Source organism: Pleurodeles waltl, chromosome 5, assembly GCF_031143425.1.
Source record: "Pleurodeles waltl isolate 20211129_DDA chromosome 5, aPleWal1.hap1.20221129, whole genome shotgun sequence".
Taxonomy (NCBI): domain Eukaryota; kingdom Metazoa; phylum Chordata; class Amphibia; order Caudata; family Salamandridae; genus Pleurodeles; species Pleurodeles waltl.
Genome location: NC_090444.1, coordinates 880,343,996 through 880,488,174, shown reverse-complemented (window position 1 = coordinate 880,488,174; position 144,179 = coordinate 880,343,996).

Here is a 144,179-nt window from a genome sequence, read left to right as displayed (position 1 = left end):
ATGTGTTTAAAACCTCTGGGAGTGTGACATGCTTATTAATTATTGGAGCAGAGGTGCAATCCAACTTTGTTGTTTCAGCATAATTCTGTTCTCATTTAATCAAAGCAATTAGGTAGGCCATCTTCTGGCCAATCCCTTATACAGGTTTAGCCATAACATTCAATAGGTTCACCTGCACATCCATTTTTGTGGACTGGTAGGACAAGGCATCAAGAGTTAGTTGTGATGTCTTAAAGAATATATCCCACACAGGCCCTTGATCTAATTTGGCTAGTGGGCTTTGTGATTGTTGGCTATCCTTGTTACTACTCCCTGACCGGAACAGTCAGTTATTTGATCTTGTAGTGATCCAATAACCAAGTTTTCTATAACCAAGTTTTCAATAACCAAGAGCAACACTTTCATAGCTGCTGGGTATACTCTGTCTGTGAGATATTACCTCCCCCGTAGAACTGAAACAGTAGCCTGCACTCCTTGCCTATCAACCTCAGTATCTATTAGATCAGTATTTTTAGACACACACTTATAAGTGCACAAATCAGAGGAACTCAGAATAAGTGGACTTTGGTTAAGAAAACCTTTGTTGTCAAGGGCATAAGATGAACTTTGAGTCTTTTTATCACAACACATCTGTCCACCCTCCTGAGTCCTTTGATTAAATGACATTGTTGAGTTTTCCATACCCTTCTTTACAATAACTTTCACCTCTAAGGGCAAAGGAGCACCATTTTACAAGGACCTACTTAAGATAGTTCCCCACAGAAACAAGGGGGCTACTGGAGAGGGAGAGGATGATCTTAAAGTAAATAACTCTAAATCACTATTTGAACCCCAGGCATTCTCTTTTTCCTCCAATACTTCTGGATCATTACCAGGAACATTAATCTCCACAGACCCCTTAACTCCAAGCCCAAATTCTTTCCTCTTCTTGCATACAAGACTACTTTCACTTTTTATTGGGGAGATTGGATGCGGAAAGTCCTTCAGGAATGGTAAAAATAGCTCAATTAAGATCCTTCAAAATGTCAAGTTCATGAGGAACCTTCACTGATTTCTCAAACATTCACGAGATGGGAGAAATTATAGTCTGATGCTCCTGATTCATTTTTAATTTCTGGTTCTTAGCTGAGTGCCGAGATGGTGACTTTTGTTTTCTCTTAATCAACTGCTGGGTCACCCTTTCCTTTCCTGAGTGCATCTTCTCTATGGAGGAATGATTAGATCTATCACTCCTTTATTTACTGTCCTCTGAATATCATCAAAGTCTTTAAGAACTATAATAGAAAAGCCTAAACATGCCACCACACCTCATTGAACAGAGGGGCACAAGCACACGGTAAGGAAACTAGGAAGCTAGTCTCCGCTATTTGACAGGTCAAACTGTTACATATGCATCCTCTATCCCTTTAAATAAAAGTGATCCAGAATTTAGTTGAGTTCACAGTCAAGGAGGGTGCACCTGGATCACAAGCCGCACCCTCAGAAATGAGCTGCTTCTGAAGCCTTGGGAACTCAACCCTTAATATAAATCCGTGTCCGCCCAGTTGCAACACCAATCCAATTAAAAAACGGGTAAGCACTTCTAATTGCATCCAGTACCCCAGACTCTGTTACTGTGCCTCCATCTACAGGCGTCACAATCTTCAGCAGCAGAACTAAGAGCTGGACTTAAGACACGAGGGAGGCCACAAGTTTGCAAATGTCTACTTCTGACCAAGGCTTGGCCCTCCCTGGACCGTAAAAGCCTCACCACGCCTCACCAAGCCACACCCGCCTCCCCTCATCTTAAGTGCCCCTTCCTCTCCAATCCTCAAATTCCTCAAGATTCTCCATTGTCCAATGTCCTCTGGTGTTCGCCAAAATATCCAATGGAAGCTTATTGGCAAGGGTAGTGTTAGGTGGTTCCAGCCGAGGAACCACAAGGGAAGAAGGGCAACAAGCCAAAAACCAGCTGGACCAGTGAGCCCAGTGAGGCCAACAAGCTGGCCAGCAAGCCCAGCAAACTTAAAAGGTTGGCGGGCTCGGTGGGCTCAGCGTTTCAGCGGAAACAGCACGTCGAGACAGCAAGTCTGCGAAGCGGGCTGTGAGGTGGGTTGCAAGGCTGTAAGCCTGAACCTAGTGGAAACCACCAGTAGCGATGGTAACCTACGGGCTGCAGCCTGTAACTGCCTGTAGCCACCCAGAGGTCTAAGGGCTGAGGGATGGAGGGCTGAAGGTTGTGACCATGCAGCAAATGGGGCAAAACAAAGCCACACCAGTGACACAACAGCACAGTGGCACCACAACACCAGCAGCAAAACAAGAGGCACCTGCTGCACTAGCGGAGTTGTTCAGCAGCGTCAGAAGGTTCAGCAGCTTCAAGATGTCACCCTGGGATCAAATAAACCTGGATTCATTTCTTCCTTACTCAGTACTTGCTGACCCATATTGGGTCCACATAAGGTCGAAACCCACCTGCATTTGTTATCAGGACCGTATTTATGACTCCATGACAACTGTTCACATTCTTCACCTCATAAGGACTGTTTTAAGTGTTTTATTGTACCCAAAGAAATGTATAAAACACCACTCCGACCAATTGTCCACTGAGAGATGGTCATCAGGCCTGGTTCTGTAACTGCTCTTCCGGCTGTAATGTTTAATTAAGCAAACAGTTTCTGTATAGCCAAACACCTCTTGTCTTCTGTTTTTTAATGTAAATTCAGATTTGACCAACATTTTGGCAAGCCAGTTAGGAGCTTGTTGGTTCCTTGGACCCGACTGCGACCGAAAAAAGGGGACCCCGCCCAGACGAATTCAAATTTGCACAACAAGGAAAGGTCAGCAGATGCCACAATTGATAGGAAGTTCTGGTGAATCTACAGGGCAGAGGTCCATCATGAAGCCACCATCAAAAGGGTAAGAGACTACATCAAAGCCTTAGTCCTAACATTTGGCATATGGCAAACTAGGAAAAATGTAACCCAGCAGAAGTCACTTTTTTCCATAGTCAGCATGCTACGAAAGATTAATGTTTTTTTTCGCTTGGACCTTAGGGCGTTACACAGATGGTAAGCATAGGCCCTGGATGTGATATAGGGCTGAGACCTCAATGCTTCGACTGCTGGGTGGTACGCATAGGCCCTGGTTGTGGTAGAGGGACCACACCTCATCTTGTTATGTAGTCTAAAAGGGTTTCTCAGTGAGGTGTTTTTGTCCGCTTACACCACTGGGTGTATCACAGATGGTACGCAAACCCCCTGGGTGCGTTATATATGGTGTGATTCAGATGTGAAGGAAGTGAAAGATTTGGATTTGGGAGATTAAGCTTAGCTTGTGGTTCAACTAGAAGGTCCTATAGTTGTTGAACTATCCTTTTTTCCCCACACAAATTGTTGTTGTCTTTATCCCAAGAGCCAATGTTTGACAGACTTTTGAGCTCACTTAGTCCTGTCTACCAAAGAACTTGTGCTAGACGCGGGCTAAGGTATCTTTGGCAGAATCATAATTTTTGTGCTCTGTCAATTTCTTTCTTCTTGCTTGCCAGTTGAAATGGTGTCATTTTGATATTGTGGCACTGGTGAAGTAAAGTAACTGTGTTTTGTCTTGAATATTGTGTTTTGTCAATGACTTAGGCCCTCATTATGGCATTGGCGGTAAGTCACGCTTACTGCCATGCGGACTGCCGCCAACATATCACTACTGCGGCGGTATACCGCTACCCATATTATGACCCACACATAGCAATCTGTCACTATACAGACACACACACAAGTCCGCCAGCCCAAAGGTCAGTGATAAACTGTCAGTACCAAAACCCACACTGTAATGCAAGCAGAACTACGCCCACAACATTATGACCCACGAATCACCGCAGCGGACATTCAACCATGGGAAACTATTGGCGGTACATACCGCTGCGCTCAAAATACACACATACATACAAAACAACACACACTTGCACACACACATACACCCACACCACTATAAAACACACACCCACATTACCCATATCCCTTTACGACTAACAAAAATTGCCACTAGCGAAAGATACAGCAAGAGCACCCACAGAACCAAAGCCACAGAACACCATCGCCCATACACCATCCACGCACCTCACGGCACACACCCCAACACATCACCCCACACACCCTCACACGCACCACTCACACTACACCCATGGCACCACAAAGACACCCCAGGTTCTCAGAGGAGGAGCTATGTGTCATGGTGGAGGAAATCATCAGGGTAGAGCCACAACTATTCGGATCACAGGTGCAGCAGAAATCCATAGTTAGGAAGATGGAGCTATGGCGGAGAATCGTGGACAGGGTCAACGCTGTGGGACAGCACCCAAGAACAAGGGATAACATCAGGAAGAGGTGGAACGACCTATGGGGGTAGGTGAGTTCCATGGTAGCAAGACACCAGATAGCAAAACAGAGGACTGGCAGTGGATCCCCACCTCCTCCCCCACAACTAACAACATGGGAGGAACAAGTCTTGGCAATACTGCATCCTGAGGGCATGGCAGGAGTAGCAGGAGAGCTGGACTATGGTAAGTCAAATCTTTACTACTTTCACCCCCTACCTACATGGCATCACATACCCCGATCCCTACCCTCACCCCCATCACTCCACCACCTCAAATACACCCCACCATTACAACCCACCCATCCCAGTACCCAGCACTGCATGCAACACCAATGCATGGACACCACTCACAGCCCTGCATGCTCCTCCACCACCCCCCAGCCTACAGCAATACCCCATCCACTTATTAGCACATGAATAAACATACTTGTAAAAATACAAGTATTGAGTCTGTCAAGTGATTGAACTTCAACTGTACAGTAATGTATACTTAGGTATGACCTGTAGTTTGCTGCAGTCAATACACCAGGAGCCAGAGTGGGGCACAGGTATCTGTAAATAGGCATGTCAAAGGGTACAGTAAGTGACCATAGTAGTGGGAGTATCAGCCTGCCAGTTAGCATTTACAATACAAAATTGCAATGGAAGGTGAAGTTACACTGTCTTATCTGTGTGTCACTGGAAGTACTGTTGAATGATTGCTGTTCTGTTGTCCACATCCTCATCCTCTGACTCATCTTCGTCACTGTCCACAGGGTCCACCGCTGCCACACACCCATCTCCAGCCTCGTCCTCCTGCAGAAAAGGCACCTGGTGACGTAAGGCAAGGTTGTGCAACATGCAACATGCCACGATGATCTGGCACACCTTCTTGGGTGAGTAGCACAGGGAACCACCTGCTAGATGGAGGCCCAGAAACCTGGCCTTCAGGAGGCCAAAGGTTCACTCTATAATTCTTCTTGTTTGTCCATGTGCCTCATTGTAACATTCCTCTGTCCTGGCATTCCTCACTGGGGTCAGTAGCCATGAGAGGTTGGGGTAACCAGAGTCACCAGCAAATACCAAGGGATACCTGTTAGCCAGACACTAACCCTTAGGCCCAACCCCATACCCATACACCAACATCCACTGAGTGGGGACCATGGACTCAACTATTAGCCACACCGTGTGCCTCTGGAGTTGAGCCATCACATATTGGATGCTGCTATTCCTCAGGTTAAGGGCATCATGCATAGACCCAGGATACTTTGCATTCACATGGGAGATGTACTGGTCCACAAGGCACACTATCTGGACATTCATAGAGTGAAAGCTCTTTCAATTTCTGAACACATGTTCATTTCTCCGGGGGGGGGGGACAAAGACAATATGTGTACCATCTATTGCCCCAATAATGTTGGGGATATGTCCCATTGCATAGAAGTCAGCTTTCACTGTGGCCAAATCCTCCACCTGGGGGAAAATGATGTAGCTGCGCATGTGTTTCATCAGGGCAGACAACACTATGGTTAGCACATTTGAGAGCATTGGCTGTGACATTCCTGCTTCCAAGCCCACTGTCACTTGGATGGAGCCAGTTGCCAAGAAATGGAGCACAGATAGGACTTACACAAGAGGGGGGATCCCAGTGGGGTGACGGATAGCAGAGATCAGGTCTGGCTCCAATTGGACACATAGCTCTTGGATTGTGGCCGTCAGGTCTGTAGGTGAGAATAATGTCCCTGTCCTCCATTGTTGCCAAGTCCACCAGGGGCCTGCACATGGGGGGATGTATCCATCTCCTATTCATCCTCAGTGGTTGTAATCTATGGTGCAAAATGATGAGCATCTGGTCAGTTTTCAACATTTCCTGGATGTACAGTGCATTGCATGTTGTGACAGAAACAGTATGTTGATGTTCAGGCCCAAATTGTGCCTATGTGTGCTGTGACGCAGTTAGGTGCCATGGCCTGCCCCCCCCTGAAATGGCGGCCGCCTGTCCTGTGTGGATGGACAGGTAGAAATGAGGTAATGCCGCTGACGTTGTGCGCCGTTACGGGAGGCAGACGAGTACCGCTGTGCAACTCCTTATTGGTTAACATTGGGCACTATGGGTTACAGTAGCCAATGGTGAGGTACCACGGCAGTGACGGTACGCACCGCCGTGGACGTGACCGCCATTTTCTATCTGTTCTCTCACTTGCTACCTGACCTCCAACAGGAGAGGACCTACACTGCAAGTGCTGCTGTGACCTGTGTCTGGAACCGGCCATGGCTCGTTTCACTGGGGAAAGGGCCCATGCCCTCACCGCTGCGGAGTTGGAGAGACTGGTGGATGGGGTCCTACCCTAGTACTGAGTGCTGTATGGGCCTCCAGACCAACAGGTGAGTACACTGTGAGCACGATGAATGGGGCATGAATGCATGGAGTGCTGTATGTGAGGTCCTCATGTAAGGGGGTGGTTGAGGGGTGCTGGGCTGTGTGCTGCATGTATGTTGGGCAATGTATGTATGTAAGGGAGTGGGCCATTAGTGTAACAGGCCGGACGGTATGACTGATACCCTTTTTCTATGTGTATTTCCTCTGCAGGTCAGAGGCCCAGCTGGGGATAGCCTCCCAACGAGAAGGGGTGCCCGTCGAACCCTGACCCCCCCTGATGTTCCGCATACTGGTGGTGGCCTATCCAGAGCTGGATGGGCACTTGAGGGCATCACCGCAGCCACAAGGGGGTGAGTACAGTTCTCAATATACTACTTGCGCGTGGTGGGGTGGTCTCTGGGTGGGGGATGTGCGCTTGTTAGTGCCCCTAGGCCAGGCTGGACATTGCAGGGTAGGTTCCATGTTGGACAGGGGCTGATGAACTCCACCTCCAAACAAGCTAGTGGGCATCCACTACTGGACAGGGCTCTGTGGGTCTCAGGTATGTTGCAACTGGCGTTAGGTATTACTGTCTATGGCCTGGTGACTAGCATTGTGACTGGTAATGCATTGCCTGGTGCGTAGGGCTGTTCCCTGTGTGTTGTGTACGCCAACGGTGGTGTTGTTGCTGGCATTGACCAAGTGTATCCTCTGTCTCTTCCCCCCTTTTTGTTTTATCATCCTGTCCTTCTGCGCATTAGCATCATCTGGTGGAGGACCAGAGCCACCGGCGACAGAGGGAGCTGCATCCCACAGGGCCCAGGAGGCTGAATCCACCGACGGTGAGGGCACCAGTGGGACGGAGGGTGAGGGGAGCACTATGGCGGAGACAGGAGGGGACAATTCTGAAAGTGATACCTCCTCCGATGGATGCTCCCTAGTGGTGGTGGACAGCTCTGTGGCCACCCCAACTACAGGTAAAGCCACCCCCCGTACCAGCACCGCCCTCCCAGCAGCCCCTCAGCAAGTTTCCCGTGCCCGCTCACCCAGGAGGGTGGGCATCTCCTTCGCCCAAGCACCTCAGGCCCTGCCCCAGTGAGCCCTGCTGCCCTGAGTGAGGAGGCTATTGACCTCCTGCAATCCATCTCTGTTGGGCAGTCAACCATAGTGAATGCCATCCAGGGCCTGGAAGGGCATTTGCAACATACAAATGCATTCCTGGAGGGCGTTCACTCTGGTGTGGCGGCTTAACAGAGATCATTCCAGGCTCTGGCCTCCTCCCTGATGACAGCCATTGTTCCTGTCTCTAGCCTCCCCCTCCAACTTCCTCTGCCCAGTCCCATTCCACTGAACCCCAACCTATCCAAAGCACACATTCAGACCAGCATGCACCCAAGACAACACACAGGAGTGGCTCAGGCAAACACAAGCACCACACATCATCCCACAGGCACTCACACAAACACCATCCAGATGCTGACATAACAACATCCACTGCCTCCACTGTGTCCCCCTCCTCCTCCTCGTCCAGCTCCCTCCCAGTAGCGTCTCCACTCACACCTGCATGCACTACATCCACACCCACTGCCTCCATCACCATCACGCCTATCACTACACGCACCTCACTGGCAGTCACCACCCCCACATCTATGCACATGTCCCCTGTGTCCTCTCTCACTGTGTCTGTGCCCCCTCCTCCCAAAGGACACAAATGCAAGCACTCAGAACCCAATAGCCATCCACCTCACAACAGCATCCAGCCCATGCACCTGCACCCAAACACAGCAGACAGACACCTCCTACAACCACTCCCTCTTCCTCCACTCCCAAACCTTCACCATCTTCCTGCCCCAGTGTCCGTAAGAAGCTTTTCCTCTCTGCCGTTGATCTCTTCCCTACCCCTCCTCCATCCTTCATGTCAGACCAGAGTGAGCAGAACCCAGTCTAGCACCTCAGCCACCCAGTCCACGGGCAATGTAGTTTCGGCAGCTACTGCAGGTGAGAGAGGCTCCAAGGAGACACCCATCAGCACTGGCAGTGGGCCTGCACCAGCTGCCAAGGGGAAGGGCAAGGATGTACCACCAGCTGGCAAGGGCAAGGAGGCACCACCAGCTGCCAAGGGGAAGGGCAAGGAGGCACCACCAGACGGCAAGGGCAAAGGGCCTGCCCCTGCAGGCAGGAGGGACAGGAGGCCTGGTGCTGTTACAGAATCTGAGCTCCCAACATGAACCATGGCGCTTCAGCCATCCGAGGCTGCAGGGGAGGGGCTGGAGCCACCACCCACCAATGCCAGCACCGCCACCAGCACCACTGCCAGCAGCAGCAGCCGCAATGGGCAGCCATCTGAGGCTGCAGGGGAAGGGCTGGAGCCTCCCCCCACTACTGCCAGCTCCGCCACCTGCACCGCCATCAGCACCGCCACCTGCACCACCACCTGCACCGCCACCAGCACCACTGCCAGCAGCAGCAGCCCCAGAGGGCAGCAGTCCAAGGCTGCAGGGGAAGGGCTGGAGCCTCACCCCACTACTGGCAGCACCAACACCAGCACCGGCACTCACGGCAGGCAGTGTGTAGTCCTGCCTCCATTGAGTGTAATGCATCCTGCCCACTGCAATTCCTGTGGATATGACACCCAGGTGAGAGACTGTGACCTTGCACTCCCAACTATCTGCATCACTGGGCACAAAGCCAACTCCAGAACCAGTGGAAGAAGGCATCCACTCACCCCCTCCTTGCCAGGATGAAGCACACTGGGCACAAAGCCCCCTGCAGAACCATTGGAGAAGCCACCCAGTCACCCCCTCCTTGCCAGGATGAAGCACACTGGGTACAAAACCCCCTCCAGAACCAGTGGAAGAAGGCATCCACTCACCCCATCCTTGCCAGGATGAAGCACACTGGGCACAAAGCCCCCTTCAGAACCAGTGGAAGAAGGCATCCACTCACCCCCTCCTTGCCAGGATGAAGCACACTGGGCACAAAGCCCCCTCCAGAACCAGTGGAAGAAGGCATCCACTCACCCCTCCTTGCCAGGATGAAGCACACTGGGCACAAAGCCCCATCCAGAACCAGTGGAAGAAGGCATGCACTCACCCCCTCCTTCCCGGATTGAAGCACACTGGGTACAAAGCCCCCTCCAGAACCAGTAGAGAAGCCATCCACTCACCCCCTCCTTGCCAGGATGAAGCACATTGGGTACAAGCCCCCATCCAGAACCAGTGGAAGAAGGCATACACTCACCCCCTACTTGCCAGGATGAAGCACACTGGGCAAAACGACCCTCCAGCACCAGTGGAAGAAGCCATCCCCTACCCCCTCCTTTCCAGGATGAAGCACACTGGGCACAAAGCCCCCTCCAGAACCAGTGGAAGAAGGCATCCACTCACCTCCTCCTTGCCAGGATGAAGCACACTGGGCACAAAGCCCCCTCTAGAACTAGTGGAAGAAGGCATCCACTCGCCCCCTCCTTGCCAGGATGAAGCACACTGGGCACAATGCTCCCTCCAGAACCAGTGGAGAAGCCATCCACTTGAGAGTCTGTGGCTTTGCACTCCCCAGGACCAAGCAGTGAGCAAACCACCCACTTGAGAGACTGTGGCTTTGCCCTCCCCAGGAACAAGCCGTGGGCAAACCACCCACTTGAGAGACTGTGGCCGTGCATTCCCCAGGACCATGCAGTGGGCAAACCACCCACTTGAGAGACTGTGACTTTGCACTCCCCAGGACATCGCACAGGGCATGTTGCCCCCTCCAGGACAAGTGGTGTTGTATGATCTTCCGGCTGAGGTGCCTGTGTATTTTCGACCTGATGCCCCAGCAGTGTTCTCTCCGTGTTGATGCAGGAGCAAGGTGGGGCCTTGGCCTATGTGATGTGGCCCTGTGGCCCACGGACATTATGGACTGGGCAGTGTCCCACCATTTGTATATCTATAAATACTGTTTTGAATTTTGAGGACATATTTCTAAAATGTTATCTTATTAAACTCACTTCAATCACTTCCTTTTGTCCTTGCATTATTCCTGAGGGGTACGGGGTGGATATGTAATGTTGTTGCATCTGTTTGTGTGTATGTTGTTGGGGGTGGGGGTGTTGCGTGTGTGTGTCACTCTCTTTTTCCTCCCCCCTCCCCTCTGTGCTAGGCGGCAGTACTCACCGTGGTGGTGGTCGCCGGCGTTGGTATTCCTGGTGAAGGAGGAGGTAGACCAGCATGGGGAACACCTGCAGTTCGGGCTTCATGGCTGCGTGGTTCTTTCCTGAGTCTCCAGAGGTGAGTCCTTTGACTTCTGAAATCTGTTTTCGCCGTGCTTTTGTTGTGGAAATACCGCCCCAGAAAAGGTGGCGTTTAGGCCTCTTGTAATACAGTGGCTGGAACATTTTCTTCCGCCTGGCTGTTGGCGGTTACCGCCGCGGTGCTTGTTGCTACTGACGTGGCGGTCAGTGTGTTAAAGTGGCTGTCTGTGCTGGTGGTTTCCGCCGTGGTCATAATTCCATTTTTTTTATCACCGGCTTGTTGTTGGTGTTACCGCTGCTTTATCACCGACCACCAGGGTTGTAATGAGGGCCTTAATGTACTATGAAGACATTGTTAATTCTCACAAATTGGTATTTGATACCAAAGTGAAGCTTGCTATGTTGCTGTAAAATGTCATAAGTTTGAATTAACAACTGCTCTTTCTTGCAGGTTGTGACCCTTCATATGCATTGTTATTTGTGTTTGTTAAATGTTTATTTTGATGCATCTGTAAGTAACGCTGAGCTCATTAAATCTAGTGATCCATGTGAGTATATATATATATATATATATATATATATATATATATATATATATACATTTTCCCACTACCAATGTAGAACTAGTGATCCCTGTGTATATATATCCCCACTATCAGGGTACAAGCTAAAGATTTCCTAAATCCAGAAAAGTTAGGTGCGTATAACTTAAGATCCCCTAAAATCAGAAAAGCTAGAAGTGTAACTGTCCCCCCCAAAAACTACCCAAATCACCACTAAAGCATATGCAAACCAGGTTCACCACACAGGCTAAAAATCTTAACAAGTTTTGCCACAAGTGGCACACACACCAAGCACATGTGTTCCCTTGGCCAATGTGGGGAACCTTTGACACTAATATATAATTGAACACATATATGGACAAAATACACAGGGCAAAAGAAGGACAGGAGAGAAGCATTACTAGAATTATGGGCCATCTTTGAGGATGACCAGGCCACCAACACTACCCCACAGTAAGCAAGCAAGACGTCCGTACCTCTCCCGCCATATGCAGGAATAGAGATGCTGTTAGATCTAGGGACGATAGACTAACAGGCCAACAGGTCCAGGCAACCCCTGCACCACCCCTGTCCTACGTTAGAGCCACCAAAGTTTGATCCCCCCCGTCCATACCGTTCAGGCCATCAAACCTCAGCGGCACAGAGAACACGCACTCCCATTGGTTCTGGGGAACATACTCAAGTGACAGGGAGACTCATAGCAGTTCTGGACAGTGAGACAACTAGTAAAGGTGAGGAAAGGGATCCCAGTCTTCTGGGACCCAACAACGAGACTGGGTACTGCCGAGCCCGAGCACATGACAATTATAGGTTGACCCGAAGGAGACAGTAGTGAGAAACAAAGGGGAATTCTTTGCACACCAGTTCTGTGACTTGCTGGGAGACTGGACCAAGGAGAAGAACCAATTTGAACAGTCATGTCCTAAGGAAAGGTTATTTGAGCCAGAGGACATGGCTGGGGCAGAGGACTGCATCAGATGCGGGAGGGGAAATCCCTAATGGAATTTCCCATACATTCAGCCATGCCTTGTAAGGTGGGAAAGCAGGCATGTTAAGGCAAGAAGGGAAGAGAGAGAGAGAGAGCAAGAAGTGGTTGCGACGGAACCAGGACGGTACTGCAAGATCCTTGAGTTGGGAGGATACGGTCCTTGTCAGAACAGCTGTGGTAGCAATGGCACCAATGATGGTGCCACCGCAGAGGTTCAGTAAGAATAAAGCACGTAGTAGCAGGATTTGAAGAAGTACTACAGGGGACTCCCAAAGCCAGAACTGGGTCACAATCCCCCCTCTGCTCCCAGAACCAGATAAGCCACGGGACCAACATGGGCCAGTCCTGCATCCAGTGGATGACACAAACACACACACTCTCAAATACTGTCTTTATTAATTCGATCGAGCTTTATTTCGGCAACATGTACCATAAAAGCAATACAAATACACACATAAAAAACAGGTTTGCAAGAGCATATATAGGAATAAAATAGAAAATGATAGAAATAAACGTAGTAGGATCCTCAAAATAAAAACATTTCACATTATTCAAATGTCCAAGATGTGAGGATCACACACCAAATGTCTCTGTCAAAATAAATATGGCTTGTTCCCTTAAAGTTTGTAAGCCTGTACTAAGCGATTGACCAGGGTTGGTTTCCAGATCAAACAATGAAGGTAAGACTTAAGCGAGTACATTTGGATTTCTAAGAAAACTATGAAATTTCCTCCCTATATTAAAAAGTCTAGTATAATACAGAGATATGTTTAAAATCTAAAATTTGCAATATTAAATCAATCAAACACACACTTGTTACCCTTAAATACATATTTTATCAATTTATAAAACCTGCTCTATAACGCCAGATAGCTGCTAAAAACTTTGCCACAGCACACACCACCAGCCCATGGGTATTAGTACTACAAATCCTGAGGGCCGAATGGTTATCCCTAATGCACATGTTATTGTAAAGGGGTCTTATCCAACAAGCCCTTTGCTTTTTATATGCAGGGCAATGAAATAAGAGATGACTAATTGTTTCCCTAGCATTGCATCCCATCAGGCAATAATCTGACAGGCTAGTAGATTGCTTCCACCTGGCGGTAAGATCACACACTGGTAAGGATCCTAATCTGAATCTTAAATAAAGTGCATGCGCCACTGGATGTATAACAATATCCAGAAAGTGCTCAAACTCATAGTGACACTGTCATACTACCCGAGGAACAGCTGCTAGAGTTGATGTTTGTACATTCTCCCAATAGGCATTCCTTCAATGTCTGTGGGGCATTTTTTGGAAGGTGCAATGGGTCCGCCCAATAAGATCCCAACTCAAGTTTAAGGAAACCCCTCTTTACATACTTGCACCATGGGATTTTCTCAACCTGAGAATCTCTTAGGAGCGCTACTAGCCATGTTCTATAAGGATCTAGCACTACTGATTACCAAATCCGACAGCGGTCTCAAAGCAGCTATATCTACAATAGAGTACAGGTTTATATCCATTCGGATAGGCAAGGTTGGAGAGCTCAAGGGAACTTTTAGCATGGCCTTAATAAAGAGGTTTTCTGCTCTTCCTATGTCATGGAGTCTCAGCACCATATAGTGCGCCTGCATTAGCTTGTACTCTATAAATATCCACTGCGGGTGTAATAGGAAAGGCAGGCGTTTTGGCAGCAAATCTCAAGATGCCTCCTGTCTTTTGTTTGAGGGACAGAACACTCTTTGTAAGATGTAATGTCCAGTTGTGGGAATTGTCTAACCTAATTCCCAAATAATCAAAATCACTGACACGTTCAAGAGCCTCACCATAAAGGACAATTTTTTTCTTTGATCTAAATTTTGGATCACCAAATACCATACATTTGGTTTTGGTGCAGTTTATTTGTAAACTGTAATCCTTGCAAAAATCCAAAAATTTGTCAGAAGCCTAGATAAACCAGAGGCAGTTTTGGATAGAAGCAAGGTATCATCAGCAAACAACAGGCGTGGTGTCTTAATACCACCTAATTTCAGAGCATCATTTTGGGTGTCAAGCAAATACGGAATACAAGCATTTATAAAGAGCAGAAAAAGAGTTGGAGCCAACAGGCATCCCAGCCTGACACCTTTCTGCAAGGGAAACTCATCAGTTAGTTCACCATCCTTCCCCCACCTTACTCTGGCAAAACTATCTGAATACAGTTCCCTAATCAAATGTAGCAAAGGGCCCGGGACTCCAATTTTGGCCAAGGTCTCTCACAGCTTGGAGTGGGAGACCAGGTCAAAAGCAGATCTAAGATCAACAAAGGCGACAAAGAGCCTACCACCATCTAGGTCCACCACCAATGTTCCCTCTAATTTTTTTCCACTATGTGCGGCAGCGTAAGGTCTCTGTGCGCTGCAGTTAAGGATACGTGCGCCAAGAAATTAACCATTCACGCGAGCGCAGCGCATAACTACCAAGATCATTGGCATTTGCCACTCCATAGCTTTGTTTTACCACTAAAGCAAAAAAGGCAGGGCATTAGAAGTTAAAAAGAAGAAAATAGTATCTCGTTCACATCAGGAGCAGCGAAGGGGCACAGATTAAGTTGAATCAATCAGTGCTTGGTACCTGCTCCACACAGAGGAAAGCAAATGATACTTGGCTTCCAGTGACGAATTACAAGACTGTAGAGAAGAGTGCCACGCAAGCCAACAAAAAGAAAGTGACAGGCAGGCTCCAAGCCCTTTACTGTACACAACAGAGTCTCCCAAGCAAGACGCAGGCGCTAGCACATGCAATCACAGCAAGCAACAGAAAGGTGACAAGAACAGCCTTCCACTCCACGTCTTCATGTGGCGGTGGGTTTTTGTAATATTCAAACCGTTTGAGCTATAAACAATGTATTTTGGTTGCAGATTTTTGTTTATGTGGAAAATCTATAATTATACAAAAATGCTGCGGCCACACAATTGCATAATTTTAGTGGCCCTGAATATAGTGCATCTTACAAACTGAAGTCACGGCGGGGGCTCAACAAACAGACAACATTAAGGCATAGTTTGCTTAGTCCCAGGATCATTAATGCGGACAGTGACTTTAGCCCATCCATAACCCTGGGTATTCCTCACAATAACCAGCTACCTAATCTGTGACCTGCAGTACAGAGTACAGCATTTGGCACTTATCCTTCTTGTGTTCTCCGGTTTTGCAGCATGTTATTAAAGCTAGGCATTCTGATTATCCAAATCAGTCAATTAGAAGGACAGTATATAACAAGTATTTGCAATACAATAGGTCTTGCATTGGCAAGAGTGCAAGCTATTGGTGGTGTAAATGACAATGTCTTTTATTTATGTGTTTTGATTTGGAGTGTAGAGGATGTATGTGGTGTGGAGTCGAAATTTGTGGTTTGTATTTGAATTGTTACTTGTGGAATTGTGCGGTGTGAAATTGTGTGGTACTGGGTGTATTTGTGTAGTGCAATTATGTGGCATGGTGAAAATATATGGGTGAGAGCTGCATAGAATACATAGAAAGGAAGATAGAGAGGGATAGGTAGTTTATATCTTAACTGAGAAGATACAATGCAAGCTCCCCTCACTTAGAAGGTACTATGCAAGCTTCCCTCACAGAATTTACCATACAAGCTTCCCTCACACACAGCAGATACTGCACAGGCAGAAGTCTAAGCTTCCCTCACACAAAGCAGATACAGTACAGGTAGCAGTGGTGCATGGTTCCCTCACACACAGCAGATACAGCACAGCAGCAATGCAAGCTTCCCTTACACACACCAGATCTTCATAGGCAGCAACAGTGCAAGCTTCCCTCACACACAGTGCAGATACAGCAGCAGGGCAAGCGTCCCTCACACACAGCAAATACAGCACAGCAGCAGTACAAGCTTCCCTCACCCACAGCACCGATACAGCAGCAGTGTAAGCTTCCCTCACACATAGCAGCTACAGCACAGGCAGCAGTAGTGCAAACTTCCCTCACACACAGCACATATACAGCACAGCACCAGTGCAAGCTTCCTTCACACACAGCACAGGTACAGCACAACAGCAGTGCAAGCTTCCTTTACTCACAGCAGATACAGTACAGCAGCAGAACAATATTCCCCACACACAGCAGTTACAGCACTGCAGCAGTGCATGTTTCTCTCACACTGAGCAGATACAGCACAGGCAGCAGCAGTGCAAGCTTCCCTCATACACAGTGCAGATACAGCACAGGTAGCAGTGCAAGCTTCCGTCACACACAGCACACATACAGTTCAGGCTGCAGTGCAAGCTTTCCTCATACACAGCGCAGATACAGCACAGCAGTAGTGCATGAAGCACTGGCATTGCCTTTAGGTCTTGGCTTTGGGACCTTATAAGTGTTTAGCCAGAGCTATTCTTCAATTTTGTGCAATGAGGGTGCTGGTAAACAAGAACTGCCAAGCTTGTTTTTGTAAGCAAACACAGACTGCACTTTCGAGGCCTGCCTCTGCATTCCAGGTATTCCTCTGGGAGCTGGCGAGGGGCTCCAAAGAGACAAGCAATTCTCCACAGAAAATGCAAAAAGAAATATGTGAAATGCTTTACCTAAAGAAAGACCTTTTGAGTGTTCAGCTTTTAGTATTTTCTTCACTGTTAATAATTCTTTTTTCTCTCCCAGAGTGTGATTAAAAGTGTTTTTTACCCTTATAGTGTGATATTGGAAACACAGGTACGGTTTGTCAAAGGATGCTCCTGCACATTCGAATTTGTAACTGCATATAGTTAATGTGGTTTACACGAGCACCAGTAGCTTTATAGACAGAGACATTTATTTTTAGTCATGGAGAAACTAAGCACCTTTCCCAAAATCACAGGATGTTCAGCCTCCAAGACTTAAACACTGTCCCAGCCTCAAAGTTCAAAGTTGAAACAGCACATCCTCTTGCTTTTGCGCAAAATGTTTAAAATGTGACGGAAGATTGAAATTCCAGTCATAAAGCTGGTGAAATATACTTCGAAATGTACCTATAAGCAGCACTTTTAATTGCAGCAGCTCTTTGGGCACTGGCACCTTTTTTTATTTAAGATAAACGTTTTACTTGTTATTTCCTATTTTTGAGGGCCGATGCTTATTTTTCTTACTCAAGCATTTACAGCGAGTAAAAGACACATATGGGAAAGACAGGTGGAAAAGAAAAACAAAAAAGAGTCACAATGGGAGAAAACAGAAAGCTGCACGAGTGAGCTGAAGGGCCAGGGACTGGCTTTAAATGGATTGAAGAGGCCCGAGATGGCTTCAGTATTATGCTGCCTTAGTATTCCGTGTTTGCACTTTTAATTGAAGCAGCCGCATGTTTATGAAGAGGGCTTTAGGCACTGGCAAGTTTTTGTTATTTACAAATTACACACTGGAGAGAACACAATGCCCTCAGTGACAAAATAAACATTTTATCTAGCAAGCGATCACCTCAGCCAGCCAGCCTGCTGATAAGCATGATTTATTGCCCTGAATGCAGCCCGGTGCCCTCCAGCCAGACAAAGCTACTAAAACTCCTGTGACCTGGGCGCTTTGTAAAGGTGTGTGTGCGGTGGGAAAAGACATCCTGCGCGCACGCACACGCGCGCACCTTAAAGGGAACATTGTCCACCACCTTCCATTTTATTGTGAGAAAGCGAAAGACCTGATCCACCATGGCGGTCCCTCGCCTGAAGCCCACCTGTAAATGGCTTAAAGTCCCATTTTCCTTGATCCAGGCTCTAAGCCTACCCAAAACCTGAAAAGAGAAGATTTGTGGGAGGTTATCTAAAAGGTTAATCGGTTTATAGTTCCCCGGAACCGATCTGCCCCCTTTTTTGTAGATGGGGACAATTATTGCACCCTTCCACGAGTGGGGACAGATATTACTCTTTAGGATAGCATTTGAAAGTGTGTTAATATAAGGGCCCCATAGTGTCAGATCGGACTTGTACAAATCAGATGGAATTCCATCTAACACAGGAGCCTTTCCTGGTTTTTGGGCCATAATGGCTGTCTCAGTTTCTTTCCTAGTAAATGGTGCAACAGCACCTGCCCAGTCAAATCAAATCAAATTATACTTTATTTCGGCTGGAAGCTATAAATGTAAGCAATAAGATATCATATCATAATTGAGCAGCATATCAGTTATAAATAAGAATCAGCAAGAAATACCACATTATGGGGCATATTTATACTCTGGTTGCGCCGAATTTGCGTCGTTTTTTTCGACGCAAATTCGACGCAAAACTAACGCCATATTTATACTTTGGCGCTAGACGCGTCTAGCGCCAAAGTTCCCGGAATGTGCGTCATTTTTTAGCGTGAACCCCTTCCTTGCGTTAATGATATGCAAGGGAGGCGTTCCCGTCTTAAAAAATGACTCCCAGGCCTTTACGTGGTATTTATACTCCCGGGCAAAAATGACGCCCGGGAGTGGGCGTGGCCAAAAACGGCGCATTTGCGCCGCTTTTTAACGCCTGGGTCAGGGATGGCGTTAAGGGACAAGTGGGCTCAAAATGAGCCCAGAGTGCCCTCCCCTGCCCCCAGGGACCCCCCCTGCCACCCTTGCCCACCCCAGGAGGACACCCAAGGACGGAGGGACCCATCCCATGGACATTAAGGTAAGTTCAGGTAAGTATTTTTTTTTTTTTTTTTGTGGCATAGGGGGGCCTGATTTGTGCCCCCCTACATGCCACTATGCCCAATGACCATGCCCAGGGGACAGAAGTCCCCTGGGCATGGCCATTGGGCAAGGGGGCATGACTCCTATCTTTACAATGATAGGAGTCATGTTGATGGGGGATGGGCGTCGAAAATAAATGGCGCAAGTCGGGTTACGGTGATTTTTTCGACGTAACCTGACTTGCCCCATTTTAAGACGCCCATGCGCCATTTTCCCCCTACGCCGGCGCTGCCTGGTGTACGTGGTTTTTCTCGCGCACACCAGGCAGCGCCGGTCTGCTTGCGCCGGCTAACGCCATTCAATAAATACGGCGCCCGCATGGCGCTTCAGAATGGCGTTAGCCGGCGCTAATTTTTTTGACGCAAAACTGCGTTAGCGCAGTTTTGCGTCAAAAAGTATAAATACGGCCCCATACATTTAAAACCCTGATTAAATTATAAAATCACTTTTTGTAAAACCAATGCATCACAGCCATTGTTCTTAAGATCTTAGTATTAAAAGATATTAGGTATATGATATGATGGACTATTATATCTTAATTCCAATCAATTAACGACTTGATATATTAAATAGATAAAATCTAAAACCAATATGTTAAAACACACAATTATAGCAATTCTCTAGTTCTTATAGCCCATGCACTTTGCAAATATCTCGCAACTGAAAAAACTATTTTGTCATTTGTATCAGTTGTCAGGATACGTAAAGCTGTAATCCATTCCCTTATCCCCATTAACCTACATAGCGGGGCAATCCACTTCTTCCTAGGCACCAAATATCTAGGACAGAAAAACATAAAGTGCTGGAGTGACTCTGTTGACTTTTGGCAATGATGACAAAATATTGAATTACAGTCCTCCACTCTCCATCGTGCAGTAAATGTCTTTAGCGGGAGGATCCCTAACCTGAACTTAATAAAAAGTGTTTTGGTATAGGGAGGATTTACATTGTCCATTTAGGCCTCAAATTTGGGGCTGCATTTGTGATCCAGAAACTGTAGCGTCCGACTGCCTTGATTTTTCACCCAAATTTGCGCCAGGATGTTCTCCCAGTAGCACCTATTTATACGCTCATTTACTTCCTTGGTCAGGTTGTGAGGAGCACTCCACACCTCCTCCATTTTAAGGAGTTTGCACATGTCTCTGATGTGGCTCAGCCAAGGGATCTTTAATACACAATCACCTGCAAGAAACTCCTTTAATACTATATGGAGGGTGGACAGATACTCAGAAGTCCAAAGGCGCACCCAATACTTAAGTGGTCTTAGTGCAATTTCATTGTGAATCTCATTTAAGGCTAGATCGAATCTAAGCGGAGTGAGAGGGGTGCTCATCGGCAGTCGCGGGAAGTTCTGTAGAAAACGGTTTTCTACCATAGTCAAGCACCTGGAATTAGTGTGTCCCCAAAGCTCAGCACCATAGGTTGAAGCTGTGACTGCCACTGCTTTATATACAGTAATAGCAGGTGATATCTCCCCTTGCGCAATATTAGCAATTTTCCTCCCTAACACTGATAACCTCTGCCTTAAAACTGTCAGACTCTTCCCAATCTGCGCTGTCCATTTTTGGTCATCGCTTAGCCTAATCCCCAGGTAATCGAATTGACTGACTCTCTCCACTGGTTGGCCTGCTATGGTCATTTTCCCCCTAAACCGTTTGTGCGGGTTAAAAGCCATAAACTTTGATTTTGATGGATTTATTTCAAGTCCTCTATTAGAACAGAAATTATAAAAAGCATCCAGTTCATTTTGCAAGCCCATGGGTGTTCTCGATATTAACAGGGTATCGTCAGCAAACATTAAAATGGGGACAGAGACTCTAGCAAGCTTTGGGGCGTCATGGTTGCAGTATAACAGTTGGTCCGCTGCGCCGATAATGTAGAGATTAAACAAAGTTGGGGCCAGAATACACCCCTGCTTGACCCCGCTGTTGACAGGTATAGCTTCTGTTAAATCGCCACTTTGGGACCATCATACTTGGGTGTACGTCCCCTCATGGAGATACCTAATCAGTCTTAATAGTTCTCCATCAAGTTGGTAACTCTCCAAAACGTTCCACAGTAAGTCGCGTGGAACCATGTCAAAGGCAGCTTTTAAGTCAATAAAAGATACATACAAATGACTTTTATCCAGTGACAGATATTTCCAACAAAGGAGGTTAAACCTGAATACCTGGTCTATTGTGCTCATTCCTTACCTGAACCCTGCCTGAAAGTTGGAAAGAATATGAGAGTCCTCTATCCATGCCTGTAGTCTATTCAATACCTGCTTGCTAAATATTTTTTGACTGACATCGAGTAGGCTGATTGGCCTATAGTTAGGAGGTTCTTCCCTTGGCCCTTTCTTGTAAATAGGGACTATAATCGCTCCTTGCCACGTTGGGAGAAGTCCTCCCCCCCTCAATATCTCATTGCTGAGCGCATTTAAATACAGAGACCAAGTTGTCGGTCGGTGACAGACATAAATCTCCTGGGATACCATCCAACCCAGGGGCCTTCCCTTTACGTACTGATTGGAGAGCCAAAGTTGTTTCTTTTAAAGAGAAAAAAACCAGAGCAAATTTAGGTGGTATAGCTCTCCCAGAAGGTGATGTATTAGCAACGAGTTCATTAGATTTAAATAGGGGGATAGTAGTACTATTAATTTGAGGTTTCCTATATACTTTATTAAAATGTGTCATCCAGGTTCCTGACTGGTTTACGGGGTAAGTCTCCATTTCTTGAGAGCTGCCTTTGTCTGCCACTAATAGTTTAAAATCCTTCTCATGAAGCCCATTCCAATATTTAGTTTACCACTCTTATTTTGTGTCTTTGAGTGCAACTTTGTACGCAGCGCTGGATTCTCTTATCTCTCGGTAGCTCCCTGCCTTTAATGCTCCCAATAACTGTATTTTGGCCTGGCGAAAGGAGTTAGAAAAACAGCTTGCTGTTCTAGTCCCAATCGCTGTGCGCCTCCTTACTACCTGGAAGTGTGGTTTTAGTCGATTGGTCAAAATACTATGCAAGCTGATCAGATCCACCGATGAAATATATATATGCTTCAATGGGAAGAGCGTTGTTGCAACTATTCTATAAATAGATAGCTGGAAGTTAATATCATCTTCCACCCATTCCCATTTTACATTTTTGAAATCATTCGTCATAGCTATGGCATTGCCCTTGGCCCATGTTGCTAATGTTTTACAACTAAATGAGGTTGTAGAAAAGACGGTACTCAGGGCTTGATGGTCACTATAATTTCGAGGGAGAACAACCATGTCAATAAGAGATTTCCAGAGAACGTCATCTACTAAAATGTAATCAAGATGACTAGCGTATGGACCTCTCCTATATGTGGGCGCGGCCGGGGTGTCTGACCTGGTATTCCCGTGTACTATTCTTAGCCCCTTAAATGTTATTAGATCTTCTAGTAGGTTTAGTGCTCCCCCTTCTTTCTTGGTCATAGCTCGAACCGGCCCAGATCTATCCCATGGCTCTGCAAACTGAATTTCTTTTTGCTGATTGACATCTCTGGAATTCAGTTGCACATTGAAATCTCCTGCGGCGATTAAGCCCTGGCCTCCCGGTAGACAGTTGAGGAAATCTGTTAGCATACTCATCAGAGCGGTCTGCATCCTTTGAGTGCCGGGTCTAACATATATGTTTATAATTACTATGCTAACGGGCCCCCTGGCAGTACTTAGTTCCACCTCAACTGCTAATAGATCCCTTATGGGAGTTGTTAGCTCCTTCACCTTTGGTAACAGATCGTGTTTTAACCAGATTATCAAACCCCCCGACGCCCTGCCAGATGGTGAGGGAAGCGCAGTTTTCTGGAAGGTCCAGTAGCCTTCTCTGTTGATCGCTGATGATACCCATGTCTCCTGCAATAAAATAATATGGTGTTGATCTATAAAACTACACCAGTCAGGGTTAGCTGATTTCTGAAGCAGCCCTGCCACATTCCAAGATAGGAACCTAATCGGAGGGTCAAGACCATCCCCCATGTCTAATGGGTTCTCTCTAATCTCATTTAGACAAGGCAATGCTCCATTGTCCAACTCCTCTAGTGGATCACTACAATGTGCTTCAGGCTCTACTTCCCCGATGTACAATATCTGGTTACTTGGCTTAACAGGGTCTGAATTGGGTATACCGTCTCTCTCGGCCTTCACCTTGGGGCTTCACGTCAATCTATAGCTGAGGTTGGGCTACTCTTTTGGTCCCTTCTAAGAGCACATGTATGCAGGGTCATTGGGGTATTATATCTCTCTTGGAAAAACAAATTTGCTGAGGATTGGGGGATTTTTTGGGCAAGTGACACTTGTGATGAGATACCAGGTCTCACTCTCAAATCAAGTGCCAGAAGACCCTTTACTAGACTCTGGCTACTCAGTTTAAGCCCTATGAAGTCTGTTGTTGAACCTGCTTCTGTGTATCTCTGAGCGGTTACTATATCGTCCCTTATAATAGAGCTGCACTTCTTCGTCCCCCTTATCCAATGGATTACTTTGTTTGTGAGAGAATCTCCTTGTTCCTTTTGACCATTGCTTAGCTTAGGTACATTTATCATATATATATCGTGATCACTATGTCTGACCTGACTAGGGGAGGCATTTCTCAAAGGGCCTGTGGACCTTTTGTTAAAAAAATCATTTCTATACACCTCACAGTTCGGTCCTCTGTTGCGCATTGTATCACATTTGTTAGGGGCACCCACAACAGGAGATAGGCCTTTGCCCCCATGAGAATTCTGCTTTACCACTTCAGTCCTCTTGCCCCTACACATTCCTATCATAGATGTTCCGGCTAATTGGGTTTGCTTGGTCAGAGAGTTGTGGTCAGATTTGGGTGATAGTTTCCTTATGTCCCCAATTACAGCAGATATGCCATCCAGTTTCCTATATATCATATGGCTAAAGGATGTGAGGTACTCTCTGAGGCTCAGAATTTCAGCTCTTATCTGTACTAACTGCGACTCAGCGGGTTCTTCCCTCTGTCTACCTGAGGAAGTTAGTGGCTCCTCTATCTCCCTTTGCGTGCTCTTCTCTAATTCAGATGACGTCACTAGGGCGAGTGGAGAAAAACGGTTATTACAATTTATAAGTGGGAACACACCACCCTGGTGGCTAGGCTGGCTCTGTTTAGGGCTCTCTAACAGGTTGTTTGAATTTCCTAACCTATTCAGTTCTAAATTAGATCCCTGTAATGTAGGTAACTGTGATTCTCTGCTCACAGGGGCAAAGAAGGATTTTATATCATTAGTAGTGGCAGTCACATCTTTCTTGCGGGATTTTGAGGGCTTAGTAGCTAACAGGCTTTCTACTTCCTCAATAAGTTCGTCAATTTGAATCAGAGTACAGTTTTCCGCAGCGTGTCGAGGCACTTTCTTTGCCCCTCCCTGCTCAGTGGACTTACCACTGGCTTTCCTCTTCCCCATCCTGATATGTTGTTAATAGTTTCCTCTAGTTAATTGTCACACAAGGAAAAAGGGGGAAAGGAAAGAAATATGAGCGCCTCAGCAGTAAATGGAAATTCTACCTGGCCTGGTTGCAATAACTAAGTGCTAGTGTTGGAATTTTGCTTTACTTATACTGAAAGTTAGATCCAGTCGCGAGGTGGCAAAAAAACAAGTAACCAAACACCAAAACAGTACCTCCAGGCAGACACGCGCCTGTGTGCCGCCTAATCCTACAATCTTTGGAGGGATGTCAGTGGGGGGCCCTGCCCTGCCTCTTCCTGGCGATGACGGGCAAATGACGGGCCCACCCTTGGCCCGGGCTTTGCCCGGGCGCCCCCGCACACCTCCCGCAAGGCGGGAGCGCAAAGGGGCTTAAAAGGGCTCCTGCCCCTCCTCCTTGGGTCCACAAAAAAACAAGGCACGCGTCCCGCAGAGCGGGAGCGCTAGCTGTACACGAAGGGCTCCTGCCCCTCGTCCTCGGATCACACAAACGCGCTTCCCGCGAGGCGGGAGCGCGAAGGGACTTAAAAGGGCTCCTGCCCCTCCTCCTTGGGTCCAAGAAAAAACACGGCGCGCGTCCCGCAGAGCGGGAGCGCTAGCTGTACACGAAGGGCTCCTGCCCCTCCTCCTCGGATCACACAAACGCGCTTCCCGCGAGGCGGGAGCGCGAAGGGGCTTAAAAGGGCTCCTACCCCTCCTCCTTGGGTCCAAGAAAAAACATGGCGCGCGTCCCGCAGAGCGGGAGTGCTAGCTGTACACGAAGGGCTCCTGCCCCTCCTCCTCAGATCACACAAACGCACTTCCCCTGCCCAGTCAATCCCATCCATATGTACGTCCTTTATACCCACTGGCAAGTCAGGATCCTGGCTATAAAGATTGATAAAATAGGAGATCAAAGTATTTGGGGGAATGTGGCAATCAGGCCTAGTGCTCAAATTCCAACCTTCTTTGGAAACCAGGGACCAAAAAGTGCCTTGCTTTTGAATCCCTAGCTGCTACCAACAATTCTAGCCATATGTCCCCCGCCCACTGTACCTTACTAGACTTGATTGCGTCTGCATAGTCACGCCTTGCCGTAACTATAGCAAGTCTATACCGTTGCTTAATTGCTTCCAAAAGGCCACTCTTGGCCCTCCTGCAAACATTGTTAAACCATGGATTTGATTTAGCTACTCTGGACCTCCCCATTCCCTTATTGTCCCTAATGAAAAGAGGCTTCAGGGAAGCAAAAAGCTTGACATGTTTTGCCATGATCTGTTCGGAAGAATAAATGATGGGTAGTACATATCTGGAAACCAAAACAGACATTTGAGCTACCAGGGCTCCTTTATTCATAAAAGTCTCCCATATTAAAACACGCTGGTGCTCCAGGGTGGGCATAACTCTCTGGTCTTGCTTTTCTGACTCAATCTCAGCAAACCACCTATCCCACTCTAACAAAAGGGGGAAATGATCACTGTAGCAATGCTCTCCCACTTTGATATCCTTGATTTCATGCCAAATCCTAATGTCAATAAGCAGATAGTCGATCAAGCTACAATAGGTCACTCTAAGAAAGGTAGAACGTGCTGTAATGTCTGAGGAAAATCACCAGTTTCCTGGCCGTAGGCCATGTAGCAGCATTAACTCGATAACCTGCAGCACCCTTGGGCTAGATTTGGCCAAATTTCTTGACGTGGAAAAAGATAGAATTCCCCATATTTCATCCTCTTCCTGGGCTAACTCTGCGAAAAGTGAATTGGGCTCTAATAAAGCATTAAAGTCACCAGCTATAACAACAAAATGTGAAGAAAGTAGGTCAGCCACCAGTGTATTTAAGAGCGATATAGTTTCTGAAGTTTTGATAGAGGGACCTGGCCTATTGTAAAGGTTTACGCACAAAGTAATGGGCCCAATTTTGGTTTAATTGAAACAGCCAAATTTTCAGGAGAATTCACAGTGATTTCCTTCACTTCCCTTACCTTGGAGGTCTTTATCCACGTGATAAGACCCCCTCCTGCATTCCCAGCAGATGAGAGGATGGCCTCTTTACAGAATGATATAAATCCTTGCCTATATATATTTGTACTAGCCCATGTTTCCTGAAAGAGGCAAACACTACAGGAATCAATCAGAGAACCCCAATCTTGGTCACCAATCTTATTTTGTAAACCAGCTATATTCCAAGAGATTACGGAGAAATGGAAAGGCCTAGGTCTAGGATAAGTATCATTGGCAATCCCGGGACACTAGAGACAAGGATAGTAAGCCACCTTTCATACTTAAATTCTTTTCAGGAGTGCCACCCCTCTGGACCGACTCCTGATGACCACCCTCCTCATTCCTGGATGGATTCCCACCCTCATGCAAAAAAATAGTATTCACACACTGCCAGTAACTTGATGGTCTGAAGAGGACCCTACTGTGACAGTCCTGGTAAATAGCACACCCTACTGCTTCCTAATTGGCACAGGGACAACTAAATCATGTTTAAAAGAAGGGAGTGTGCCCTTATCCAAAGACTCCATGAGGGTCCCCTTCACAAAACCCCTGGAGTTAGATGTGGGAGGCAGCTACCTGAAGGGACGGCTGATATATCACAACTAATCTACTACAACTAATCTCCTACAAAGAGACAAAGTAGGCAAACTAAACATTACTTTTTATTTCTCAGACAATGGGGCAATGACCTGATCAATCCCGAGGTTACCCCATCACGACTCATGTCTTTAACCTGCCCACATTGCACAGACCGGCCGATAACAGCGATACCCGCTGACCTAACGGCCTTCACTAATGCCATCCTCAAAACAATCGCCAACGCACTGGGACTGCTGGGTCGTAGGTTACAGCTGCCCTGTAAATTTGTGTTCCGCCAGGAGGGTCACCGTGATGTGAAACCCCATAGGGAGGTGCTGCTCCGCTTGGAGGCTGGTGAGATGAGGCCTTAATACGGGGTCTGCTGGCCACTGACCAGGCAGACGCAATGTGGGCCTGTATCATCTTCATTATGCCCGGTGTTCAGGGAGTGTTCAGGAGCCTCAGGGACTATCTTTGCTGCTTCGGTTAAGGTTAGGGTAAATCTGCAGAACGGGGCTCCGTTGCCTATGGCGGTATTGACAACAGGGCAGGAACAAGACTTACCAGCAGTACAACCATAAGTTACGGGCGGAGGATACTTATGATGTGGGGCTCATCATTACCACCCAACCAGTAAGGATAACAATATGAGAAGGAGCCATCCTGCCATGGGTGCATCAGTACCCACTCTCCAAGGAAGCTGTTGAGGGTATAGCACCCACAATCCAAGCACTACTCAATCAGGGTCTCCCACAATACACCGATCTTCCCGGTAAGAAAGAGTAAGGGAGGGAACTGGTGCAGGATCTGTGCCCTCTATTGGTATCGTGGTCCTGGAATTTCCTGTGGTGCCAGACCCCTCCACCATACTAACTCATATACCTGCAGAAACCCACTATTTCTCTGTGACAGTAATCAAGAAAGTGTTCACTTTCTGAGGGGTTCAGCTACTATACTAGAGACTACCGCAAGACCCTGGTATCTTCAATTGAATACTGAGAAAGACCTTGCTAATTTCTTATCAGATAGCAACCTGGTATAGTATGCTGATGACATCTTGACATGTAGACCCTCTGAGAACCTACGTCGTCAGGACACAATAGCCCTCCTGACTGCACTTGCCAAGAGAGTGTACAAAGTAGAGAAGGGGAAGATGCAGTATATACAACAGAAGGTCAGTTATCTGGGTCAGCTGATATATCAGCAGTCGGTCTGCAGATCATGCCTGAACGCGCAGATTCTATCAGGGCTATGCCACCACCGAAAATGAAAAAGCGCATGCAAAAGTTTTTAGGGCTATGCAACTATGTCGAGCAGTGAGTCTTTGATTATAGCACACTTGTTACCCCCTTCCTCAAGGCCATAAAAAATGGGAAAGCCAGCCATGAGGAACTAGCCTGGACGCCTGAGATGCATGATGCCTTCTGTAAGCTCAAAACAGAGATAACGCATTCCTTGTATTAGGAACGCCCGACTATAAAAAGGAATTCTTCTTACTTAGCGGCAGCGAAGGGCAAATCATGTCAGCAGTCCTGACACAATAGTATGTCCCGGGTACATACCTCTTGCATACAACAGCAGGCTCTTAGACTCAGTCATGCAGGGTCATTTCCCAGGTGAACAGGCCTGAACAGCACCTCCATTGTAATGGGGGCACCGCTGACACTGTAAACAGAACATTCAATGTTTGTGGTTATCCAAAAGAGCAGACAGTGAAAAGCGCAACTGGTGCAACTGCACCCGTCGAACCGCCGCAACACCGCCAGCTCCATTTGGAGCCGGCTCCCGTGTTGCGGCCAAGATGCCCACTGGGCCGGCGGGCGGAAACTAGGTTCTCATTCTTCACCTCAAAAGGAATGTTGTAAGTGTTTTATGGTACCCAAAGAAATGTATAAAACCCCACTCCAACCGATTGTAAAGTGAGAGATAGCTCTCAGACTCCGGTTTTGTAACTGCTTTCCCGGTCGTAATATTTAAATAAACGAACCGTTCCTGATTGTCCAAATTCCTCTTGTCTTCTGTTTTTTAAGGTAAATTCACTTTTGAGCAACATATATATCTATCAATCAATCTATCTATCTATCTATCTATCTATCTATCTATCTATCTATCTATCTATCTATCTATCTATCTATCTATCTATCTATCTATCTATCTATGCAAGTAACTTTGCCACTGTTTGATGAATCTTCACAACATTTTCAAAACTAATACGACCATTAGTACAGCTGCTGCTTTTAAAATTTAGGGGTGATTCGTCAAGCGTGGGCTGAGAAAAAGATGAGGTCCCAAAACACTTTTTCCCCATTCTATGCCTAATGGATTTTAAAAATTTTTGAACACAACAAAATCAAGAACCACTGAATGGATTTACGCCAAATTTGGCAGGAAGCTAGATCATCGTCCTAAAAGTGTGCTTTTTATAATTTGGTGTAAATCTATTCAGTAATGTTTGAGTTATTTAAGGTTAAAAAATATAGATCTCTAGGGCCAACCGGCGAAGGTTCGCAGATCTGGGGTGAAAGCAAGGCCCTGATTGGCTCTCCACCATTTTGTTTCTCACATCGGCCCAGGGGAGGTAAAAATATAGTGTAAAAAATATAACGTGTCAGGATACAAGTATCCTGATCCCATAAGACTGATGAACCCTCATGGACAAAATATTGTCCAATTTCTTTTGGGCTGATCTGTGGAGCCAGCAAGGGGCTCAGCGTGGCCCTCAGTGTAAACTCACAAAGAATCCACGTATCCAGGGGAAAATTGAAAAAAATACACCCACTGACTCCAACCCCATGCTGCGCAAGGCTGTGAGTTTGGGTGCATGCGGGAGGGTTGGCCACAGGGACTAGCCACAGGGCTCGTCCTGCGACCAAACCCCTGCAGAACCAAAGGCCACGTGCAGTGGTAGTTATATTAATGTGCTAGTTAAAAAAAACACATCAAAACTCACTGAAAAACAACGGTTACAGGGATGTTATAATTAGGTGGTCGTTTTACCCATGCAAAATCATTGAAATTCAGCAGTCTTAGTTATATTTATAGCCATACTTATCTGAAGAACTGTAACTTGTGTCGGAAAGTAACTCTAAGCAACGAGTTATAGTTTCTTATCATAACTATGACACTTCTAAGTGGCATGTCAGAGCTACCTTTGTGAAATCAGTACATGGATGTGTGAAAACCATCTAAAGCTAAATACTGAGAAAACTGAGATAATCCTTTTCAGGAGGACCTTGTTCATTTTGGACAAGAACAATGAGGCCACCTTCTTTTGACCCACTCTTGGGTCAGATAATAAAGCTAATAACTTAGGGATTATTTTTCACAACCTGTTTTCTTTCTGTCTGCAGAGAACTAAGATAATTTCTTCTTGTTACTTAGCACTTTGGGCTCTCAAAATATTCCTCTGCTACTGCTTTTGCCACAAATGTCATAGTACAGGACAAGGATTTGTTGGATTTAAAGGGAGCAAATGGTCTATCAGATGTGGAGCATGAACAAAGGATGCTGGTTCCCATGAGCTTTCAGATGGGTCATAACCTTTCCATCTAAAAATGCATCTAAAATGCATTACACTTCATACTCTTTATAGTCATCAACTAGAATTGGAGCAGTTGGGAAATCTGCTCTGGTTTTGAAAGGATTTTAGTAAGTATATATTTGGTTATGTTTATAGGTATATATTGGTAATTGTCATATTTTAATAAATTATTAAGGTGCTTTTGCTCAGGTGTCTATTCTGGTTGAATAGTTCTTCACTAATATGACCTTTTGAAGTTCTGCTATTTTTCCTTTTTTCCTTTTTCATTAATGGTTAATACACAGACAAATTGATATACTTGCATTGTAACTGTGCTGTTCTTTTTTGTCATTACATATTTGACTCTGGTGCTAGCAACTAGTATATGATCCCTATGATGTACTATCTATAAGAAGTTGTGCAAGATAGATTGCTAGTTGAAGATTTTAGGTCTGAATTCAATGTTATATCTTCTCAAACATTTCTAGGTGTTCTTTTTGTGTTGTGTTTTATTTATTCTTCTTTTTCTTGTGCCATCTATGTATAGCCATGAAGAAGTGGATATTCTGTGAAACATGTGTTGGCAACTACAATGGATGGCAACTTCAGCTACGTCTTGTGGTGGATAACTTTTGGCAACTATAATCAATATATGATGTACATGTTATGAACATTATAGGTGTATTTATGATGTACATGTAATGAATATTATTGGTGCATTTCACTGCTGAAAATGTTATATGGGAAAAATTCTCATGCTCAGATAGATGATAGCCATAGTGATTTGTCTTGTCTTTTCGATACAATTAATTGGCATTAATTGAATAATATAATTAATTTTCAATGATTTAATATTTGTGGTGTATTTATTTTGTTTTTGTGTAAATGTTTCTAGTATTGAGTTTTTTCTCCCCACAATTCTGTGGTATGGTACAATATTTTGTCAGGGGGATAAACTGACTACTGTGGGTGAGAGTGCAGGGCCACTTCTCAGTTATCTCATACTTACATTGAGGATTTAATACTTGTTTAACCTTGAAGGGGCCAATAAAATGTGGTTGTAGTTTTTGTGGTCCTTCTAAAGCAATATTGTGAGTAGAGATCCAAACAAGGTCTTGTTCCTGATACTTAGATTCAGGCCTTCTGTGTTTGTCAGCTTGTGTTTTCATTTGAGTCTTGTTTTGGGCTAAGCACTTTCAGGCTTTTTGTTGGATTTCTTGTAATTCGGTAAGTTGCTCCTTGACTGACGGGACAGATGTAGAAGTACGTGTATTTATTACAGGGAGCATGCGAGGATAACAACCAGTGAGATAATAAAATAGTGAGCACCCTAACACAGAATGGACTGTATTGTTGTATGTAAATTCTGCTAAGGGAAGAGCGAAGTCCCAGGAACCTGTGAGCATAACCAGGAGGCACCTGAGGGTTTGCTGTAGTGTTTGGTTAACCCATTCTGTTGGCCACCTTTTTGAGAATGGAAGGCTGATGAGAGTGCTATTTCAATACCTAAGGAGGAACAGAAGGCTTTTCAAAATTTGGATGTAAATTGACTGACATGATTTTTTATGACAATCCATGTAGACTGACTATATGGTGGAGGAAGATAGTGCCAAGTTCTGAGGCTGTAGGAACACTCTTGAGTGGTATGAAATGAGCCATTTTAGAAAGCATATCTACAACTACTAAAATTACTTTGTGTGTTAGTTTAATTCAGGTAGGCCTGTAATGAAATCAAGGCTAAGGCCCTCATTTCGACCTCGTCAGTCTTTTGGAAAGACCGCCGAGGTTCCTCTACGCTGAAGACTGCCAGTGCAGGCGGTTTTCCGTGCAGTGTATTATGACTGCTCGAAGCCCTCCATCCTTTTTCGGACGGAGAGCTGCCAGCAGCCATACTGGCGGTCAGCGGGGAATTGGAGGCTGCCCCACCTCCACCGCCCGTCATTAGAACACCGCCCATCGAATCACGTCCCATGATTCGGTGTAGCGGTGTTCTGGTGACGGGGTGCTAGCAGCGGAGCAGCCCCCATGGATCCTGTCCCCTCCCGGAGGATCAACGGACAAGGTAAGTTGATCGTCCGTTAGGAGCGGGAGGTGTTGTGTGGTGTGTGCGTGCATGGGGGTGTGAGTGCGAGTGTGTAGAGGGGGGTGTCTGAGTGCGTGTATGCATGCAGGGGGATGTTGTGTGTATGGAAATGTGGCATGTCTGTCTGTATGTTAGACTGTGAGTATGCATGCATGTATGTATGTGTGCGTGTATGACTGTGTGTGTCTGCTGGAATGTTTGTTAGTATGTTTGCAGGTATGTGTGGTGGTGGTGACTGTGTGCGTGAAGGGGGTGTGTGTGTCGATGTGGGGGGCTGTGGGGAGTGGGGTACTACCACCTTTGGGGGGTGGTAGGGGGTCAGGGGTGTGGGGGGAGGACTCGGGTGGGGCAGGGGGGCGGGGGAGACCCCTATTCCTTCCCTGGCACTGATAGTGCCTACCGCCATGGATTTTGTGGCGGTTCCAAACCACACAAAATCCAAGGCGGTATGCAGGGTCATAATACCGCCGGTGGTCTGTTGATGGCCGTCGGGCTGGAGACCGAAGTCTCCAGCCCAGCGGTCATCACAGCCCTGGCTGTCGGAGTGGAGAAGTGGCAGATGACCATGGCGGTAACCACCATGGTCATAATTCCATTTTGTTTTCCGCCGGCCTGTTAGCGGTATTACCGCCACTTCTCCCCCGCCCTCCAGGGTCGGAATGAAGCCCTAAGTGTGTTATACGGTGCTAGTGGTATGGGCAAGAGTTGAAGAAGGCCTGAAGGTGCTACATGTGAGGCTTTACTGTGTGCACAGGTGGGAGAGGTAGTGACATGGTGATACACATCTTGGCAAATGGTTTCCCACCAGAAATGCCTGAAACAAATATCCAGAGTTTCCTGTACGCCTGTGTGCCTTTCAACAGCTGTGTCATAATTCTAGGTGATAACCTGATGTTGTAATTCCTGATCTGGTATGAATAATTTATACATGTGAAAATAATACCCATCTGCAATAGTGTTCTTTGGATTCTTGATCCAACTCTCCAGATTGAGCTTGTTGAGTGCCTTCTTTACAGAATGCAGAAAGGTGTCTGTGTTTCTAAAGGCCATAATTTTGTCCAATGGACTGATACTAATCAGGATATTGGCATCCTTGCTATTACCCGAGGGACCCAATCTAGATAGAATATCTAATTGCAACTGCTTGGTTTCAGGTCTATATGTAATTAGAAAATCTAAATCACTAAAAAAGTGAAGCCAGCACATTTTCCGCAGGGTGAGGGCTTTCACAGACCTGAAAAACTGTAAGCTTTTGTGGTCCATGGATATGGTGATGGTGTGTTCAGCCCCTAGTAGGTAATGACACAATTTGCAAACACTGATTTAATGGCCAATAATTCCCTTTTGGCGATGGTATAATTTTGTTCAGCCAGGAGCAGTTTTTGTGAGTAAAAGGCCAAAGGATGGAGATGATCTGTATGAGGATTCATTTGTGTCAACACACCTCCCAGGGCATATTGTGAGGCATCTGCCTCAACTTAAAATGGTTGGTCTGGTTCTGGGTGGTGTGATATGGGTGCTCTTGTGAAACTTCCTTTTGAGGTGTTAAACACCTGTTTTGCTGCTGATGATCAAACAAATGGTTGTCTCTTTTTTAGTAGGGTGTTGATGGGAGGTACTATTCCTGAGAAATGTAATATGAACCACTTGTAGAAATTAGCAAAGCCAAGGATTCTTTGGACATCCTTGACTGAGGTTGGCATTGGCCATGTGAGAATAGCATTTTTTGGATCTCTATTAATCCCTGTGGGTGGCATGTGGTATCCTAGGAACTCTACAGATATAGCATAGAAGGTACACTTCTCTAGTTTGCCATTTGCAGGAAATGTTTGTTTAATCACTGGAGTATAGTCCGAATATATTGGATGTATTCTTGTTCGTTTTTTGGATAAATTAAAATGTCATCTATGTAGACAACAGCACTGATGTCAAGAAAATCATGAAGTACTTAATTAATGAAATACTCAAAGGCCGCAGGGGCATTGCAAAGACCGAAGGGAATTACTGTGTATTCAAAGAGCCCAAATTTGTTCCTAAAAGCAGTCTTCCATTCATCCCTTTCTTTTACATGTATTAGGGTATAAGCAGCTTGTAGATCTAGTTTTGTGTAAATGCTAGAACCGTGCACCTGATTCAAGAGGACTAGTAGAAGGGGCAAAGGGTACTGATTTTTTATGGTGGCCTTGTTAAACCCCCTATAATCAATGCAAGCCCTTAATTCTCATTCTTCTTTGGAACAAAGAAGAGGAGCAAGGAGACCAGCACAGTGGAATGTCTGATGAAGCCTAATTTGAGTAGTTCATCTAGATATTTTCATAAGTGCTGTGTCTCGGGTTCAGTTAAGGCATATATCCTGCTACAAGGAAGGACTGGCCCGGGTGTGAGATCTATGCAGAAATCATACACCCTATGTGGAGGTAGCTGAGTTGCCTTGATTGGATCAAAAATATCGTTGAAACCTTGGTACTCCCTAGGCAACTGATCTGAATGTGTGACGTGTTACCACACAATGAAGTAGTGTTACAGGGTATTGGGCTTCTTGATAGCAGGTGGTCATACACACTAAGAAGTCTAAAGTTAAGTTTCTAGTAAACCAATCCATTTTGGGGTTATGGTACTCAAACCAAGGTATACTAAGAATAACCCTGAATGTTGGGGAATCAATAAGGTCAAACATAGTCTTTTCCCTATGTCCATTGTCACAAGCTAGAGTGAAAGGACCAAATCAAACCGGAGGATAAGGCCAAACCATCCACATCGCATACAAGCTCCAGTTCAGCCTTGGCTATACATCGAATACCTAATTTCTCTGCTAAAGTTATGTCCAGAATATTCCCACTGGCTCCTGAATCAATAAGTAGTGACAAAATGTGTTGGTTCTGTGGAGACAAGACCATAGTCACTTTGATGGTCAAATGCCTCGGAACATGATTGATAACGTTGGTGAGATATTGGGAGATCTGAGAAAGACAGTCTCTCGGAGAAACAATCTCCATACTGTCCGAGAGAATTAGTTTTCCTATTTTTCAGGAAATACTGTACTAGAGACCATTTTCTTCTTTTTTTTGCTTAACAACACAATTGCGAGCAAAATGCCCTGGTTTACCACAAAACAGGTACAAGTTAGCTTTGCGTCGTATTAATTTTCTCTCTGTGGTTAGAGGATCTGTGGTCCTCACAAGCTGCAAGGCTTCTGTCTCAGGTAGCTTGTCCGCTGATTCTTTTCTATCAGTTGTTAGACTTATGACTCTGTGTTCACCTCTAGGACCCTGGTTTTTGCACTTGCCTAGTCTATGATCTAATTTAACAACTCAATCAATGAATTTTGTACAATCCTTGGGTAACCCTACTAAATGGGATAATCCATTTTTCAGGTCATCCCTCTGTCTCTTTAGAAGAGGGACATATCATTTTTCTTAGGCCAGTGAGTTTCTGTTATCAGACGATTAACGGTTGTGATGTAAATTAAGGGATCTTTGGAGCCCTGCTGCAAATTTAACAGCTCATTATCATGGATTGTATGAAAACATGTTTGGCAAACAATTGTGTCATGGCGACCTTAAAGGCATGAAAATTATATGAAATAGGATCATTTGTCTTGTAGTGTAGCCATTTTTAATATAGCTTCATGCACGTTAGTTTATCATATTAGGCCGCTGTGCACTTTGCCCTAGATATATTTTATTCAGCTTTGCACTGTTATTTTACAATACCCAGTTTTACGGTCTTGTTTTAATTTCTTCTACCACACTGTTTAGCTTAGTTCAGCACTGTGTTCTCAAATAATGCATTCTTGATCGCCCTGTGCTTCAGTCAAGGCTACAGTTTGGCACATTTCCGGTAAACGTGGTAGAAGTTTAGTCTCCAGTATTCGTAGAAAATACACATCCTTACGTAGGGACATTTTCTTAGAACATCTGCGTGTAAGTTATAAAAACACTTCCTAGTCCTAGTATAGGTCAAGAGGAAGATTCCAGCCAGGGACCTACAACTAGATGCTAAATGCCCCGTTGCAGATGCTGATGCAGATTACAGGCCTTTGCTCAGGTATGAGGGTTGATGTCCTCCCGGGGGAACCTGAAAGGCAGGCTTAGAGCTTCACATGCTGTGCTCGAAATATAACATAGAGAGAAAATAATATAGAGGCACTATGATAGCCTTATTATTGTGCTTCACTCTCATCGTTACTATTTTAATCTTACTGTGTTGTGTAGTTCTGGTTATTGCAGCTCACGCTATACTATCTAAAATGCAGTCGTTTTATGAAACCAATCTTTAAAACTTAAACTGCCTTTGTCATTTTTATATGAGACCTTACTGTGTATGAGAGAACCGGTTGTGACCTGAGTGACCACGACTACCCTGGGAAGTACTAAGATGTCATGCGCTCGGCTGCCCAATTGTCTCTTCCATTTGGGAGAGATGAGGCACTGCTAGTTAGCTGGAGCAAAACCCGGATTTAGAGTGACAAGTGTCATCCACTGTGGGTCAGACTCAGTCACCCACACTGTGAACGATCTTGCCGCTCAAAATCCAGTAGTCTCATTAGGATAATGAGAGCCTACGTGACATGGCGCGGCCAACGTTTGGTCAGGCTCTAATTTTCGGGTCCACCGGCATATCTCGGTCTCATTTTTATTTAGTGACCCCTCAGTTTCGTAAACGGAGACGTCCGTGGTACTGAGGATTTCCACCACCGCCGTATAGGTAACCCTATTTTTCAGCGGGTGGTTGTTCAAGTTTGAACCTTAAAAGGAAACAACCCCATTTTGGTGTACCTTCTCTGAACTCTTAGGGGGTCATTCTGACCTCGGCGGTAAAAGGCGCTTACCGCCGGTCAGAAGGCCGCCATAACACCGCCGCGGTCGCGGTAAACCGCCACGGTCATTCTGACCCGCAACTGGCAAACCGCCAAAAACCCGACATCAACAAAAGTCCGCCACACCAAAGGTCAGCGGGAAACTGGCGATGACCAAACCTCCACCGTCGCGCCAACAGAAATACGCCCATACCATTCCGACCCACAAATCCCCGCAGCGGTCTTTCAACCGCGGTATTCCATTGGCGGTACACACCGCCGCGGTCAAAATACACACACCTTTACAAAACACTACCACATTGGATAATTCAAAATACACACACCTGAGACACATACACACACCACTCCCACACACCCAATTAAATATAAAACACACACCCACATCACCCACAAACCCTTACGACCACAATTGCGACTGAAGGACAGAGAGAGAGAGCACAGCATAGAGTAGACCATCACACAGAGGCAAATCACAACATCACCCACACAATTTCCACGCACAAAACACCACACACCAACACACTCACCACACTCTACAACACATACACCACCCCTCACCTCATCCACACCACCCCATGGCACCCCAAAGACACCCCAGGTTCTCTGACGCAGAACTCAGGGTCATGGTGGAGGAAATAGTTCGTGTAGAGCCCCAGCTCTTCGGGGCACAGGTGCAGCACACCACCATTGCCAGGAAGATGGAGCTATGGCAAAGAATAGTGGACAGGGTCAACGCTGTGGGACAGCATCCACGCATTCGGGACGACATCAGGAAGCGGTGGAACGACCTACGGGGGAAGGTGCGTTCCATGGTATCAAGGCACAATATCGTGGTGCAGAAGACTGGTGGCGGACCCTCACCTACTCCCCCAGAATTCACAGCATGGGAGGAGGAAGTCTTGCACATCCTGCATCCTGAGGGCCTCGCAGGAGTAGGCGGAGGAATGGACTCTGGTAAGTCTAATCTTCACTACTTCATTCCCCCCACCCCACCTGCATGCCAAATCATACCCCCACCCTCACCCCCACCCCCATCACACCAACTCCTTGCAAATGGCTCACCATCACAACCCACCCATCCCAAAACCTAGCCCTGCGTGCGTCCCCAAAGCATGGACACCCATCCCCAAAGCATGCCCACTGCACACACCCATCACCCCCACAAGCCACCGTCACAAAAGCCCCCACATGGGAATGCCTGCACTTGGGTACACGGACACCCACCCATCACACGAAATGCCACACACAGAAGCAATAACCATACCTTTATACCCCTGCAGGACCCGAACGCCACCACACCGCCACGGAGGGTCCAGAGATGTCCATCCCACCCCCAGAAGAGGCCCCAGTGATGACAGCAGCTCTGTCTCCCTGGACCCAGATGACCAGCCCGGCCCATCGGGGACCTCGGGACAGTCGGTTCCCCACAGACAGCCACAGGCTACACCAGACCTAACCCCCTCTGGGAACACCAGCACAGCTCCCACCCAGCGGGTCCATGCCTCTGTCTCCAGGACACGTCAATCAGCGGTGTGTCCACCACTACAGGGCACCCAGGTTGAACCACCACCCCAACAACAACAGGGACCTGGGGGCAGTAGTAGTGGGCACACCGTACAGGGGACAGAGGCCCAGGAACACAGGGGAGCTGGGAGGGCTGCTGTGCGACAGGGGGGGGACAGGCCCAGGGAACCGACTCTCCAAGAGGCCCTCTCCTCCATCATGGGAGCATACCACCGCCCCAGGAGACGATGGCTACGGTACTGGCCAGGTTCCAGGAGATCCAGGTACTGCAGGAGGAACAGTACATGGGGTTCAGAGAGGAACTGAGGAACATTAGTTCCGCAATGGGGACCATCGTCGTGGCCCTCAACCAGATAGTCACCACATTGCGGGACCATGTGGCACCACAAAGGGCCCCTGTCACTAGCCTGGACCAGGAACAGCCTACCACCTTCGCCGGCGCTAGTGGACAGGAGGCCCCCACACAACGACAGGCCACCAGAACCCCACCTCCTGCAGAAGAAGAACCACCCCGCAAGCGGAACCTGAGATCTCACAAGAAGACAGAGTAGGATGCCAAGACCCCCGCCAGCAAACGATACCCCCTGATGTCATCGCACTGTCCCACATTGTCACCCTGTCCAACCTTGAACTGCCCCTGCTCCATCCTTCCACAGGCATATGGACAATGCACCTGTGAGACTGAGAACTGGACTCTGCCATGGACATTACTCCACCATCACCCATCACCGTTTTACAATCATGTTCCTAAATTTAGCACTTTAATTAAATCACTTATTGCACTAAAAAAATCTCAGTCTGATTGTATTTTGAACAAATGTATTAGATATAACGGTGCCAAAATGTTCAGTTACATTGTGATGACAACATTCCACTGTCACACAGCTGTAGTCCATGGGCAAACAAAGCAGAGGTCACGCAGTGGGGCTCACAGCTCTGAAAACGGAAGGGAAAGTCACAACTCAGTTAACAGGAACTGGGGGGGAACTCAGACAGTAGAGAGGCAGGAGACTTTAAGTAAATGTAAAATGGCGTGGTTGATTCGTACCTGTGTGCTACTGAAAATACTGTTGTATCACTGTGTCCCTGTTGTCTGTGTCGTCCCCGTCGTCCTCCTCCTCTTCACTCTCCACAGGCTCCACAGCTGCTACAACACCACCATCTGAACCATCCTCCTGCAGGAAAGGCACCTGGCGTCGCAAAGCCAGGTTGTGAAGCATACAGCAAGCCACAATGATATGGCACACCTTCTTTGGTGAGTACATTAGGGATCCCCCTGTCATATGCAGGCACCTAAACCTGGCCTTCAGGAGGCCGAAGGTTCTTTCTATAATCCTCCTAGTTCGCCCATGGGCCTCATTGTAGCGTTCCTCTGCCCTTCTCCTGGGATTCCTCACTGGGGTAAGTAGCCACGACAGGTTGGGGTAACCAGAGTCACCTATTAGCCACACACGGTGTCTCTGTAGCTGTTCCATCACATAAGAGATGCTGCTATTTCGCATGATGTACGCGTCATGCACTGACCCAGGGAACTTGGCATTTACATGGGAGATGTACTGGTCAGCCAAACAGACCACCTGGACATTCATAGAATGATAACTTTTTCTGTTCCTGTACACCTGCTCACTTCCACTGGGGGGAACCAAGGCCACATGGGTCCCATCAATGGCACCAATGATGTTGGGAATATGTCCAAGGGCATAGAAATCACCCTTCACTGTAGCCAAATAGCCCACCTCAGGGAAAACAATGTAGCTCCGCATGTATTTCATCAGGGCAGACAACACTCTGGACAAAACCTTAGAAAACATAGGCTGAGACATCCCTGATGATATGGCCACTGTTGTTTGGAATGATCCACTTGCCAAAAAATGGAGTACTGACAGAACCTGCACCAGAGGGGGAATCCCTGTGGGTTGGCGAATGGGGGACATCAGGTCTGGCTCCAGCTGGGCACACAGTTCCTGTATAGTGGCTCGGTCAAGTCTGTATGTAAGTATGACATGTCTTTCTTCCATTGTCGACAGGTCCACCAGCGGTCTGTACACGGGAGGATTCCTCCATCTCCTCGCAAGTCCCAGCGGACGGTGCCTAGGAAGGACAACATGGAGCACAGAGTCAAGCAACCCACAGGTACGTAACCACAGCTTGCACAGTACACGATTCGCTATGCATTGAATGGCTTGTATGAGTGGCAATGCAAGGCCTAGGCCTGTGTGACGCAGTAGAAATTAAGCCATGTGGGCCCTTGAAATGGCGGCTGCCTGACCTGTGAAGTGTGACAATGGGATGTGAGGTCAATGCGCTGGCGTGGCACACCGTGGCGGTAGGCGGTCGAAGACCGCGGCGCAAAGCAGCATTGGTTAACATTGAACCCTATAGGTCTCAGGAGCCAATGACGATGTGCGCCGGCGGTCGCGGTACACACCGCCGCGGTACGCACCGCTGCGGGCGTGACCGCCATTTTCTAACTGCTTAATCACTCGAGACCTGATCATCCACAGGAGAGGACCTATACTGCAAGTGCTGCTGTGAACTCGGTCTGGAAGAGACAATGGCTGCTGCGACTGGGGAAAGGGCCCCTGCCTTCACATCTGAGGAATTGGATAAACTTGTTGATGGGGTCCTCCCCCAGTATGCGCTACTCTACGGTCCTCCAGACCAAAAGGTAAGCACACTGGGAGCACGTAGTATGGGCTATGCCTGTGTTGAGTGGGGTGGATGTAAGATGGTGGGGAGGGGAGCGAATGAGGAGTGCAACGCACGACACATGAGAGCATGTGCCACATGGCAAGGTTGGGGAGGGGGGGCCACTCACATCGACCATGCAGAAAAGTGATGATATTTCTTTTTCCACCCTGTACATGTCACATAGGTCAGCGCCCGTCAGAAGATCGACATTTGGCGTGCCATCGCCAAGGACGTCCGAGCCCTGGGGGTCCACAACAGACGGGGCACCCACTGCCGCAAGAGGTGGGAGGACATCTGCCGCGGGAGCAGAAAGACCGCCGAGGCTCTGCTGGGGATGGCCTCCCAACGTAGGAGGGGTGCCAGTCGTCAATTGACCCCCCTGATGTCCCGGATCCTGGCGGTGGCCTACCCCGATTTGGATGGGCGCGTGAGGACATCACAGCAGACACAAGGGGGTGAGTATCAGCACATTCTGCTATATTAGCGCACAGTGGAGGTGTCTGGGTGGGGGAGGAGGGCTGTTGCTATCTCTAGGCCAGGGCGGTCTCTGTAGGCTAGGCCCCTCCGTTAGACATGGCCCTGTGCCCCGCCCCCCACCTCTGTAGGGTGCTAAGTACAGCTATCCATGGCCCGGGCCCACCTATGTGTGCATTTGTCGTCCATAGACTTGTAGGCCAAGTCACTATAATTGAGTAGTGTACCCCGAGTGCGCGGCGTAGTGCAGGGGGCTTCTGTGTCTGTCCTCTCTGCCAACGGTGCCGCCAATGCATGCACTCAACATGTCTTTCTTTCTTCTCCCCCCCCCTTTTTTTTGGTTTTCCTGTTCATGTGTGAATTAGCATCATCAGGCGGAGGAGAAGTGGCATCGGCGCACGAGGGAGCTGCATCTCACATGGCCCCGGAGGGCCCTGCAACTGACTCGGAGTTAACCAGTGAGACGGAGGGCGAGGGGGGCTCCACAACGGGGACCCGTGGAGACGTCAGCGACACCGACACATCCTCGGAAGGGAGCTCCCTTGTGGTGGCGGCAACATCCGTGCCCACCGCAACAACAGGTACAGCCGCCACCCAGCGCACCAGCTCCGCCCTCCCAGCAGCCCCTCAGCTTTCGCCCCGTGCCCGCTCGGCCAGGAAGCCGGCCATCTCCTTCGCCCCTGGCACCTCAGGTCCTGCCCCAGTTACCCCTGCTGCCCTCAGTGCGGAGATCATTGACCTCCTCCAGACGCTCATTGTTGGGCAGTTTCCCCTTTTGAATGCCATCCAGGGGGTAGAAAGGGAGGTGCATCGGAGCAATGCATACCTGGAGGGCATTCATTCGGGTCAGGCTGCCCATCAGCGATCGTTCAACGCTCTGGCCTCAGCACTGACCGCAGCAATTGTCCCTGTGTCTAGCCTCCCCCCTCCAACTTCCTCAACACAGTCCCACTCCCCTGTTCCTCTGCCTATCCCAGACACACCTACAGACCAGCCTGCACACACCTCAACACCCAAGGGCAGCTCATCCAGACATAAGCACCACAGATCACACAAGCATTCACCCAAGCAACATCCAGATGCAGACATGCCAACAGCCACTGCCCCCTCTGTGTCCCCCTCCTCCTCGTCTCCCTCCTCCCTCCCTGTGACGTCTCCACTCACCTCTGCATGCACACCACCATCAGCCACTACGTCCATCACCACCACACCCACCAGAACAGTCCGCACACGTGCAGTCACCACCCCCACTGCCATTTACACGTCCCCTGTGTCCTCTCCCAGTGTGTCTGTCACTCCCTCTTCCAAGCCACACAAACGCCGGCAGCCACCCACCCAACAGCCATCCACCTCACCACAGCCTCCAGCACAAGCACCTGCACCCAAAGACAGCACACTTGACTCTCCTACAACCACATCCTCTTCCTCCACTCCCATACCCACTGCACCTACCCTTCCCATTGCTCCTAAAAAGTTGTTCCTCTCCAAAATTAACCTCTTTGCATCACCTGACCCACCCCCTCCATCTCGTAAGAGTCCAAACAGCACCTCAGCCACCACAAGCCCTGCACCTACTAGGACCATCGTTCAGGGCTATTGGAGTCCACCAGCTCCTAGGGCAGGAACATCGGCCAGCAGCAAGGGGACAGCCAGCCCACCCCCTGGGAAAAGAACCAAAAAAGGGAAGGGCCGGCGCGACAGGCCTGAGACGGCTGCCCCCAAGGACACCACCCTTGCACCGTCACCTGGCCCATCCACAAAGGGAGGCAAGGGTCCCAGAGATTCGGCCAAGGGGGGCAAGGGCAGCAGGGCGGACAAGTCCGGCAGCAGGCGAGCTGCCCAGGAGGGCCCCACCAGCCCCATTTGGGGAGTGACGGAGGACACCCACGGGCCCAGGACTCCAGCACAGGAGGGCCCCGCAAGCGAAAGGTCGGATGGCGACTGAGCGGGAATAATTGGCCAGATCTGGTTCCCTAGGAACACAAGACAAGCACCGCTGAACAGGGCCCCGCCGTGAGAAGCACCGCTGAACAGGGCCCCGCCGTGAGAAGCACCGTTCCGCTGGGCCCTTCCTCTCAAGCACCGCTCTGCTGGGCCCTTCATCTCAAGCACCGCTCCGCTGGGCCCTTCCTGTCAAGCACCGCTCCGCTGGGCCCTTCCTGTCAAGCACCGCTCTGCTGGGCCCTTCCTGTCAAGCACCGCTCCGCTGGACCCTTCATCTCAAGCACCGCTGGCCCATTGGCAGGGCCGGATCTGTGTCGGGCAGGGCTTCACGAAGCACTCTGGGCACCATGCCTCCTCCATAACCAGTGGAGTCTGTAATCCACCTGATGGACTGTGGCTTTGCACTCCCCAGGATGGTACACTGGGCAATCCACCCACTGTAGAGACTTGAGATACTGTGGCTTTGCACTCCCCAGGATGGTACAGTGGGCAATCCACCCACTGTAGAGACTTGAGAGACTGTGGCTTTGCACTCCCCAGGATGGTACAGTGGGCATGGAGGCCCCTCGTGGATCTGGCGTCGTGGACTCATGTGGCTGAGGTGCCCCCCCTTCCCTTCCCCCTGAGGTGCCTGTGGTTTTATTATCTGATGCCCCAGCAGTGTTCTCTCCAATGGAATCGGGTCTCGTGTGTGGGCTTTGCCCATGTGTTTATGCACATTGGCCCACGAACAATGGCATGTAGCCAATATGTGCCGGACTTTTGGACTATGTATACATTGTTCATGTTGTAATATATTTATTTTACAAATTTCATATTTCACTTAAGTTCAAATATGCTTTAATATACTTCAATTTTAATGATCATTTTATTTTATATTTGCATTATCCCGGGGGGCCTTGGTGTGTGGGGATTTGGGGGGGGGGGTGTCGTGTATGTGTGTGCCCGTAATCTTTTCTCCTCCCCCCTCCCCTGTGTCGTAGGTGCAGTACTCACCGTTGTCTCCTGCGGCGTTCCATGCTGTCCAGATTCCTCGTGGAGTGTATAGAGGTGAGCGTTTTCCCGTTCGTGGTCTGTTTCCGCCGTGTTTTTATCGGCGGGGCTCCCGCCCCGGAAAAGGTGGCGGATTGGTGGGTCGTGATAGGGTGGGCGGTACATTGTCTGCCGCCTGTCTGTTGGCGGTGACCGCCGCGCTGTTTGTTTGTCCCGCCGTGGCGGTCGGAGTGTTAAAGTGGTGGGCTGTGTTGGCGGTTCCCGCCAGGGTCGGAATTCCATTTTTTTTACCGCCTGCCTGTTGGCGGGTTGGCTGCCGCTTTAACACCGACCGACCCGATAAAAACACGGCGGAAACAGACTACGAACGGGAAAACGCTCACCTATACACACTCCACGAGGAAGGAGGACAGCATGGAACCCGAATTAAACATCCTACCAGCTATTGTCTACCTGCTCATCTACCAGGAGTACGAACACCGGCGCAGACGACAACGGTGAGTACTGCACCTACGACACAGGGGAGGGGGGAGGAGGAAAGCTTACGGGCACACACATGCGCCATACACCCACCCCCCCACCACAAATACCTACACCCCAATGCGGAGCAACAAGTCAGAGTGACACCCCCCAAACTCACCGGAATAATGCAAAGACACAATTAAAATGATCTATAAAATATATGTATAAATAGCTCCATTGAAGGTATGGGAAATATGCTATATGAAAGATACAAAATAAGGAATGAACATAGTCAAAAATATATACATAGGCAATAAGTCCTGCACATTCCGTCAAAGTTCCATAGTCCGTGGGCCAATGTGCACAAACACATGGGCAAAGCCCACACAGGAGACCAGATACCATTGGAGAGAACACTGCTGGGGCATCAGATGATAAAACTACAGGCACCTCAGGGGGAAGGGAAGGGGGGGCACCTCAGCCACATGAGTCCACGACGCCAGATCCACAAGGGGCCTCCATGCCCACTGTCCCATCCTGGGGAGTGCAAAGCCACAGTCTCACAAGTCTCTACAGTGGGTGGCTTGCCCACTGTGCCATCCTGGGGAGTGCAAAGCCACAGTCTCTCAAGTCTCTACAGTGGGTGGCTTGCCCACTGTTCCATCCTGGGAAGTGCCAAGCCACAGTCCATCAGATGGATTACCGACTCCACTGTTAATGGAGGAGGCATGGTGCCCAGGGTGCTTCGTGAAGCCCTGCTCGACACAGAACTGGCACTGTCAATGGGCCAGCGGTGCTTGAGATGAAGGGCCCAGTGGAGCGGTGCAGAGACGGCGGGGCCCAGCGGAGCGGTGCTTGACAGGAAGGGCCCAGCGGAGCGGTGCTTGAGATGAAGGGCCCAGCAGAGCGGTGCTTGAGATGAAGGGCCCAGCGGAGCGGTGCTTGACAGGAAGGGCCCAGCGGAGCGGTGCTTGAGATGAAGGGTCCAGCGGAGCGGTGCTTGATATGAAGGGCCCAGCGGAGCGGTGCTTGAGATGAAGGGCCCAGCAGAGCGGTGCTTGAGATGAAGGGCCCAGCGGAGCGGTGCAGAGATGGCGGGGCCCAGCGGAGTGGTGCTTGACAGGAAGGGCCCATCGGAGCGGTGCTTGAGATGAAGGGCCCAGCGGAGCGGTGCTTGACAGGAAGGGCCCAGCGGAGCAGTGCCTGAGACGGCGGGGCCCAGCGGAGCGGTGCTTGACAGGAAGGGCCCAGCGGAGCGGTGCTTGAGACGGCGGGGCCCAGCGGAGCGGTGCATGACAGGAAGGGCCCAGCGGAGCGGTGCTTCAGACGGCGGGGCCCAGCGGAGCGGTGCTTGACAGGAAGGGCCCAGCGGAGCGGTGCTTGAGATGAAGGGCCCAGTGGAGCGGTGCTTGACAGGAAGGGCCCAGCGGAGCGGTGCTTGAGATGAAGGGCCCAGCGGAGCGGTGCTTGACAGGAAGGGCCCAGCGGAGCGGTGCTTGAGATGAAGGGCCCAGCGGAGCGGTGCTTGACAGGAAGGGCCCAGCGGAGCGGTGCTTGAGATGAAGGGCCCAGCGGAGCGGTGCTTGAGATGAAGGGCCCAGCGGAGTGGTGCTTGACAGGAAGGGCCCAGCGGAGCGGTGCTTGAGATGAAGGGCCCAGCGGAGCGGTGCTTGAGATGAAGGGCCCAGCGGAGCGGTTCTTGACAGGAAGGGCCCAGCGGAGCGGTGCTTGAGATGAAGGGCCCAGCGGAGCGGTGCTTGAGATGAAGGGCCCAGCGGAGCGGTGCTTGAGATGAAGGGCCCAGTGGACCGGTGCTTGAGATGAAGGGCCCAGCGGAGCGGTGCAGAGACGGCGGGGCCCAGCGGAGCGGTGCTTGACAGGAAGGGCCCAGCGGAGCGGTGCCTGAGACGGCGGGGCCCAGCGGAGCGGTGCTTGACAGGAAGGGCCCAGCGGAGCGGTGCTTGAGACGGCAGGGCCCAGCGGAGCGGTGCATGACAGGAAGGGCCCAGCGGAGCGGTGCTTGAGACAGCGGGGCCCAGCGGAGCGGTGCTTGACAGGAAGGGCCCAGCGGAGCGGTGCTTGAGATGAAGGGCCCAGCGGAGTGGTGCTTGACAGGAAGGGCCCAGCGGAGCGGTGCTTGAGATGAAGGGCCCAGCGGAGCGGTGCTTGACAGGAAGGGCCCAGCGGAGCGGTGCTTGAGATGAAGGGCCCAGCGGAGCGGTGCTTGACAGGAAGGGCCCAGCGGAGCGGTGCTTGAGATGAAGGGCCCAGCGGAGCGGTGCTTGAGATGAAGGGCCCAGCGGAGCGGTGCTTGAGATGAAGGGCCCAGCGGAGCGGTGCTTGACAGGAAGGGCCCAGCGGAGCAGTGCTTGAAATGAAGGGCCCAGCGGAGCGGTGCTTGAGATGAAGGGCCCAGCGGAGCGGTGCTTGAGATGAAGGGCCCAGCGGAGCGGTGCTTGAGATGAAGGGCCCAGTGGAGCGGTGCTTGAGATGAAGGGCCCAGCGGAGCGGTGTAGAGACGGCGGGGCCCAGCGGAGCGGTGCTTGACAGGAAGGGCCCAGCGGAGCGGTGCTTGAGATGAAGGGCCCAGCGGAGCGGTGCTTGACAGGAAGGGCCCAGCGGAGCGGTGCCTGATACGGCGGGGCCCAGCGGAGCGGTGCTTGAAACGGCGGGGCCCAGCGGAGCGGTGCATGACAGGAAGGGCCCAGCGGAGCGGTGCTTGAGACGGCGGGGCCCAGCAGAGCGGTGCTTGACAGGAAGGGCCCAGCGGAGCGGTGCTTGAGATGAAGGGCCCAGCGGAGCGGTGCTTGACAGGAAGGGCCCAGCGGAGCGGTGCTTGAGATGAAGGGCCCAGCGGAGCGATGCTTGACAGGAAGGGCCCAGCGGAGCGGTGCTTGAGATGAAGGGCCCAGCGGAGCGGTGCTTGAGATGAAGGGCCCAGTGGAGCGGTGCTTGAGATGAAGGGCCCAGCGGAGCGGTGCTTGACAGGAAGGGTCCAGCGGAGCGGTGCTTGAGATGAAGGGCCCAGCGGAGCGGTGCTTGAGATGAAGGGCCCAGCGGAGCGGTGCTTGAGATGAAGGGCCCAGCGGATCGGTGCTTGACAGGAATGGCCCAGCGGAGCGGTGCTTGAGATGAACGGCCCAGCGGAGCGGTGCTTGAGATGAAGGGCCCAGAGGAGCGGTTCTTGTCCCGGCGGGCCCCTGTTCAGCGGTTCTTGTCCCGGCGGGCCCCTGTTCAGCGGTGCTCCTCCTGGCGGGGCCCTGTTCAGCGGTTCTTGTCCCGGCAGGCCCCTGTTCAGCGGTTCTTGTCCCGGCGGGCCCCTGTTCAGCGGTTCTTGTCCCGGCGGGGCCCTGTTCAGCGGTGCTCCTCCCGGCGGGGCCCTGTTCAGCGGTGCTCCTCCCGGCGGGGTCCGGTTCAGCGGTGCTCCTCCCGGCGGGGCCCTGTTCAGCGGTGCTTCTCCCGGCGGGCCCCTGTTCAGCGGTTCTTGTCCCTGCGGGCCCCTGTTCAGCGGTGCTCCTCCCGGCGGGGCCCTGTTCAGCGGTACTTGTCCCGGCGGGGCCCTGTTCAGCGGTTCTTGTCCCGGCGGGGCCCTGTTCAGCGGTTCTTGTCCCGGCGGGGCCCTGTTCAGCGGTGCTCCTCCCAGCGGGGCCCTGTTCAGCGGTGCTCCTCCCGGCGGGGCCCTGTCCAGCGGTTCTTCTCCCAGCGGGGCCCTGTTCAGCGGTGCTCCTCCCGGCGGGGCACTGTTCAGCGGTGCTTGTCCCGGCGGGGCAGCTCGCCTGTTGCCTGACTTCTCCGCCCTGCTACCCTTGCCCTCCTTCGCTGAAGCTCTGTGGACCTTGCCTCCCTTGGATGATGTGGCAGGTGACGGGGCAAGGCTACTGTCCTTGGTGGCAGCCGTCTCAGTCTTGTCGCGTCGGGCCTTTTTTTTTTTTGTCCTCTTCCCAGGGGGTGGGCTGGCTGTCCCCTTGCTGCTGGCCGATGTTCCTGCCCTAGGAGCTGGTGGACTCCAATAGCCCTGCACTATGGTCACAGTAGATGCAGGGCTGGTGGTGGGTGAGGTGCTTTTTTTACTCTTACCAGATGGAGGGGGTGGGTCAGTGATTGGAACGAGCTCAAGGTTGGAAAGGAAAACGACTTGGGAAGGACAGGGACGGGTAGGTGTAGTGGGTATGGGAGTGGAGGAAGAGGATGTGGTTGTAGGAGAGTCAAGTGTGCTGTCTTTGGGTGCAGGTGCTTGTGACGGAGGCTGTCGTGAGGTGGATGGCTGTTGGGTGGGTGGCTGCCTGCGTTTGTGTGCTTTGGAAGAGGGGGTGACAGACACACTGGGAGAGGACACAGGGGACGTGTAAATGGCAGTGGGGGTGGTGACTGCACGTGTGCGGACTGTAATGGAGGGTGTGCTGGTGATGGAAGTACTGGCTGATGGTGGTGTGCATGCAGGTGTGTTGGAGACGTCACAGGGAGGGAGGAGGGAGATGAGGAGGTGGGGGACACAGAGGTAGTAGTGACTGTCGGCATGTCTGCATCTGGATGTTGCTTGGGTGAATGCTTGTGGGATCTGTGGTGCTTATGTCTGGATGAGCTGCCCTTGGGTGTAGAGGTGTGTGCAGGCTGGTCTGATGGTGTGGATGGGATAGGCAGAGGAACAGGAGACTGGGACTGGGTGGAGGGAGTCAGAAGAGGGAGGCTGGAGACAGGGACAATGGCTGCCGTCAGTGCTGAGGCCAGAGCGTTGAACGATCACTGATGGGCAGCCTGACCCGAATGAATGCCCTCCCTTTCTACACCCTGGATGGCATTCCAAAGGGTAGACTGCCCAACAATGAGCGTCTGGAGGAGGTCAATGATCTCCGCACTGAGGGCAGCAGGGGTAACTGGGGCAGGACCTGAGGTGCCAGGGGCGAAGGAGATGGCCGGCTTCCTGGCCGAGCGGGCACGGGGCGAAAGCTGAGGGGCTGCTGGGAGGGCGGAGCTGGTGCGCTGGGTGGCGGCTGTACCTGTTGTTGCGGTGGGCACGGATGTTGCCGCCACCACAAGGGAGCTCCCTTCCGAGGATGTGTCGGTGTCGCTGACGTCTCCACGGGTCCCCGTTGTGGAGCCCCCCTCGCCCTCCGTCTCACTGGTTAACTCCGAGTCAGTTGCAGGGCCCTCCGGGGCCATGTGAGATGCAGCTCCCTCGTGCGCCGATGCCACTTCTCCTCCGCCTGATGATGCTAATTCACACATGAACAGGAAAACCAAAAAAAAGGGGGGGGAGAAGAAAGAAAGACACGTTGAGTGCATGCATTGGCGGCACCGTTGGCAGAGAGGACAGACACAGAAGCCCCCTGCACTACGCCGCGCACTCGGGGTACACTACTCAATTATAGTGACTTGGCCTACAAGTCTATGGACGACAAATGCACACATAGGTGAGCCCGGGCCATGGATAGCTGTACTTAGCACCCTACAGAGGTGGGGGGCGGGGGCACAGGGCCATGTCTAACGGAGGGGCCTAGCCTACAGAAACCGCCCTGGCCTAGAGATAGCAACAGCCCTCCTCCCCCACCCAGACACCTCCACTGTGCGCTAATATAGCAGAATGTGCTGATACTCACCCCCTTGTGTCTGCTGTGATGTCCTCACGCGCCCATCCAAATCGGGGTAGGCCACCGCCAGGATCCGGGACATCAGGGGGGTCAATTGACGACTGGCACCCCTCCTACGTTGGGAGGCCATCCCCAGCAGAGCCTCGGCGGTCTTTCTGCTCCCGCGGCGGATGTCCTCCCACCTCTTGCGGCAGTGGGTGCCCCGTCTGTTGTGGACCCCCAGGGCCCGGACGTCCTTGGCGATGGCACGCCAAATGTCGATCTTCTGACGGGCGCTGACCTATGTGACATGTACAGGGTGGAAAAAGAAATATCATCACTTTTCTGCATGGTCGATGTGAGTGGCCCCCCCTCCCCAACCTTGCCATGTGGCACATGCTCTCATGTGTCGTGCGTTGCACTCCTCATTCGCTCCCCTCCCCACCATCTTACATCCACCCCACTCAACACAGGCATAGCCCATACTACGTGCTCCCAGTGTGCTTACCTGTTGGTCTGGAGGACCGTAGAGTAGCGCATACTGGGGGAGGACCCCATCAACAAGTTTATCCAATTCCTCAGATGTGAAGGCAGGGGCCCTTTCCCCAGTCGCAGCAGCCATTGTCTCTTCCAGACCGAGTTCACAGCAGCACTTGCAGTATAGGTCCTCTCCTGTGGATGATCAGGTCTCGAGTAATTAAGCAGTTAGAAAATGGCGGTCACGCCCGCAGCGGTGCGTACCGCGGCGGTGTGTACCGCGACCGCCGGCGCACATCGTCATTGGCTCCTGAGACCCATAGGGTTCAATGTTAACCAATGCTGCTTTGCGCCGCGGTCTTCGACCGCCTACCACCACGGTGTGCCACGCCAGCGCAGTGACCTCACATCCCACTGTCACACTTCACAGGTCAGGCAGCCGCCATTTCAAGGGCCCACATGGCATAATTTCTACTGCGTCACACAGGCCTAGGCCTTGCATTGCCACTCATACAAGCCTTTCAATGCATAGCGATTCGTGTACTGTGCAAGCTGTGTGAACGAACCTGTGGGTTGCTTGACTCTGTGCTCCATGTTGTCCTTCCTAGGCACCGTCTGCTGGGACTTGCGAGGAGAAGGATGAATCCTCCCGTGTACCGACCGCTGGTGGACCTGTCGACAATGGAAAAACGACATATCATACTTACATACAGGCTTGACAGAGCAACTATACATGAACTATGTGCCCAGCTGGAGCCAGACCTGATGTCCCCCATCCGCCAACCCACAGGGATTCCCCCTCTGGTGCAGGTTCTGTCAGTACTCCATTTTTTTGCAAGTGGGTCTTTTCAGACAACAGTGGCCATATCATCTGGGATGTCTCAGCCTATGTTTTCTAAGGTTTTGTCCAGAATGTTGTCTGCCCTGATGAAATACATGCAGAGCTACATTATTTTCCTTGAGGTGGCCGAATTGGCTACAGTGAAGGGTGATTTCTATGCCCTTGGACATATCCCCAACATCATTGGTGCCATTGATGGGACCCATGTGGCTTTGGTTCCCCCCAAAGAAAGTGAGCAGGTGTACAGAAACAGAAAAAGTTATCATTCGATGAATGTCCAGGTGGTCTGTTTGGCTGACCAGTACATCTCCCATGTAAATGCCAAGTTCCCTGGGTCAGTGCATGACGCGTATGTCATGTGAAATAGCAGCATCCCTTATGTGATGGAACAGCTACAGAGACACCGTGTGTGGCTAATTGGTGACTCTGGTTACCCCAACCTGTCGTGGCTACTGACCCCAGTGAGGAATCCCCGGACCAGGGCAGAGGAACGGTACAATGAGGCCCATGGGCGAACTAGGAGGATCATAGAAAGGACCTTCGGGGTCCTGAAGGCCAGGTTTAGGTGCCTGCATATGACAGGGGGATCCCTAATGTACTCACCAAAGAAGGTGTGCCATATCATCGTGGCCTGCTGTATGCTTCACAATCTTGCTTTGCGACGCCAGGTGCCTTTTCTGCAGGAGGATGGTCCAGATGGTGGTGTTGTAGCAGCTGTGGAGCCTGTGGAGAGTGAAGAGGAGGAAGACGACGGGGACGACACGGACAACAGGGATACAGTCATACAACAATATTTTCAGTAGCACACAGGTAAGAGTCACCAACGCCATTTTACATTTACTTAAGGCCTCATGCGTCTCCACTGTCTGTGTTTCCCCTCAGTTCCTGTTAATTGATTTGTGACTTTCCCTTCCCTTTTCAGAGCTGTATGACCCACTGCCTGACTTCAGCTTTGTTTGCCCATGGACTAAAGCTTATTGAAAGTGGTATGTTGTCATCACAAAGTAACTGGACATTATTGCACCGTTATGTGTAATACATTTGTTAAGAATACAAGCAGACTCCTGTTATTTTAAGTGCAATAAGTGATTTATTTTAAGTGCTACATATAGGTACATGATTGGAAAACGGTGATGGGTGGGGGTGGAGTAATGTCCATGGCAGAGTCCAGTTCTCAGTCGCACAGGTGCATTGTCCATATGCCTGGGGAAGGATGGAGCAGGGGCAGTTCAAGGTTGGACAGGGTGACAATGTGGGACAGTGGGATGACATCAGGGGGTATCTTAGGCTGGCGGGGGTCTTGCAATCCTACTCTGTCTTCTTGTGAGATCTCAGGTTCCGCTTGCGGGGTGGTTCTTCTTCTGCAGGAGGTGGGGTTCTGGTGACCTGTTGTTGTGTGGGGGCCTCCTGTCCACTAGCGCCGGCGGAGGTGGAAGGCTGTTCCTGGCCTGGGCTAGTGACAGGGGCCCTTTGGGGTGCCACATGGTCCTGCAATGTGGTGACGATCTGGGTAAGGGCCACGACGATGGTCCCCATTGCGGAACCGATGTTCCTCAGTTCCTCCCTGAACCCCATGTACCGTTCCTCCTGCAGTTCCTGGATCTCCTGGAACCGGGCCAGTACCGTCGCCATCGTCTCCTGGGAGTGGTGGTATGCTCCCATGATGGAGGAGAGGGCCTCTTGGAGAGTCGGTTCCCTGGGCCTGTCCCCCCCCTGTCGCACAGCAGCCCTCCCAGTTCCCCTGTGTTCCTGGGCCTCTGCCCCCAGGTCCCTGTTGTTGTTGGGGTGGTGGGTCAACCTGGGTGCCCTGTAGTGGTAGACACACCGCTGATTTACGTGTCCTGGAGACAGAGGCATGGGCCGCTGGGTGGGAGCTGTGCTGGTGTTCCCAGAGGGGGTTGGGTCTGGTGTAGCCTGTGGCTGTTTGTGGGGAACCGACTGTCCAGCGGTCCCCGATGGGCCGGGCTGGTCATCTGGGTCCAGGGAGACAGAGCTGCTGTCATCACTGGGGGCCTCTTCTGGGGATGGGATGGACATCTCTGGACCCTCCGTGGCGGTGTGGTGGCGTTCGGGTCCTGCAGGGGTATAAAGGTATGGTTATTGCTTCTGTGTGTGGCATTTCGTGTGATGGGTGTGTGTCCGTGTACCCAAGTGCAGGCATTCCCATGTGGGGGCTTTTGTGAGGGTGGCTTGTGGGGGTGATGTGTGTGTGCAGTGGGCATGCTTTGGTGATGGGTGTCCATGCTTTGTGGTCGCATGCAGGGCTTGGTGTTGGGATGGGTGGGTTGTGATGGTGAGCCTTTTGCTAGGTGTTGGTGTGATGGGGGTGGGGGTGAGGGTGGGGGTATGATTTGGCATGCAGGTGGGGTGGAGGTGGGAAGCAGTAGTGAAGATTTGACTTACCAGAGTCCATTCCTCCGCCTACTCCTGCGAGGCCCTCAGGATGCAGGATGTGCAAGACTTCCTCCTCCCATGTGGTAAATTCTGGGGGAGTAGGCGGGGGTCCGCCGCCAGTCTTCTGCACCGCAATGTTGTGCCTTGATACCATGGAACGCACCTTCCCCCGTAGGTCGTTCCATCTCTTCCTTATGTCATCCCGATTGCGTGGATGCTGTCCCACCGCGTTGACCCTGTCCACTATCCTTTGCCATAGCTCCATCTTCCTGGCAATTGTGGTGTGCTGCAGCTGTGCCCCGAAGAGCTGGGGCTCTACACGGACTATTTCCTCCACCATGACCCTGAGTTCGGCGTCACTGAACCTGGGGTGTCTTTGGGGTGCCATGGGGTGGTGTGGATGAGGTGTGGGGTGGCGTTTGTGGTGATGAGTGTGGTGCGTGTGGTGGTGTGTGGTGTTTGGTGCGTGAATTCTGTGTGGGTGATGGTGTTGTGTGCCTCTGTGTTGTGGGATTGTCTATTCTGTGCTCTCTCTCTAGCCTTCATCAATAATTTCGGGTCGTAGGGGCTTGTGGGTGATGTGGGTGTGTGTTTTATATTGTGTTGGGTGTGTGGGAGTGGTGTTAGTATGTGTATCAGGTGTGCGTGTTTCAAACTGACCAATGTGGCTGAGTTTTCTATGTGTGTGTGTATTTTGACCGCGGCGGTGTGTACCGCCAATGGAATACCGCGTTTGAAAGACCGCCGCGTGGATTTGTGGGTCGGAATGGTATGGGCGTATTTCTGTTGGCGTGACGGTGGAGGTTTGTTCATCGCCATTTTTTCGCTGACCTTTGGTGTGGCGGACTTTTGTGGATGTCGGGTTTTTGGCGGTTTGCCAGTTGCTGGTCAGAATGACCGTGGCGGTTTACCGCGGTCGCGGCGGTGTTATGGCGGTCTTCTGACCGGCGGTAAGCGCCTTTTACCGCCGAGGTCAGAATGACCCCCATAATCTCAGAAACAGAGAAAATATAAAAACGCATGATAGATATCAATATACTGATACACGCCAATCTCGTTCCTTTCAGGACTCATCGGAAAAGAGAAATAAGAGAGGTGGGCGATCAGAGCGGAGAACAGACGACGTGAAACCGAGACAGGAATCACAACGCTCTTCGGAGGTTTCTGTTAAGAAGGAAGAGAAACCAGTAGAACAAAAACAACAATTTAAAAAGAAAAAAGTGGCAGCTGTCTCAGTCAGACATGCCACTCAGGAAGAGGGTTCTCTTGAAGAACAAGAACTGGGCTCTAGCACTGCTAGACAGCGCAGCAGAGGTCACAATAGTTCGCCGGAATCTTCAAGAGCATCTGGAGGTGTAAGCAACTGATGACTTCATATAAGTAGAAACAGCGGATATGCGTGTGTCCGAACCTGATAGGGTGTATAGAGTAACTCTACAATTAGAAGGAGACATTGAATGCACCATACACGCAATCTTTTGGGACCGTGTAGTTAAAATATATGACATTTTGTTGGCCGAACAAGATTGGCTGCCTGATTTTGTCCGCACCTGCCCATATGGAGAAGAGGTTATTAAACCTTCCTTCTCGCCCCTTGTTCCAGAGGAACTCGCTGAGTCCTATTCTATAGAATGGGCTCTAGCACAAGCACCTGCGTTATATAAAAATCACGTAGGGTGGGATAGGGATTCTCCATTCCCATTAAAGGTGAACCTCAGCCACAACCGCAGTATCCAATAAAACATGAAGCAAGGGCACTGGTGAGAGAGATACTTACGCAATTAGAATACCAGGGGGTGATTGAACCCTGTGTCTCACCGATGAATAACCCCTTATTCCCTGTAGCTAAACCGGACCATTCATACAGAATAGTCTTAGACTACAGACATTTAAATGGACATACACGTACATATGCTATACAAAACTCGCATAGCACTGCACTAATGAGCAGCATTGTGCAGAAAAAATATAAAACGACTTTGGATATCTCAAATGGATTCTTCTGCCGGAATATAGCGCCTGAAAGCAGAGAATTAACAAGCTTTAGTGCACTAGGCTCCCAGAAAAAATTCTGTTGTTTGCCTCAGGGGTATAAGAACAGCCCAGGACTGTTTGTAGCTCGTGTGACTGCTATTTTACACGAGATAGACCCTGAAGCATTGTCATATGTGGACGATATATATCTCACGGATGACGAGTTACTACAACATTTAAGACGGGTAGCCCGTATTGTTGTAGGGTTTGTCGAACTCGGCTACAAATTTAACTTCAAAAAATCAAAAATTGCCTTCCTCAGCATCCTGTTCCTAGGATTTGAGCTGTCGAATGAAAGGAAGAGCCTAGCGCCACAATTTTTAGAAAAATGTGCACAATTGCAACCACCAAATACGATTAAAAAACTACAATCATTGTTGGGCTTTCAAAATTTTGGCAGAACATACATTCCTGATTATGCTACACGCATAAAACCTTTATATGAGTTAATACGTCCTGATTTTTCAAGTAAATTCTGGACAATTGAGCATTCACATACTCTTCGAGAGTTACAGGCAGATATGCTAGCAGCAAAACATTTACACACACGGGACAATAAGACACATTTGGTCATCAGGGTAATAGCTGGGGCCATAGGTTTTACTTATGTCACATTTAATGAAGGTGAGACAGTCCCGGTAGCCGCTGTTGAACAACGCTTTGCACCCACGGAGAAAATTCTCACTGCTGTGCAGACGGCTGTTATTAAAAAGACCTCTTGCCCAAGGAAAACGCATTATTGTCATTTCTCCTATTCCGACCCTAGAGGCTGTTACAAAAGCTAGCGTCCCGAACACAAAAGCACTTCATCCACGATGGATACAATGGGCTACGTCTTTAACAGCCACTGACGTAGACTACATTTTCGACCCAAAGTTACAAACTCAAGAATTTCTAAAATATGAAGTATAATATCCAATTCCCGCTGACACCTTGCCTATTGATCAATATCATGTAGTCATGTACACCGATGGCTCTGCGCAACCAGCGATTGGAACTAAACATCAATATTCTGCTGCATGTGCGGTCGTGAGCGGCTATATGAAGGGGGAGAAATTCTGTCCCCAACATACCTATACACAGACCTTAGGGGATTGTACATCACAATTGGTTGAGATAAAAGCTCTACTAATGGCACTAGAACATACAGATCCGACACTGTTCACACTGATTGTGTTTCATATTATTGCGTCCAGTCTTTTAATGAATACCTACATTACTGGCGCTTGAATGGGTTCAGAGATTCAAAAGTCAACACCATAAAACACAGACTCCTGTCGGGGAAGGTAGCAGACCTGAAAGAGACGCTACCCAAAGTCCATGTTGTGCTTACACTTGGACACCAGAGCGTTGGGATACATGTTGCTGGAAATACTTTGGCTGATGAAGCCGCAAAGTCGGCAATGGCAGTCGCCACTGTAGCTGCAGTAACTCGTTCGAGTTCCAAGCCAGACACAGACATTATGGCTGCCATAAAAGCTACGGTTGATGGTACACCTTATCCTAAAGGATTTCCCAATAAATATCAATACTTGATGGGAAGTATGCTGAACGCTGAAGTTAAAATTCCAGGCGTAGGCGTACGCGACATCCCCAATAAAGATGTGAGACCTCAATTGATTAAAGCAGCGCATGAAGGGGTGGCATCTGCACATGCTGGCGTGGCGACTACAATTTCACTCTTACAGGCCATTTATTGGTGGCCTGGTCTCTATAAAGAGACTAGGCAGTATGTCCTTTGTTGTGACATCTGTCAACAAATTTAAGTTTCCACGGCTAAGCGCCCGCCGCAGACACCCCTCTTAATCTCAAATAGACCATTACAATGTGTGTACTTGGATCATCGCGGTCCATTAACACCTGATAGTGCATACAAATATATACTAGTCGCTGTTGATTCTTGCTCCAGATTTGTGTGGGTGTGGCCACAACGCTCGGCTGACGCTCGGACTGTTATTAAAGATTTGCGAGTCTTTGTCAGTACATATGCAGTTGCGGCATTCCATTCGGACCAAGGCCCTGCTTTTGCCTCAAGGGCATTCAGGGACACCATGGCTTCGTTGGGGGTCCAGCTCCAGTACTCGTCTCCATTTCATCCCGAGCGAAATTCTGTAGTGGAGTGATTAAACCGCTATTTAAAGCAATCCTTAACTGCCAGAGTCTTACGGACCGGGTCGTAGTTGGCTAACCCACCTGTATGGAGTTCAGAGAGTACTAAATAACCTGCCTAGAAGGTCCCTGGGGAGTCGTACTTCATATGAGTGCCTGTTCGGAACACAAATGTTTGTTCCGGATCTTGATGGTCCTGGTGTGGACGCGGCGGAAACACCTTTTGACATAAATGATTGTGTCACTGTTTTACAGGAATTACAGCAGTTCTGTGAAGATAACTCTTCTAAAAGTGCTGCCTCCACAGGAATTAAGGATGTGCCAGTAACACCTACCGGCTGGATTCCCAGAGTTGGGGATCTTGTGCATGAAAAGGTCGCAGTGAAAAAATAATTTGGCCCTTCTTATCGAGCACCAGTCCCTGTGTTGGGGATACACAGTACCAGAACTGTTATTCTACCACCGCTGCCAGGTGCCAAAGAAAACCGCTTTGTTTCCATTGACAATGTCAAGCTACAACATGTGGCCGATTCTACACAGCCGACCAAGAGGAACGTCCAGTAGTTCCCGAATCCCTCTCACTACTGGAGAAGAAGTTCCGCTTCAAGTTGTCTATACCAACACTGATGCCTCTCCGAGCTTGGGGAGGGTGGATGATGATGATCTTGCATTGGTTCCACTAACAACAAGCAACTTAGAAACATTTGATCAAGTCACTATGACCACAAGCCAGATGGATGGTGCTGTCTACTGTGTGCCACCAGAGGAAACACCAACTCCTCCATTGACTACAGCAACGCCTTTTGCACGAACAGCCTCTGGTTATTTTGCCGACTACAACGACGGTCTAACAGAATCGTTTGCCTCTTCGACAGCTGACCTGTCAGGTGCACGTAAGCTAATACACTGGCTCAAAGATACGTATTTCATTTTTCCATGGAACTATGTGTGGCTTTCCTTGACTGTCCTAGCCTTTTTGCTTTGGATTGGGTTTGTCATTACTTTTTTTCCTGTTAATACAGGGTCATTTTGTTCCCGAGAGATCAGTGGTTGAACAGGTGTAGGAGGTTCTGAAACCACACTTTTAATCACATAAGATTCGAAGAGACTTGTCTTTTGTGAACATTTCTGCAGTACCAATTCCTGATGGGATTGTGTGGGACAAAGTAATGTTTGATATATATGGTCCCACTGAAATCATTCAAATAACATATGTGTTAAAGTTATCCATGAACAATATAGTTATACCAGGCATTGTATCTGATGATTGGGATGTGAAAACAGTTGATTCAATGAAGACAGAATTGCAATATTATACTGTCTATGAAATTGAAGATGTTTACCAGTTTAAGCACAAATATGGTGACATGTTTTGCTATAATTATTATGGGCACCACTTCATACATAAAGCGAACAGTCCAAAAACGAAATTTGATTATACACAATGGGAACATTGCCCAACTCCCCCGCAAGGGAGTTCAAAAACTTATTTTGAAAAGTTTGCGTATTTTTCTGGGCATCATCAAAAAAATGCGGAGTCATATTATTATAAGATAACTCCGACTAGGGATAAACATATGTTATTGACCAACACAAAATTTATAAATTTGGACTCCTTTGTTTCCCGTTATCAATTGAAGGTTATGAATATTATTCAAAAAATGTTGATTTGAAAAGTGTTTGGGGAACAAAAAATTGGCAGACCAAGGGTAGAGAAACATTGTTTAGAGCATGTCTCATCCCCGTTCAAATGATTTTTTAAAATGAAACAGTACAACAGACCAGTTGTTTAGGCTTAGATACAATTAGAGAATTAAACATGCCCAGTATACCTGCCCCTGCAAAATTTAATAACTGGCAAAAGTACACAAATGCAACTTTTAGTGAGCTTAATGAGTGGGTCCAGAATGGTACATTTAATGCTTCACTGACACGTCCAGGCGGGTGGTTATTGTGGCCAATAAATATCAATGTGTGTCATCAACGTTTTGTCACCTCCTCGGGGGGTTCCGAACGAGTAGGTCAGACCCTCGCTATATATCACCAGAACATGCTGACATAATTACAACATATAGGGGGTTATTACAACTTTGGAGGAGGTGTTAATCCGTCCCAAATGTGACGGATATACCACCAGCCGTATTACGAGTTCCATAGGATATAATGGACTCGTAATACGGCTGGTGGTATATCCGTCACTTTACCGTCACTTTTGGGACGGATTAACACCTCCTCCAAAGATGTAATAACCCCCATAGTGTAGGAAAATTGTGCCAACAGTGGCTAAAATCATCCTCACTAGATGTGGTTAAGACACATCTCAGTCTCCTGTCTAACGACACTGACTTACAAGATTTTTTGTCAGGGCCAAAGATACCACGTAGGAAGCGTTTCTTGGATGAGGTATACAATGAAATATGGAAACTGTCACAAGAGGCTGCAGCCCGGTTAAGGCTGATAGAGCAGGAAAATCTGAAAAAGGCATTAGCTGTTGTGGATAATGGGATTTACACCTTGTCCGACCGGATATTTACAATTAACAACATTGTTTCTTCTGCTATAGACATTATACAATCTGATTTGTCTTCTTTATATCATGGACAGAGTCAGACAAGGTCCTTTATGCAGTTGGGGTGGACACTTCAGACATTGAAGGCGGGTCGCGTTCCGTGGCAGCACATCAGTGCCAGGGAAATATTTTTTTCCTTTATAATTTGACGCGACAACAACAACTAATGGCTAAAAAGGAGGTGACTTATGCCATGCATTGAAAAGATAGTGAGATTGCCTTTTACCGTGGCCGAGATTCCTTCAGCAGAGTGGTTGATACATGGGGTTATTAATCTGCCTATTTCTACATTACAATTCATTTCTTGTTTGAAACATGTTCCGGTAGGCAGATATGAAAAGTTGGGAGATAGTTACATCCATGAGGTGTGGGAGCTTCCCTTCTCTTACAAATGCCTCAATGGCATGAAAGAGGTCTTTCTTAGCGGCAGTGAATGCGAGACTTCAGTCAGCCATTCGATGATTTGTAAGCAGCTATCCTTGCATGGGGTGTGTAATGCCTCGGTTGCGAACTTGGCTTGCTATCTGAAGGGAGCTCCAGTCCCCTTGATTAAACGCATGTTCCAGGTGCTTTCAAATGGTAGCTACGTCCTCCTCAATAGTGAAGACTGTTGTAGCATGCGGGCCAGAATAGTTTACGTTGTTTCGGTCACTAAGGTCGTTACATGCTGCAGGAACGTGTTGTTTCCCCCACCAAATTTAGGGAGATAGCAGATATTTGGCCTCACATTGATACTTCCAAGGGGAATTTTGACAAGTTAAGTAGACTGAAGGCTTTATTGTTTCAGAAGCATGTGGCTCTTACATCTGCACGCGAGACCTACGCACTTCAGTTGGCAAGGTCATCGGCAGACATGCAGTCCCTGGATATTCATTCAATTTTCGGAAGCATTTTTGGGGGATTTCCGATAACTTTGGCTCTGTTAGCCGGCATTTTGCTGTTGTTTTTCCGCAATGGCTGTCCCGCCGCAACAAGGACAAATGAGGGCGCTCCCATCAGCGCAGCTGTGTCGTGAACGCATGATGCACTACCTTGGAGCAACACTCCTGGATCATTTGGGGTGTGACTGGTCTCTGTCATTCAGACCGGTTTTGGATTTTGTGCAGCCCGTGTTTCGGTGCCGTTGGTGCTCTTTTGAACATGCACTGGAAGCTTGTCTCTTACAGCAATGCCCCTCAGTGATTGATGCTGATCTGTTGATGTTCTCGTTGAGGGTTCATTACCAGGCATTCGCGTTGCGGTTGCGTTTGCTCAGAGAAGCTGATTATGAACTACCCTTCCTGGAGGAAGCTACCATTAACTCGTTCATAGGCACTGCACGGGATGCCGCCTTGGTTGACACTGGAGCTATGGACCACACCTGCTCCTTGGAAGTTTTTGGCGTGGATTTACCAGTTTTGTCATCTGCCGAGGTAGAGAATCTCCTGCTTTCCATGACTGATGCTTCATTTGGAACTGTCCTAAATTGACACTTTCCTTTGAATTCAGCTTTTGGCCGCATGCTCATTTTTTAAAATTGCCAAATAGTATGCTTGTGCGTCCTCTTGACTTGTTAAAATTCAGTAGGGTTTTAAATATATAGCTTCATGCATGTTAGTTTATCATATTAGGCCGCTGTGCACTTTGCCCTAGATATATTTTATTCAGCTTCGCACTGTTATTTTACAATAACCAGTTTTACGGTCTTGTTTTAATTTCTTCTATCACACTGTTTAGCTTAGTTCAGCACTGTGTTTTCAAATAATGCATTCTTGATCGCCCTGTGCTTCAGTCAAGGCTACAGTCTGGTACATTGCGGATAAACGTAGTAGAAGTTTAGTCTCCACTATTCGTAGAAAATTCACATCCTTACCTAGGGACATTTTCTTAGAACATCTGCGTGTTAGTTATAAAAACACTTCCTAGTCCTAGTATAGGTCAAGAGGGAGATTCCAGCCAGGAACCTACAACTAGATGCTGAATGCCCGTTGCAGATGCTGATGCAGATTACAGGCCTTTGCTCAGGTATGAGGGTTAATGTCCTCCCGGGGGAACCTGAAAGGCCGGCTTAGAGCTTCACATGCTGTGCTCGAAATATAACTTAGAGAGAAAATAATCTAGAGGCACTATGATAGCCTTATTCTTGTGCTTCACTCTCATTGTTACTATTTTAATCTTACTGTGCTGTGTAGTTCTGGTTATTGCAACTCACGCTTTGCTATCTAAAATGCAGTTGTTTTATTAAACCAATCTTTAAAACTTAAACTGCCTTTGTCATTTATATATGAGACCATACTGTGTATGAGAGAACCTGTTGTGACCTGAGTGATCACGACTTCCCTGGGAAGTACTAAGATGTCATGCGCTTGGCTGCCCAATTGTCTCTTCCATTTGGGAGGGATGAGGTGCTGCTAGTGAGCCGGAGCAAAACCCGGATTTAGAGTGACAAGTGTCATCCACTGTGGGTCAGACTCAGTCCCCCACACTGTGAACGATCTTGCCGCTCAAAATCCAGTAGTCTCATTAGGATAATGAGAGCCTACGCGACAGTCTCAATGAGAGGAATAGACATATTGGCTGCTACTGCTCCTAGATAAGAAATTACAATGGCAACCTTTGCTGCATCAGAAGTAAACACCTACAGTTTACATAAGAAACACAGTTGACACTGACTCATAAAGGCAGCATACCAGGAACTATCCCCAGTAAAACGTTCTGGATTTGCTAATGGCACAGGAGCTGGAGTTGTGATGGAAACATGTAGGTTTTGGTCTAAAGAACTGATGTTTGGGTGCGCCAGTGGTGTTCCTAACTTGGGGGAGACTAAGAACAGGATGTGGCTGTGAAGCAACCCTCCATTGTGTAAAGGGTTAATGACGTGCTAATGCCCCCTGCATTCTTGATTTTCAGTTTTAAACGTATGTGTAGGAAAGTCCTCCTTTTTGCCCTGGTCACCCCCAAACTGTTTGGACAGATACTGATGAACACCAACTTGGCTGTGCCCTGGGTACTGCTTACCAGTCCCATGGCCAGTGTCTGTGTAAAGTGGATATGCAAATTAGGCTAATTATAATTTGCAGTATCAACTTACCTATAAGTTCCTAGTATATGGTAGGGCCTGTAGGTTTATGTACCCCAGCATAGGTAGTGCACACATAGGTGCACTGCTGAGGTGGTGCCCAGTGTCATTTTAAAAGCAGGCCTGCCTTGCTGACTGCTTTTAAACTAAAGTTACATGCAAATTCGACTTTGGAATTAAAAGTACTTCTAAAGTCTTAAACTACCTTATTTTTACATCTGTCACCCCTAAGGTGTGCCCTAAGTGCCCCTCGTGCTGGGTGCTATGTAACTATAAGCAGGGACCTTATAGAAATTGCATTATAAACCCTGGTGAGGTTAAATAAGCACATTCATGTGTCCCTCACTGCAGTGAATGGGTTCCATAAGATAAAATGGAGAGACTTTATTTTAATTAATAAAGTTCCAATAGGAGCTAGATATTTCAAGTTTGGTATCAAACTGATTGGTATAATAAATGCAACAACTTGCCATTATTAAATTTAATATAACTGGTTCAGGGAAAGAGTTTTAGAAATCTACCTGACAGTTGACAATTTCAGCTCTTTAGTGTCCTTCTCTGATTGACCAGCCTCTGGCAGCCTGCCCAGGCTGCTTGGTGAGGTGTGAAGTGGCCTGGCCTGAAGACAAAGAATGTTCCTAGGGGAGGAGATCTGCCTCAGCAGATGGAGAGCAGCCAAACTGGTCTTCAAAGGAGGGAAGGACATTTGGAGCAGCTCCAGACCTCCCCCATTTCATGCAAACCTAGACAACCATGTACCCTCTTGATTAGATTAGGAGAAGGTAGGAAAGGGATATGTTAAGGATTTTTAGCCACACCAGGTAGTGGACTCTGCCAGAACTAATCTCCAAAATTCAGTTTCAACCATTTTGGATTTTTAAAGAATGTTGCTCCCTGGGATTGATTTTTGACACAGTTCGCAGAAAGTGGTCATCCAAGAGAGTGGTGGCCTGCCTGTGATTGGACAATTGCCTCCCCCCACTTTTCACCCCAGGAGCAAGGATACATTTGGCAGAGTTGCACCTATGCCTCAGATCCCTACAAGGAACAACATTAGAAGAAGATGGACTGCCCTGCTGGGCCCCTGACCTGCACCTGGACACTGAATTCTTGAGGACTGCACCAGTTGCACATTTGCACTTCACCACTAAAAGGACTTTGCCTGTTTTCAACTGGTTCAAGAAGGGACTCCCTATTTGCTACAGGTGAAAATAGCTAACCAGAGTCCCCTGTATCAAAACATGAAGGAACTGACTAGCTGACCAGTGTCTAGTGGTCATTTTTGGGTTTGAACCAGGTGCATTCTGGGAGTTGGAGTCCTAACCCTCAAGGGGCAACTCAGAGCTTCTGGATCCTTGGGGTGAGCTGTGGACTCCTAAAGGACCTTCAAAGACCTTCTGGGAGAATATCCAGTAGTTTGGAGAAGTTTAGAGAACTTTTGGAAAAAATCCCCATAAATGGACCAACCTAACGTGGTGAGGCAAGCCAGCTTACCTCATCTGTGACCCAGGCCTGACTTGCAGGTTCGTCGCGCTCAAAAGCTCCAGAGCCCCAGACTTCCAGGATTTCAGGATTTCACCGGGGGCTCCTAGAAAGGTCATCTGACGACCTTGCAAAATGGGCTTGCTGTGGAGGGTCTACCGCCGTCAGAAGGAAAAAGCTCTAAAAAAGTGACAAAGTCTGAACGTAAAAAGTTGACCGGGACTTCCCGCGCAGGGTAACCAAGGAGGGCTTCAGGAACGTCGGATCAAGATTCAACTTTGGCCCGGATGAAGATTTCCGTCCTGAAAAATCATTTAAGTCCGAAGGTAGAATTCTTCACTGAAGTCTCCTGCGACGGGAATCCGAAGAGGGCTCCAGGGAGGTCGGATCGGATCAGATTGGTGACTTCGTCCAGCTGAAGAAAATCTTCAAGAAAAAGACTAACGCCGAAGGTAAACTTTTGACCGAGGCCTTCAGCTTGCTGTAGTCGAGCAGGGCTTAAACTTTGACTTTGCACCAGTCGAGGTGCGACCAGATGTTCCGAGTGGCGTTTTTAGTTTCTATGCGCTGAAAAACATTAATTCTTTAAAAATTCATATCTCCGGTTTCCCTATCCGATTTTATTCGTTTTGGTGTCAAATTAAAGATAAAAATATTTCCTATTTTTATAAATTGGTTTTGGATTTTTAAACTGTTTCCTGAGCTATATTTAATTACTGTTTTGTGAAATTTGAATGCTTTACACACTTTGGCCCTCATTATGACATTGGCGGCAAATCCCACTTACCACCACGCTGACTGCCGCCAACATACCGCCACCGCGGCGGATATCCGTTCACCATATTATGACACACACACATCAGTCCGTCACTATTCAGCCACATACACTATTCCGTCACACCAAAGGTCAGTGATGAACTGGCGGTATCAAAATCCACACTGTTACACCAACAGAACTACGCCCACCACATTATGACCCACAAATCACCACAGCGGACATTCAATGGTGGTAAATCATTGGCGGTACATACCACCACGCTCAAAATACACACACACAAACAAAACAACACCACATTGGACAATTCAAACAACACACACCTGACACCCATACACACACCACACCACAATAAAACACACACCCACATTACCCACAACCTTTTACCATTTCAAACCATTGACACGAGACACACACCACAACCACAGACAAAACCAGAGCCACACACTACCTACACCTATACACCACCCACGCACCCCACATCACACACACCAACACATCACCCTACACACCCTCACCTACACAACTAACACAACACCCATGGCACCACAAAGACACCCCCGATTGTCAGGGGAAGAGCTAAGGGTCATAGTGGAGGAAATCATCAGGGTAGAGCCACAGCTATTTGGAGCACAGGTACAGCAGATGTCCATTGCTAGGAAGATGGAGCGAAGGCAGAGAATTGTGGACAGGGTCAACACCATGGGACAGCACCCCAGAACCAGGGATGACATCAGGAAAAGGTGGAATGACCTACATGGGAAGGTACGTTCCATTGCAGTAAGACACCACCTTGATGTACAGAGGACTGGCGGTGGATCCCCACCTCTACCCCCACAACTAACAACATGTGAGGAGCAAGTCTTGGCAATCATGCATCCTGAGGGCCTGGCCGGAGTAGGAAGAGGACTAGACTCTGGTAAGTCCACTCTATACTACTACTACCCTCCTACCTGCATGCCATCACATACCCTCATCCTCACTCCCATCACATCACCATGTCCCACAACCCCCACCATCACATCTCACTCAGCCCAATGCCAAGCCCTGCATGCCATACCAATGCATGGCCACCACTCACAGCCCTGCATGGACACCTATCACTAACACATGCACACTAGATAGAATCAGCCATCCCACCACATACAAATCTACACAAGTGAAAACTCCCCGGGCAAATACAACCAAAAAGGGCAAGCCATGGATGCACAGTATGTCAGACACAGAAACAATAACACAGCATTTACATCCCCACAGGTACCCCAGCCAATGTCAGCAGAGAGGAGGTGCCAGCAATATCCAGTCCCCCCACAGAAGAGGCCCACAGTGATGACAGCAACTCTGGACTTCAGGATCTGGATGACCAACCTGGCCCATCAGGGACCGATGGACAGCCGGTTATCCAGGCCAAGTCACACACCACCACAAAGCCTCCCCATCAAGAGACACCATCACAGCACCCACCCAGTGTACCCATACCTCTGTCCCCAAGACATGTCAATCAGCAGTGTATCCGCCTCTACAGGGACCCCAGGGCACCCCTCAAACCCAAGAAAATCAGGGACCTGGGGTCAGTGGGCACACGGTTCAGGGGACAGAAGCACAGGACAACAGGGAAACTGGGAGGAGTGCTGTGCACCAGGGGGAGGACAGGCCTAGGGAACCGACTCACCAGGAGGCACTTGCAGAGATCCTGGGAGCCTACCAACATTCCCAGGACACAATGGGCCAGATTCTGGAAAATGTGCAGGAGAATAGGTGGCTGCAGGAGGGACAGTACCAGGGATCAGGAAGGACTTGCAGGCCATCAACACCACCCTGGTCTCTATAGCAGGGGTGCTGGCAGACATGGCCAATATTATGAGGGAGGCAGTCTCACAACAGCGTGCCCCTGCCACTAGCCAGACATCTGAACTGCCTTCCACCTCCGCTGCCACTACTGGACTGGAGGCCCCGCCACAGGACCAACAGGCCACCAGCACCCCCCCTGCAGAAGGAGAACCACCCCGCAAAGGTTCCCTGCGATCCAGGCAGAAGACAGAGACACTTGCCAAGACCCTCACCAGAAAATTCGACTCTCCTGATTCTTACCATTGTTTCCCACCCTGTCACCCTGTCCAGCTTGAACTGCCATTTCTCTCCTTCCTATGTCCCCTTGAACAATGCATCTGTGCTACAAATAGACTGGAACAATACCTGGACTTTCCTCCATCATCACCCCATCCCATTGCACTTGCCCCTCTTTTTCTTAGCACTTCAATAAACACCCTTAGAAAAAATAGACGTGTGGAGTATGTCACATTTTTCAAATATGTATTCATTTAACCAGGTTCAAACAATGCAATTCAACTGTACAGTAAATGAGCATATGTTAATGATCTGTAGCTGGCTGCAGTGATCATACCAGGAACTATTGTGAGGCTCCAACATCTGTAAAATGAATTGCCAAAGGGTACAGTAAGTGGGCATAGAAGTGGGAATTAACAGCATACCAGTGCCATAGAAATTAAAAATAATTACAATGATATGTAAAGTAACACTGTCTTACCTGTGTGTCATTGGAAGTACTGTCTGATGACTGCTGTTCTGTTGTCCTCATCCTCTGCTTTCTCATCCTCACTGTCCACAGGGTTCACTGCTGCCACACGGGCATCTCCAACCTCCTCCTCCTGCAGAAAAGGCACATGGCACCTCAGGGCACGGTTGTGCAGCATGCCACCATTATTTGGCAGACCTTCTTGGGTGAGTAGCACAGGAATCCACCTGTTAGATGGAGGCACCGGAACCTGGCCTTCAGGAGGCCAAATGCCCGTTCTATAATCCTTCTGGTTCACTCATGTGCCTCAGTGTAACATTCTTCTGCACTTGTCCTGGCATTCCTCACAGGGGTCAGCAGCCAAGATAGGTTGGGGTAACCAGAGTCACCTGCAAATATTGAGGGACAACATTTAGCCACACACTATCCCATTTGGCCCATAGCATATCCATACACCATCATACACTGGGTGGGGGCTAGGCCTCACCTATTAGCCACACCATGTGCCTCTGTAGTTGGGCCATCACATTTGGGATGCTGCTATTCCTCAGGACAAAGGCATCATGCACGAAACCAGGCTACTTAGCATTGACATGGGAGATGTACTGGTCCGCCAAGCACACCATCTGTACATTCAAAAAGTGGAAACTCTTATGATTTCTGTAAACCTGTTCATTTTGACGGGGGTGTCAAATGCAATATGTGTTCCATAAATTGCCCCTATTATGTTGGGGATATATCCCATTGCATAGAATTCGGCCTTCACTGTGGCCAAATTTTCCACCTGGGGAAATACAATGTAGCTGCACATGTGTTTAATCGGGGCAGACAACACTGTTGTCAGCACTATTGAGAACATTGGCTGTGACATTCCTGCTGCCAAGCCCACTGTCATTTGGAAAGAACCAGTTGCGAGGAAATGGAGCACAGATAGAACTTGCACAAGAGGGGGGATCCCAGTGGGGTGACGGATAGCAGATATCAGGTCAGGCTCCAATTGGGCACACAGCTCTGTGATTGGGGCCCTGTCCAGTCTATAGGTGAGGATAATGTGCCTGTCCTCCAGTGTTGCCAAGTCCACCAGGGGTCTCTACACTGGGGTATCTCTCCATCTCTTATTCATCTGCAGCGGTAGCAATCTATGGGGCAAAAGATTGAGGAGCCAGTCACAAACTGAACAATCAGGCTACAACAGAACATTGCATGCTGTTCCTTTGCAATGGGTCGGTGTGAATTGTCCTGTATGTCCAAATTTAAACAGTGACACAGCAATTATCCAGGGCTTGCCCCCCCACCTCTGAAATGGCTTCCGCTAGTTCTGTGTAGAGGGACAGGTGGAAGTGAGGTAATTCCGCTAATGTTGTGCGCCAATGCGGGAGGCGGTCGGGAACCAACGTGAAACTCCTCATTGGGTAACATTGGGCCCTATGGGTTACAGTGGCCAATGGTGATCTACGCTGGGGGTGACGGTATGCACGTGACCTCCATTTTCTATCTGATTCCTCACTTGCTACCTGATCTTCAACTGGAGAGAACCTACACGGCATGTGCTGCTGTGACCTGTGTCTGGAACCTACAATGGCCTGTGTGACGGCCTTCACTTCGGCGGAGTTGGAGAGACTGGTGGATGGGCTCCTACCTCAGTACAGACTGCTGTATGGGCCTCCAGACCAACAGGTGAGTACACTGTGGGCATGATGCACGTGGCATTAATGCATGGAGTGGTGTGTGTGAAGGCCTCATGTAAGGGGGGTGGGTGCATGCCCTCTGGGTGGCATATTGGTTGTGTGCTGGGCCATTTGTGTGCAAATGGTGATGTGAAGAGGTATGGTGGGCCATAAGTGTAACAGGCAGGACTGTCTGACTAATACTATTTGCCTGCCTGTATTGTCTCTGCAGGTCAGCGCCCATCAAAAGAAGGGTATAAGGCGTGCCATCGCTAAGGACGTGCGGTCCTGGGGGTCTACAGCAGGTGAAGCACCCACTGTCGGAAACGGTGGGAGGACCTGAGCCGCTGGGCATGGAAGATGGCGGACGCCCAGCTGGGGATGGCCTCCCAATGAGGAAGGGGTGCCCGTCGAAACCTGACCCCCCGGATGGCCTGCATACTGGCGGTGGCCTATCCAGAGCTAGATGGGCACTTGAGGGCATCACAGCAGCCACAAGGGGGTGAGTACAGTACCCATCATTACTACAAATGCTTGGTGGAGTGGTACCCGGGTGGTGGATGTTTGTCAGTGGGTGCCCCAAGGCCATGCCTGACATTGCAGTGTAGGTCCCCTGGTGGCTAGGGTTTTGAAGCGATAGTCCTGCTACCTAGCTCGTAGGCATCCACTACTGGTCAAGGCTGCGCAGATCCCAGGTGTGCTGGATTTGCCGGTGTGTGCCCCTCCCATGCCTTGGTGGCTAGAAATATCACTGATAGTGCAATGCATAGTGCATAGGCCTGTTCCCTGTGAGTGAGGGTGCTGTGTACACCAAAGGTGGTGTTGGTGCAGCGAATGACCAAGTGTTTCCTTTGTCTCTCCCACCCCTTCTTGTTTTGTCACCCTATCCTTATGTGCATTAGCATCATCTGGCGGAGGAGCTGAGGCATCAGCGACGGAGGAAGCTGCATCCCACAGGACCCAGAAGGCAGAGTCCACCGACGCTGAGGGCACCAGTGGGACAGAGGGAGAGGGAGCACCACGGCGGAGACTGGAGGGGACAGTTCTGACACTGATACCTACTCTGATAGAAGCTCCCTGGTGGTGGCGGACACCTCTGTGATTACCCCAGCTACAGGTACAGCCACCACCCCCGTACCAGCACTGCCCTCCTAGCTGCCACTCATTGAGTTGCCTGTGCCCGCTCACCCAGGAGGGTGGGCATCTCCTTCGCCTCAGGCACCTCAGGCCCTGTCCCAGTGAGCCCTGCTGCCCTGAGTGAGGAGGCTATTGACCTCCTGAGATCCATCTCTGTAGGGCAGACAACCATTGTGAATGCCATCCAGGGGCTGGCAGTCTAGATGCAACAAACTAATGCATTCTTGGAGGACATTCACACTGGCTTGGCGGCCCAACAGAGATCAATCCAGGCTCTGGCCTCTTCTCTGATGGCAGCCATTGTCCCTGTTTCCACCCTCCCTCCTCCAACTTCCTCTTCTTAATCCCATTCTCCTCAACCCCAGCCTATTCCAAGCACACAGGCAGACATGCATGCACACAAGACAACACACAAGAGTGGTTCAGGCAAACACAAGCACCACACTTCATCCCCCCCTCCTCCTCCTCCACCTCCCTCCCAGTTCCGTCTACACTCACACCTGCATGCACTACACCATCATTCACTACCAGCATAACCACCACACCTAGCAGAACACACACCTCATTGGCAGACACCTCCACAACAGCCATGCACACATCCCTGGTGTCCTCTCCACTGTGTCTGCTCCCCCCTCCCAAGGTACACAAACGCAAGCACTAAGACACCTAACAGCCATCCACCTCACAACAGCATCCTGCCCATGCACATGCACCCAAAATCAGCAGACAGACACCTCCTACAACCATTCTGTCTTCCTCCACCCCCAAACCTTCTCCCTCACCCGCCCCAGTGTCCCCAAAAACTTTTCCTATCCACCATTGACCTCTTACCTACCCCTCCTGCCCATCCTGCACATCTGGCCATGGTGGCAAAAACCGAGCCAAGCATCTCAGCCACCCAGTCAATGGGCCCAGTGGTCACCATTCCCACTCGTGGTGGGAAAGGATCCAGGGCCCATGTCCTGAGGGTGAAGGAGCCTGCACCAGGCAGCCTCAAGGAAAAGGAGCCTGCCACAGCTGCTGCCAGGAAGATGAAGGAGCCTTCCCCAACTGCTGCCAGAAAGACAAAGGAGCCTGCCACAGCTGATGCCAGGAAGACAAAGGAGCCTGCCCCAGCTGCTGCCAGGAAGACTAAGCACCAGCAGACAGAAAGGGCAAGGGGGCTGGGGCAGGAACTGAGACAGAGCCCCCACCACCAACCATAGTTGTGCAGCTGTCTGAGGCTGCAGGGTATGGGCAGGAGCCTCCCCCCACCAGCAGCAGCAGCACTGCCACCTCCAGTGGGCAGGTGTCTGAGGCTGCAGGGGATGGGCAGGAGCCTCTCCCCACCAGTAGCAGCACCACCACCACCACCACTGAGCTGCCGTCACCGCCGGCGGACGGTATGTAATCCAGCCTCTATGGTCTGCTGTGCGACCTGCCCTCTGCAAATCCAGTGGGTATGACACCCACCTGAGAGACCGTGACCTTGCTCTCCCCAGGATAAAGAGCACAGGGCACGATGGCCACTCCAGAACCAGTAGATAAGACACCCACCTACCCCAGCCTCCTCAGAATCAAGAGCACAGGGCACGATGCACCCTCCAGAACCAGAGTGTAAGACACCCATCTACCCCAGACTCCCCAGGATCAAGAGCACAGGGCATGTTGACCCCTCCAGAACAAGTGTTGTTGTTCCATCTGCCAGCTGAGGTGTCCCCCGTCTCCCATCCCCCTGAAGAGCCTGCCTATTTCCCAACTGATGCCCCTGCAGTGTTCTCTCCATGTTGAGGCTGGTGCCATGTGTGGCCTTGGAATTTTGCCTGTGGCCATGTGGACAACGTACATTGTGGACTGGGCTGTGCCCCTTTTTATGTACATATGTATATATCTATAATCTTGTCTCACTTATTTACCCTGATGTGTTGCTCTCATTACATTCACTTTTTCTGAAACGTTTTGTCCTTGCATGATTCATCCGAGGTACTGCAGCTGATTGTGTGTATGGTGTGTGTGTGTGTGTGTTGTGCGATTGTGTGTCACTGTCGTTTTCCTACCCCCCTCCCTTGTGTGCTAGGCGGCTGTACTCACCATCGTCATCTTCGCCGTCGTTGGTGTTGGTGTTCGTGGTGGAGCAGCACATAGAAGACCATGGGGAAGACATGCAGCTCGGGCTCCATGGCGGCATGGTTGTTCCCTGTGTCTCCAATGGTGAGTCCTTTCACTTCTGTGCAGTGTTTCCGCCAGGCTTTTGATGTTGTTGGTACCGCCCCAGAAAAGGTGGCGGATTGTCTGGTCATATTATGGTGAGCGGAACATTGACTTCCGTCTTGCTGTAGGCGGCTACCGCCGGGGGGCCTGTTATTTCCACCTTGGCGGTCAGTGTGGTAAAGTGGCTGTCTATTGGGGATCTATCCGCTATAGCCATAATTTGGCGGTAATTACCGCCAGCTTGTTGGCAGTATTACTGCCACTTTTACAACTACCGCCAGGATCATAATGAGGGCCTTTTTCTCCTAAGTTAGGCCTTGTTACTCGTTGCCAAGCTACCAAGGGTTGAACTGGGGTTAATTTACTGAGATCTAACTGGACCTATTGGGGGTTAGTGGTTATGCATCTCTTCTTGCAAGGACTGAATGATTGCGGTGAGCTGATCTGTGTTACAAAAGGTCTCTGGTAAAGCTTGTGCTAAGGAGTCCTTGTTGATGCTGCCTAAAGGGAACACACATTTTGTGGCTTAGCATTCTGTTGCAAGTCACTTGCCTGAACTCCAGGTGGTTCAGATGGGGCGACATTATTTCCCAAATCCAAATAAGAACTATTGTGGCAGCAATGATTAAAACACAGCATACTCAAGAGTTACCAAGGGGAAGGGGTTTGGGATAAGAGAGAAAAGAAATGCAAAGCCTTCTGAGATGCAGATCTCTGAACCAGATTCTGATGGGGTTGGGTAGACAAGAGTTCTTGATTTGGCATTCACCTTCAACAAAAATTATGTGAACTTTTGTATGGCTTTATAATCTACAAAAGAAATCAATGCATTAATAATGTTTCACTGTGACAACAATTTCTCATATCATGAATAGACAAAGTGACATGCTTTTCTGCATATAAACACAATTCTTTTAACAGGCTTTGTCTACGATATACACCTTGGTATCCCAAATGTTTGAGTCTGCGGAGCAAACTACTTTTCTTTTATAACAAATAATCTTTCAGAGTTGTCAGTATGACCATGTTTGACAAAACAATTCTTTAGGGCATATTTAAGAGCTCCTAGCGCCATTGCAACGCCACATTAGCGTTATTTTTTCCGCTAGTGTGGCGTTAGAAGGCTGAAAATGCCACGCTATATGTAGCGCAAATATGGCACACACTTGGTGGCATTAGAGGGGCGCTGGAAAAGTAGTGCTGCACTGTGTGCAGCGCCTTTTTTCTTAAGCATATGTCCCTAACTGTCTTTAAGCCTACTCGAGCGCCTTTGTTGAAGTGAAATTGTTTCAAATGCTAGTCTTTTCAACAGGAGAAACATTTACAGGAAATATGTCTTTCCTGACTGGGTTGACGGGAGTTCTGCAGAAGGTGAAGTGGAAGTGATGAGAAGACCGTCTGCAGAGGACTGATGCCATACTGATGCCGCCGAGGGGTCCGGGAGCCGACTGGAGACAAGTGCTGTTGGAGTACTAATGAGGATAAGCAATGGATGCCTCAATAACGCAGTTTAAATAGCGAAGCTGATCCTGGAGAAACATGTGCAGTGTTTAAGCCGCAGCTGTGTATTCACTTGCACAATTAGCTCGTCCAGCAGTTGGCACGTTGCTCAATAAGGATATTTGGAATCGTTTGCATGTGTAGCCCATTTAGCTGTAGGCAGGTTGTACAATTAAGTAAATTTGAATCGTCTGCACAAGTCCTTGTGTTAATACGTTCTCATTATAGTTTAACATGTAGTAGAAGCAACACGTTTTACATGTATTTACTCTTTGACCTTAATATTATTGGATACACATCTAGGGGTGTAAACCAATGGCACCAGGATTAAACATATTGGTCTACTACCTAGGGAATAAAAGCAGACCAAAGGACAGAACATTAACTGGCAGGGTGTCGGTCTGAGGAGATGTGGTGCTTATGGCAGGTCAATTCACTGCATACCCCAGTGATATGCTGAAGCAGAAGCCCGTGTTACTATTGTAAAAGCGTCCCATTCAACTGCCCGGGACCTGGCTTTACCTTTATTAGTTTCAAAATATTGGGATATGTGAGTTAATTGTGTATCATAAAAACAGATCATCCAGCACACCTTTTTACAGCCGGCAGGTAAGGACCAGAGGATACTGTGCTCCCCATTCAATGTCTAGTATGTGTGCTGCGTGGTCTGAAAAAACTTGAAGTAAGTAGTCCGTGTGTGACGTGCAATCAAGCCAGGACTACATAGAAAACATTCCAGATAGACATATAGGTCGTGGGGGACTGAGTAGTGGGAATATAGAAGGTGATGTTGGTTATGGGAGGGTGGGGACAATCGAGGGAAATGTCATGTGTATTATTATAATCTCCACCCAGTATCCAGGGAAGTCCTACCCATCTGGACAGTACCCCCGAAAGAACGGCCCAGAATGGTGCCTGATCTGAAATGGGGCATAGATGCTACCTAGGAAAACATGGCCCCCATCCAGTGGGCCCTCCACAAACACATATTGCCCCTTATAGTCAAATGCTGTATCTTGGACCAGGAAAGGGTGCCTGGCCTGATCCAAAGTAATGCTTCTCTGGCGTATGCCAAGTAGGACGTGCCGTAAATTGTGCTCCGCCAGTGCTGAGCCATTAGTGTTTGGTGTTAGTGAGATGTGTCTCTTGTAAGAAATTGATGTATGGCTGCTGTCTATAGATGTAGGCATATACTGAATGCTCACATTGTGCCACATGCATCCCTCTAACATTTAAAGGCCAGATTTATGGAAAGTGGCGCTGCACCGAGTGCAGCGCCACTTTCCCAGCACCCCTTAGGACCCCCTACCGCCACCAAGTGTATGCTGTATTTAAAATATGGTGCACCATGGCGCATGGTAGGGGGCAATAGCGTCATTTTTCATGACGTTATTGATGTACTCTGCATGTGCAGCGCCAAAATATTGGCGGTACTCCTGCAGAGTACATAGGGGCCCATTCTAAAGAATGGAACCCCCTTTTAAGGGGTTAAAAGTGCCATGAACAATGGCGCAAGGAAATCTCATAGATTTCCTTGCGCGATCTTTCTGGCTCACCTAATGGGGGAACGCCCCCTTTGCATACATTATGCCTGGCGCAGGCATAATGTAGCGCAGAGGGTTACAGAGTGGCTCAATGCATGCATTGCGTCACTCTGTAAATAAGGCACGGGGATTCTGGCCTATTTGGGCCACATTCACTTAAAAAATAATTACATTAATGTGGCGCAAGGTGACTATAAATATGCCCCTTAATGTCAAGAATCTAGCGACCTATTGGTTTGCCATGAGGTGTAAGGGGGATTTATGCACTCCACCTCTTCGTCCCTGTCTATGAAAGGAATTGCCACGGGTCATCAGAGCTACATGTTGGAAGGGGGTAAAAAACATGCTAAAACAGTGTAACAAAAACTGAGTTTGTGGTTGGGAACCAAAACATGTAAGGGGGTTTATTGTGAACTGCTAGTAGAAGGCAAAGGTAGTATATTGGATGGTATCATGTCTCTTTAGGACAAGTGGCCCTCAGTGGTCACCCAAATCACTGTGGGTCGTGTATGATTGGCTGACTCATGAAGTATGAGGAGGTGATGAGGTGGCCCAGCACAAAATGAGGGCTGTCAATCAACCTGAGTTCTATAAGAGGGGAATTTTCTGGGTGGAGTTGGTTCCACCAGGGGAACAGCACCATTGTCCAGGTATATGGGATTAAAGGAGGTCCTCCGCAGTCTGCAGGGTCACCTCTGGGCCGGTCAGTAGGCTTGTGGGGCTGGAATTCTCTAAGGCCACTTCCTCATCACTGGAAGCCACAGTGGAGTCTATTCATGGAGAAGTTGAGTGTTGTCTGAGCGCAAACACCACTTACTGGGCTGATTGTTGATTCTGTCTCAGTTCTTGTGGGAAAGGAGCTCCTAGGGTACCCTTTGCTTTGGTCCTCTTGCAACCTCTCTTTTGTTTACCTTTGCCGGGATAGGATGCAGTAGCTTAGGATGATGTTGGACGGCACCTTCCCTTAAAATGGGTTTCTACCAAGTCCTCTGCCACGTCGGGCTCTGGGAAGAAGTGCGATTTTTTGTGATGGATTATTTTCAACCAGAAACAAAAGGGATTCATGAATGTTGAGGTCACTGAGGTGGTGTTTTACTGCTAGAAAGGCAGAGCGTTGGTGTTGTCTCTGTTGGGTGGAATCCAGGCAAATCGAGATCAGGCAATTGTCAAAATCCTGAGGAGCTGCCTTCCTGGCCACTTGCAGGATTGCATACTGGTCTTTATAGTGGGGGAACCTTGTGACTACTGGGCGAGGGGGATGATCCTGATTGGGGTAGATGAGCCAGTACTTGGTGTGCTCCCTTCATAGAGAAATGAGATGGAAGTGATTGGGCTGGATAAATGTTTTGATCCACTCCTCTAGGAAGTTGATAATTGAAATCCTGCTTCTGCACCCTTGGGTAGGCCAACGACTCCAATATTGTACCACTTTGGTCTCCTTTCAGCATCTTCTGCTCGATGCTCAAGGTGACAGACCCTCTTGACAAGGTCTTGAGTGGTCTATGATTGATCCACCAGTTGGGGTTGAATAAATGCAGTGGTTCATTCTGTGTCCGAAACCCTGGAGGCTAGTTTCTTTTGGTTGTTGCGCAGGAGACCAAACTCCACCCAGATCTCCTCTATTCAGGACTCAATGGAAGTGTTGGATGTCTCAGTGGTGATGGTGGATAGGATTGATTTTTTGTCATTTTTTTGTAAGGCGAGGGTGCCCCCCCTATGTCATGGATGAGGTCCGGCATCTTGTGCCTACTCTGGCTGATGATAGTCTGGAAAATCTATAAAAGGATCTCAGCTCTATGGCATATCCAAGGATGTATTATGACTAGGGAGTGTTTATTAACCAGTCACTTGGATGATATAATGAGGGAGCAACAATCCTTTATGACAAATCCTGCCGAGACTGATGGGATCTTAAGACTTACACACTATTTGTGAAAGTCCCCAGTGTATCAGGGTGGCACATGCTGATTGAGCCATCATACAAACCCCTCAGGGGACCCACAACTTAAGTGTGAGTTGCTTGTGTTGCCACTGATGTGACCTGTGCACTGTTGTGGGTATTAGTACTTGCAATTGAGTCCCTTCACTTAGGTAGTTGGTGCTGGGAGTGTGTGTGGGGCCCTGGGCTGAGGAAACAGTTTTTAACAGCTGCATTGGGTGGCCTCCCCTCGCTATCATGTCACTGGGCCTCATGGTGTCTTCAAAGGCATGTCTGCAAGGCTGCCGAAATCCCCTCCAAGTAAGGCTTGCTGTCGGAGAATCTAAAGAGGGTGTCTTGCATTGGGTCTGATGACGCAGGGGCATGGCCTCCAAGTAGGTTTTGAAAGCAGCGAGGTGCAGCTCTCCACTATTAAATTATGTTTAGCCCCGTGGTGATGTCTGTTAAAAGAAATCCAGGCTGCTAGGGGGACTAAACCTGCAATCATTGTGCCCCGGGAAGTTGTCACAGCTGTCTTTTGGGCCGGGGAGATGGCGGTATTGTACCAAGGTGAAGTGGGGGTTCCTGAGTGCCTGAGTGGGAGTTCCTGAGTACCTGCTCTGAACCTTGGGTGACAGCCGCCCCTCTCGAGTATCACCCATAGGTCCCACCCCATCTGTAGTGGAAGCCTCATAGAAATCATCTGTCGGCCTGCACTGGACCCTTACCGTCTGGGACTCACCCTCTCTGCAGGTCAATTGATAGTCGGAGTGTGGCGCACTGCTAGTAAGTGACTCCGGGCTCAGGGCTCACAGCCGTGGCAAGGGGGCTTGGGTCTATGGGAGCACCTTCTCTTCTTTTAGGATCTTAGGTCCTCTCACCTGTCAATGTTAGGTCCTAAGAACTGCAACACAGCGGGTGACCAGGCTGCAATGATGATGCCAATCCAGTTCCGCTCATCTGTCATTGCAGTGAGCAGCCTTGGTCATTTGTTGCACTGTTTCTTGCTCCCGCTTTGCTCTCTTAGTATATAAAAGGGTTGGAGCTCGGTTAGATTGCATCCAGCATCTTCGGCAACCAGGCCATGCCCCAGTGACTTTTACTACTATACCTGTATTTTCAACTATGGTCGATGTTGAACTTGCTATCATAAGAAATGGATTTACCTGTTGTATGTGTTCTGCCTAGAAGCTGGACCCCAGGCATTTGCTGCACATTAAAAATGTTAATAAATAAATAAAATCACCGGCTAATGCTGTCCCTGGCATAGTGGTTAAATATTTGCATACTGTGTCCCTCTATAGTGTAATGTTACCTAATTTTGGCTAATGCTGGGCCACTGTGTTAATGTGCGGTGTATTCTGGATATCATTAGCAAAATTATGCCCACTCAAGGCATAAATCTGGCTGTGGAAACCATGGAATAATGGTGTCAACTTCAGGCATAATGCTGGCCCTGGCATCATGTGGGCAATTCATTGCACACTGTGGTCATCCATGGCATGCTGGTACTCCCTCCTAGCATAAAACGGGCTCTGGCATGAGGGTGATACTTATTGAGATTTAAGTAATCATTTTTGTCATTGTAGTAGCAATTCTTGGCATAATATGGACAATGATGGGAATGGCTAATTGCACGTTTTTGATGGTTTCAGGGACAGAGAACCTCTGCGACTTACTATGCTCATAGAAATCTACTCCCAAAAGCAATGAAAACTATTCATCAGTCCATCCATGCACCCATTCATCATTTTATTCATTCACCCATCCATTCAGGCACTCAATCAATAGTCTGGTAACCCACTCATTCCTCATTTCTGTCAAACTGTTCATCCTTTCATATACTCAATCTCTCTTTTACCCTATTGAATCACTCATCTATTTATTCTTCCAATCAATGGCTAATTCTTGCATCCAACCACTGAGCCATCCACAGAACCACTTTCACAAGCACTGAAGAAGTACTTTCACTTAGAGAAAAACAGGCTAGACCAATTGGCTTACCTTATTGCTTGTTAGGGGTTTTGGGCCTAATATACAAAAGCCAAAATGCAATTTGGTAAAATGCGATTTGTTAACTTGTTACCAAATCGCATTTTGCTTTTGTGATGTGGAATGGGCATGCTTAGGGTGTCCCTTTCAAATACCTTATCTGTATGGCATGTATTACTGTTTTGTGACCGAATTCCGTCACAAAACAGTAATGCTTTAACACCAGTTTGAAACTATTGGTTAACCCACTCACAAAGGGGAAGGGGTCCCATAGGGACCCCTTCCCCTTTGACAATGTGAACAATGTTATGTTTTAAAGCAGGCAGTAGTCCTATGGACTCCTGCCTACTCTTAAAAAATGAAACTGCAAAGTTTAATTTATTCTTTTTAAAGTTATTCCATTTTCCTTTAAGGAAAACAGGCTTGAGCTGCATAAAAAAGATTGCTTTATTAAAAAGCAGTCAGAGACATGGTGGTTCTGCTGAGCCCAGAAGGCCACCATCCCTGTGATGGCTGTGATTCCTAATGGGTTACAAATTGCAACCTACCTCATTATTATGCATGAGGTAGGTCTATATGTGACCCACTAGGAATAGCTAATGAAACTCAAAGGAGTTTTGTACATTATGAATACCAATTTCCTAGTTGCAATTCAGAGAGAATAGCAATTAGGAAATCGGTAGTCTTAATATTAGTACATCTAGCCCTAAGTTCCAACAGTATATTTGCTAGCAAATAACAACATAAAATGTAAATCTGCACAGTGTGAGTCACCCACTTCAGTGGCTATTGGTGTAAATTCTGTCTATTCTTACAATTATTTTATTTTGTGTTACTTACATTAATGTTTTGAATGTTTTTTGTATATATATATATATATATATATATATATATATATATGTCATTTAGATGTTTTTCCTTCATGAGCAGCTATTGTAAAATACATTTCCTAACTCTTAATTATAAATGACTGTTTGAACTCTACATTTATGAAACTAAGGCCCAAATTTATGAGATTTTGGTGCAGGGCAGCACAGCAAGTCACCTTGCTGAGCTGCCCCGTGTCAAAGGGAAGGGCCAGGAATGTGCCATATTTAGGCAATATGGTGCATTCTTGTCCTTTCCCCCTGCGCTGGTGCCCTTTTGGCAACCTAGCGACAACAGAGACACCTTTGCACCATGGTGCCAGGGTGTCTGCTTTGCATGCAGGATTGTTTTTGTGGAGAAAGGGGCATCTTCCTGCAGAGAAAACAATCCTACAGGGCTTTTTCCCCTTTTTATGCCTGCTGCAGAATGCAGCACTATCGTAAGTGGAAAAACGAGGAGAAATAAAGATATTTTGGCTCGTTGCGCCTCCCCTGGGAGGCATACAGTTTTGGCGCATCCCAGAATGCATCAATATCAAAGGGTGTTTCATGGGAACACCCACCGCAATGCCCATGGAACGCTTCCCTAGTGCAGATTATGGCAACGCAACGATTTGCGCTGCCTTGCCTCACTCCATATATATGAAGCCATTCAAAGGAACGCAAAGTGGCTTTGCGTGGCTTCATAAATATTATTTAGGTTTTTGCACTGTCTTTGCATCACAAAAAGTGAAGCAACGACAGCCCAAGGCCCTCATAAATATGGGCCTAACTACTTAAATTGTGGATACGTTACATATATCATACTAAGGGGGTCATTCTGACCTCGGCGGTAAAAGTCGCTTACCGCCGGCCAGAAGGCCGCCATAACACCGCCACGGCCGCGGTAAACCGCCACGGTCATTCTGACCCGCAACTGGCAAACCGCCAAAAACCCGACATCCACAAAAGTCCGCCACACCAAAGGTCAGCGGGAAACTGGCGTTGACCAAACCTCCACCTTCACGCCAACAGAAATACGCCCATACCATTCCGACCCACAAATCCCTGCAGCGGTCTTTCAACCGCGGTATTCCATTGGCGGTACACACCGCCGCGGTCAAAATACACACACCTTTACAAAACACAACCACATTGGATAATTCAAAATACACACACCTGAGACACATACACACACCACTTCCACACACCCAATTAAATATAAAACACACACCCACATCACCCACAAACCCTTACGACCACAATTGCGAGTGAAGGACAGAGAGAGAGAGCACAGCATAGAGTAGACCATCACACAGAGGCAAATTACAACATCACCCACACAATTTCCACGCACAAAACACCATACACCACCACACTCACCACACTCTACAACACATACACCACCCCTCACCTCATCCACAGCACCCCATGGCACCCCAAAGACACCCCGTGGTTCTCTGACGCAGAACTCAGGGTCATGGTGGAGGAAATAGTTCGTGTAGAGCCCCAGCTCTTCGGGGCACAGGTGCAGCACACCACCATTGCCAGGAAGATGGAGCTATGGAGCAGAATAGTGGACAGGGTCAACGCAGTGGGACAGCATCCACGCAATCGGGACGACATCAGGAAGCGGTGGAACGACCTTCGGGGGAAGGTGCATTCCATGGTATCAAGGCACAACATTGCGGTGCAGAAGACTGGCGGCGGACCCCCACCTACTCCCCCAGAATTCACAGCATGGGAGGAGGAAGTCTTGCACATCCTGCATCCTGAGGGCCTCGCAGGAGTAGGCGGAGGAATGGACTCTGGTAAGTCAAATCTTCACTACTCCATTCCCCCCACCCCACCTGCATGCCAAACCATAACCCCACCCTCACCCCCATCCCCATCACACCAACTCCTTGCAAATGGCTCACCATCACATCGCACCCATCCCAAAACCTAGCCCTGCGTGCGTCCCCAAAGCATGGACACCCTTCCCCAAAGCATGCCCACTGCACACACCCATCACCCCCACAAGCCACCGTCACAAAAGCCCCCACAAGGGAATGCCAGCACTGGGGGACACGGCCACCCACCCATTACATGAAATGCCACACACAGAAGCAATAACCATACTCTTATACCCCTGCAGGACCCGAACGCCACCACACCGCCACGGAGGGTCCAGAGATGTCCATCCCACCCCCAGAAGAGGCCCCCAGTGACGACAGCAGCTCTGTCTCCCTGGACCCTGATGACCAGCCCGGCCCATCGGGGACCTCGGGACAGTCGGTTCCCCATAGACAGCCACAGGCTACACCAGACCTAACCCCCTCTGGGAACACCAGCACAGCTCCCACCCAGCAGGCCCATGCCTCTGTCCCCAGGACACGTCAATCAGCGGTGTGTCCACCACTACAGGGCACCCAGGTTGACCCACCACCCCAACAACAACAGGGACCTGGGGGCAGTGGTAGTGGGCACACCGTCCAGGGGACAGAGGCCCAGGAACACAGGGGAGCTGGGAGGGCTGCTGTGCGACGGGGGGGACAGGCCCGGGGAACCGACTCTCCAAGAGGCCCTCTCCTCCATCATGGGAGCATACCACCGCTCCCAGGAGACGATGGCTACGGTACTGGCCAGGTTCCAGGAGATCCAGGTACTGCAGGAGGAACAGTACATGGGGTTTAGAGAGGAACTGAGGAACATTAGTTCCGCAATGGGGACCATCGTAGTGGCCCTCAACCAGATAGTCACCACATTGCGGGACCATGTGGCACCACAAAGAGCCCCTGTCACTAGCCTGGACCAGGAACAGCCTACCACCTCCGCCGGCGCTAGTGGACAGGAGGCCCCCACACAACGACAGGCCACCAGAACCCCACCTCCTGCAGAAGAAGAACCACCCCGCAAGCGGAACCTGAGATCTCACAAGAAGACAGAGTAGGATGCCAAGACCCCCGCCAGCAAACGATACCCCCTGATGTCATCCCACTGTCCCACATTGTCACCCTGTCCAACCTTGAACTGCCCGTGCTCCATCCTTCCACAGGCATATGAACAATGCACCTGTGCGACTGAGAACTGGACTCTGCCATGGACATTACTCCACCATCACCCATCCCCGTTTTACAATCATGTTCCTTAAATTTAGCACTTTAATTAAATCACTTCTTGCACTAAAAAAATCTGGAGTCTGCTTGAATTTTCAACAAATGTTTTAGACATAACGGTGCCAAAATGTTCAGTTACATTGTGATGACAACATACCACTGTCACACAGCTGTAGTCCATGGGCAAACAAAGCAGAGGTCACGCAGTGGGGTCCACAGCTCTGAAAACGGAAGGGAAAGTCACAACTCAGTTAACAGGAACTGGGGGGGAACTCAGACAGTAGAGAGGCAGGAGACTTTAAGTAAATGTTAAATGGCGTGGTTGATTCGTACCTGTGTGCTACTGAAAATACTGTTGTATCACTGTGTCCCTGTTGTCTGTGTCGTCCCCGTCGTCCTCCTCCTCTTCACTCTCCACAGGCTCCACAGCTGCTACAACACCACCATCTGGACCATCCTCCTGCAGGAAAGGCACCTGGTGTCGCAAAGCCAGGTTGTGAAGCATACAGCAGGCCACGATGATATGGCACACCTTCTTTGGTGAGTACATTAGGGATCCCCCTGTCATATGCATGCACCTAAACCTGGCCTTCAGGAGGCCGAAGGTTCTTTCTATAATCCTCCTAGTTCGCCCATGGGCCTCATTGTAGCGTTCCTCTGCTCTTGTCCTGGGATTCCTCACTGGGGTAAGTAGCCACAACAGGTTGGGGTAACCAGAGTCACCTATTAGCCACACACGGTGTCTCTGTAGCTGTTCCATCACATAAGGGATGCTGCTATTTCGCATGATGTACGCGTCATGTACTGACCCAGGGAACTTGGCATTTACATGGGAGATGTACTGGTCAGCCAAACAGACCACCTGGACATTCATAGAATGATAACTCTTTCTGTTCCTGTACACCTGCTCACTTCCACTGGGGGGAACCAAGGCCACATGGGTCCCATCAATGGCACCAATGATGTTGGGGATATGTCCAAGGGCATAGAAATCACCCTTCACTGTAGCCAAATCGGCCACCTCAGGGAAAACAATGTAGCTCTGCATGTATTTCATCAGGGCAGACAACACTCTGGACAAAACCTTAGAAAAAATAGGCTGAGACATCCCTGATGATATTGCCACTGTTGTTTGGAATGATCCACTTGCCAAGAAATGGAGTACTGACAGAACCTGCACCAGAGGGGGAATCCCTGTGGGTTGGCGAATGGGGGACATCAGGTCTGGCTCCAGCTGGGCACACAGTTCCTGTATAGTGGCTCGGTGAAGTCTGTATGTAAGTATGACATGTCTTTCTTCCATTGTCGACAGGTCCACCAGCGGTCTGTACACAGGAGGATTCCTCCATCTCCTCGCAAGTCCCAGCGGACGGTGCCTAGGAAGGACAACATGGAGCACAGAGTCAAGCAACCCACAGGTACGTAACCACAGCTTGCACAGAACACGATTCGCTATGCATTGAATGGCTTGTATGAGTGGCAATGCAATGCCTAGGCCTATGTGACGCAGTAGAAATTAAGCCATGTGGGCCCTTGAAATGGCGGCTGCCTGACCTGTGAAGTGTGACAATGGGATGTGAGGTCAATGCGCTGGCGTGGCACACCGTGGCGGTAGGCGGTCGAAGATCGCGGCGCAAAGCAGCATTGGTTAACATTGAACCCTATGGGTCTCGAGAGCCAATGACGATGTGCGCCGGCGGTCGCGGTACGCCATTTTCTACTTGCTTAATCACTCGAGACCTGATCATCCACAGGAGAGGACCTATACTGCAAGTGCTGCTGTGAACTCGGTCTGGAAGAGACAATGGCTGCTGCGACTGGGGAAAGGGCCCCTGCCTTCACATCTGAGGAATTGGATAAACTTGTTGATGGGGTCCTCCCCCAGTATGCGCTACTCTACGGTCCTCCAGACCAACAGGTAAGTACACTGGGAGCACGTAGTATGGGCTATGCCTGTGTTGAGTGGGGTGGATGTAAGATGGTGGGGAGGGGAGCGAATGAGGAGTGCAACGCACGACAGATGAGAGCATGTGCCACATGGCAAGGTTGGGGAGGGGGGGCCGCGCACATCGACCATGCAGAAAAGTGATGATATTTATTTTTCAACCCTGTACATGTCACATAGGTCAGCGCCCATCAGAAGATCGACATTTGGCGTGCCATCGCCGACGACGTCCGGGCCATGGGGGTCCACAACAGACGGGGCACCCACTGCCGCAAGAGGTGGGAGGACATCCACCGCGGGAGCAGAAAGACTGCCAAGGCTCTGCTGGGGATGGCCTCCCAATGTAGGAGGGGTGCCAGTCGTCAATTGACCCCCCTGATGTCCCGGATCCTGGTGGTGGCCTACCCCGATTTGGATGGGCGCGTGAGGACATCACAGCAGACACAAGGGGGTGAGTATCAGCACATTCCGCTATATTAGCGCACAGTGGAGGCGTCTGGGTGGGGGAGGAGGGCTGTGGCTATCTCTAGGCCAGGGCGGTTTCTGTAGGCTAGGCCTCTCCGTTAGACATGGCCCTGTGCCCCCGCCCCCCACCTCTGTAGGGTGCTAAGTACAGCTATCCATGGCCCGGGCTCACCTATGTGTGCATTTGTCGTCCATAGACTTGTAGGCCAAGTCACTATAATTGAGTAGTGTACCCCGAGTGCGCGGCGTAGTGCAGGGGGCTTCTGTGTCTGTCCTCTCCGCCAACGGTGCCGCCAATGCATGCACTCAACATGTCTTTCTTTCTCCCCCCCCCTTTTTTTTGGTTTTCCTGTTCATGTGTGCATTAGCATCATCAGGCGGAGGAGAAGTGGCATCGGCGCACGAGGGAGCTGCATCTCACATGGCCCCAGAGGGCCCTGCAACCGACTCGGAGTTAACCAGTGAGACGGAGGGCGAGGGGGGCTCCACAACAGGGACCCGTGGAGACGTCAGCGACACCGACACGTCCTCGGAAGGGAGCTCCCTTGTGGTGGCGGCAACATCCGTGCCCACCGCAACAACAGGTACTGCCGCCACCCAGTGCACCAGCTCCGCCCTCCCAGCAGCCCCTCAGCTTCCGCCCCGTGCCCGCTCGGGCAGGAAGGCGGCCATCTCCTTCGCCCCTGGCACCTCAGGTCCTGCCCCAGTTACCCCTGCTGCCCTCAGTGCGGAGATCATTGACCTCCTCCAGACGCTCATTGTTGGGCAGTTTACCCTTTTGAATGCCATCCAGGGGGCATAAAGGGAGGTGCATCGGAGCAATGCATACCTGGAGGGCATTCATTCGGGTCAGGCTGCCCATCAGCGATCGTTCAACGCTCTGGCCTCAGCACTTGTCCCTGTCTCTAGCCTCCCCCTCCAACTTCCTCAACCCAGTCCCACTCCCCTGTTCCTCTGCCCATCCAAGACACACCTACAGACCAGCCTGCACACACCTCAACACCCAAGGGCAGCTCATCCAGACATAAGCACCACAGATCACACAAGCATTCACCCAAGCAACATCCACATGCAGACATGCCAACAGCCACTGCCTCCTCTGTGTCCCCCTCCTCCTCGTCTCCCTCCTCCCTCCCTGTGACGTCTCCACTCACACCTGCATGCACACCACCATCAGCCAGTACGTCCATCACCAGCACACCCACCAGAACAGTCCGCACACGTGCAGTCACCACCCCCACTGCCATTTACACGTCCCCTGTGTCCTCTCCCAGTGTGTCTGTCACTCCCTCTTCCAAGCCACACAAACGCCGGCAGCCACCCACCCAACAGCCATCCACCTCACTGCAGCCTCCCGCACAAGCACCTGCACCGAAAGACAGCACACTTGACTCTCCTACAACCACATCCTCTTCCTCCACTCCCATACCCACTGCACCTACCCTTCCCATTGCTCCTAAAAAGTTGTTCCTCTCCAAAATTAACCTCTTTGCATCACCTGACCCACCCCCTCCATCTCGTAAGAGTCCAAACAGCACCTCAGCCACCACAAGCCCTGCCCCTCCAAGACCATCGTTCAGGGCTATTGGAGTCCACCAGCTCCTAGGGCAGGAACATCGGCCAGCAGCAAGGGGACAGCCAGCCCACCCCCTGGGAAAAGAACCAAGAAAGGGAAGGGCCGGCGTGACAGACCTGAGATGGCTGCCCCCAAGGACACCACCCTTGCACCATCACCTGGCCCATCCACAAAGGGAGGTAAGGGCCCCAGAGATTCGGCCAAGGGGGGCAAGGGCAGCAGGGCGGACAAGTCCGGCAGCAGGCGAGCTGCCCAGGAGGGCCCCAACATCCCCATTTGGGGTGTGACGGAGGACACCCACGGGCCCAGGAGTCCAGCACAGGAGGGCCCCGCAAGCGATAGGTCGGATGGCGACTGAGCGGGAATAATTGCCCAGATCTGGTTCCCTAGGAACACAAGACAAGCACCGCTGAACAGGGCCCCGCCGTGGGAAGCACCGCTGAACAGGGCCCCGCCAAGAGAAGCACCGCTGAACAGGGCCCCGCCGTGAGAAGCACCGCTGAACAGGGCCCCGCCGTGAGAAGCACCGCTGAACAGGGCCCCGCAGTGAGAAGCACCGCTGAACAGGGCCCCGCCGTGAGAAGCACCGCTGAACAGGGCCCCGCCGTGAGAAGCACCGCTGAACAGGGCCCCGCCGTCTCTGCACCGCTCCGCTGGGCCCTTCATGTCAAGCACCGCTCCGCTGGGCCCTTCCTGTCAAGCACCGCTCCGCTGGGCCCTTCATCTCAAGCACCGCTCTGCTGGGCCCTTCATCTCAAGCACCGCTCCGCTGGGCCCTTCTTGTCAAGCACCGCTCCGCTGGGCCCTTCCTGTCAAGCACCGCTCCGCTGGTCCCTTCATCTCAAGCACCGCTCCGCTGGGCCCTTCCTGTCAAGCACCGCTCCGCTGGGCCCTTCATCTCAAGCACCGCTCCGCTGGGCCCTTCCTGTCAAGCACCGCTCCGCTGGGCCCTTCATCTCAAGCACCGCTCCGCTGGGCCCTTCCTGTCAAGCACCGCTCCGCTGGGCCCTTCCTGTCAAGCACAGCTCCGCTGGGCCCTTCCTGTCAAGCACCGCTCCGCTGGGCCCTTCATCTCAAGCACCGCTCCGCTGGGCCCTTCCTGTCAAACACCGCTCCGCTGGGCCCTTCCTCTCTAGCACCGCTCCGCTGGGCCCTTCCTGTCAAGCACCGCTCCGCTTTGCCCTTCATCTCAAGCACCGCTCTGCTGGGCCCTTCCTGTCAAGCACCGCTCCGCTGGGCCCTTCCTTCTGAAGCACCGCTCCGCTGGGCCCTTCCTGTCAAGCACCACTCCGCTGGGCCCTTCCTGTCAAGCACCGCTCCGCTGGGCCCTTCATCTCAAGCACCGCTCCGCTGGGCCCTTCCTGTCAAGCACCGCTCCGCTGGGCCCTTCCTGTCAAGCACCGCTCCGCTGGGCCCTTCATCTCAAGCACCGCTCCGCTGGGCCCTTCCTGTCAAGCACCGCTCCGCTGGGCCCTTCCTGTCAAGCACCGCTCCGCTGGGCCCTTCCTGTCAAACACCGCTCCGCTGGGCCCTTCATCTCAAGCACCACTCCGCTGGGCCCTTCCTGTCAAGCACCGCTCCGCTGGGCCCTTCATCTCAAGCACCGCTCCGCTGGGCCCTTCCTGTCAAGCACCGCTCCGCTGGGCCCTTCCTGTCAAGCACCGCTCCGCTGGGCCCTTCCTGTCAAACACCGCTCCGCTGGGCCCTTCATCTCAAGCACCGCTCCGCTGGGCCCTTCCTGTCAAGCACCGCTCCGCTGGGCCCTTCATCTCAAGCACCGCTGGCCCATTGGCAGGGCCAGATTTGTGTCGGGCAGGGGTTCACGAAGCACTCTGGGCACCATGCCTCCTCCATAACCAGTGGAGTCTGTAATCCACCTGATGGACTGTGGCTTTGCACTCCCCAGGATGGTACAGTGGGCAATCCACCCACTGTAGAGACTTGAGAGACTGTGGCTTTGCACTCCCCAGGATGGTACAGTGGGCATGGAGGCCCCTCGTGGATCTGGCGTCCTGGACTCATGTGGCTGAGGTGCCCCCCCTTCCCTTCCCCCTGAGGTGCCTGTGGTTTTATTATCTGATGCCCCAGCAGTGTTCTCTCCAATGGAATCGGGTCTCGTGTGTGGGCTTTGCCCATGTGTTTATGCACATTGGCCCACGAACAATGGCATGTAGCCAATATGTGCCGGACTTTTGGACTATGTATACATTGTTCATGTTGTGATTTATTTATTTTATAAATTTCATATTTCACTTAAGTTCAAATATGCTTTAATATACTTCTATTTTAATGATCATTTTATTTTGTCTTTGAATTATTCCGGGGGGTTTGGGGGGTGTAACTCTGACTTGTTGCTCTGCATTGGTGTGTGGGGATTTGGGGGGGGGTGTCGCGTATGTGTGTGCCCGTAATCTTTTCGCCTCCCCTGTGTCGTAGGTGCAGTACTCACCGTTGTCTCCTGCGGCGGCGTTCGTGCTCCTGGTAGAGGAGCAGGTAGACAATCGCTGGTAGGATGTTTAATTTGGGTTCTATGCTGTCCAGATTCCTCGTGGAGTGTATAGAGGTGAGCGTTTTCCCGTTCGTGGTCTGTTTCCGCCGTGTTTTTATCGGCGGGGCTCCCGCCCCGGAAAAGGTGGCGGATTGGTGGGTCGTGATAGGGTGGGCGGTACATTGTCTGCCGCCTGTCTGTTGGCGGTGACCGCCACGCTGTTTGTTTGCCCCACCGTGGTGGTCGGAGTGTTAAAGTGGTGGGCTGTGTTGGCGGTTCCCGCCAGGGTCAGAATTCCATTTTTTTTACCGCCTGCCTGTTGGCGGGTTGGCCGCTGCTTTAACACCGACCGCCAGGGTTGGAATGACCCCCGAAGTAACTGTCCAAGAGGTTTAGAGGTGCCTGTTAAAATGTGTGCAGAAATGGTCTGCTCACTTGCAATACATGTGATCAACCAAGACTGTCTTTTAGGGACCCTAAGAGATTCAGATGAATAATCTGCTGCCTTTCTAAATCATATCAATGCTGGTTGTCAAAAAATGCACGTATGCAATTACCTTCTTACAATCCTTACATTCTTTTTACTTATTTAACAAATTGGCGTAGATGTGGAAAAATTCAAGTGTCAAACCTGGCTTTTCATATCACTTTGTTCTTTCATTGTATTACTCTTCTTGCAAACAGTGGTTAATTTATTGTTATTCAGCCTTATCACTTGGAAATATAGTAAACAATGACAATTTATATCAATAACAAAAATAATTAAAAATAATAAAGTATATTGAACAGCACTCGCAGTGTTTATTTTTCAAATGTTGTAAATGTTGAGTTTTAACTAATTGACTGCCGTATACACATCTCTTCTTAACAACTCTTAGAGCGACCAACTGTCAATATATTTGTTTTCTTTGAACATCTTGTGTTGTCCTCCCTGTGTCATGATGGCGGGTTAACTCACACACCTCACCTTACCGTCCCTACCCAGAATTGTGTTACTAGCACCACATACGTACCTGCCACTTCAATTCAGAGTGCACAGAAATTAACGTCCATCAGGGACAGACTTCCAGTCATAATGGGCAAAAGAGGGTGTCCAGTGGGGTCAGAGTAACTTGCTGCTCCGTAACGCTTTGCTGCGAAAACTCACTATACAGAGGTCAGCTCTCCAGGGTCAGACTGGCAATTCTACCACTCCGGCATTTTCCTGGTAGGTCTCAGGCTACGGGCATGATTTCAGATCAAGGAAGATTGCCATTATCTACTTATGCAAGGCCCCAGAGCTCAATTCTAGCTACGACCTCCTGATGAGTTGGTCTGCAAGAAACTCTTTTTGGCTGCTTCAGGCTTCCAGTCCGGCACTGATATTCTCAGTCTAGACTTCAGCTCAACTGAAAAGCATTTAGTAGAAATTAGAGCCCAGTAAGCACAAACATGGGTTGGTCGTCCTTGCTGACAAACCCGCACCACTTTTGCTTTTTGGCCCTAAAACTTCCATCGACTTTTTCTGATGCTTCTTCTACACGTTATTTTCCCAGCCTGTAAATAAGATTAATTGAAATTTCTAAAAAGACAAAATGCTGGGAAATTAAAAAAATCTGCGAAATGTGTGGGGAGCTAAGAAATGCTTGTTTTTTGCAGACAAAATGTGCCATGCATCTGGAATGTCCGTACAAACCGACCCCCAAGATATTTTAGCATGGATTAGCAAATTTTACATCACAAATATGGTAAATTCGTGGCATTTGTGCACCAGTTTTGGCTATTGTTTCAACATCAAACACAGAAATCTTATTTTTGTAAGGTATATTACATGAAGGTTTACACCAAGGCATTGTGTACATTATCTATTCTGCCAGGTGTATATATACTCAATGTATCATGTAGTATTTATGTTCACATTACTTTCACCTTGAGCACTGTGCCATCATCACTTATGTATTTGTATGCTTTTGTGGGTAATATGATTGTTATTCTTCCCAATGAGAAGGTCTTTCTGTATGTTGTACATTGACAGCTGAGACAATTTGTTTTTGGTCAAGGTCTACATATATAACATAAATATGTTAATGAATGAGACCTATGGAACCTGTATGCTTGTTTCTTTAGGTTTAAATCTTGACCATGTATTTAACATTCTTCTGAGCAGGCCAAACTAGCCTGATATTATGCTGCTGATTATATTATAAAAACAATAATGCCCGAACAGATTGCTCTGAGAGGGACCGACATCTGGCTGACAAAAAAAAATTGTGAATGCTGTTGCTCCTTTCAGCATTTGCAGAACTGGTCACACTGTCCTTGTACACAGCTGCCAGCTGTGAAAGTACTGGGATGTAGTTAGCCGTCCCACGCCAAAAGAGGTTATTGTTAATCACCCCTGAAACTGATGCCTGTACTGCTTCTGGGCCTACATGTTTAAAGAAGAGGCAAAGCTCCTGATCAGGAACATTGCTCAAACGTGGGATGGTCAAATATTCACTCTTGACCTTTGGTAGGAGGCAGAGTCATGCAAGATTGAAAAGGCGTACTTGTTTCAAGTATTCAATGCCTGGTTGGGCCTCCCCCATGTACTGGCCCACCTTTTGATGGGAATTTTCAAATGCTTCATTAAGCTAGGTCAATTTAGCCCCTGCAGTAGTCTCTAGGAATGGTAGTAGTGACTCCAGAGTGAGAACTGATTTGTTTGTGAAGTTCATGTAGAGGTCCTCTAGATAATCACAAACCTTCATTGTCACTGGTGTCTGACTCTGAAATAAGCCCATCAGACTCACAATATTTTGATGTGTTTCTGCCACAATGTCCAACTGAAATTTAATACAGTGTTTCTTGTCACTGTTCAGAATACTCTTTAGCATTTCAAAGGAATCTGGGGGAGATTTGTTGAGCTGCATCTCAGACTCACCAAATCCAGCATAGGCATTAAAGTGCTTGCAGTGGTACTGAACAGAAGCAAACCAAGAATTCCAGTGGGTAGTGATAGGGCCAGGTACCATTGGTGGTTTCATCCCATGTCTCTCAGCAGGGCTTTGCAGGTACTTTCACTTTCTGCTACTAGCCAGGTAGAAGATTTGCAAGAAGTACGGCAGTAACAAATTTAGCACAAAAGGCTTCTGGAATGACTCCCCAACAAGGTTCATGATGTGTGCCAAGTAGGTGATATGTATGGAGTTTGTATAAAGATTTTTCAACACAGTGTTGTATTGCCTTGAGCACGTATGCCGAATTGTGTCTATTGAAAGAAATAACATTCTGAAAGTGTTGGACCTGGTCCTTGTGGCAGGTTCATTCCCTGACTTTTTGCCTCCTTCCTCCTATTTTTTCTGACCTCTCGCTGTTGACTCTAGGACTCTGAGCACTTTATCCCTGCTGATCAGTGCTAAAATGCAGGTGCTCTCCCTTCTAAAGGTGGTATGATTGGCTTATACCTAATTGGCATATTTGATTTACCTGTAAGTCCCTTGTACAGTGGTATCTCTATGCCCAGGGCCTGTAAATTAAATGCTACCATGGGCCTGTAGAGCTGCTTGCGACACCCACTGAAGTAGCCTTTCAAACCTGTCTCAGGCCTGCTAGCGCAGGGCCTGTGTGCGCAGTTTTCTGCAACAGGGACCAGGCATCTAAATTTATTTGCCAGGCCCAGAACTCCCCTTTTACTACATGTAAGTCACCCCTAAGGTAGGCCCTAGCTAGCCCTATGGGCAGGGTGCAATGTATGTAGAAGGCAGGACATGTGCCAGGTAGCATGGCCTGTCCTCGTAGTGACAAACAGCCTATTTGGTTTCTCACTGCTGTGAGTGCTGCCTCTTCATAGGATTCCATTGGCAATTCCCTGCCTTATGTGTAGGTTTTTTTTCTGATTTATGAGGGGTAGCATAGGCATGTTTGATATGGTTGTAAAGGTGATGAGAAATGCTGCTTACTGGTGTAAGTGGATTTTGTATTACTATTACAGAAATTCCACTTCTAGAAATTGAGCATTTCTCTGTGCTTATGACTCTGGTGTTTTGCAGCTTGACTCCAATCCACTTCTGGGCAGAGTGACAGTTGGGCTTTGTGCATACTTTTCAGACAGCCTGTACACAGGGAGGGTGGAGGTGTCACAGAGGTGCATCTGCATACTGAATAGTCTTCCTGGGCTGAGAGAAGGGAGAGGCGGGGAACACCTGCATTTGTAAAGGCTGTGTCCTGGACTCACACAATAGGGTTGTTTACCCCCAACTGATGTTTAGAGCCTGTGCTGGAGGAGAGAGGGGGCACTCCCAGAACCAGTTGTAACTGGTTGGAACCTCTTCTCCCCCTTCTTTGTAAAACACACTGTAAAACTGAGTATAAGTACAGGGGAATTTTCCACACAATTTGGTGACATTTTGGAACCGGACACATAATGCTGGAGGGACTCACCAGGAACCGCCATGGACTGCTGCTGCTGTGCTGACCTTTGACCTGCTTGGTCACCTGGAGGAACTGCCATTTGTCTGCATTCACCTTGTGCTGGCCTGCTGCTGGGACCTGCCACCTGTGCTCCTTTCTCTTTTGTTGATGTCCCCCAAAGGCACAGTGCCCTGGCCCCCTGCATCCATCTGCGTAGCTCCTCGTGATCGTTCTTCCTGGGCTGAGGCACCTGAAGAGTGTGCCTTCCTAAAGTCTATGGCACCCGGAGAGAGCTTCGCTGTCATTTTTCTGATCGCTTTGAAAACGCTCCCTTTGTGAGTATTTTGCGCTCGCAAGCGCTCTGTGAACTCTGCTGCTAGAAAAGAGCGAGCGTGCTCCTATCGTGCCCCGTGGCACAGCACGCTCCGAGGAGCACCCCCAGGGCACAGGCAGGCACCTACTCTGGTGCCTGCCCTCTACTGTGGCTGGACAGGCTCTGAGCTATCAGAGAAGGAGACGGGCAGGGAAGGAAGCCTCATCGGAGTCTCCCCACCCCACCTGGCCCCTCTGTGTCTGTGTGGACGGGGAGGGGGGAAGGAAGCCTCGCTGGAGGCTCCCGTGCTGCCGGCCTCCCTTTGTGGTCCCAAGGTATTGCAGGCCCCAGGAGGGGCCCGATACAAATAACTTGGCGGCGGGCAGGGTGGAAGTCTCATCGGAGGCTCCCCAAGCCGCCGGCCCCCTATTGGTCTTTTTGGGCATTATTGCGGGTCCCCCCTGGGTTGAAGGGCCAGTGGAGGCCCGGGGGCCCCCCATAGATCATAGGCCCCAGGAGGGGCCTGTGATAAACCCAGAGGGGGTGCGTGTCACTCCCTTTCTCCCTCAATTACCAGAGGGCCCCTGTTTTGTGCAGGGGAGCGCCGGGGCCCCATTTGTTTCCTTCTGGGCACTGGAAGTGCCTTTCATCAAGGAAACAGGTACTTTCTACATGCATCCCTATTTCTTATGTTCCTAATATGGACTTTATGGATTTATATGCTAACCTGTTTTGCTTTATATGATGATGCTTTATGGACAGGCTCTGCTAATATGTTTTCCTGACTTGCCATAGGTTTTATAATGTTCCTGATATGGGCGTTTATGATATTTCTATGACAAGTGCATTTGTGTAGAAATGTGATTCCTGACTACTGCCTAAGTTGCAGAATAATAAGTAACCTGTGTATGATATATGACTACTGCTGGTTCTGCAGAGTAACTAATGTATGACATTCTGACAACTGCTAAGGTAGTAGGATATTACTGACATGTTGTGTTTGGTCTAATAATTGCGTTGGGTACAACACATTTTTCATATAACTTGTTGTGTTTCCTTGTGGTGGGGATAGTGCGTTGTAGGAAGTTGGCTCTGTATGTACTATCTCAAAGTGAGAGATAGTATGCACAGAGTCAAAGGATTCCCCTTAGAGTTTGATAGTGGCAAAATTAGATCATTCTAATGCTCTATTTTGTGGAAGTGTGGTCGAGCAGTAGGCTTATTAGAGGGTAGTGCTAAGCACTTGTTGTACACACACAGGCAATAAATGAGGAACACACACTCAATGATTTAACTCCAGGCCAATAGTTTTTATATAGAGTAAATACATAAAATGTAAGGTACTCTACACAGGTAAGTAAGGAACTTTGAATTAGAGCAGTAACATACACAATACAGGTTAAAATGGCAATAAGCTATTTTAAAAGTGGACACAGTACAAAAATCAACAGTTCCTGGGGGAGGTAAGTATTGGTTAGTTTCTCAGGTAAGTAAAGCACTTACAAGTTCAGTTTCCTGGCATAGGCAGCCCACCATTAGGGGTTCAAGGAAACCCCAAAGTTACCACACCAGCAACACAGGGCCGGTCAGGTGCAGAGGTCAAAGGAGGGCCCAAAACACATAGGTGCCTATGGAGAACAGGGGTGCTCCAGTTCCAGTCTGCCAACAGGTAAGTACCTGCGTCTTCGGAGGGCAGACCAGGGGGGGTTTTGTAGTGCACTGGGGGGGGACACAAGTAGGCACACAAAACAGACCCTCAGCTGCACAGGGGCGGCCAGGTGCAGTGCATCGGGTTTTCAATCGAAGTCAATTGCGGGACCCCGGGGTTACTCTAGCGGTGCAGGCAGGGCACAGGGGGGCTTCTCGGGCCAGCCACTGACTGGGCTAGGCAGAGGGTCGCCTGATGGTCACTCCTGCACTGGAGTTCGGTTCCTTTTGATCCTGGGGGCTGCGGGTGCAGTGGTTGGTCCAGGCGTCAGATTATTTGTTCAAAGCAGTCGCGATCAGGGGGAGCCTCTGGATCCTCTCTGCATGTGTTGCTGTGGGAGTGCAGGGGTGTCGTCTCAGGTTACTCACGGAGTTGCAGTCACCTCGGAGTCCTGTCTGTGGTGTTAGTTCTCTGGAGCTCGAGCCGTGGGCGTCGGATGCAGTGGGTGAAGTCTCACGCTTCCGGCGGGAAGAGTGAGGTCTTTGAAAGTTGCTAAAAAGTTGCAAAGTTATTGCTGTTTTTGAACAGTGCCGCTGTTCTCAGGAGTTTCTTGGTCCTTTGGTTCAGGGCAGTCCTCTGAGGCTTTAGAGGTCGCTGATCCCTGTCGGATGCGTCACTGTGCAGGCTCTTTGAGTCTGGAGACAGGCCGGTAGAGCTGGGGCCAAGTCAGTTGGTGTCTCCGTCGTCTCTGCGGGGCTTTCAGGTCAGCAGTCCTTCTTCTTGTTGTAGGTTGCAGGAATCTAATTTCCTGGCTTGTGGGTCGCCCCTAAATACTAAATTTAGGGGTGTGTTTAGGTCAGGAGGGCAGTAGCCAATGGCTACTGTCCTGGAGGGTGGCTACACCCTCTTTGTGCCTCCTCCCTGAGGGGAGGGGACACTTCCCTAATCTTCTTGGTGGAGTCCTCGAATCTCAAAATGGAGGATTTCTAAAGGCAGGGGTCACCCCAGCTCAGGACACCTTAGGGTCTGTCCTGACTGGTGGGTAACTCCTCCTTGTTTTTCTCAATATCTCCCCCAGCCTTGCCGCCAAAAGTGGGGGCAGTGGCCAGAGGGGCAGGCATCTCCACTAGCTGGGATGCCCTGGGGTGCTGTAACAAAAGGCATGAGCCTTTGAGACTCACCACCAGGCGTTACAGTTCCTGCAGGGGGAGGTGAGAAGCACCTCCACCCAGTATAGGCTTTGTTCCTGGCCACAGAGTGACAAAGGCATTCTCCCCATGTGGCCAGAAACTCATCTGGTTGTAGCAGGCTGGCAGAAACTGGTCAGCCTAGCACTAGGAGTTGGACTGGTATTCAGGGGCATCTCTAAGGTGCCCTCTGGGTGTATTTTACAATAAATCCCACGCTGGTATCAGTGTGCATTTATTGTGCTGAGAAGTTTGATACCAAACTTCCTAGATTTCAGTGTAGCCATTATGGAACTGTGGAGTTCATGTTTGACAAACTCCCAGACCATATACTCTTTATGGCTACCCAGCACTTACAATGTCTAAGGTTTTGCTTAAACACTGTAGGAGCATAGTGCTCATGCACAGATGTCCTCACCTGTGGTAAAGTGCACCCTGCCTTAGGGCTGTAAGGCCTGCTAGAGGGGTGACTTACCTAAGCCACAGGCAGTGTGAGGTGGGCATGGCACTCTGAGGGGAGTGCCATGTCGACTTAGTCATCTTCTCCCCACCAGCACACACAAGCTGTGAGGCAGTGTGCATGTGCTGAGTGAGGGGTCCCCAGGGTGGCATAAGACATGCTGCAGCCCTTAGAGACCTTCCCTGGCATCAGGGCCCTTGGTACCATGGGTACTATTTTCAAGGGACTTATCTGTGTTCCAGGGCTGTGCCAATTGTGGGAACAAAGGTACAGTTTAGGGAAAGAACACTGGTGAGGGGCCTAGTTAGCAGGGTCCCAGCACACTTTCAATTATAACTGGCATCAACAAAAGGCAAAAAGTCAGGGTGTAACCATCCCAAGGAGGCCAACCACCCTGCCTCTCCCAAACGAAAGAGGATGAGACTAACCTTTCCCAAGAATCTGGAAAAGCCATCAGCATTGGCATGGGCAGTCCCAGGTCTGTGTTCCACTACAAAGTCCATTCCCTGTAGGGATATGGACCACCTCAACAGTTTAGGGTTTTCTCCTTTCATTTGCATCAGCCATCTGAGAGGTCTGTGGTCAGTTTGAACTATGAAGTGATTACCAAAAAGGTATGGTCTCAACTTCTTTAGGGACCAAACCACAGCAAAGGCCTCCTTCTCAATGGCGCTAACGCTGCTTCCTGGGGGGTAACCTCCTGCTAATAAAAGCAACAGGCTGGTCAAGGCCATCATAATTTGTTTGGGACAGGACTGCTCCTATCTCATGTTCAGAGGCATCTGTCTGCACAATGAACTGCTTAGAATAATCTGGAGCTTTCAAAACTGGTGTTGTACACATAGCTTGCTTCAGGGTATCTAAGGCCTTTCCTTTTGACAGTCCACGCTCCAGTTCACTTTCTTGGACATTTTCTTGGAGGTCAATTCTGTGAGGTGTGTCACTATTGATCCATATCCCTTCACAAACCTCCTATAGTACCCAGTCAAGCCAAGGAATACCCTGACTTGAGTCTGGGATTTTGGAGCTACCCAGTCCAGAATAGTCTGGATCTTGGGTTGGAGGGGCTGAACTTGGCCTCCACCTACAAGGTGACGCAAGTAAACCACAGTACCCTGCCCTATCTGACATTTAGATGCCTTGATAGAGAGGCCTGCTGCTTGCAAGGCCTGCAAAACCTTCTTCAGGTGGACCAGGTGATCCAGCTAGTTGGAGCTCAAGACAGCAATATCATCAAGATAAGCTGCACTAAAGGACTCCAAGCCAGCACAGACTTGATTCACCAACCTTTGGAAGGTGGCAGGGGCATTCTTTAAGCCAAAGGGCATCACAGTAAACTGGTAGTGCCCATCAGGTGCAGAGAATGCTGTTTTCTCTTTTGCTTCAGGTGCCATTTTTATTTGCCAGTACCCTGCTGTTAAGTCAAAGGAACTTAAGTATTTGGCAGCACCTAATTTGTCTATTAGCTCATCTGCCCTTGGGATGGGGTGAGCATCTGTCTTGGTGACAGAGTTGAGCCCTCTGTAGTCCACACAAAACCTCATCTCTCTCTTGCCATATTTTGTGTGAGGTTTGGGGACCAAGACCACTGGGCTAGCCCAGGGACTGCTGGAGTGCTCAATCACTCCCAACTCCAGCATCATGTGGACTTCCACTTTGATGCTTTCCTTAACTTGGTCAGACTGTCTGAATATTCTATTCTTGACAGGCATACTGTCTCCTATGTCCACATCATGGGTACACAGGTGTGTCTGACCAGGGGTTAAAGAAAAGAGCTCAGCAAACTGCTGGAGGACTTGCTTGCAGTCAGCCTGCTGTTGGCCAGAGAGGGTGTCTGAATAGATCACTCCATCTACTGAGCCATCTTTAGGGTCAGTGGAGAGGAGATCAGGGAGAGGTTCACTCTCAGCTTCCTGGTCCTCATCTGTAACCATTAACAAGTTTACATCTGCCCCGCCATGAAAGAGTTTGAGGCGGTTCACATGGATCACTCTGTTGGGGGCCCTGCTAGTGCCTAGGTCCACCAGGTAGGTGACCTGACTCTTTTTCTCAAGAACTGGGTAAGGGCCACTCCATCTGTCCCGAAGTGCCCTGGGAGTCACAGGCTCCAGAACCCAGACTTTCTGTCCTGGCTGAAACTCAACCATAGCAGCCTTTTGGTCATACCACATCTTCTGGAGTTGTTGGCTGGCCTCAAGGTTTTTGCTTGCCTTTTCCATGTACTCTGCCATCCCTGAACTTAGGCCTAGTACATAGTCTACCACATCTTGTTTAGGCTCATGGAGGGGTCTCTCCCAGCCTTCTTTTACAAGTGCTAGTGGTCCCCTAACAGGATGGCCAAACAGAAGTTCAAAGGGGAAAAACCCTACTCCCTTCTGTGGCACTTCTCTGTAGGCAAAAAGCAGGCATTGCAAGAGGACATCCCATCTCCTTTTGAGTTTTTCAGGGAGCCCCATGATCATGCCCTTCAATGTATTGTTAAATCTCTCAACAACACCATTGGTATGTGGATGGTATGGTGTGGTGAATTTGAAAGTCACCCCACACTCATTCCACATGTGCTTTAGGTAAGCTGACATAAAGTTGGTACCTCTGTCAGAAACCACCTCCTTAGGAAATCCCACTTAGGTAGAGATACCAATGAGTGCCTTGGCTACTGCAGGGGCAGTAGTGGTCCTAAGGGGAATTGCTTCAGGGTACCTAGTATCATGATCCACTACTACTAGGATATACTGGTTCCCTGATGCTGTGGGAGGTTCTAGTGGACCCATTGTGTCCACTCCCACTCTTTCAAAGGGGACCCCCACCACTGGAAGTGAAATGAGGGGGGCCTTTGGATGGCCACCTGTCTTACCACTGACTTGACAGGTGACACAGGAGGTGCAAAACTCCTTTACCTTTTGGGACGTATTGGGCCAGTAGAAATGGTTAACTAAACTCTCCCATGTCTTGGTTTGTCCTAAATGCCCAGCAAGGGGAATGTCATGGGCTAAGGTCAGAATGAACTCCCTAAACTCCTGAGGCACTACCACTCTCCTAGTGGCACCAGGTTTGGGATCTCTTGCCTCCGTCTAAAGGAGTCCATCTTCCCAATAGACCATGTGGGTTCCACTGACATTAACTTTTTCTTACTCAGCTGCTTGCTGTTTTAGGCCTTCAAGAGAGGGACACGTTTCTTGCCCCTTACACAGCTGTTCCCATTGAGGGTCCCATGGACTCAGTTCCCTCAGGGGATAGAACTTCTTCCTGGGAAGAGAAGTTCTGTTTCTTTTGTTGTGTTGAAGCTGGTTTCCCAACTTCTTTCCTTTTCTCTTGGAAGGTTGGGCCATTATTCCAGACTCCAACACTTCTTTTTCACCCTGAGCCCTGCATTGTGTCCTTGTCTTGACACACACCAGTTCAGTGATACCCAGCATGGCTGCATGGGTCTTGAGCTCTACCTCAGCCCATGCTGAGGACTCCAAATCATTCCCTAGCAGACATTCTTGTGGTATTCTGTTTGTTGGGGAAACATTTATGTATGCAAATTGTAATTCAAGGTTCAGGTAATTATATCTTGCCCCTTTACGCTTCGTTTATTTATGTTATGTGAAATGGTATCTTCCTGCTCTCCCTGCTCTTAGAATGGTACTGCCTGGAATGTGGGGATTGGAGGCAGTTAAAGAAGGAGCTGAGCAGGAGCGGCTGGGGTCTTTCATTATTCAGGACTTGAACAAATAAACAAGTGTTCTACTTTTTGAATTGGTATTTTTCTTATGGATTTACCTCATTTTGGCGACGAGTGACTTTTTGACCCCAGGACCTGCTCTCATCTGAGCTTTTAAACCAGAGCTATTCATGCTGTTCGACCTTGCTGGTTTCCTAGGCAACGGCTGAAGCTGAAGGGATTTCCTCTCCTAAGGCCGTTAGAACTGAAGGATCTGTGTTTACTTTAGGCCGTCTGCCCTTCGCCTATTAATTGACAGAGGAGGAGAAGGAATTCAGATGAGTTTCATTTTATGTTGGCCACCTGCCAATATTTACTTTGAAGCTTAACACATTGTGCTATCCCTGCTTCAAACAGAATTAGCTCATCGGAGCTCGGTATTGATTTTGGCTGCCTGCCAACAAAAGAGTGTTCAGCTGAAACTATGGAAGAAAGGATTTAACGTGTGATGTTGTTTTGGCTCCCAGCCAAAACATCGGAGCTCAGTATTGATTTTGGCTGCCTACCAACAAAAGAGTGTTCAGCTGAAACTATCTAAGAAAGGATTTAACCGTGTGATGTTGTTTTGGCTCCCAGCCAATGTTTACATTTCACAATTATTAGAGCTGCTGTGATTCTAAGAAGATTGTCGGAGCTTGGTATTTACTTTGGATGCCTGCCAACATGAGTCTTGAAGTGTTCAGCTGAACTTGATAATTACCTTGTTTCATTGTGTTTAAGAAAAGTTGGGTATTTATCTTGGCTTTGGGCCAATGCTTCTATCTCAGCATTAAGGTTCTGTTGCTAGGCAACGCACAAGCTTTAGCAACCTCACTAGCAAGTGTTGTAAGACTATTGTTTTTTTTCCTCTTTGTTTTCAACTATGTATTTTTTTGATATGCTCTGCTTTGTTACACATGATTATTAACATTTAAGGCAGTTTTACATTTCAAAGGGTTGCATTTAAGTAAGAGTATATCTGAGAGAATGCAGAATATAACACCGCCCCCCTTTTTCTTGTCTTTACCGGGTGATCCACCTATACCTTGGAGTAAATGGAAAAAGGTTTTTCTTACATACATTCGAGTTTGTGGCAGCAATTTATCTGCAGAACGGAAAACTTCAATTCTCCAACATTGTCTGGGTGCAGAAGGTCAGGAGATTTTGGAGAATTTACCGGTAATTGATTCACCAGATGGAGCGGAAGGCGACACAAATTTGAATGAGTTTGAATTAACTTTGCTCAGGTTGGATAGACATTATCTCCCTAAAGTGTCCATTATTTTACAAAGGTACTACTTTGGTAAATGTAAGCAAAGTGAAACTGAGACAGTGGAGGATTTTGTGACTGCTTTGCGTAAATTGGCTGCCCAATGTAAATTTGGTGACACTTTGGAGGAGCGCATTAGGGACCAATTTATGCTGGAATGTAAGAGCGACAAGATTAGAGAAGCCTTGTGGTCCAAAGGTGATCCAAATTTGGATGAAGTTATAATGGTGGCAAAACAAATTGAACATTCTGAACTTTGCATGGAAAACTTAAGAAAATCTAAAAATGCCTTGAGGGATATCCAGTTAGTTGAAACCAAGGTGGCAACAAAGAAACCGACTGGATCACTCAAATCTAAACTGTTATGCTATAGGTGTAATTCTTCATCACACTTAGCCAATAGCAAGGATTGTCCAGCAATTAACATGTTATGTAAAAAATGTGGTAAAAGAGGGCATTTTGCTAGATGTTGCAAGTCAAGTGAGAAGAAAATGGTGAAAGTGAATGAAATTGAGTATGCTTGCAGTGATGAAGAGGAAGAGAAGTCGTTTGTGTTACAGGTTGTTAATGATGTAAATTGTATTGCCAGGGTAAATTGTGATTATCCCATTGATGAGGTTGATGTAAATGGGATCAAGGTTTCCATGATGATGGATTCAGGCGCAAAGTTAACCCTGATTTCGGAGTCAGATTATTTGAAATACTTTATCAACAATGTGACTCTTCTCCCTCCGGATGTTATGCCGTTTAGTTATGGTGGGAAACCTATTGAGTTAAGAGGGTACTTTGAGGCTAAGATCACGTTCAAGGGAAACGTAATTGAAGGAAAAATATATATTCCTGTTGTGGGTGACACGATTTTGGGATGGCCTCATAAAAAATTACTTAATATTATATTGAATCCTAATGCTAACCCTCAAGTTCAAGTGCAGAAGGTATGTATGGAGGGTGAAGATCTCAAGAATGAATTTCCTGAGGTATTTTCCAACAAAATTGGGTGTGTTAAGGGCTACAAGCATCGCATTGTACTTAAGAAAGGAACAATACCTGTAATGTGCAAAGTTAGAAGTATACCCTTTAGTGTAAGGGACAATGTGAGAAAGGAACTTCAGAGATTAGAATTAGAAAGTATCATTGAAAAAGTTGAGGCTGCGGAATGGATTGCACCCATTGTGGTTGCCTCTAAGGCCAATGGAGACATAAGATTGTGTGTGGACTTGCGCAATTTAAATAGGGCAGTAGTTGAAGACAGGTTTCCCTTACCCAACATAACTGAAATGATAAGTTCGTTAGGTAATGCTAGATTTTTCACTACTTTGGATCTCAGCTCGGCTTATCACCAGGTTCAGCTTTGTGAAGAATCTAAAGTGTTGACTTCCTTTATCACTCCTTTTGGTGTTTATAAATTCAACCGGATGCCGTTTGGTCTATGTTCTGCGGCTTCGGTCTTCCAAAGACTCATGAATGAGCTTCTTGGTGAGTTGCCTTTCGTGAAATTTTTTCAAGATGATGTTCTCATATTCTCCAGTACTCTTGAACAACACAGAACATCTGTGAGGAGTGTGCTCAACATTTTCCGGAACAAAGGTATAACTCTTAAAGGGGATAAGTGTAAGTTTTTTAAAAATGAAATCTCTTACCTTGGACACATGATTACTGCAGAAGGTGTAAAGCCGAAAGATGATCTAGTGAAATCTATTATCAAGCTTACTGTACCTGAAAGTAAGTCTGATGTGCAGACGTTCTTGGGAATGGTGGAATATTATTCTAGGTTCATTCCTGATCTAGCTAAAAGAACTTGTGCTATCAGAAATTTACTTAAAAGTCGATCTGTATTCATGTGGGACTCAGAATGTCAAAGGGAATTTGATGACTTGAAAGAGAGCTTGTCATCGGCGCAATCCTTAAATAGTTTCCAACCTGGCCTTCCGTGCTCTATCACTACGGATGCATCTGAGAAAGGGTTAGGTTGTGTTTTGAAACAACTTAGTGGTGATGAGAACAAAACCATTGCTTTTGCGTCAAGGAGTTTACGTGGAGCGGAGTATAAATATTCTACCATTGAAAAAGAGGCTTTGGCAATTTTTTGGGCTATAAAGAAATTCAAACAATTTCTGTGGGGAACTAAATTTGTGGTGTGCACTGATCACAAACCACTACGTGAGATTTTTGAGAAGAAGGGTTTGGATAATGTTTCAGGTCGTATTTGTAAATGGATTGTGGGCCTACAGGATTATTTTTTCGATGTAAAGTATGTGCCAGGTTGTGAGAATAAAGCTGCAGACTGTTTATCCAGACTCAGAAATAAAGGAGTGGGAGAAGATGACCCTGAAAGTTCCTGGTGGGTAGATGAGGAGGTGAAAGTATGTGCTGTAACGGATAGATGTGTTACTGAGGAAGAATGGAAACAAGGAGTGGATGATGATGTTGAACTTTCCCGTGTGAGAGATTTACTTTCTGTTGGTAAGGTTTTAGATAAAAGTGAGAGTATAGGTGATGGTTTTGGTAAGATTTGGCATGAATTGTCCATTCAAAATGGAATTGTGTTAAGAGGGGAAAGGTTGATCCCGCCGTGCAATTTGCGTGAACGTATTATGGATCTTGCTCACAGTGGTCATCATGGGATCTGCAAAACTAAAGAAAGACTTAGGGGAGTGTATTGGTGGCCAGGGATGGATTTATCTATCGAGAGAAGGGTGCGTGATTGTGTGGAGTGTAATGTTGCAGATAAATCGTTGAAAGTCAGAACCCAACCCATGATACTCAAAAAAATTCCCAGTGAGGTGTGGGATTCTGTATCTATTGACATTTTGGGGCCTTTGAATTATAAATCTCATTCGAAGTATGTGGTGGTCCTCATGGATGAGTTATCTAGATGGCCGGAAGTCAAGATTGTCTCTGAGGTGTCTTCTTTGACTGTTTTAGAATTCCTCACTGAAGTATTTAGTAGAGAGGGTAATCCTAAGTCTATTTTGACTGATAATGGAGTTCAATTCACATCCAAACTTATGTGTGAGTTCTTGAGGAAAAGAGGGATTTTACACAAAAAGAGTGCATTATATCATCCAGAAACCAATGGCATGATAGAACGCTTCAACAGAACATTAAAAGAGACTATCCAGTTAGCTAATCATTTAAATTGTGATTGGGAGTATATGGTGAAGAAGAAGGTTGAGGAATATAGGTTCACCCCTCACACTAGCACTGGTCAATCTCCGTTCATCATGTTCAGGAAACGTATACCTCACACTGTGATAAATCCACCGTGGGTTAAAAATTATACCAAGGAACATCTCAATTATGAGGGCAGGAGAGTTTCAGCAAGGAGTAAGCATTTGTCCTGTCAGGAGAAAAGAAAACTTGTGTATGATGCGAGAAAATCTGTAAAGGAGATGCATTTTGGGGTAGGGGAGTTAGTTAAAGTCAAATTACCAGGGAGAACTGGTGGAGGGCAGTCTCACTTTAGTAGAGTCTTTAAAATTATTAAAGTCTATAAAGGAGCGGTTAAATTGGATGATGGACGTGTATGGAATCTCAATAGAATTGTCAAAATAAAAGAATGTGTATATATTAATAGTTATTTAGGAATCTCAATAGGAATGTCAAAATAATATTATGTATATATGTTTATAGTTATTTGTTTGAAGGGGAAAGATGGTGTGGTATTCTGTTTGTTGGGGAAACATTTATGTATGCAAATTGTAATTCAAGGTTCAGGTAATTATATCTTGCCCCTTTACGCTTCGTTTATTTATGTTATGTGAAATGGTATCTTCCTGCTCTCCCTGCTCTTAGAATGGTACTGCCTGGAATGTGGGGATTGGAGGCAGTTAAAGAAGGAGCTGAGCAGGAGCGGCTGGGGTCTTTCATTATTCAGGACTTGAACAAATAAACAAGTGTTCTACTTTTTGAATTGGTATTTTTCTTATGGATTTACCTCATTTCTACTGGAATTGCAGAGGAGACTACCACCTGTTTCAGGCCAGTGACCCCTCCCCATTCTAAAGTTACCATTGCCATGGGATGGACTTTAGTCTGATTGTCAGCATTGGTGACTGGATATGTCTGTCCAGCCAGGTACTGTCCTGGGGAAACCAGTTTGTCTGTCACCATTGTGACACTGGCACCTGTATCCTTCAGGGCTTCTACTCTAGTCCCATTGACTAAGAGCTGCTGCCTGTATTTTTGCATGTTAGGTAGTCAGGCAGCAAGTTTGGCTAGGTCCACCCCACCCTCAGAAACTAATATAGCTTAAGTGTGAACCCTAATTTGCTCTGGGCAAACTGTTGATCCCACCTGGAGACTGGCTATTCCAGTGCTAACTGGAGTAGTATTAGTTGTGGGACTTTTGTTAGGACAGGCCTTGTCTCCAGTTTGGTGTCCATGCTGAGTACAGATGCAACACCAGGCCTTCTTGGGATCAAAATTGTTACCCTTATACCCATTTGAGGACTGTGAAGAGGCTCTGGGCCGACCCTCCTGAGCAGGTTTGTGGGGCCCTCTAGAAGACTCTTTACTTTTTCCCTTCGATAGCTCAACACCCTTCCCCTGGGGAGGCTTTGTAACCCCTTTCTTTTGGTCACCCCCTGTGGAAGTCTTGGTCACCCTAGTCTTGACCCAATGGTCTGCCTACTTTCCCAATTCCTGGGTAGAAATTGGACCTAGGTCTACTAGATGATGATACAGTTTGTCATTGAAACAATTACTTAACAGATGTTCTTTCATAAACAAATTATACAGCCCATCATAATTATTTACACTGCTGCCAGTTACCCAACCATCTAGTGTTTTGACTGAAAAGTCAACAAAATCAACCCAGGTATGGCTTGAGGATTTTTGAGCCCTCCGGAACCTAATCCTGTACTCCTCAGTTGAGAATCGAAAGCCCTCATTCAGGGTAGCTTTCATAGGATTCTACATCTTTACCAGAGAGTGTGAGGAGTCTATCCCAACACTTTCCAGTGAACATTTCCCAAAGGAGAGCACCCCAGTGAGATTTGTTTACTTTTCTGGTTGCACAGGCCCTCTCAAAAGTTGTGAACCATTTGGTGATATCATCACCATCTTCATATTTTGTTACTATCCCTTTGGGGATTTTTAGGACATCAGTATTCTCTCTGACCCTATTTAAGTTACTGCCACCATTGATGGGAGCTAAACCCATCTCTTGTCTTTCCCTTTCTATGGCTAGGAGCTGTCTCTCCAAAGCCAATCTTTTGGCCATCTTGGCTAACAGGAGGTCATCTTCATTGAGGCTGCCCTCAAGGCTTCCAGAGTTACTGGTCTCCCCTGTGGAAAAACCAGTCTCTCTGACTATCACTTGTGGAGTTAGGGTTTGAGTAACCCTGTTCCCCCTGGTTAGGACAGGAGGGGGGTCCTCCTCCTGTTCACTAACTTCCCCATCTGTAGGATTATCCTCAGAGGGGTGGTCCCTTGCAAACTCTGCCAAAAGCTCCTGGAGCTTTACTTTGGTAGGGTTGGACGAAGTCTTTATATTTTTTAGCTTACAGAGACTCCTTAACTCTGACATCCCTAGATGCAGGTAAGGGGTGAGGTTGAGTTCCACCATCTGTGCTAGACATTATCACTCTAACTTTTTAAGAATCTAAAAACTACTTCTAGAACTTAAATCTAAACTTTTACAAACTTAAACTCTAAAAGAAATGCTAACAGGGACTTACACAAGACCCTAGCAGGACTTATAAAAATTTAGAAAAATAGCTAAAATTTCAAAAATCTGTTTCTAATGACAATTTGTGGAATTTAGTCATGTGATCAGGTATTGGCTGAGTAGTCCAGCAAAGGCAAAGTCTTAGACCCCACCGCTGATCCACCAATGTAGGAAGTTGGCTCTGCATGTACTATCTCAAAGTGAGAGATAGTGTGCACAGAGTCCAAGGATTCCCCTTTGAGGTTGATAGTGGCACAATTAGATACAATTAACACCTAACTGTGTTAAACATCTGTTGTACACACACAGGCAACAAATGAGGAACACACACTCAAAGACTTAACTCCAGGCCAATAGTTTTTATATAGAAAAATATATTTTCTTAATTTATTTTAGAACCACAAGATTCAAGATTTGAGATAAATACATAAAATGTAAGGTACTCTGCACAGGTAAATAAGGAACTTTGAATTAGAGCAGTGACATAAACAGAATAGGTTAAAATGGCAATAAGCTATTTGAAAAGTAGACAAAGTGCAAAAATCAACAGTTCCCGGGGGAGGTAAGTATTGGTTAGTTTCTCAGGTAAGTAAAGCACTTACAAGTTCAGTTTCCTGGGCATAGGCAGCCCACTGTTGGGGGTTCAAGGCAACTCCAAAGTCACCGCACCAGCAACACAGGGCCGGTCAGGTGCAGAGGTCAAAGGACGGCCCAAAACACGTAGGTGCCTATGGAGAACAGGGGTGCTCCGGTTCCAGTCTGCCAACAGGTAAGTACCTGCGTCTTCGGAGGGCAGGCCAGGGGGGGTTTTGTAGTGCACTGGGGGGGACACAAGTAGGCAGACAAAACACACCCTCAGCGGCACAGGGGCAGCCAGGTGCAGTGCATCGGGTTTTCAATCGAAATCAATTGCGGGACCCCGGGGTTACTCTAGCGGTGCAGGCAAGGCACAGGGGGGCTTCTCGGGCCAGCCACCGACTGGGCTAGGCAGAGGGTCGCCTGATGGTCACTCCTGCACTGGAGTTCGGTTCCTTTTGATCCTGGGGGCTGGGGGTGCAGTGCTTGGTCCAGGCTTCGGATTCTTTGTTCCAGGCAGTCGTGGTCAGGGGGAGCCTCTGGCTCCGCTCTGCGTGTGTCACTATGGGGGCACAGGGGGGTCATCTCAGGTTACTCACAGAGTTGCAGTCGCCTGGGAGTCCTCTCTGCGGTGTTAGTTCTCTGGAGCTCGAGCGGGGGCGTCGGGTGCAGAGGGTGAAGTCTCACGCTTCAGGCGGGAAGAGTGAGGTCTTTGAAAGTTGCTAAAAAGTTGCAAAGTTGTTGCTGTTTTTGAACAGTGCCACTGTTCTCGGGAGTTTCTTGATCCTTCAGTTCAGGGCAGTCCTCTGAGGCTTCAGAGGTCGCTGGTCCCTGTCGGATGTGTCGCTGTGCAGGTTCTTTGAGTCTGGAGACAGGCCGGTAGGGCTGGGGCCAAGTCAGTTGGTGTCCCCGGCGTCTCTGCGGGGCTTTCAGGTCAGCAGTCCTTCTTCTTGTTGTAGGTTGCAGGAATCTGATTTCCTGGGTTCTGGGTCGCCCTTAAATACTAAATGTAGGGGTGTGTTTAAGTCAGGAGGGCAGTAGCCAATGGCTACTGTCCTGGAGGGTGGCTACACCCTCTTTGTGCCTCCTCCCTGAGGGGAGGGACACACATCCTTAATCCTCATGGGGGAATCCTCCAATCTCAAGATGGAGGATTTCTAAAGGCAGGGGTCATCTCAGCTCAGGACACCTTAGGGGCAGTCCTGACTGGTGGGTGACTCCTCCTTCTTTTTCTCATTATCTCCTCCAGCCTTGCCGCCAAAAGTGGGGGTAGTGGCCAGATGGGGGGGGCATCTCCATTAGCTGGGATGCCCTGGGGTGCTGTAACAAAAGGCATGAGCCTTTGAGGCTCGCCGCCAGGTGTTACGGTTTCTGCAGGGGGAGGTGAGAAGCACCTCCACCCAGTACAAGCTTTGTTCCTGGCCACAGAGTGACAAAGGCACACTCCCCATGTGGCCAGAAACTCGTCTGGTTGTGGCAGGCTGGCAGAAACTGGTCAGCCTACCACTAGGAGTTGGACTGGTATTCAGGGGGCATCTCTAAGATGCCCTTTGGGTGCATTTTACAATAAATCCCATACTGGCATCAATGTGCATTTATTGTGCTGAGAAGTTTGATACCAAACTTTCCAGATTTCAGTGTAGCCATTATGGAACTGTGGAGTTCGTGTTTGACAAACTCCCAGACCATATACTCTTTATGGCTACCCTGCACTTACAATGTCTAAGGTTTTGCTTAGACACTGTAGGGGCATAGTGCTCATGCACATATGCCCTCACCTGTGGCATAGTGCACCCTGCCTTAGGGCTGTAAGGCCTGCTAGAGGGGTGACTTACATGTGCAGTGTGAGGTGGGCATGACACTCTGATGGGAGTGCCATGTCAACTTAGTAATTTTCTCCCCACCAGCACACACAAGCTGTGAGGCAGTGTGCATGTGCTGAGTGAGGGGTCCCCAGGGTGGCATAAGACATGCTGCAGCCCTTAGAGACCTTCCCTGGCATCAGGCCCTTGGTTCCAGGGGTACCATTTACAAGGGTGCCAGGGCTGTGCCAATTGTGGGACCAAATGTACAGTTTAGGGAAAGAACACTGGTGCTGGGGCCTGGTTAGCAGGGTCCCAGCACACTTTCAAGGAGGCATTTCTATACATGCGTCACGTTTGTTGTGTGTGTTGTGCAAACGCTTTACACATTGCCTCTGGGATAGGCCTGACTGCTCGTGCCAAGCTACCAAGGATGTGAGCAGGGGTTATCTTGGACTTGTAACTTCCTTGCCCTGACTAGAGTAAGTGGGTTCTGCCTGGCTTAGGTCCTTACCCTAGCCAACCAGAAACCCCATTTCTTATAGAAAGGCTATGTTGTAATCTGTGATCACCCTCACAACTGCTTGCTCTACAGTTCCATGGTTGTAGTGAGAGAGAAACACTGTGGCCCTCATTACAACCCTGGTGGACGGTGGTATTTTGGATAAAGGTACTGCCAACAGGCTGGCGGTACCTCTCCCCAAAATATGACATTGGCAGTTTGGCTCAAACCAAACCGCCAATGTACCACTCCGTCCGCCAGGGCGGTAACAGCCGCCGGACTAGAGACTTCAGTCTCCAGCCAGGCGGCCGTCACTGTCCCACCCGTGGGATTATGACCCCATCTACCGCCATGGTTTCCGTGGCTTTCTTACCGCCACGAAACCCTGGCGATAGGCACTATTAGTGCCAGGGAATTCCTTCCCTGACACTGATAAGGGTCTCCCCTACATCCCTCCCCCTCCCCAGAGTCGTCCCCACCCTCCCCCTCCTGACCCCCCACAACATACATGCACATTCACGCACCAACATGCACATGCATTCACACACTCATATCCACATTCACCCATGCATGCATATATACATTCACACATACATCCACACACACTGACAGACATACAAGCACACACACATTCACAAAACACAACATACACGCACACTCACACCCATTCATGCACACACGCATTCCACACGCCACACACACTCATGCACGCACGCACACACAAACATACACCCACACCCCCACACAACACGCCCTCCCCTGTCGGAGCATCCAACTTACCTGCTTGCATGGGGTCCTCCAGCAGGAGACGAGACGTGGCGCTGCTGCCAGAAGCAGCGTCTTCCAGCAGAACACCGCCAGGCCATATCATGGATCATGATTCGGTCTGCAGCGGTCTACTGGTGTGGTGCTGCTGCTGGCATCAGCGCCACCTTATCCCCGACCACCGCCATGACCGTAGCCGGAATTCCGCCAACCTTCTGGCGGAATTCTGGCTACGTCATAATATTATGGATGGTAGGAAGCCGCGGCGACGGTGTTTTGGCGGCCATCACCGCGGCAGTAGGCGGTCATTACCGCCTTTGAAATAATGAGGGCCTGTGTCTGCTAGGTGGGTGTGCATTTGATGGCCACCCTTTGAAGAGACCACTGCAAATGAAACATTCAACACCCTCCTTCAATGTCAGGTGATTCATCAAATATAACACTAATAAGATCTTGCTACTGTTTTTTCAGATCATCCTTAGCTCCTTCTTATCTCTCTGGGCGATAACATTCTTGAAGCTGATGACATCCAGGTATCACTCCACCATTCCATATATGCTTGTGGAGAACCTTACGCAACACGGTGGTCAGTTATGCTAAGTGGAAAGTTCAGTGCTGTGCAGACACTGACCCGTTCAATTATTATTTCCTAGTTTTAGGCACTGGCAGCTGTACTCTTTGTGAAAAGCGGGTTCACAGTTATCTGACTGGCACTTTTCCGTGAAGATTGAGGGTTTGGAGCATTCGAACAGCACTTCAAGTGTTTTTGGGACTGCACATGCATATCCACTGTGTGTTTTCAGACTTGGTCGACCACCACATTGCACACACAGCACCGTCAGCGTGATTCAGTCACTGTATTCTCTGGTCCGATCTGCTGCTGTTATTTGGGTAGCTAGATGTGATCGATTGTTCACAGCATTCACAAGCTGCATAAAGTTTTCCAACTTTTGGTGTGGTGGCTCATTGCTCCCTAGGAAGCTGAAAGATCGTACAGAGCAGTGGTGCATGGTGCACTTGTCAGCCTACTAGGCAGGTATGAGTATTATTTGGGGGTTGTGGCCCAGTCACTTGAGTCACCTGCAAATATGTTTGGTGTTATTTCATGTAATTGAAAGGAAAAAGACAACACAATTGTTGAACAGAAAGTTAAGAACATTTAGGGAAGAAGTTATTTAAAAAATGCACTAAACTCTGTCCAAAGCAATTGAAAATGAAGAAAAAAATAAAAAAATAAAGGAGAAAAAAGTAAAACTCTTTGAACAAAATCACAATGGAAAACAGCAGTCCTCAAATGGAATTGAGCAAACACAGGGGGTCATTCTGACCCTGGCGGTCATGGACCGCCAGGGCCAACGACCGCGGAAGCACCGCCAACAGGCTGGCGGTGCTTCTGGGGCCATTCTGACCGCGGCGGTACAGCCGCGGTCAGAAAAGGGAAACCGGCGGTTTCCCGCGGCCCCAGGGAATCCTCCACGGCGGCGCTGCAAGCCATGGGGAAGCCATGGGGATTCCGACCCCCTTCCCGCCATCCTGTTTCTGGCGGTTTTCACCGCCAGAAACAGGATGGCGGGAACGGGTGTCGTGGGCCCCCTAACAGGGCACCATTGAGATTTTCAGTGTCTGCCATTCGGAGCCGGCATCCTCGTTGCTGGGGCTTTCCCGCTGGGCGGGCGGGCGGCCTTTTGGCGGTCGCCCGCCAGCCCAGCGGGAAAGTCAGAATGACCGCCGCGGTCTTTTGACCGCGGTACGGTCTTCTGGCGCCGTCAGAATGACCCCCACAGTGTTAAAACGGCATGCTAAGTTGCACAGAAAGGAAATTTTGCAAAGTTTTTGAAGTGAAGTTCCATACATGGAGTTTAAATACATACAGGAAGGCAGAACAAATTAGTACAAGTAGAGTTTAGTTATACAAGCGCATCAGTCTGGTGTTTGCAGTCATGGGGAAAAAAAGAATAATATCAAGCAACGGCATTTGAGAGGAAGATGCATTACTGTACAGTAATCCAATGATATTAGGGAAAAGGCAGAGTAATGGTATGTATGGGAAATCAAAAAGATGCCCCAAATCACCCTTAACAAACAAAAAAAGATAAACACTGAAGCCCAAGCGCTATGCAACCCTGAGGCTTTAAGGGATAAAAAACAAGGGACAGTACGGAACAGACCCACAAATGAAGATATAAAGCAGCACGATCGACTGAGAAGAAAAAAAACAAAACCATGTCAATTCCAGTTATTGGAATTTTTTACAAAAGAAACACAGTTTCAAAAGGAATGTAGTTGAAGCATCAGAGCTCAAGATGTAAAAAAGGATAAAACATGGATGCATGGGCCCAAAATCCCAACGCCGCGCACCCAAAAACAAAAAAAATTATATGAAATGTCTTTTGGCCAAATGCTATAAATCATATGTACTCAAAATCAAAGAGTGCATTACTTTGTAAAAAGAAAAAAAGCATGCAGTTTCGCAGAATTCCACTGCAAACCCATGAGTTGACCTCGAGGTTCTGTGCTTGAGCATATGCATCATTTATCTCCTCAAAAGGGTACAGAACCCAAGACTTACCTGAGCATATATTGTAGCTACCAGAAAGCCCAACAGCTCCAGAACAAGCACATTCTTTCCTTTGAGAGTCTGCAAAAAAACAAAACAGAGTTAGAGCAGACTAGCCCTTTTTCATGTCGAGCTACCCAACAAAACTGCCACCTAACCCACCAAGCTACCCTAAAAAATCAGAGCCCCCATACTGCGACCTACCCTGAAACACTACCCTGTCTGCTTCTGTCAATACAGTGCCCTCTACCTTGCCACCCAACCCTAAAAAAGTGACCACTACCATACCATTGTTCCTACTGCCAAACACCAGCCTCTGCATCCACCACTTTATCCTGAAACAACTGGACACCACATCCTTGCAGTAGCACTTGGACAGCGGGCCCCTAAATGAAAATATCATATTGTGGGCTCTGTAGGAGGCAGGCCAGAAACTTGATGAAATAAAATGCCCCGTGGGTTCCGTGGGTGACAGGCCCTAAACTTGATAAAAATGAATGCCTCCCTGGGGCCACATCATGTCCCATGTGTGGCAGGCCATAAACATGATTAAAAATAAGTGCCCACCGGAGCCAGCCACGTGCCCCATGGGTGGCGGGCCCTAAACTTGATAAAAATGAATGGCCCCCTGCGGCCACATCATGCTCCATGTGTGGCAAGCCCTAAACCTGATTAAAAATCAGTGCCTCCCTGGGCCAGCCACATGCCCCATGGGTGGCGGGCCTTAAACTTGATAAAAGTAAATGGCCCCCTGGGGCAACCACATGCCTCATGGGCAGCGGGCCCTAAACTTGAATCCTGTTCAGGTCCCGCCACCAACAGGGCATGCAGATAAAATAAAATGCCCCAATGGACCTGCAGTATGCCATGTGTGTGGTGGACCATAAATCTGATAAAATAAAATGCCCCCCATGCCCATCGTGTGGCCTGTGGGCAGCGGGTCCTACACATAAAAGAAATAAAATGCCCCACTGGGGCCGCTGCCTTCCTGGCTAGTGGTAGTCCCTAAACTTGATAAACATGCTCCCCACCCCTGGGCCTGCCGCATGCCACATGGCAGCAGACCCTAAACTTGATACAAAATTAATGCTGCCTTAGGCATGCTGAGTGCGGGCCTAAGGGGGCCCTAAACTTGAATCAAGTTTATGCCCATGGGGCAGGAAAAAAATGCACCCCTGGGCCAACCGCATGTCCTGTGGGTGGCGGGCCCTAAATTTGATAAAAATGATGCCCCCTGGGCTCACCGTATGCCCTGCGGGAAGCAGACCCTAAACTCAGATCAAGTTTAGGACCCGCCAAGTACAGGGCATGTGGCGGGCCGAGAGGGGCATTTGATTTTGTCAACTTGATAAAATAAAATGCCCCCCCAGGCCCGCCATGGGCACCCTCAGGTGGCAGGACCTACTTTAGAGAAATAAATGCCCATCTGGCCCTGCCTCATGCCGCATGAGCAGCGGGACCTAACCTACATAAAGTAAAATACCCCCTGGGCTCGGCGCAATCTCCCTGGGCGGCAGGACAGTTTTTCACTAGCCCCTGACCCCATTCCACCCTCCACTGGTCTATTTCCATGCCCAGGGTACCTGAGGTGCCCAAGGTGAAGAGATGGAAGCACACTGGTGCAAGAGGCTGAGACAGGGATTTCCTACCTGATCTTGATGCTTGGTGTCCCCCAGGTCTCCAATATGCAGGCTCTTCTCATCATCTGATGCTGGCAGCAGGCCGGTGAGGAGTAAATAAACAAACAACACTTTGCCTGCCTTCTATGAGACCCTCCTTCTATTGGCCCAATGGAGAGCCACTCGACCAATACAAGGAGGTTGTATTCTTCACAATTCGCTGGCACTTTTGCTGTTTTTTTTACAAAACTGCTGATTACACCATATTTTTGCATATCACGAAATTACGAAAATACTGGAGAATCTACAAATGAGAAAATTGAAACAATACGTCTATGTTGAAAACAAGTACTCAGTGGTTCTAGTTCATACCAGTAGCTCACTTGGAATACATATGCATTAACCAACTATTTTAAAAGACATCTTATCATGGTATAAAAACTGCTCCCATCGACCTGTTCTATGCTCAATCAAATTGTATCGAGGTTGAATATAGCTGTAAGTAAAATATGGTGTGCTAAAATACTTCGCTGGCTTAGATTTCTCAAGTATCATTTATAGCAGTTTCTGGCATGGCTTTTTGCTCTGTCAGCTGAGTGATTTCATGTGAGGTAAGCACATTACACATTGAGGCTGTGGGCAAGTATTCCCTCAGGGGCGCCAACGCACATCAGACTGGGGCTGAAGCAGAAAAGTTGATCCTCTTTTGTTAAAACAAACAGAACCTTTCATACAAAAGTACCCCCCTGGGAAGCTTCTAGGTGAACTTTTTAAATACTTTTCATACAGCATATATTTATAAAAAATTCAAAGCAAGTTAAATGACTACTTTTCTTGCATGTGTAAGAAAATAAAAACAATTAAGGATACATTATATGAACCGAAGTAGAAGTTTCCTTTGTAACTAGTAGATGACATGAACTTAAAGACTTCAGGGTGTGTGGACTGTCATTTTCCATGATTGCCATGTAAACGGATAAAATAGTTTTATTTTCATAATTTAGTGTGGCTGTTGCCATCATACCAGCAGTTTCTAGTACTACATGGAAAACTAAAAAGTTGAAGAAACACTGGGTTTGATTTGGATCTTGGTGGTGTTCCTGCCAAACTGCTGCGGAGGCGGGCCCGAGAAGACCATCACCTCAACAGTGTTCTGCCAGCCATCTTTAGATGTTACATTCTTGCAGGCGGTGTACTGGTGGCGGATTTCTGACGGAGGGAGGACATCGCTGGACCCAATGGACATCAGACAATGGCATTAGTTATTAGATAAAGGTAAGTCTGTCACACACACACGCACACACTGTACCTTTGCCATATGTGTCCCCTTGCATCACACATGACACGACACACTATTATCCATTGCCATTCCACCACAACACAACATGTACATGCCACAAACACACATTGACGTACACCCATGACACAACATACACACACTATTGAAACTGCACCACACACAACACAACCACAACATCCAACACAACTACACACTCATCCCCACACACACCCTATCACAACATCACAACAGCACATATCATAGCAATGACCGCCACACAAGACTCACCTGAATGTTGCACACAGCAACACATCACAACATCCACAACATCAATGCCATATGAAAATGACACATACTCACACAAACACATCACTCACTCCAGCTCCCTTTACCTCACCCAGCCAATCGCATTGCACACAGACATACTGAGTCATACAACTGAAAGCACAACATGACAGGTAAGATCCCTTTGTAATATGCACACAAGGACACAGTTTACAGGTGTGATTGTCCCATCATCATGGTGCAATCATTCATTTGGCAACGAATACTCACACCAAAATGACAGTTAAGTATGTCTGTGATTTGTGTTGTGTACTGGTGTGACCCTATCCATGTCTGAACCACTCATGTCCCCAACCTATGCATGTTACAGCAATTAAAAACAATTACTGTGACATATATACGTATGTCTGGTGTGGTCCTGAGCTCATATGCAGTGACCCCCCCAATGTACATAGCCAATGTGGGTTCCTACCTTGGTTTTCAGCAACAGAGGGGGGTTGTGTTTACTCCATGGTCCTGTGGCAGCAGAGATGGAGGGTGTTATCCAGCAATGTTGAGCCAGAAACAGAAGTGGAATCGGGAAAAAAGTTGAGTTTGCATCCTTTACCCACCCCCAATCCACCGACTCAGAAGTGGAGTTCAGACCACAACCTTTTGCTTGGCTGTAAGACATATCCAAATCTGCATGGTAGTAAGTGTGGTTGGGGTCCCGCTGCCAGCCACAATTTCCTATGGTGTCGTTAAGGTGGATGGGAATCTTTGGCTGAGTCAGAGGGATCCTGGAGGGTTGAAGTCTATGGCACTATTAACATCTAAATCTGACGGGCAGACCGCCAAGCCAGCAGTGAATCCATTACCACCAACATCTAAATCAGGCCTACTGTGTTTTTCGGCCAAAACGTAGAGCGCCTTGTCAAGGGCTACTTTTCTTTAGTGCAGTAGCGCACCTATTTTTTAAATTTCAGGTGCCTAAAGTTCATCCATGAGTTAAAAAATAAAAATTCTCTGATATAATGCATGGACTTTGGAAGCATACCGTGATCACAGTACATTTTTGACTGGTGCTATTTCATGTTGTTGGTTGTAAATTAAGGCAGTGCTTGGTCCAAAGCCCTTTTGTCACCTTATGGAAATAGGATTCTGGGGGTGGGAATATGCATCAAGAACGTTTGTGTACATTTGATGTGTGGTATTTCATAGTAGTGATATTTTTGTGCTGCTGTGTGCTTATTCTGCATTATTGTGTTATACTGGAGTTGTTGTGTACCATTCTGTTTTGACTGTTTTGTAGTGATGTGCTCTATTATGTTGTAATTGTGCCATTACGTTTCATTGTCTTTTTGATGGTTTATGTGTTGTGATTTAGTTCTCTTTAAAGAGGCAAGTCTTCAACCCTTTCCTAAATTTGAGAAGCTTTGGGGTTCACATAATGGATAAGGGAATGTTGTTTCAGATCTTTGGTGCATAGGAGGAAAAGGCCTGCTGTCTTGTTTTTTTCTTTTTCACACTTCTTGGTTTGCATTCTGATGATTTCCTCACTGTGCATGTGCTAAGAGCCACCAGAGATGGTGAGCTTGCCAGCTAGATAAGTGTGGCGCTGGTAAATGATGTAGCTGGTTTGGAAGATGGTGCGAGCTGGCAAGGGGATGGAGTTTCATGAGGCATGGGGTGATGTGATCATATTTCTTCAGGCACTGGATGAGACCTGCCGAAACGCGTAGGATGCCCCTAAGGGGTACCAGTGTGTAGAATGTGAGATCATGGATGGGGCATTACCATCAGCCAGATTTGCAATCACCCCTTATCTCTTTCTTCCATGTGAGAAACACAACATAGGACAGGGGAGCCATGGAGTGCCATAGTTTTCCATTTCACCCACACTTTCCTTTAAGCATATCCTGCAAGCATGTATGTCAGATTACTTTTATGTAGGTGGATGTGCTTCACAGTGAGAAAATAGATTTACCCATATCTGTGCCTTAGTACATTTATGTATACAATGCAAACGCTGATGTTCATCTGTGCCTTAGCATGTGCTGCTATATTTAATTAATCATTTGCTATTTCATTTTTATACATGAGCAGAAGATCGCCAAAATCTTAGCATTTCTTCATAGTGACATGCATTTTAAAAACATACAGCACTGTATCTCTGTGATATACAATTGCACATTTACTGAACTGTGTTCATGAATAATAGCTTCCTTCTGAGGTTTGCACAACTAAGCAAGAATTTTAAAAAGTTGTGGAGTCAGCTCCTGTTAGTGTTACTTGCATCAGAAAGCCACGTCCTCCTCATATTCATTACCACAAGATCTTGGCACCTACTCATTAGTTGTTTGCATTCAAATCATATTTAAAAGTAATCAACACGTTAGACTTCATAGTCTATCCCATGTATTCATGTTACTTTACAAGAGGATAACCACTTTTTACCCAAAATAGCTTGAAGGCTTCCTGGGTCAAGGGGTCGCTTTCTCCCCTGTAGTAGCTCTTAATGTCCATACAGTAACTTCCCATGTTCACCAGAGAACATGGTGGCCCCAAACAAAGCACCATATAGCTGGAGCCCGTGTTATCATATATTTCAGATTCCAAGATGTGCTGAGTACCTTCCTCTTCCCAACATATCTCATAAAGCAAAACTGACAAGATATCAATATCCTGGTATAGGATGCAGATTTCTTATAATCTGATCCCAGAATCCAGCCTCACAGCACAGTAGTAAAAAAGCAACCAGGTGATGTTTCCAGTCTCCTCTAAGAGTAGGGCAGTTGTGATGAATTTTAGTGGTACCACTGGAAAATAAAAAAGGGTGCAATCGGATTTCTTTTTTTACTTTTATTTGAGTATTTAAACAATAGTTGCAGATGATCATAGCAAGACCCATCAGGCCAGTAACATTCATGACATAGTGACCTAAATGACAGTCCCGAACAAGGAGCAGCGTGATCCATTAAAAAGTACATTAATGCAGCCACTTCAAGAAAGGCAAAACCAGTATGAACACCATCAAATCTGCTAGATAAACTCTTGCATACATCCGATCAGCTTGTCACATGTAGAGCCATTGCCCTGCCCTGCGTATAGGTTGTTTGATAAAGTAATATTGAAGAAACATTATGGTAAGACAAGACTAAGGTTATTCTATCACGTCAACTTAAGGTTGCTCTCCTTCTAGATAGACTTTCAAGGGGCCCTAGATAACTCTAAGCCTACACTTTACTGGTTGCTGCATAAAGAGAGCAATCTTAAACACTTGCATTGTTTAATTTAAGGTGGAGGATGGTACTGAAAGCCACAATGTCTTGCCCTTTTTTGAATTTAGCGTACACAGAAACCAATCTAAGTACTATGGGATTACAGGATCACTTATAGAAACTAGGCTGGTGACCTGACTGTACAAAACACAGAAGTCCATCAGGTATTTTGTAATAATTCAAAGGTCGGGAGGGATGATCCTTCAGCTGTTACAATGACATTTACCATCAGAAGGCAACTCTATCCATTCAGTTTCAATACTGTAATGGGTAATATTTGACTGACTCAAAATTCTAATACATCTTTTTCTGCCAAATGATATTAGGCAATGTTCACCTAAAATGACGTATTGATGTGCATTTCCTTTCTGTCTGAATTTGAACATATTCAGGTTCTTGTTGTCAGAAGCTCAAGACACTCTATTGTGCCACATAAACATTTCTAATCAGAATAGTCTTCTATGCATTACTAAGTGACACTACAATGCCCAAGTCTGTTTCACTGACATGCAAGAAAGAATAGACCTCCATCCCTGTATTTCCATTACAAGCATGCTAACATTTTGTTTTTAAAAAAATGATGACACACTGGAAGACAGTGATCCCTTGTACCACTGTCTCTTCCCATTGAGGCTTCTGGACATGATTCCCAAATGGAAAGCTATTTAATCTGGTCCCACTTAAGCTTAAGAGTCAGTAACTGATCAACTGTTTTTGAACCAGAATTGCAGTGACAAACAAATGACACATCTCAGAAAGAACAGTAGGTACCCCTTTCAGCTGCCCTTTTACCTTCAGTTTAGAAAGGTCCACAAAACCCCATTTGTGGGTCATGATAACTTATGGCTTACAAATTGCATTTTGCACATTTCAACAAGATATTTTGCGGTTGTAAAGTGTGTGTTTTCGTGATTTGCAGGCTGTGCTACTAAACAATACATTTGTGCCTTGGGCCCCAATTTCCTAAGTGGCAGCTCCCGGATTGCAATTACAGTGAAACTGAAAATACCCAACTCATGGTCCAGTCCTGTAAGCTTAAACTCCACTCAAAATCGACTTCGGAATCCAAGCCTACATTTTTGCTCTAACAGTCACTAAACTGGAGTATGAATTTTATATAGTCATAAGTACTCTATGCATCCTCTATGTGCAGTCACACGCTCCCCTCAGACTGAAAGCCTTATTCGATGTAACCAGAATCAGCCTTTTTTCATCACTGTTAAGAAGATTGATCCCTCACTGGTAGAGTTCCAAGAAGGAGTTAGAGTCCACAGTGCACACTACACAAATAAATAAACATACATTGATGTGAAAAATCCATTGCTTTCCTTGAGAGCAGCAAGGCAGCTACCTCAAGAACACCATCCAGCAAAAATATTCACACAACCACACACTGAAGTAGGCTGTGACTAGAATAGGTCTGCCCACCGTAGCATACAAGCAATCCCCGAGCATGCAGCCCACTTAGAAAATGGAAAAGTGGCATGAAGGCTAGTCTTGCCCTGGGTTGAGATTTTTTTTTAAATAATTATAAGGGTGCAATTGTGGAACTGGGAGTTGATCTCTAAAGATCTATTCCACAAATTGACCTCATTTACAGATTAGTGTTTATAGTTTTACATTCTACTATGTAGCTAATGCATGTTGGGAGAGCCTTCTATGGAGATCGGTGAATCACACATATTCACATACTAGAATAAGGCTGAGATTGTAATGTTTTGTTTCCAGAACAGTTATGGAACATTTGTATACTCTAATATTGATTAACGGTCATTTCACTCTTGGTCTCATTGTGTTCTCTCATACTCCTTAATAGTCAAACAATAGCACATCTATTTCTAAACTAACATTTAGTGTGAATGCACCTGCAATGAAATGACACGTTAGCAGAAAACGAAAAATAGTTTCTCATGTTAAAGAAAGCCAGGCCTAGTCATGTCAACATTAAAAAAAGATTTCCTAATGCACATTTATTTGTTATCATTTCTAATGCAAATACATTCAAATAACACGAGGATGGTTATGAAATTCAATTTGATTATCATATCTCATTTAATACGGATAAGGCACACAATATATTTTATTCCTAATACTACAATGAATGCACCTCATTATTGAAGTTGAGTGCACCACTTTACATTAGTCAAATGTTAAACATTATAATTTCAGGTTACAAGTACATATGGGTCATGATTGTGATGTCAGGGGCTTGCAGCAAAATCTACCCTGCTCCAATAGGGAAAATACACAATTTTCCAAGATACTCTGTAGTGCTGGAGGAGCTGTGATCTCTAAGACTTACATCAGCATATAATATGCTTGTGCCCAAAAACAAAGTTCGAGGAGACTGCAGGGCTGCCAAGTGCCACGCATCATGGATTAAATCAACCATATATAGTTTCACTCCCGTTATACTGCAGGGTCATGAATTTCTTATCCTTATTAACTGCTTTGAGCTGATGACATTTATTATTGCGGTGTAGACAAGGGGACTTTGGGCCTCATTTACAAAGAAATGTCAGAAAGCTCTGACATTTAAAAAATGCAGGGATGTGCTGCATTTACAGCAATACAATGCACCCCTGTGTGTTCCCTAGCACTGGCGCTAAAATTAGCTGCCTTATGCCAACGCAGGCACCCTTGCACATCAGTGCAAGGTTCTCTGCATTGCAGGGAATGATTGTTTATGTGCAGCAATGCAGGAAGGGGTCCCTTCCTGCACATAAACAAATGAATTATGGTGATTTGTTATTTCTATGTGATGAGCCCCTTTGTTTCTTCCTTGTGGTCTACAGACTAAAGGCAGAGGGTCCTTAAACAACTTTACCCACGATGCCAGCACCAGATTCCTTCACCAGCATAGTTTGCTCATTTACAGCAGTGCCAGCTCCATGCCAATGACTCCGTGTGCTTGGCAACCTCTTTACAGACACTCCTCACAAGGATTTCAGGGGGACAGCCTTGTTACATGGCCTTACAACAAACTGGCACAATGCGGTGCTGCGGCAAAATCAGCAGCGCTGGGCTGCACCAGTTTTGAAACTCAGGGATACATTGAATTTACAAGAATACTGAGACCCCTGTGTTTCCCCCTGTGCTGGTGCTAAATTAACTAGCCTGTGCCAATGCAGGCATCCTTGCACAATAGTGCAAGGGTGTCTGTGTTGAGGGGTGTGATTGTTTATGTGCAAGAATCTACAATGATGATTTTTCCTCATTTTTGCTTTTTCTATGTGTGTTGCATTCCAGAGTACACATAGAAAAAGCAAAAATGAGGAAAAATGAAAGTATTTCCCCTTGTTGTGCCCTGCTAACGCAACCCTTGAGGTGGAGTTAGTTTTTTGGGCTGCCACAGATTTACACATTCTTGTAAATCTGGGGCAGCATGAAAAGCAAAGGGTGTTCTGGTGGAACGCCCACAGCAACACCCATTGCACGCCCCTCTCCTGCAAAAAACTGTGTCGGGGGACATATTTACAAGGTGGAGTTAAGTCACAAAAAGTGGCTTAGTGCTGCCTTTTAAATATCCGTAATGCACAGCGCCACCGTATTGTCACAATAAATTACGCTCAGGTGGCCCTATGGGGCTTATAAAAATGCCCCACCATGTCTTTGGAATCAGAAACAATTGGACTTGACTCTACTAGATGAATCACTAGGCATGCAGCCATTTGCTTGAATAGCTGCCAGGAAGGACAAAATAACTATGCTGCTTTCATAAATTAAACAACACAGATTAAGACAATGGTGGCAGCCACAAATCTCAAGGGGAGGGACTGGGAAGGGATTAAAAAGCCTTACCTTTGCCGTCACTGCTGCCTCCTGCCACGTTGGTCCTGCTTCCCACCAGCACAGGTTCTCCAGCAATCCTGTGCAGCTTTCATGCTAAACGTAGCATGAAAGCAACAGCAACATCAGGATTGGTCTGAACGACTTGGACTGCCGCTCAGACACAACCCTTAGGCCAGTGCAGTTTCCCCAGTCCAGCTGTTCAACACAGGCGGGTTGAAGAAACCTAAGTACGCATGTATGTTTGGCCTGCTTAAGATGGCCGGCCAAACACACATGCACACTGCGGTGCATTCTCTCCTCCTCCTGCCTCCCACCTCCCGTAGCCTAGCCCGCATCTCCCTGTACATGTTGCTGGCTAAGCCAGCTGCAGAAAGATAAAACCATAAAGATATAATTTTATCTTTCAAATCCTGGCTTAGCCGGGGGGGGTGGTGACGCTCCTTCGCCATTGGGAGGGAAGGAGCCACCCCTGTATTAAGAACCTTTAATGTTGCAAAGTGCCTAACAACTGTAACTTAAATTAATCCTGTTATGGTATTAAGTTCTGTTTGTTTTACTGTGCTAATAACACACAAACGCCTAAAGAGGCAGCACATAATGATGGAAAGGAAGTTCTGAGGTACTTAGAAGGGAAATGTGCAATCATGTCAGTTAAGTCGAAGGGTAGCACTTTCAGCACGTACAGTTTTAGCTAAGCACCCTGAGACTTATAGTTTCACTTTTTAAGTCAAAGTGAGGTTTGATAAAGTAAATAGCACTAGCTGAAGCTCGCCCTCATAATATAGGGTTAATTGACAGCTATAATAAATGTGGGGAGTGCTGCAGGAGTTCTGACAGATGGATTTCTGTACCATTTGGATGTAATTTAGTTCTGTACAATTTGGATGTAATTTAGTGTATGACTGCTATGCTATTGATGTTTTTCTACTTTGAGTCAATAATTACAATTGCAATACAGTATAATTGAAGATGTCAAGTCATGCAAATGTCACACACACACACAAAAATGAAACATGGAAATCTTACGCATACTCATGGTGAAATCATGGCAAATCTGAGAATTGCCCAAACCAGATTCCATACAGCCACTTTGAAAATTATTCATCTGAGACCATAGATTCTGCTCTTCTAAGATGGAAAACCATTATTCGATGCCTGTCATTTGTTGGAGCATAAATTTGAGTAATGTTTTTAGTGACTCAGACATCAGCAGTAGGTGACATTTAGGTGACATGTAATTCATGTTTTAAAGCTTAAAGTAGAGAAAAGCGACAATGACACATATTCATGTTTTTATTTGTGGTGGTCACCATTGTGCCCCCGGACTTAACATGGTACTAACGATGTTTAAATTATGTCAAAGTATACTTTAGGCTCTAGGTTAATTGCTTGCAGGGAAAGTTTAATGTATAATTTATGAGTTTAAATAGCCCATGCGGATAGAAATAAATGTGCTTCTTTGTCATATTAAACGTGATGCCTTAACAATGTTGCAATTCATAATGAAATGTTTTACTTATTCTGATGAAATATTATTAATGCTCAATTTACAGAATTGCACATCTCGCATAACAGTTTATAAATCAGCTTTTAATGAATCGTTCCCTGCTATATCATTCAATCGTGGAAACAGTGCTGAATGCAGCCTAAATTGTGCGGAAAGCTCAAGTTTCACAAAGCCCGGTTCAGGTAGTTCTAAGTACACTTGTCTGCGATTTATCCTCCAGTTCCAGTTTTTAGTACAGCACAGCAATTGTGAGTCCAGTTATGAATCAGGAAATGCCAAACCCTCATGTGAATCAAAAGGGGTCTACACCTAATGTGACAACACTGTTGCACAATTTTGGTCAGCAACAGACTATCCCATGTAAACCCCAGTGTAGACAACACCAAATATTACCCCAAGACAATGAGGATAGACTTTCAGTACGGTCTTAACTGGTCAAGGTGGTGCTATGGCAGTTTCTCAGAATCAGACAAATTTGACAGGACTTGATGCACTGACAGTTCCTGTGAACATAGGTCCAGTTGTTCCATTGTATATTTCAGGTAAAACTGAAAGCAATACCCAGACAAAAAATCCTGTATCTGCAGAGATTTGTCCCCATGTGATATGCAGAGATCAATATATTCAAACAATTTGGAAATGAAGAGAATAGCTTAATATGTTCCAATTTTGACTCCTACACAAATTGCAGTTCCTAACCAGATGTTAAATCAAGCAGGACTGACAGGTAATGTGAGATGCCTGCATGGAACTCCACTTCCTTACATGCCCACACCAGATCAGATTGCCAGTGTATATTTCAATACCCCACAAAGTATGACCCAGAGAAGCAATACTGGTTTGCAAAGTTTTTTCAGTGCAGCAGTTAACTGAGTGGTTAGACGCTCTGGGTCAAAGAGGAGCAATGGGCACAACAAGTAGTAGTGTCAGAACATAAGAGACCCCAGAGAGAGACAGATTAAAATTAGAATTAAGTGACTTAATAGAGGAAATACTTGAATGGGAACGATTGATACACTGAAGATGAATTGCACTTCCTGTGCAAAGATGTCACCCTACGTACTGGACTGACCTATGACAAATTATTAGAACTGGATGAAAAATATGATGTGGATTTGGAAAAGTCAAAGCCGGTAAGAAGGAGTTACAGGTTAGAATTCAGTACCAAAGCCATTGCAAACATGAGGTCACCAGGCATGAAAATGCAAATTAAGGACTTAGGGCCAGATGTAGCAAAGGTTTTTACCCATTCTGTGTCTATGGGAAAAAGTTTTTGTACATATGGCCCTTAATTACAAACATTCATACATGGGGAGCACTAGATAAATGGGAAGGCAGATGGACAAAGAAAAGAGACCAAAAGAAATCAAAGCAGAAAGTTTATTTGGCAGGAGCAAATCAAGCCAATGATAGTATCACAATGCTGCCAATGAGGGAGATTTCAGGTGGAGGTTATGTACATGCCCCTTGGAGCAGTAGTGACATATTGTCATTCACAAATGATTATCTGAGACTGAGGGAGAAGCCTGTGGAGTGATATAAGCAAACAGAGAGGCTTGTGAAACTTTCAAAATGCCTGTGGGAAGATTTGAACACTTTATTTGACATTGTGGTTTGAGTCGATTTGTGGGTTGAGTGAAGTGGAGTGTTGATTGGCCAACTTGTGAACTTCTGAGATATCCAGTTACAGGTGCGCCATCTGAGGAGGTGAAGAAATAGTATAATAAAGTGATTGTATTTCTGAAAATCAAAGTTTCCCCCAACAATGTTGATTGGCAAAAGACTGTTAGGACAGTACAGAAAATAAAAGAGGTGATTCATGCCTGTTATGAAAGATTGCTGCAGGTGTTCAAACAGCACAGTTGTTTAGAAACTATTGAGCTGAAAAATATTAGTCATTTTGTGTTTAGATTTATGCTAGGAATAAAACCGGAGATTAGCAACATGATTCAGCAGCACTTGATTTGTTGGCAGAATAAACCAATTGATGAAGTACTGCAGTGCACATGGTACTGTAGTGATGAAATTGAATTGAAGCAGAAAAGGTTGAAAGAGAAATTGATGGTGATGAAAGTTAAATCTGCTCAGATAGGAAATCAGAGCCCGCAGATGATGGTGAAAACTAGTAGAATGCAAGGTGTAGAACAGCAGGTTAACAACGTGCTTCAGTTTAGAGTTAGAGGACACGATGTTCGTTTAGATCAGAGTGATAAAATGATTGATGTGCAGTCAATTAAGAAAATGAAGCCATGTCATGTATGCAGCAACTTCGGGACTGGAAGCAGGAGTGTCCATATAATAATGTGAATGAGTTGGTGCAAAACAGTGGTATTGCTCAGACTGTTAACAGTGTTGAAGCACAAATTCAGAGAATTCAATGATCCCGAAACCAAAATGTAGCTGCTCCTACAGGAACACAGCAAATGCAGGTACCCCAGCAGATGCAGGTTCCACAACAGATTTAAGTCCCTCAACAAATACAAGTTCCCTAAGCCCCAATCACACAGTAGCAAGTGATGGTTCCTCAGCAAAACATGAATCTGAGAGCAAATGCAAATGTAAATCAGTTGATAACACATTTTCCCTTAATTGATTTGAGTGATGAGGAGTTTTCAGAAACATATAACAGTGACAGTTCTGGTGATAAGAAGGAGTACATGTTAGCAGCATCCTTAGAGGTGGATCACTGTGGTCCCTATGTAAATACCAACATTACGGAACAAAATGTTTAATTCCTGGTTTACACTGGAGCTACAAGTTCCAGTGTCAGGACCTCAGAAGTACCAAATGCGCCCTTGTCAGCAAAAAGAATTCAGGTGATAGGAGTAGCAAATCAACAGTTAACTAACCCAATTACAGAACATATCCCAGTCAAAATAGGGTAATTTGAGGACTGGCACCAACTTGTGGTTTGCGATTCAAGTCCTGTCAGCTGGTTAGGACGTGATCTATTGTGTAAGCAAAATGGTTCTATTAGCTGCACCCACAAGAAAATGTGGGGAGAAAGGCAAAAGTTTAGGGTTTTTCAGGAAAAGATATTGGACTCATAAGAGAAGTTGAGACAGTTAAAATTACTGTAGCCAAATCCAGTGTATCCGAGGATACCGTCTTATAATATGACCCCAGAAGTAATTGCTGGATTAACCCCCCGCCCCCCCAATTGACAGTTTCATTTAACAGGGTATTCTAAAGAGGATCCTAGGAAGTCCATGCAATTCCCCTATTTTAGGACTGCAGAAGCCTAATGGAAAGTACTGCATAGGTCAGGATGTGAGAAAGGTGATTGAGAATGTTGTTCCATGTTGTTCTGTGGTACAGAATCCTGCAATCATTTTGTTCCTGATTCCATATGAGGCAGAATGGTTTTCTGTTATTGACCTGCATCAGGCTTTTTTCCCTATTCCACTTCTAGAGGATAGTCAATTTTTGCTTGCATTTAAATTCGGAAGCCGTGTTTTCCTATGGTGTTGTACGCCTCAAGGGTTTACGTAGTCACCATCCATTTTTAATCAGGTTTTGAAAAAGAATTTGGAGTCTCTTAAAATGCCTTTTCATTATTTTGGTGCAATACATTAATGATTTGATGGCTGCGTCAAACACATGTGAAGCCTGTAGGAGAGATACAGTTGCCCTGTTAAATCACCTAGGCGAGAACGGCCGTAAAGTTTCCCCTGCAAAACTGCATGACTGTCAAAAAGAGATGAAATACTTAGGTCACCACTAAAGAAAGGAGCAAGGAAAGTGTCCCAAGAGAGCACTTCAGTAATCATGCAAATGAACCCGCCAGTAACGCAGAGGGATGACAGAATGTTTCTGGGAATGGTTGGCTACTGCTGCTGGTGGATTCAAATTTTTCACTTTTGTCCAAGCCTTTAATGAAATTGACCCACAAAGAGGTGTCTGACCTGGCATTATTTGATGGCACATGCATGAAAGTCTCCTCCGAGCTGAAAGGAAGCCTGTGCCGAGCCCCAGCTCTGGGAATGCCAACAAATGTTTTCTTTGTTTGTTGTGAAAGGCATGGTTGTGCACTTTCTGTTTTGATGCAGATACATGGAGTTGTCAACAGGCAAGTGGCATATATTTCTGCTGCACTTGATCCTGAAGTTGCTGCATTGTCCGGCTGCTTAAAATCTGTTGTAGCTGTAGGTATCAGCATTGGTCAGTGCAAAAATATTGTCATGGGCCACCCCTTGAATGTTTTTGTGCCCCATTCTGTTGAAGTCCTATTGACCTGAACCACGACCCAATACTTAACCCATGCTTGTTTGACCCGTTGTGAACAACCTATTTTGGGATCACCAAATGTAAATATTAAAAGATACACTAAACCCAGCAACACTTTTACCAAGTACTGTTTAAAATGTAAATCATCGGGAAGATGAGGTGGGGCATGACTGTCTCAATGTTACTGAATGGTGCACCAAACCAAGACCTGATAATCAAGATACCCCACTAGATGAAAACGATTATGTCATGTTCGTTGATGGCTCCTTTTTAAGAGATACTGGTGGAACTCTGAGAGCTGGTTATGCCGTTTGCACAGTCTCAGAAGTGATAGAAGCTTAATGGCCTCAAGGAGTCTTTTATGCCAAGTAGCCTAATTGGTTGCTCTTACTAGAGCATGCTCTGCTTCTGAACAGCTTAAAGTGACCATTTTCACCGATAGTCAGGATAGTTTTGGTGCTGTTCATGACCTCGAAGAGTGGTGGTCCCAGGAGGCTTCATGATCTATTCTGGATCACAAATCTGAAATGGTGACAGATGTTTTTAAGTATTGAAAGCATTACAGTTACCTGTGAAAATTGCAGTTGTTAAATGTGCAGCACACAAAAATTCTAATCATTATATCTTGTTAGGCAATGGCTATACTAACCAAGTGGAACAACACTGTGCTCTCCAGGGCACAACCTTTAGTGAGGATGGAGCGACGAAAGCAGCACCGATGAAACAAACCAAAGTTTCTCTATGACAGCAATTGACACTTGGGAAGAAGTTAAGAGATTGCAGGAAGAAGTAACAAAAGAGGAACTTAGAGGTTGGAGTAAAGCAGGTTGTGTTCAAAGAACTGAGGATGATGTTTGGATTTCCAGTGAAGGAAAAGCAGTGTTGTCAAAACGTTTGTTACCTTAAATGCCTAAGCATTACCATGGACAGGCATACATTGGCAGAGATGCCATGATCAGAACTGTCAGAGAAACATGGATTAACTCCCTATTCAGATTGGTTGCAGAAGCTGTGTGTCACTGATGTATAACATACAAACAGATGAATGCAGGAAAACACACTGTGGTTAAGGGAGTAGACCAGGGGGTACTTTCAACAGAATGCAACTTGATTTCTTTGACATGCCTGTTTGCGATGGATTGAGGTATGCTTTGGTGGTGGTATGTGTGTTCTCACATTGGGTCGAGGCTTACCCAACCCACAGAAATGATAGCCTTACAGTTGAAAACTGCTTTTGAAGGAGTTGATTCCTCAATTCAGATTTCTGACTTCTTTGAGTAATTAGACAGAGGATCTTATTTCAATAATGATATCATAAAATTGTTGTGTGCAGCATTACAAATTGAGCAAATGTTGCACAGCTGTTACAGCCCAGAAGCCTCTGGATTAGTTGAGCAGATGAATGGAACTTTAAAGTCTCAATTGGCTAAAGTGTGCGCATCTATACCACTGAAATAGCCAGATGCATTGCCTATTGTTCTGATGAGCATGCGCAGCACACCCAGCAGAAAGACAGGACTGTCCCCTCATAACAAATCATGACAGGGTGAGCTATTAGGTTGCTAGCTGTGCCCGCAAATGCACTTGTGAACATTACAGATGACTTGGTGCTGGATTATTGCAAAGGACTAAATGATGTGGTTCACTTTTTGTCTCACCAGGTTGAAGAAGTAACTGCTCAACCACCACAAGAACAGTGCACAACTTTGAGTGCAAGAAACTGGGTCCTAGTGAAGAAGCATGTCAGAAAGGCATACTTAGAGCTGCACTGGAAAGGGCCCTTCCCGGTCATCTAGGTAACCACAACTGCTGTGAAGTGTGCTAGTCTGTTGAATTGGGTTCATGCAAGCCACACATGCAAAGTTTTATGTTATCTCCAACTGGTGCGGAGATAATATCCATATACAAAAAGGGGGATTGTTTGAACCCAGGTAACTGTAGACCAATAAGTATTCTGGATGCCCTCCAGAAGACTCATCTTGAATAAACTTTCTGACTGGATGAGTGACACATCGATCTTGAGCCCTTTTCAGGCAGGGTTTAGAGCAACAATTAGTATTACAGACCAAGTCCTAAGGCTTATTTAATAGCTTGGAAATATACTAAAATAAGGTCGGGCATCTATATATTGTTTTTGTAGACGTTAGGGCTGCTTATGACCTACTACCTAGGGAATTGTTATGGGCCACAATTAAGAACCTGGGGGTCCCTGATGCGCTGCTTGTTTTGTTAATAAGATTACACCATGCCAATACTGACCAAGTCCCATGAGGTCCACAAGGGCAACTGACTGACCATATCCCGATATGTAGGGGTTGAGGCAGGAATACGTTCTTGCTCCAGCTCTCTTTTCCTTTTTTGTCAATGATGTAATGATATGATTCACCGAATGATAATATAGACGCACCCAAGGTTTTATGGGGTCTGCATCCCAACACTCCTAATTTCCCAGTCTCCAATGGGCCTGCAGATATCACTGAAGAATTTCCACAAAGTTTGCATATCTAAGGGTCAGGAAATTAATCCTGAAAAAGCTAACTACATGGCTATCAGGCTCCATACGTCCTTCAGGAACAGTATGTTCTTGAATGACAGAACTTTGGAGCATGTCTTTAGTTTTGAATCTTTGCGCATTATGCTGGATAGTAGACTGTTGTGTTCCCCCCATATCAAGTTGTGGAGGACAGTCCTTCAACACCAAGCTACGTCAATTTATAAAAAATGTCAGGTTCCTACTCTAGAGCTTTATTCTCCAATTTGGAAGTGTATAAGCTAAAGGCCCAGTGAGCCACACTCTATGGAGCTGAAATTTGGGGGGGGCACGTGGCCACTGACGTATTGACTCTGAGTGAGAACAAGCTTGTGCGTTCTCTCCTCCACCTCCCTAAGAGTATTCCCCTTATTCCTATCTATTTGGATGTAGCACTCCAAAGGGTGGGCTGTATTGCCAGATTAAGACCCCTCCTATATTGGATGCAGCTTTTGATAACAGAGGAACCCTTCCATGATGTTGTAAAGGAACTGCTAGCTCTTGACAGTAATATTTCCTTTCTATGGTTTAGAATGATTAGACAGTGGTTACAATGGTTGGATTTTGATTGCTTCTGGACCAAACCAGAAGAGTAAACACTTTCCTCTGAAAAGCAGCTTAAAACCATCTACTGAGGTTACATCATAGCCAATCTCTCCAGTAACCATACTTTGGGGAGACAATCAGAAGAGTTTCTGGTCTTTAAGGCCTTTCCCTACAACAAATCTTTTCTGGATCTACCGCACCCCAACTGGCAAAATCTCTGTATCTTAAATTCCACTATGCAACACTGAAAAGAGGGTCCTTTATATCACAGTGGATCACAGGAAGGCCAACAGACCACACTGAGATTTTCCCCATGTGTTGTCCACCCCTCGAGGAAAGCATTGAGCATATGCTATTTTTCTGTACAGCCTATGCAAATCTGCAAGCTAAGTGGATTCAACCACTATGAAGTTGGCTTGACTTTAGACGTTATTGGAAAGCTTCAAGGGTAATAAGGAGTGATACTTATATTGACATACAACCCTGGCGGACGGTGTTAAAGCGGCGGTAAGACCGCCAACAGGCCGGTGGTAAAAAAATTGGAATTACGACCGCGGCGCAAACCGCCAACAAAGACAGCCACTTTAACACTCCGACCGCCACGGCGGTACAAACAAACAGCTTGGCGGTCACCGCCAACAGACGGGGGGGAGGACAATGTAACGCCCACAGTATCACGACCTACCAATCCGCCACCTTTTCCGGGGTGGATTCACCACGGACAAAAACACGGCGGAAACAGGACTCCGAAGGGAAAACGCTCATCTCTACACACCCCACGAGGAATCCGGATGCCATGGAACCCGAGCTCCACATCCTGCCAGCCCTCATCTTCTTGCTCCTCTACCAGGAGCACGAATGCCGGCGGCAAAGACAACAGTGAGTACTGCACCTACGACACAGGGGAGGGGGAGGGAAAAAACAGGGACACACACGCGTAGCACCCCCACCCCCACCCTCACCCTCACCCACTACAACACACACACTAATACAGCATGATACAATACAGTTACACCCCCAAATCCCCCCGGAAGAATGCAAAGATAAAAGCAAATGAGTATAACCAATGTAATATATTCAAATCCAGGACGCAAAAATATATATACACCATTAACAAATATTTACACCAAGAATAGTAGTCCAGGTAGTGCTCCATTGAAGTCCGTGGAACACTGGGCCCACACGGCATGGGCGAGGCCCACACTCAATCCCCGACCATGACGGAGAGAACACTGCAGGGGCATCAGATAGCAATAAAACGGGCAGGGAAGGGAAAGGGGGGGCACCTCAGCTGGTTGAGTGCACAACGCCAAATCCACGAGGGGGCCACATGCCCACTGTTCAATCCTGGGGAGTGCAAAGCCACAGTCTCTCAAGTCTCTACAGTGGGTGGGTTGCCCACTGCCATATCCTGGGGAGTGCAAAGCCACAGTCTCTCAAGTCTCTACAGTGGGTGGGTTGCCCACTGCCATATCCTGGGGAGTGCAAAGCCACAGTCTCTCAAGTCTCTACAGTGGGTGGGTTGCCCACTGTTCAATCCTGGCGAGTGCAAAGCCACAGTCTCTCAAGTCTCTACAGTGGGTGGGTTGCCCACTGCCATATCCTGGGGAGTGCAAAGCCACAGTCTCTCATGTCTCTACAGTGGGTGGGTTGCCCACTGCCATATCCTGGGGAGTGCGAAGCCACAGTTTCTCAGGTGGATGCCTTTCTCCACTGGTTCTGGAGGGGGCTTTGTGCCCAGAGTGCTTCATCCTGCCAAGGACAGAGGTAGTGGATGCCTTTCTCCACTGGTTCTGGAGGGGGCCTTGTGCCCAGAGTGCTTCATCCTGCCAAGGACAGAGGTAGTGGATGCCTTTCTCCACTGGTTCTGGAGGGGGCATTGTGCCCAGAGTGCTTCATCCTGCCAAGGAGTGAGGTAGTGGATGCCTTTCTCCGCTGGTTCTGGAGGGGGCCTTGTGCCCAGAGTGCTTCATCCTGCCAAGGACAGAGATAGTGGATGCCTTTCTTCGCTGGTTCTGGAGGGGGCCTTCTGCCCAGAGTGCTTCATCCTGCCAAGGACAGAGGTAGTGGATGCCTTTCTCCACTGGTTCTGGAGGGGGCTTTGTGCCCAGAGTGCTTCATCCTGCTCGTGACGGACTCAGTAGCGTCAGTGCCCTTGGCGCTCATGGGCCAGCGGTGCTTGTTGTGGCGGTGTCCTTGGCAGCGGTGCTTGTTGCGGCGGTGTCCTTGGCAGCGGTGCTTGTTGCGGCAGTGTCCTTTTCAGCGGTACTTGTGGCGGTGGTGTCCTGTTCAGCGGTGCTTGTGGCAGCGGGGTCCTTGCCAGTGACTCAGCTGCTGGCGGTCCTTCATGGCCCAGCGGGTCTGGTGCTGGCGGTCCTTCATGGCTCAGCGGGGCTGGTGCTGCCGGTCCTTCATGGCCCAGCGGGGCTGGTGGTGGCCTCCCGGGCAGCAGGGCTGGTGCTGGCGGTGGCCTCCTGGGCAGTAGGGCTGGTGCTGGCGGTGACCTCCAGGGCAGCAGGGCTGGTGCTGGCAGTGACCTCCTGGGCAGCAGGGCTGGTGCTGACGGTGGCCTCCTGGGCAGCAGGGCTGGTGCTGGCGGTGTGCAGCTGGGCTGGTGCTGGCGGTGGCCTCCTGGGCAGGGGGGATGATGGCGGTGGCCTCCTGGGCAGCAGGGATGATGGCGGTGGCCTCCTGGGCAGTGGGGATGATGCGGTGGTGTCCTGGGCAGTGGGGATGATGGTGGTTTTCACCGCCGTGCTGCTCTTCCCAGCCTTGCAGACTTTCTTAGGGCCCTTCCCCCCCTTGGAAGGTGTCGCAGCTGACTCCACACTCCCACCTGTACCCCTGGGAGCGGCTTTGGTGGCTGTTGTCTTCCCCCTCTTCCGCCGGGCACTGGTCAACTTTTGATGTTTGACAGGTGGGGGACTGTCCGTGCTGTGGCTCCGTGCCACACTGGCTGCCCTGGTGGCCGGTGCACTCCAGATTCCGGTGACTACAGGCACCACTGGTCCCGGAGATGTTGTGGCTGAGGTGCTGGGTTGGGACCTGGAGAGTCGGACCCTAGGAGACTGACGGGGTGGGGGAGGTGAGGGAAAAAGGTCAAGGTTGGACAGGAAAAGTTTCTTCGGGACACTGGGACGGGTAGCTGGAGGGGGTTTGGGAGTGGAGGAAGAGATAGTGGTAGTAGGAGGTGTTCGTTTGGTGACTTTGGGTGAAGGTGCATGCGCTGGAGGCTGTCTTGAGGTGGATGGCTTTTGGGTGGGTGTGTGCCTGCGTTTGTGTATCTTGGGAGGTGGCGTCACAGACACACTGGGAGAGGACACAGGGGACGTGTGAATGGCAGTGGGGGTGGTGACTGTACGTGAGCGGGGTGTGGTGGTGTGTGTGCTGGTGATGGAAGTAGGGGCTGTAAATGTAGTGCATGCAGGTGTGAGTGTAGATGAGACTGGGAGGGAGGAGGGAGACGAGGAGGAGGGGGACACAGTGGAGGCAGTGGATGTTGGTGTGTCTGCATGTGTGTGATGCTTGCCTGAGTGCCTGTGGGATGTGTGGTGCTTATGTTTGCCAGAGCTTCCCTTGTGTGTTGAGGTGTGTGCATGCTGGTCTGAAGGTGTGCTTGGGATAGGCTGAGGTAGAGGGGATTGGGTCTGGGTGGAGGAAGTTGGAGGGGGGGAGGCTAGACACAGGGACAATGGCTGCCATCAGTGCTGAGGCCAGAGTCTGAAAAGCTAGCTGAAGGGCCGCATGACCAGAATAAATGCCCTCCAGGAATGCATTTGTTTGTTGCAACTGCCTCTCTACACCCTGGATGGCATTCAAAATGGTAGACTGCCCAACAGAGAGGGACCTGAGGAGGTCAATGGCCTCCTCACTGAGGGCAGCAGGGGTGACTGGGGCAGGGCCTGAGGTGCCTGGGGCGAAGGTGATGCCCACCCTCCCGGGTGAGCGGGCACGGGGCAAAGGCTGAGGGGCTGCTGGGAGGGCGGTGCTGGTAGGGGGTGTGGTGGCTGTACCTGTAGATGCGGGGGTACAGATGTTGCCACCAGCACAAGGGAGCTCCCATCAGAGGACGAGTCCGTATCACTGGTGTCAGCTCCTGTCCCCGCCGTGGAGCTCCCCTCCCCTCCATCCCACTGGTGAACTCCGAGTCCGTTGTCTAGCCCTCCAGGGCCATGTGGGATGCAGCTCCCTCCTGCTCCGGTGCCACTGCTCCTCCGCCTGATGATGTTAATGCACACAAGAACAGGTAGACCACAAAAATGGGGGGACGACAGAAGAAAGACATGTTGAGTGCATGCATTACCGCTACCGTTGGCGGACACGACAAACACAGAAGCCCCCTGCACTACGCCGCGCACTCGGAGTCCACTGTTCAATCCCTGGGACATGGCCTACAAGGCTATGGCCAACATCTGCACACATGGATGACACAGGAGCCTGACCAGGTGTACTTGGCACTGTACACAGGTGGCGTGGGGTGCCACAGGGTCTGCCAGAAGAAGGGAACATAACTAGCACACTCGCCCTGGCCTAGGGAAAGCCACAGCCCACCTCTCCTAGCCAGACACCTCCACTACGCGCAAAATCAGCAGAATGAGAGTGTACTCACACCCTTGTGGCTGCTGTGATGCCCTCAAGTGCCTATCCAACTCCGGGTACACCACCGCCAGGATCCTGAACATCAGGGGGGTCATGGTGCGACGGGCACCCCTCCCACGTTGGGAGGCCATCCCCAGCTGGGCCTCCGCCGTCTTCTTGCTCCAGCGGCGAATGTCCTCCCATCTCTTACGGCAGTGGGTGCTCCGTCTGTGGTAGACCCCCAGGGTCCGGATGTCCTTGGCGTTCTGGTGGGCGCTGATCTACATGAATTGTACAGGGAGAAAAGAAAAGTTATTACCAACTGCACCGTCACAGTCATTAGCCCCCATCCCTACCCTTGCCATGTGGCACATGCACTCCCCGTCGTTTCATGCACGCCTCAATCCCCCCCCCCACAACTTTCATCCACCCCACTCCACACAGGCATAGCCCATACAGCATGCTCCCAGTGTACTTACCTGTTTGTCTGGAGGACCGTAGAGTACCGTGTACTGGGGGAGGACCCCATCCACAAGTTTCTCCAACTCCTCCGATGTGAAGGCAGGGTCCATTTCCCCAGACGCACAAGCCATTGTCTCTTCCAGACTGAGGTCACAGCAGCACTTGCATTGTAGGTCCTCTCCTGTCGAAGATCAGGTATCGAGTGATTGAACAGATAGAAAATGGCGGTCACGTCCACGGCGGTGCGTACCGTCACCGCCGGCGTACATTCTCATTGGCCCCTGGGACCCATAGGGTCCAATGTTAACCAATGCAGAAATGCGCCACGGTCTGCGACCGCGATGGTGTACAACGCCAGCGCAGTTACCTCACATCCCATTGTCCCACTTTACAGGTCAGGCAGCCGCCATTTCAGGGGCCAACATGGCTTAATTTCTAACTGCGTCACACATACCTAGGCATTTCCTCAACACTCATACATGCCAAATTTCGGATTAGGATTCGTGTTCTGTGTAAGCTTTGGGTACGTACCTCTGAGTTGGTTGACTCTGTGCTCGCTGTTGTCCTTCATAGGCACCGTCCGCTGGGACATGTGAGGAGATGGCAGCACCCTCCGTTGTACAGACCGCTGGTGGACCTGTCGACAATGGAGGAAAGACATGTGATCATCACCTACAGGCTTGATTGTGCCACAATCCAGGAACTGTGTGCCCAGCTGGAGCCAGACTTGATGTCAGCTATCCGCCATCCCACAGGAATCCACCCTCAAGTGCAGGTGCTGTCAGTACTCAATTTCCTTGCAAGTGGGTCATTTCAAACAACAGAGGCCATAGCATCAGGGATGTCACAGCCAATGTTTTCCAACGTGTTGTCCAGAGTGTTGTCTGCCCTGCTGAAACACATGCAGAGCCACATCGTTTTCCCTCAGGTGGAGGATTTGCCTACAGTGAAAGGTGACTTCTATGCCCTGGGACATATCCCCAACATCATAGGTGCCATGGATGGGACACATGTGGCCTTGGTCCCCTCCCTGCAGGAGTGAACAAGTGTACAGAAACCAGAAGAGTTATCATTTCATGAATGTGCAGGTGGTGTGTTTGGCCAACCAGTACATCTCCCATATGAATAACAAATTCCCTGGCTCAGTGTATGACGCTTACATCCTGCGGAATAGCAGCATCCCTTATGTGATGGGTCAACTCCAGAGGCACAGTGTGTGGCTATTAGGTGAGCACCGTCCAGGGGTAGGTTTGATCCCATGAAGCCCTGAGCATGGGTGGTTTACCCTCTGCAGGGGGTGGGGTGCTGGTGTGGTGGTCCTGTGGCGGTGCCTCCTGTCCACTAGCACCGGCGGAGGTGGTGGGCAGTTCATCGTCCAGGCTAGTGTCAGGGGCCCCTTGTTGTGCCACAGTGTCCCTCCTGGTGTTGAGTATTTCCTTCAGCACCCCTACGATGGTGCCCAGGGTGGAATTGATGGATTTGAGTTCCTCCCTGAAGCCCAAATACTGTTCCTCCTGCAGGCGCTGGGTCTCCTGAAATTTGGCCAGTACCGTTGCCATCGTCTCCTGGGAATGGTGGCAGGCTCCCATGATGTTGGAGAGGGCCTCGTGGAGAGTGGGTTCCCTTGGCCTGTCCTCCCCCTGTCGCACAGCAGCCCTCCCAGTTTCCCTGTGTTCCTGGGCCTCCGTCCCTTGGACCGTATGCCCACTGCCACTGCCCCAGGTCCCTGTTGTTGTTGGGGTGATGGGTTAGCCTGGGTTCCCTGTAGTGGTGGACACACTGCTGATTGACGTGTCCTGGGGACGGAGGTATGGGGCCGCTGGGTGGGTGCTGTGCTGGTGTTTCCAGAGGGGGGAAGCTCTGTGGTGGCCTATGGCTGTGTGAGGGGAACCAACTGTCCAGAGGTCCCCGATGGGCTGGGCAGGTCATCTAGATCCAGTTGGACAGAGCTGCTGTCATCACTGTGGGCCTCTTCTGTTGGTGGTGTGGACATGTGTGGACCCTCCTGTCCAGTGACGTTCGGTAGGGGTCCTGCAGGGGTATAAAAGGATGTTTATTACATCTGTGTGTGGCATGGTGTAAAATGGGTGGGTGACCGTGTACCCCAGTGCTTGCATTCTTGTGTGGGACCTTGTGTGATAATCTTTTAGGGGTGTGTGTGGGTATGTGCAGTGGCCATGCATTGGTGATGGTTGTCCATGCTTTGTAGTTGCATGCAGGGCTTGGTGTTGGGATGGGTGGGTTGTGATAGTGGGACATTTGTGAGGAGTTGGAGTGGTGAGGGTGAGGGTATGGGTGAGGGTATGTGATAGCATGCAGGTAGGGTGGGGGATGTAATAGTTAAGATTTGACTTCCAGAGTCCATTCCTCCATGTACTCCTGTGAGGCCCTCCTGATGCAGAATCGCCAAGACCTGCTCCTCCCATGTTGTTAGTTGTGGGGGAGGAGGTGGGGGTCCGCCGCCAGGCCGCTGAACCGCAAGGTTGTGTCTTGAGACCACGGAACGCACCTTCCCCCGTAGGTCGTTCCAACTCTTCCTGATGTCATCCCTATTTCTTGGGTGCTGTCCCACTGCATTGACCCTGTCCACTATTCTTCGCCATAGCTTCATCTTCCTAGCTATAGAGGTGTGCTGCACCTGTGATCCGAATAGCTGTGTCTCTACCCAGACGATATCCTCCACCATGACCCTGAGCTCCTCCTCCGAGAACCTGGGGTGTCTTTGCCGTGCCATGGGGTGGTGTGGGTGATGTGTGGGGTGGTGTGTGTAGTGATAAGTGGGGTGATATGTAGGGGTGTGTTGTGTGAGGTGCGTGGAAGTTATGTGGGTGATGGTATTGTGTGCCTGTGGATGCTATTGTTCTTTCTGGTGGTGTCTCTCTCTGGCCTTCTGTCGCAGGTTGTGTTGACGTAAGGGTTTGTGGGTGATGTGGGTGTGTGTTTTATATTGTATTGAGTGTGTGGGAGTGGTGTGTGTATGTGTATCAGGTGTGTGTATTTCAAATTGTCCAATGTGGTGGTGTTTTGGAGATGTGTGTGTATTTTGAGCGCGGCGGTGTGTACCACCAATGGAATACCGCGGTTGAAAGACCGCCACGTGGATTCGTGGGTCGTGATAGTGTGGGCGTATTTCTGTTGGCGTGATGGTGGAGGTTTTGTTTTCGCCAGTTTATCACTGACTTTGGTGTGGTGGACTTGTGTGGGTGTCTGAATTTTGGCAGATTCTGAGCAATGGGTCATAATGACCGTGGCGGAATTCCGCTGCTGCGGCGGTGTGTTGGTGGTCTTCTGCACGGCAGTAAGTGGCTTTTACCGCCAGGGTTGTAATGAGGGCCATAGTGTCTTCCCTGATCTATTTGCAGTAGGACTTCGAAAGAAACAGAAAAATCTAAAGCTGTAGCCCTGCAGAACCCTCAATGTGGGTTCATTGTCTAAGCTTATC